At 45.7% G+C, this 121,896-nt stretch overlaps 3 protein-coding genes across 5 annotated transcripts; 1 reads left to right on the top strand and 2 right to left on the bottom strand.

Annotated features, from left to right (window-relative positions):
* The first annotated feature begins 3,952 nt into the window (after nucleotides 1-3,952).
* On the top strand, nucleotides 3,953-55,071 carry LOC122928601 (DNA-directed RNA polymerases I, II, and III subunit RPABC5-like). Of its 2 annotated transcripts, XM_044281596.1 has the most exons (4): nucleotides 3,982-4,081; nucleotides 37,318-37,446; nucleotides 46,555-46,655; nucleotides 54,832-55,071. In XM_044281596.1, the coding sequence occupies exons 2-4, from the start codon at nucleotides 37,429-37,431 to the stop codon at nucleotides 54,938-54,940; spliced, it is 228 nt and encodes a 75-aa protein (XP_044137531.1). In that variant the 5' UTR covers nucleotides 3,982-4,081; nucleotides 37,318-37,428; the 3' UTR covers nucleotides 54,941-55,071. The 2 variants fall into 2 exon arrangements, with proteins under 2 accessions (XP_044137532.1, XP_044137531.1); XM_044281597.1 differs by lacking the exon at nucleotides 37,318-37,446 and having other exon boundaries at nucleotides 3,953-4,081.
* A 334-nt stretch (nucleotides 55,072-55,405) lies between these two features.
* PRMT1 (protein arginine methyltransferase 1) lies at nucleotides 55,406-64,089 on the bottom strand. Of its 2 annotated transcripts, XM_044281594.1 has the most exons (11): nucleotides 63,934-64,089; nucleotides 61,532-61,585; nucleotides 60,632-60,736; nucleotides 60,394-60,549; nucleotides 59,175-59,238; nucleotides 58,924-59,066; nucleotides 58,707-58,794; nucleotides 58,305-58,420; nucleotides 57,325-57,475; nucleotides 56,522-56,643; nucleotides 55,406-56,429 (listed from the first exon to the last, which is right to left on the bottom strand). In XM_044281594.1, the coding sequence occupies exons 1-11, from the start codon at nucleotides 64,051-64,053 to the stop codon at nucleotides 56,346-56,348; spliced, it is 1,203 nt and encodes a 400-aa protein (XP_044137529.1). In that variant the 5' UTR covers nucleotides 64,054-64,089; the 3' UTR covers nucleotides 55,406-56,345. The 2 variants fall into 2 exon arrangements, with proteins under 2 accessions (XP_044137529.1, XP_044137530.1); XM_044281595.1 differs by lacking the exon at nucleotides 61,532-61,585.
* A 4,497-nt stretch (nucleotides 64,090-68,586) lies between these two features.
* BCL2L12 (BCL2 like 12) lies at nucleotides 68,587-102,179 on the bottom strand. The gene is made up of 7 exons (XM_044278130.1): nucleotides 102,048-102,179; nucleotides 86,940-87,123; nucleotides 86,004-86,629; nucleotides 82,694-82,825; nucleotides 75,828-75,943; nucleotides 71,257-71,526; nucleotides 68,587-69,713 (listed from the first exon to the last, which is right to left on the bottom strand). The coding sequence occupies exons 2-7, from the start codon at nucleotides 87,107-87,109 to the stop codon at nucleotides 69,681-69,683; spliced, it is 1,347 nt and encodes a 448-aa protein (XP_044134065.1). The 5' UTR covers nucleotides 87,110-87,123; nucleotides 102,048-102,179; the 3' UTR covers nucleotides 68,587-69,680.
* Between the last annotated feature and the right edge of the window lie 19,717 nt (nucleotides 102,180-121,896).

The raw sequence follows: 121,896 nt of genomic DNA, 5'->3' as shown, positions 1-121,896 counted from the left end.
GCTGTTCGATGGCGCTCTTCAGATAAAATGTGACAGATTCCCTTTAGGCCTCTTGCACACGAACGTTGTGCATCCTTTCTGTGCCTTGGGGACCGCAATTTGCGGTCCCCAATGCATGGGCAATGTCCGTGCGGCGGCCGGGTTGGATCGAGACCCATTCAACTTGAATGGGTCCGTGATCTGTCCGCACCGCAAAAAAAATAGAACAAGTTCTATTTTTTTGCGGTGCGGCGGCACAGACAGAAACACCACAGAAGCACTCCGCAGTGCTTCCATTCCGCATCTCTGTGATTGTGGACCCATTCAAGTGAATGGGTCCGCATCCGTGATGGTGCCCGTGTATTGCGGACCCACTGTATGCGGGCCGTTATACTGCCAGGGGCTCACAACGTTCGTGTGCCAGAGGCCTATAAGAGGTTGTCTCATCACAGACAATGGAGGCACATCGCTAGGATATGCCCCCATTGTCTTATAGGTGCAGGTCCCACTGCTGGGACCCACACCTGTATCGGGAGCCCCGCAAGGTGGTGGCTGGAGGACTCTGGTCCAGCCACCAAGCGCGCTCCCCATAGAAGTCAATGGGAGTGCACCGTGCATAACCAGCCACCACTGACGGAAATAGCCGAGCCAGTGCTTGACTTTTTTTCGGCGGCCCCATAGAAAATGAATGGAGGGCGGCTGCGCATGCGAAGTGCGCCCTCTAACACTTACGGGCTCCGTTCTTGATATATGTGCACATCCCAGTGGTGGGACCCGCACCTATAAGACAATGGGGGCATATCCTAGCGATGTGCCCCCATTGTCTGTGATAAGACAACCCCTTTAAGGCTACGTGCACATGTTGCGGATTACACATGGTTTGTCATGTGGAAAAAGCGCAGCCTAATACAGTACCAGCACAGTGTATAAGGGTACTTTCACACTTGTGGCAAAGGATTCTAGCAAGCAGGACGCAATCTGGACGCAAACTGATGGCATTTGTCAGACGGATCCGGATGGGAATCCGTCTGACAAATGCATTGAAATACCGGATCCGTCTCTCCGGTGTCATACGCAAAAATGGATCCGGTATTATTATTTTTTTTGCATTTTTAAAGGTCTGCGCTTGCCTGAACACTTAATGCCGGATCCGGCACTAATACACTTCAATGTAAATTAATGCTGAATCCGGAATTCTGGCAAGTGTTCAGTATTTTTGGCTAGAGAGAAAACTGCAGCAAGCTGCGGTATTTTCTCTGTTCAAAAAACATAAAAGGGACTGAACTGATGCATCCTGAACGGACTGCTCTCCCTTCAGAATGCATTAGGATAAAACTAATCATTTTTTTCCGGTATTGAGCTCCTGTGACAGAACTCTGTGCCGGAAGACAAAAACGCTAGTGTGAAAGTACCCTAAGACTGGACAAATCTCATGGACACTTAGCTTTTTTCCGTGCAGAAATTGACCTGCTGTGTGGACTTTTAAGGCTACTTTCACACTAGCGTTCAGTACGGATCCGTCTGCATTATATTGTAAAAATATTTCTAAGTGTGAAAGTAGCCTGAACGGATCCGCCCAGACTTTTACATTGAAAGTCAATGGGGGACGGATCCGTTTGAAGATTGAGCCATAGTGTGTCATCTTCAAACGGATCCGTCCCCATTGACTTACATTGTAAGTCTGGACGTATGGACGTATCCGCACGCCTCCGCACGGCCAGGCGGACACCCGAACGCTGCAAGCAGCGTTCAGGTGTCCGCCTGCTGAGCGGAGCGGAGGCTGAACGGTGCTAGACTAATGCATTCTGAGCGGATCCGCGTCCACTCAGAATGCATTAGTGCTGGACGGATGCGTTCGGGGCCGCTTGTGAGCCCCTTCAAACGGAACTCACAAGCGGACACCCGAACGCAAGTGTGAAAGTAGCCTTAACCTGCAGCATGTCAATTCTTTGTGCGATTATTTTTTATTTTTTTTTGGGTGGATTTCCCCCTTTTTTAGTGCAAAGTTGAGATCTGTAGCAAAATCCACATAAAATCTGCACCAAACATAAAGTAACTTCTGTTTTTGGTGTGGAAACGCACAGAAATCCGCACACCTGCTCAGACTTTCAGTTTTGAACCCCAGACCCATGTGCAGGTAGCCTAAAAGCGTTTTCCAGGATTATAGTCATTTTTTATTAGCCCCATAGAGTGTTGTACCTAATGAAAAAAAACATACTCACCTGTTCCCCTGTTCAGTGATCTTCCGGTCCCTGGCTTCTTTACTTCTGGCCAGGGTATGGACAAAGTCACATGCGCTGCTGAAGCCAGCGACCGGCCTCAGCGGTGATACGTTACCAAGCAGTAAGTCACCCAGCAGAGATTTCCAGTGTGTGGATGAGAGTTGCTAAAATTTCATCTGCTTTGTTGTTATTGTAATATACTGCATATTTACCTAGGTGTGGACGTACCCTTAGGCTTCTTTCACACGGGCGTCATGTTTTTTCTCAGATAAGATGCAGGTGCGTTATGGGAAAATGCGCAATTTTTCCACGCGAGTGCAAAACATTGTAATGCGGTTTGCACGCGCGTGAGAAAAATCTGCATGTTTGGTACCCAAACCCGAACTTCTTCACAGAAGTTCGGGTTTGGTGTTCTGTAGACTGTATTATTTTCCCTTATAACATGGCTATAAGGGAAAATAATAGCATTCTGAATACAGAATGCATAGTACAATAGGGCTGGAGGGGTTTAAACAATATTAAATAAAAATTTAACTCACCTTAATCCACTTGATCGCACAGCCCGGGTTCTCTTCTGTCTTCTTCTTTGCTGTTCACAGGAATAGGACCTGTGGTGACGTCACTCCGGTCATCACATGGTCCATCACATGATCCATAACCATGGTAAAAAATATCATGTGATGGACCATGTGATGAGCGCAGTGACATCACCACAGGTCCTATTCCTGTGAACAGCAAAGAAGAAGACAGAAGAGAACCCGGGCTGTGCGATCAAGTGGATTAAGGTGAGTTAAATTATTTTTTTGCTTTTTTTAACCCCTCCAGCCCTATTGTACTATGCATTCTATATTCAGAATGCTATTATTTTCCCTTATAACCATGTTATAAGGGAAAATAATAATGATCGGCTCCCCATCCCGATTGTCTCCTAGCAACCGTGTGTGAAAATCGCACCGCATCTGCACTTGCGATTTTCACACAGCCCCATTCATTTCTATGGGACCTGCGTTACGTGAAAAACGCACAAAGAGGAGCATGCTGCGATTTTCACTCAATGCACAAGTGATGCGTGAAAATCACTGCTCATGTGCACAGCCCCATGGAAATGAATGGGTCCGGATTCAGTGCGGCTGCAATGCGTTCACCTGACGCATTGCTCCCGCGCGGAAATCTCGCCCGTGTGAAAGGGGCCTAACGGTCTCTGAGATACTGACGTGTCATTCATCATCTTTTATGTGTGGAGGCCAACGTGAATTTCAGATGGCGTCTCCTATTGGGGCACTGTGGGCACTTTACCATGTACTAGGTGCACAGTAGCTGACGGTGGGCACTGGGGCAATATCCCCTTTGGACAATGTGGCAGGCACCATGGACTCTGTAGATTGTACACAGCACCACAATTGGCACTGGGATCACTGTAGCTGATACCCTGTTGACACATGGGAGAAAGCAGTAGTTTAAGTACCAGTTTTCTGCGCTTGGCATAGACTGGCATGAATTATATATCATAACACCTACTTTGCAGCATATCATTTACAGATCCAAGTATTATTATTAGATTGCAGAAGTATTACTCCCATTATCCGCACACTAATCTGCCATGCTCGGTGCAGTAGTGATCTATCTACTCGCCTGCACAGTCAGCGTTACGTAAACGGCCCACATTCTGCCGCAGCTAGAAATAATCCAAGTCCTTTGCTGCCCTCTAGCGTAAAACTGCGCGAACTGCATAAACAAGTTGCAGCGTCCCCCCCACCCCGGGGCTGCCAAAAGCGCATGCGCACAGAACCTGTTCGCCCAGAAAGTTCTTTACTGTGCTGGGTGAGTGCACCTTATTCAGAGAGAAATCCAGAGAGGAAGAAGCTGAGGACCCTCCTGTGGTGAGTGCATGGTGTGCAGGAGGAAAGCATTAACATACACAGCCTGACAATTAGTAATGCAGTGTTATATAAAGGTTAGGTGCCATGCACCCTATAAAGAATGGACATGGTCTGAGGAAGAATCACAGTGACTGGCAGGTTAAAGGGGGTCATCCAGGTTAAAGGTTTTTTTGGCAACCCCCCCATAGTTACCTGCTCCCCGACAGGGGCGGATTAAGTGCATGATAGGCCCAGGGCTGTCTACCCAACTCACCCCACCTCCCTTCCCCCTTCATTTTAGTTTTAGAATTTTTTTTCTGTATGAAGAGGCTGCGGTGCTTGGTAAGGCCATATGGCATCGTTCACATGGTCTAGGTGCAGCTCTGTCCCATCTGAGTGATTGGGCTGAGCTGCAATACCAAGCACCAGTGGCATACCGCCAATATAGGCAGACCACGCCGTTGCTATGGGGCCCGGAGCGTACAGAAGGCCCCGTCCCCTCCGTCTACTCCGCACAGAAAGTTATTTACAGAATCGTAGTTAATATGCGGCAGGCAGCGGCACGTGTGATCTGGGCTGCGGGAGTGCTGCATTTCACACTGGCCAATCAGCATTTCGCAGCACAAAGATCCTGCTGCTGATTGGCCAGTGTGTATCGCTGGCAGGTGCCGCCCAACTTTTCAAGTACACAGAGAGGCGCCGCGTGCCTCGGGTGTAGCATCCTCTATGCACCCTGTATACATGAACCCTGCACTCCGTATACACCGGCTGTACACCATATACCTGTATACATGGACCCTGCACCCCATATACACTGCTGTACACCATATACCTGTATACCTGCACCCTGTATACACTGCTGTATCCCATATACCTTTTATACCTGGACCCTGCACCCTGTATACACTGCTGTACCCCATATACCTGTATACATGGACCCTGCACCTCGTATACACTGCTGTATCCCATATACCTTTATACATGGACTCTGCACCCTGTATACACTGCTGTACCCCATATACCTGTATACATGGACCCTGCACCCTGTATACAGTGCCGTTACCCATATACCTGTATACATGGACCCTGTATACACTGCTGTACCCCATATACCTGTATACATGGACCCTGCATCCTGTATACACTGCTGTTACCCATATACCTGTATACATGGACCCTGTATACACTGCTGTACCCCGTATACATGGACCCTGTATACACTGCTGTACCCCGTATACATGGACCCTGTATACACTGCTGTACCCCGTATACATGGACCCTGTATACACTGCTGTACCCCGTATACATGGACCCTGTATACACTGCTGTACCCCGTATACATGGACCCTGTATACACTGCTGTACCCCGTATACATGGACCCTGTATACACTGCTGTACCCCGTATACATGGACCCTGTATACACTGCTGTACCCCGTATACATGGACCCTGTATACACTGCTGTACCCCGTATACATGGACCCTGTATACACTGCTGTACCCCGTATACATGGACCCTGTATACACTGCTGTACCCCGTATACATGGACCCCGTATACACTGCTGTACCCCGTATACACTGCTGTACCCCGTATACATGGACCCTGTATACACTGCTGTACCCCGTATACATGGACCCTGTATACACTGCTGTACCCTGTATACATGGACCCTGCACCCCATATACACTGCTGTACCCCATATACCTGTATACATGGACCCTGTATACACTGCTGTACTCTGTATACATGGACCCTGCACCCCGTATACACTGCTGTACCCCATATACCTGTATACATGGACCCTGCATACACTGCTGTACCCCATATACCCTGTATACAGTGCCGTTACCCATATACCTTTATACATGGACCCTGTATACACTGCTGTACCCCGTATACATGGACCCTGTATACACTGCTGTACCCCGTATACATGGACCCTGTATACACTGCTGTACCCCGTATACATGGACCCTGCACCCCATATACACTGCTGTACCCCATATACCTTTATACATGGACCATGCACCCCGTATACACTGCTGTACCCCATATACCTGTATACATGGACCCTGCACCCCGTATACACTGCTGTACCCCATATACCTGTATACATGGACCCTGTATACACTGCTGTACTCTGTATACATGGACCCTGCACCCCGTATACACTGCTGTACCCCATATACCTTTATACATGGACCCTGCACCCTGTATACACTGCTGTACTCCATATACCTGTATACATGGACCCTGTATACACTGCTGTACCCCGTATACATGGACCCTGTATACACTGCTGTACCCCATATACATGGACCCTGCACCCCATATACACTGCTGTACCCCATATACATTTATACATGGACCCTGCACCCTGTATACACTGCTGTACCCCATATACCTGTATACATGGACCCTGTATACACTGCTGTACCCCATATACCTTTATACATGGACCCTGCACCCTGTATACACTGCTGTACCCCATATACCTGTATACATGGACCCTGTATACACTGCTGTACCCCATATACCTGTATACATGGACCCTGCATACACTGCTGTACCCCATATACCCTGTATACAGTGTCATTACCCATATACCTGTATACATGGACCCTGTATACACTGCTGTACCCGTATACATGGACCCTGTATACACTGCTGTACCCCGTATACACTGCTGTACCCCATATACCTGTATACATGGACCATGCACCCTGTATACACTGCTGTACCCCATATACATGGACCCTGCACCCCATATACCTTTATACATGGACTCTGCACCCTGTATACACTGCTGTACCCCATATACCTGTATACATGGACCCTGCATCCTGTATACACTGCCGTTACCCATATACCTGTATACATGGACCCTGTATACACTGCTGTACCCCGTATACATGGACCCTGTATACACTGCTGTACCCCATATACATGGACCCTGCACCCCATATACACTGCTGTACCCCATATACCTTTATACATGGACCCTGCACCCTGTATACACTGCTGCACCCCATATACCTGGACCCTGCACCCTGTATACACTGCCGTTATCCATATATCTGTATACATGGACCCTGTATACACTGCTGTACCCCATATACCTTTATACATGGACCCTGCACCCCGTATACACTGCTGTACCCCATATACCTGTATACATGGACCCTGTATACACTGCTGTACTCTGTATACATGGACCCTGTATACACTGCTGTACTCTGTATACATGGACCCTGCACCCCGTATACACTGCTGTACCCCATATACCTTTATACATGGACCCTGCACCCTGTATACACTGCTGTACTCCATATACCTGTATACATGGACCCTGTATACACTGCTGTACCCCATATACCTGTATACATGGACCCTGCATACACTGCTGTACCCCATATACCTGTATACATGGACCCTGCATACACTGCTGTACCCCATATACCTGTATACATGGACCCTGCACCCCATATACACTGCTGTACCCCATATACCTGTATACATGGACCCTGCACCCCATATACCTGTATACATGGACCCTGCACCCCATATACACTGCTGTACCCCATATACCTGTATACATGGACCCTGCACCCCATATACCTGTATACATGGACCCTGCACCTCGTATACACTGCTGTACACCATATACCTGTATACCTGCACCCTGTATACACTGCTGTACTCTGTATACATGGACCCTGTATACACTGCTGTACTCCATATACCTGTATACATGGACCCTGTATACACTGCTGTACCCCATATACCTGTATACATGGACCCTGTATACACTGCTGTACCCCATATACCTGTATACATGGACCCTGCATACACTGCTGTACCCCATATACCTGTATACATGGACCCTGCATACACTGCTGTACCCCATATACCTGTATACATGGACCCTGCACCCCATATACACTGCTGTACCCCATATACCTGTATACATGGACCCTGCACCCCATATACCTGTATACATGGACCCTGCACCCCATATACACTGCTGTACCCCATATACCTGTATACATGGACCCTGCACCCCATATACCTGTATACATGGACCCTGCACCTCGTATACACTGCTGTACCCCATATACCTGTATACATGGACCCTGTATACACTGCTGTACTCTGTATACATGGACCCTGTATACACTGCTGTACTCTGTATACATGGACCCTGCACCCCGTATACACTGCTGTACCCCATATACCTTTATACATGGACCCTGCACCCTGTATACACTGCTGTACTCCATATACCTGTATACATGGACCCTGTATACACTGCTGTACCCCATATACCTTTATACATGGACCCTGCATACACTGCTGTACCCCATATACCTGTATACATGGACCCTGCACCCCATATACACTGCTGTACCCCATATACCTGTATACATGGACCCTGCACCCCATATACCTGTATACATGGACCCTGCACCCAGTATACCCCGCTTTTAAGGGGTAGTCCGGTTGTTTGAAGTTATCCCCTATCCACTGGAAAAAGAGGGCGTCGCGGGGGAGGAGCCAGGGCAGTTAGTGGGATGGACAAAAGGTGGTAGTGTGCGGGGCTCGGGGCCCTATTCAGACTCTTGCTATGGGGCCCAATGATTTCTATGTATGCCCCTGCCAAGCACAGTGCTATCAAATGAACAGCGCTGTGCTTGTTAAGGAGCAAAGAGGTTGCGGCGCTTACTGGGACATCGCGGTCTCCTCAAACAGCTGATTGGTGGGGGTGCCAGGAGTCTGACCCCCACCATCTCATAACTCTGAGTACAGATGTCATAGATGTTACCTGCAGTCCAATGTAACCCCCCACATAACACAGTGAACTATTGTGTTATGTGTAGTGTTACATAGGACTGCATGGAACATCTACATTAGGCTACTTTCACACTAGCGTTCATAGGTCCGTTCGTGAGCTCTGTCTGAAGGAGCTCACGAGCGGACCCGAATGCCTCCGTCCAGCCCTGATGCAGTCTGAATGGAGCGGATCCGCTCAGACTGCATCAGTCTGGCGGCGTTCAGCCTCCGCTCCGCTCGCCTCTGCACGGACAGGCGGACAGCTGAACGCTGCTTGCAGCGTTCAGCTGTCCGCCTGGCCGTGCGGAGGCGAGCGGATCCGTTCAGACTTACAATGTAAGTCAATGGGAACGGATCCGCTTGAAGATGACACCATATGGCTCAATCTTCAAGCGGATCCGTCCCCCATTGACATTACATTGAAAGTCTGAACGGATCCGCTCAGGCTACTTTCACACTTAGAATTTTTTCTAAGTTATTAATGCAGACGGATCCGTACTGAACGGAGCCTCCGTCTGCATTAATATGATCGGATCCGTTCAGAACGGATCCGATCGAACGCTAGTGTGAAAGTAGCCTTAGATGTACACAAAAAAGTGATCATTGTTATCTGGGCTGTTACATAGGACTGCAGGTGACAAATTAAAATTTTAGTTGCCAAATTTAAAATACATATGATTATGATAAAAAAAGACTTGGAGGAGAAGATGAGACAGATCACAGTAGTGAGCAGGGGTGTGGAATTCCTGACGCCTGGGACATGCAGTTCCGGGCCCCGGGCAAGTAGTTTGAACAGTTGTTTAGTCCTGTGCGGGCAAGTAGCAGGGACATGTTGGTTGGGCATTAAAGGGAACCTGTCACCCAAAAATCGCCTATTAAGCTGTTTACAGTACCTTATAGTGCTGTATACTCGTTTCTTGATGCACTTTTTGTTCGTTTTCCCGCATGTCTGCTCATTCAGAAATCGATGTTATATTCAGCTGCTGCCCCGTGCTTCAAGTCAGGCTTGAAGTCACGGGGGCAGCGGCCTCGGCGTCTTACATGGCCCTCTCCCCGCCCCCCTGCCTCTGTTACTGACAGCCGAACTCCGAATCCGGGACCGCGCTCAACGGCCGCATGCGCAGTAAAGGGCGGCAGGAGCGCGGTCCCGGCTGCCGCGCGTACTACGCGCCGTCTTACTTTCGCCGCACTGCGCATGCGCCCGACATCCTGTATCAAACGCGCCCGCGCCCAGATGCCGGGCGCGGGCGCGTTTGATACAGGATGTCGGGCGCATGCGCAGTGCGGCGAAAGTAAGACGGCGCGTAGTACGCGCGGCAGCCGGGACCGCGCTCCTGCCGCCCTTTACTGCGCATGCGGCCGTTGAGCGCGGTCCCGGATTCGGAGTTCGGCTGTCAGTAACAGAGGCAGGGGGCGGGGAGAGGGCCATGTAAGACGCCGAGGCCGCTGCCCCCGTGACTTCAAGCCTGACTTGAAGCACGGGGCAGCAGCTGAATATAACATCGATTTCTGAATGAGCAGACATGCGGGAAAACGAACAAAAAGTGCATCAAGAAACGAGTATACAGCACTATAAGGTACTGTAAACAGCTTAATAGGCGATTTTTGGGTGACAGGTTCCCTTTAATAGGAGCGGTCATATGCTAGCCGCGAGCTGACCGCTCCTACATCTATCTCAGCCTGCCCCTGCATCGTGCATATGAGTACCGTACATATCACTTCCTGCAGGCGGCCCCCGCTCCTCCCAGCTCCTGTATCGAAGTCTCCGCCCACCTGCCAGCACAGGAGCGCACAGTAAGTCAGCACACCGTCTCCAGAGACTGAGTAATTGCAGGCCAAGATGGGAGAAGAGGAGTGAGAGACCCCACGGCCCCCTGCAGATGAGCGTTCCTCCCGGAGCCTGTCCACATCGCAGCTCCCGGCCTGACCTGCAAGCGCTGACTGGGGTCACATAGCATTATACTGATTTATGATGCTATGTAACCCTTACAGTTCTGGAATGTGTTGGATAACACTGACAGCATTAATTTCCCCCACACTAGTAGTTAGCCCCCCATGTAGTAGTTTGCCCCTCACTGTCCCTTTAGTAATATTCTCCTGTGCCCCCCAGTAATGACCCCAAAGTTGGCACACACAAAAAAAAAAAAATATATAAAAGCTAATACTAACCTGTGTCCCTGTCGGCGCTCACTCGTAGATGCTGCAGGAGAGCTGCTCACACACGTCAGTGTGCTGCGTCCTGGCACAGGTGCGCAATGACGTCATCACGCCCGCCTGCGCCGGGATTTTACTACCGCATAGGCTTCAGGGCCTACTAGGCCTAATGCCTATAGCGGTGATCGGGAGGCAGGGAGCTATCTCCTAGCATTGATCGGGAGGCAGGGAACTAACTCCCGTGCCCCGCCGTAGTTTGGGACGGCATTGGGCCCCCCAGCTATGCCGGCTACAGACCCAAACGCCCCAATTATAATCCGCTACTGCTCCCTAGCCTTAGCTGTATTTTAGTCCCCGCTGTCAACATCTGTTTTGACGCCGGCACAGCCAATCGTTGGCTGCAGAGGTGCCCTACTCTCCGTGTGTCACATGACCAAGTGACATGACACAAGGGAAGCAGGTCACCCCAAGCAACCCCTTTAAAAGGGTTGTCACTTTAGCAAGTGGCATTTATAATGTAGAGAAAGTTAATGCACGACACTTGCTAATGTATTGTGATTGTCCATATTGCCTCCTTTGCTGGCTTTATTCATTTTTTCCATCACATTATACACTGCTGTTTCCATGGTTACAACCAGGGCCGTCTTTAACAAGGGGCAGCTGCCCGGGGCCCAGTTGCTCCTTGCTCCTGGCTACTGCCCCGGGTGTCAGGCTGTCAGCTACACAGGGGGTGCTGCCATGCCATGCCGACACTCCAGGCAGCGAACTGTGAGAGCTGTGATTCTCTTAGGAGAAAGGACCTTAGATGACATCATCACCATGTGACCAGTAACCTAGCAATTTTACTGGTCACATGGCTATGAGGTAATCAAAGCTCCTTTCTACCAGGAGTGTTGCTGCAGGAGAAGTTTGCCATAAAGGGGTATTCCCATCTTAATGATCACTGTTAAATCTGTTAATGATTTGACAGTGATCATTTTTCTAAATACATTTTATTACCCAGTTCCCACCCTTTTTGAGAAAATAAGTCCCCTGTTGTCTTTCGTCTTAGCTGGTTACGGCCACCTCTCCTGTCGAATCCCGCCGGGCCACGCTTGTGCAGAAGACTGAAGATTCTCTCCCGGCCAGGCCACGCAATGTCCTGAACGCCGCTGCGCATGCGCCATGATGACTTCTTCCTGGCCTGTATAGTACATAGCCGGCGTGCGCGTTCGCGGATCTGTACTATACTGGCCAGGAAGAAGTCGTCATGGCGCATGCACGGCAGCGTTCAGGACATTGCGCTGCCCGGCCGGGATAGAATCTTCAATGTCCTGAACGCTGCCGCGCGTGCGCCATGACGAATTCTTCCTGGCCAGTATAGTACAGATCCGCGAACGTGCACGCCGACTCTGTACTATACAGTCCAGGAATAAGTCACCATGGTGCATGCGCGGCGTGCGTGCGCGTTCAGGACATTGCCCGGCCGGAAGAAAAACTTCAGTCTTCTGCGCAAGCGTGGCCTGGCCGGGAGAAGACGTCACTCAAGCCCAGCCGAATCCAGGAAGTGGATGTCGTGCTGGACGAAGGTAAGTATTAAAACTGGGATGGGAATACCCCTTTAACTGTATACCGTGGGGTGCTATACTGCTCTACTGTGGGGTACTGTATACTGTGAGGTGCTGTATACTGTGGGGTGCTGTACTGCTCTACTGTATATTGTGGGGGGCTGTATATGGTGGGGTTCTGTATAGTGTGGGGTGCTCTACTATATACTGTAGGGTGCTGTATAGTGTTGGGTGCTGTACACTATAGGATGCTATACTGCATACTGTGGGTTCTGTACACTATAGAATGCTATACTGCATACTGTGGGTTCTGTACACTATAGGGTGCTATACTGTGGGGTGCTGTACACTATAGGGTGCTGTGCTGTATACTATAGGGTGCTATACTGCTTGCATACTGTAGAGTGCTGTATACTAGGGCTGCACGATATGGGAACTTTGTGCGATCGCGTTTAGGGCCCTAAAAATTGCGATAACGATATGCGATGCGATATTTTAAGGGAATTGTGCTAGAGAGGTCTAGTTGCACTGTTATGGGGGAATCTGTGGATGACACATATATAGCATACCACAGAGCCAGGTAATATATTGCCCCAAAAGCTGTCTGTCTGAGTTGGCCATCAATAGAGGCTTTTTTCTCTCCTCCTCTTCCAGTTGTCTCCGATTAAAATATGGAGCAGGGGTCTTAGGAGGTGAGATGTGGGATATAGATGAATTCAGGAGGGCATGTGTGGTCGGTGGCTGGGTACATGAGTACCTGATTCTCACAGAGATAACTACCACTGATAGCTTATTATGTACCCAGTCAGCAGCAGAGATAGGGGCTTGGGCGGCATCCTGGGCATCGGCCCACTGTGAAATTTCCCAGTAAGGTCTATGGCCAATCCGCCCCTGCTGGTGCTTTTTTCTATAGTGTGCAAGCATAACCACCGCTGCTGGATTACAGAGTAGTCGTAACCATGGAAACAAGCAGTGTATAATGTGATGGAAAAATGAATCCAGCCAGCAAAGGAGGCAATATGGACAATCGCAATACATTAGTAAGTGGCTTGTAATAACTTTCACTACTTAATAAATGCGATTTGCTGAAGTGACACAACCCCTTTAACTACCTCAGGACCGCCGTACGCAGGATTGCATCCTGCCGGCGGCCCTGCTCTTCTGGGTGGACGCATATACGCGTCCTCCCGCGAGAGCCGAGATTTCCTGTGAACGCGCGCACACAGGCGCGCGCGCTCACAGGAACGGAAGGTAAGCGAGTGGATCTCCAGCCTGCCAGCGGCGATCGCTCGCTGGCAGGCTGGAGATCTGATTTTTTTTAACCCCTAAGGCCTCATGCACACGACCGTTGTGTGCATCCGTGGCCGTTGTGCCGTTTTCCGTTTTTTTTCACGGACCCATTGACTTTCAATGGGTCCGTGGAAAAATCGGAAAATGCACCGTTTGGCAGCCGCATCCGTGAGCCGTGTTTCCTGGCCGTGAAAAAAATATGACCTGTCCTATTTTTTTCACGGCCAACGGTTCACGGGCCCATTCAAGTCAATGGGTCCGTGAAAGAACACGGATGCACACAAGATTGGCATCCGTGTCCGTGATCCGTGGCCGTAGGTTTTAGTTTCATACAGACGGATCCGAAGATCCGTCTGCATAAAAGCTTTTTCAGAGCTGAGTTTTCACTTCGTGAAAACTCAGATCCGACAGTATATTCTAACACAGAGGCGTTCCCATGGTGATGGGACGCTTCTAGTTAGAATACACTACAAACTGTGTACAAGACTGCCCCCTGCTGCCTGGCAGCACCCGATCTCTTACAGGGGGATATGATAGTACAATTAACCCCATCAGGTGCGGCACCTGAAGGGGTTAATTGTACTATCATATCCCCCTGTAAGAGATCAGGGCTGCCAGGCAGCAGGGGGCAGACCCCCCCCCCCTCCCCAGTTTGAATATCATTGTGCGGCCCCCCCCTCCCCTGTTGTTAACTCGTTGGTGGCCAGTGTGCGCACCCCCCTCCCTCCCTCCCTCTATTGTTTTAATACATTGGGGCCAGTGTGCGCGCGCCCCCCCAACCCCCCCCCCCTCCCTCCCTCTATTGTTTTAATACATTGGGGCCAGTGTGCGCACCCCCCCAACCCCCCCCCCTCCCTCCCTCCCTCCCTCTATTGTAATAATAGCATTGGGGCCAGTGTGCGCACACCCCCCCCCCCCCCCCCCCCCCGATCATCGGTGGCAGCGGAGTAGAAGATTTTCATACTTACCTGGCTGCTGGCTGCTGCGATGTCTGCGTCCGGCCGGGAGCTCCTCCTACTGGTAAGTGACAGCAATGCGCCGCACAGACCTGTCACTTACCAGTAGGAGGAGCTCCTGGCCGGACACAGAGATCGCAGCAGCCAGCAGCCAGGTAAGTATGAATCTTCTACTCCGCTGGCACCGATGATGGGGGGGGGGGGGGGGGCATACTGGCCCCAATGCTATTATTACAATAGAGGGAGGGAGGGGGGGGGGGGGGTTGGGGGGGCGCGCACACTGGCCCCAATGCTATTGTTACAATAGAGGGAGGGAGGGGGGGGGGTTGGGGGGGCGCGCACACTGGCCCCAATGCTATTATTACAATAGAGGGAGGGAGGGAGGGGGGTGCGCACACTGGCCACCAACGAGTTAACAACAGGGGAGGGGGGGCCCACTGGCCACCAATGAGTTAAAAACAGGGGGGGGGGGGGGGTCTGCCCCCTGCTGCCTGGCAGCACCTGCCAGGCAGCAGGGGACAGTCATGTACACAGTTTTTTTGTATATTCTAACCTGAAGCGTCTCCATCACCATGGGAACGCCTCTGTGTTAGAATATACTGTCGGAAATGAGTTTCACGATGTAGCTCATATCCGACAGTATATTCTAACATAGAGGCGTTCCCATGGTGATGGGGACGCTACAAGTTAAAATATACCATCGGATTGGAGAAAACTCCAATCCGATGGTATAACAGAACTCCAGACTTTACATTGAAAGTCAATGGGGACGGATCCGTTTGAAATGGCACCATATTGTGTCAACATCAAACGGATCCGTCCCCATTGACTTGCATTGTAATTCAGGACGGATCCGTTTGGCTCCGCACGGCCAGGCGGACACCAAAATGACTTTTTTTTCATGTCCGTGGATCCTCCAAAAATCAAGGAAGACCCACGGACGGAAAAACGGTCACGGATCACGGACCCACGGACCCCGTTTTTGCGGGCCGTGAAAAAAAACTGTCGTGTGCATGAGGCCTAACAGGTATATTAGACGCTGTTTTGATAACAGCGTCTAATATACCTGCTACCTGGTCCTCTGGTGGTCCCTTTTGTTTGGATCGACCACCAGAGGACACAGGTAGCTCAGTAAAGTCGCACCAAACACCACACTACACTACACCCCCCCCGTCACTTATTAACCCTTTATGAACCACTGATCACCCCATACAGACTCCCCGATCACCCCCCTGTCATTGATCACCCCCCTGTAAGGCTCCATTCAGACGTCCGTATGATTTTTACGGATCCACGGATACATGGATTGGATCCGCAAAACACATACGGACGTCTGAATGGAGCCTTACAGGGGGGTGATCAATGACAGGCGGGTGATCACGCATATAGACTTCCTGATCCATTCAGACGTCCGTATGTGTTTTGCGGATCCGATCCATGTATCCGTGGATCCGTAAAAATCATACAGACATCTGAATGGAGCCTTACCAGAGGGGTGATCAGGGAGTCTATATGGGTGATCACCCCCTGTCATTGATCACCCCCCTGTAAGGCTCCATTCAGACGTCCGTATGATTTTTACGGATCCACGGATACATGGATTGGATCCGCAAAACACATACGGACGTCTGAATGGAGCCTTACAGGGGGGTGATCAATGACAGGCGGGTGATCACGCATATAGACTTCCTGATCCATTCAGACGTCCGTATGTGTTTTGCGGATCCGATCCATGTATCCGTGGATCCGTAAAAATCATACAGACATCTGAATGGAGCCTTACCAGAGGGGTGATCAGGGAGTCTATATGGGTGATCACCCCCTGTCATTGATCACCCCCCCTGTAAGGCTCCATTCAGACATTTTTTTGGCCCAAGTTAGCGGAAATATTATTATTATTTTTTTGTTTGTTTTTTCTTACTAAGTCTCATATTCCACTAACTTGTGTCAAAAAATAAAATCTCACATGAACTCACCATACCCCTCACGGAATCCAAATGCATAAAAAAAATTTGACATTTATATTCCAGACTTCTTCTCACGCTTTAGGGCCCCTAAAAAGCCAGGGCAGTATAAATACCCCACATGTGACCCCATTTCGGAAAGAAGACACCCCAAGGTATTCCGTCAGGGGCATATTGAGTCCATGAAAGATTTGACATTTTTGTCCTAAGTTAGCGGAAAGTGAGACTTTGTGAGAAAAACATCAATTTCCTCTAACTTGTGCAAAAAAAAAAAAAAAAATTCTATGAACTCGCCATGCCCCTCATTGAATACCTTGGGGTGTCTTCTTTCCGAAATGGGGTCACATGTGGGGTATTTATACTGCCCTGGCTTTTTAGGGGCCCTAAAGCGTGAGAAGAAGTCTGGGATCCAAATGTCTAAAAATGCCCTCCTAAAAGGAATTTGGGCACCTTTGCGCATCTAGGCTGCAAAAAAGTGTCACACATGTGGTATCGCCGTACTCAGGAGAAGTTGGGGAATGTGTTTTGGGGTGTCATTTTACATATACCCATGCTGGGTGAGAAAAATATCTTGGTCAAATGCCAACTTTGTATAAAAAAAAATGGGAAAAGTTGTCTTTTGCCAAGATATTTCTCTCACCCAGCATGGTTATATGTAAAATGACACCCCAAAACACATTCCCCAACTTCTCCTGAGTACGGCGATACCACATGTGTGACAGTTTTTTGCAGCCAAGGTGGGCAAAGGGGCACATATTCCAAAGGCACCTTTCGGATTTCGCAGGCCATTTTTTACACATTTTGATTTCAAAGTACTTCTCACACATTTGGGCCCCTAAATTGCCAGGGCAGTATAACTACCCCACAAGTGACCCCATTTTGGAAAGAAGACACCCCAAGGTATTCCGTGAGGGGCATGGCGAGTTCCTAGAATTTTTTATTTTTTGTCGCAAGTTAGTGGACATGTAGAACAATAAATTTAGCGAAAAATTTATATACAGCTGAAAGTGAAAAATGTCATTTTTTTTGCAAAAAAATCGTTAAATTTTGATTAATAACAAAAAAAGTAAAAATGTCAGCAGCAATGAAAGCTCTATTAGTGAGAAGAAAAGGAAGTAAAATTCATTTGGGTGGTAAGTTGCATGACCGAGCGATAAACGGTGAAAGTAGTGTAGTGCAGAAGTGTAAAAAGTGGCCTGGTCATTAAGGGGGTTTTAGCTAGCAAGGTTGAAGTGGTTAAGGGGCAGATACCTATAAGGCCACATTCACATGTACCTTGGCGGCGGCGTCTTTAGGGGCGCAGATTCCATTAAAGGGCTTCTGTCATCCCCAAAACTCATTTTTCATTTTTGGGCATATTAAAATCCTTATTGGACGACTATTTCCTATATAGGGCTCTTACCTTGTTCTGTGGCTTGGTTTCACTAAAATCGATCTTTTAAAATATGCAAATGACTTCACTACCAGCAAGTAGGGCGTCTACTTGCTGGTAGCTGCCGCATCCTCCTGCTGATTGACAGGGCCAGCGAGCGCTCTCCTCCGGCTGGCCCTGTCTGCAATTCGCATCCCGCGCCTGCACCTCATTCGGCGCAGGCACTCTTGAGAGAAGGACGCTCGCTCCCTCAGCACTTCCTCAGTGCGCCTGCACCGATTACTTCTTCTCTTTCGGGTTTAGAGGTCAAGAAAACTGGTCTGGGAGGCTACCAAGAGGCCTACAGCAAGATTAATGGAGCTGCAGGAATATCTGGCAAGTACTGGCTGTGTGGTACATGTGACAACAATCTCCCGTATTCTTCATATGTCTGGGCTATGGGGTAGAGTGGTAAGACGAAAGACTTTTCTTACGAAGAAAAACATCCAAGCCATTTAGCATTTTGCAAAAACACATCTGAAGTCTCCCAAAAGCATGTGGGAAAAGGTGTTATGGTCTGATGAAACCAAGGTTGAACTTTTTGGCCATAATTCCAAAAGATATGTTTGGCACAAAAACAACACTGCACATCACCAAAAGAACACCATACCCACAATGAAGCATGGTGGTGGCAGCATCATGCCAAGGGGCTGTTTTTCTTCAGCTGGAACTGGGGCCTTAGTTAAGCTAGAGGGGAATTATGAACAGTTCCAAATACCAGTCAATATTGGCACAAAACCTTCATCTTTCAGCATGACAATGACCCAAAGCATACATCCAAATCAACAAAGGAATGGCTTCACCAGAAGAAGATTAAAGTTTTGGAATGGCCCAGCCAGAGCCCAGACCTGAATCCGATTGAAAATCTGTGGGGTGATCTGAAGAGGGCTGTGCCCAGGAGATGCCCTCGCAATCTGACAGATTTGGAGTGTTTTTGCTAAGAAGAGTGGGCAAATCTTGCCAAGTCAAAATGTGCCATGCTGATAGACATACCCAAAAAGTGCTGTAATACAATCAAAAGGTGCTTCAACAAAGTATTAGTTTATATCACCAGCACACTTATGCAACCATATTATTTTTTATTTTATTTTTTTTCTTCCCTCTACCTAAAAGATTTCAGTTTGTTTTTCAATTGAGTTGTACAGTTTATAGGTCACATTAAAGGTGGAAAAGGTTCTGAAATGATTTATCTTTGTCTAATGTTTTTACATCACAGAAACCTGACATTTTAACAGGGGTGTGTAGACTTTTTATATCCACTGTATATAATACGTAGGCCTAAATGTTAAGATGTTACTATTTCTGCAGGGAAACCATTACCAGTCTCCTCTATAATGTCTTCCATGCAGAACTAGCAAATTTTGACCTTTTTTAAATTTCTCTGAATCCTGATAGAGATCTATCTATCATCATCTATGATAGAGAGAATATCTGCATCTCTCTCTCTCTATATCTATCTATATATTCTCTCTCTCTATATCTATATATTCTCTATCTATATATATATATATATATATATATATATATAATCTCTCAAAAGTTTGGACACACCTTCTCATTCAAAGAGTTTTTTCTTTATTTTCAAGACTATGAAAATTGTAGATTCACACTGAAGGCATCAAAACTATGAATTAACACATGTGGAATTATATACATAACAAAAAAGTGTGAAACAACTGAAAATGTCATATTCTAGGTTCTTCAAAGTAGCCACCTTTTGCTTTGATTACAGCTTTGCACACTCTTGGCATTCTCTTGATGAGCTTCAAGAAGTAGTCACCTGAAATGGTCTCCCAACAGTTTTGGAAGACTTCCCAGAGATGCTTAGCACTTGTTGGCCTTTTTGCCTTCACTCTGCGGTCCAGTTCACCCCAAACTATCTCGATTGGGTTCAGGTCCGATGACTGTGGAGGCCAGGTCATCTGGCGCAGCACCCCATCACACTCCTTCATGGTCAAATAGCCCTTACACAGCCTGGAGGTGTGTTTGGGGTCATTGTCCTGTAGAAAAATTAATGATGGTCCAACTAAACGCAAACCAGATGGAATAGCATGCCGCTGCAAGATGCTGTGGTAGCCATGCTGGTTCAGTATGCCTTCAATTTTGAATAAATCCCCAACAGTGTCACCAGCAAAGCAACCCACACCATCACACCTCCTCCTCCATGCTTCACGGTGGGAACCAGGCATGTAGAGTCCATCCGTTTACCTTTTCTGCGTCGCACAAAGACACAGTGGTTGGAACCAAAGATCTCAAATTTGGACTCATCAGACCAAAGCACAGATTTCCACTGGTCTAATATCCATTCCTTGTGTTCTTTAGCCCAAACAAGTCTCTTCTGATTGTTGCCTGTCCTTAGCAGTGGTTTCCTAGCAGATATTCTACCATGAAGGCCTGATTCACACAGTCTCCTCTTAACAGTTGTTCTAGAGATGTGTCTGATACTAGAACTCTGTGTGGCATTGACCTGGTCTCTAATCTGAGCTGCTGTTAACCTGCGATTTCTGAGGCTGGTGACTCGGATGAACTTATCTTCCGCAGCAGAGGTGACTCTTGGTCTTCCTTTCCTGGGGCGGTCCGCATGTAAGCCAGTTTCTTTGTAGCGCTTGATGGTTTTTGTGACTGCACTTGGGGACACTTTCAAAGTTTTCCCAATTTTTCGGACTGACTGACCTTCATTTCTTAAAGTAATGATAGCCACTCGTTTTTCTTTACTTTGCTGCTTTTTTCTTGCCATAATACAAATTCTAACAGTCTATTCAGTAGGACTATCAGCTGTGTATCCACCTGACTTCTCCACAAGGCAACTGATGGTCCCAACCCCATTTATAAGGCAAGAAATCCCACTTATTAAACCTGACAGGGCACACCTGTGAAGTGAAAACCATTTCGGGTGACTACCTCTTGAAGCTCATCAAGAGAATGCCAAGAGTGTGCAAAGCTGTAATTAAAGCAAAAGGTGGCTACTTTGAAGAACCTAGAATATGATATATTTTCAGTTTTTTTTCACACTTTTTTTTTGTTATGTATATAATTCCACACGTGTTAATTCATAGTTTTGATGCCTTCAGTGTGAATCTACAATTTTCATAGTCATGAAAATAAAGAAAACTCTTTAAATGAGAAGGTGTGTCCAAACTTTTGGTCTGTACTGTATATACAAACACAGAGGTCGCACTACATTTTTCCAGAAGAGTAAAAATACTCTTCCGACCATTTAATATATCAGCCTACACTTGCTCACATCTGCGTTTGGAGCCTCTGTTGCAGATTCTGTCTAAAGACTGGACAAAAAAGCCTTGTATGCAGCACTTTTTTGGTCTGGTAAAAAGACAGGCTCGTGAATGGAAACTGAACGGACTCCATCATAGTAAGCGGGGTCTGTTCAGCTTCTTCCCTGTCAGTTAGGCCGGGTTTGCATATTTTTGCCATATATTTAATGTACACACAAAAAACGTATACACATTAACATACGCCTCAGACAGACGCCATACTGTGGCATCTGTCACCATAGAATTCCATTGTAAAAAAAAAAAGATACGTTAGGCTTCGTTCACATCACTGTTCAGCCTTTCCATTCTCCGTTTAGGGGCAGGAAAGCGTAAAGGACGGATTAGGCACATAACTGAGCCAAACGGAGTCCACAGGCCCCATAGACTATAACGGGGTCCGTTAGGTTTCCGCTCGGAAAAAGATTTTTGAAGCGGAGACAAAAGTCCTGCATGCACAACTTTTGTCTCCGCTCCAAAATCTTCTGAGCGAAAACCTAACGGACTCCATTATAGTCTATGGGGCCTGTGGGCTCCGTTCGGCTCAGTTATGTGCCAAACCCGAAAGTCTGATGTGAACGAAGCCTTAGCCTACATGTTTTTTGTTGGACTTTGCAGGATGCAGAGTCTGCAAAATTCGTCCATTAAAATGATTGAGTCCGTGAGCCCCAATAGGCTCACAAACTGATAGGGCCAATTTGATAGTAAGCAATTTAAAGGTGTTGTCCGGCAAACATTTCTGGAAAGGGCTCAGAATGGGGTAAAAAAATAAATAATAATTTGATTCCCTGCTGGTCTCCCACTTCTTGTGATTGGCTGAGCTGGCATTTCATGTGTGTCTAGGTGGGACCAGAAAGTAGAAATTGGTGGGGGATTGTCAGGTGAGTAGATTATTTTATTTTTTTCACCCCACTCTGAGCCCTTTCTAAAAAATGTTGTGTCCCAATGGACCACCCCTTTAACACATTAGTATGTTTTTGGAGGATTAGTGGCACTTAGGAATAAGGAAGGAACACCTGGGTGAGAGAGGTAGAGAGAAGGACCCTGGTGTAAATCACTCTTGAATAGGTTTTGTTACCGTCAGCATTGATTGCATTTGGTAATATACACCATCAATGGCTGATCAGTTGGAGTCCAACCACTAGGACCGCCACTGATGCCTAGTGGCATTTGATAGAGCCCGCTTTCAGTGTGCACTGTTGGGATTAGCAGCAGTGGCATAGCATGGGTTACCAGCACCCGGGGCAAGCCATGTATTGTGCCCCCCCCAACCTGTGGACATGCCCCTTTTTACAGATCATGTAGTAGTCTTTTGTAACACCACAGATAACACAGTGATAACTATGAGTACAGATAATGTAGTAGATATTACCTGCAGTCCTATGTAACACCACAGATAACACAGTGATAACTATGAGTACAGATATTGTAGTAGATGGGTGTGAGGCCCCAGAATTCAGAACACGCACAGTGTGACCTAAAGTCTGGAGCCGGGCTGAGGCAAAGTGGGCCAAATTCTATGTCCACCCCCAATCCTACCGTGAAACAGATACAGTGGATATAAAAAGTCTACACACCCTGTTAAAATGTCAGGTTTCTGTGATGTAAAAAAAAAAAAGAGGCAAAGATAAATAATTTCAGAACTTTTTCCACCTTTAATGTGACCTATAAACTGTAAAACTCAATTCAAAAGCAAACTGAAATCTTTTAGGTAGAGGGAAGAAAAAATATAAAAATAAAATAATATGGTTGCATAAGTGTGCACACCCTTAAACTAATACTCTGTTGAAGCACCTTTTGATTTTATTACAGCACTCAGTCTTTTTGGGTATGAGTCTATCAGCATGGCATTTTGACTTGGCAATATTTGCCCACTTTTTTCTTTGCAAAATCACTCCAAATCTGTCAGATTGCGAGGGCATCTCCTGTGCACAGCCCTCTTCAGATCACCCCACAGATTTTTAATCGGATTCAGGTCTGGGCTCTGGCTGGGCCATTCTAAAACTTTAATCTTCTTCTGGTGAAGCCATTCCTTTGTTGATTTGGATGTATGCTTTGGGTCGTTGTCATGGTGAAAGATGAAGTTCCTCTTCATGTTCAGCTTTCTAGCAGAAACCTAAAGGTTTTGTGCCAATATTGACTGACTGGTATTTAGAACTGTTCATAATTCCCTCTAGCTTAACTAAGGCCCCAGTTCCAGCTGAAGAAAAACAGCCCCTTGGCATGATGCTGCCTCCACCATGCTTCACTGTGGGTATGGTGTTCTTTTGGTGATGTGCAGTGTTGTTTTGGGGCCAAACATATCTTTTGGAATTATGGCCAAAACGTTAAACCTGGATTTCATCAGACCATAACACCATTTCCCACATGTTTTTGGGAGACTTCAGATGTGTTTTTGCAAAATGTAGCCTGGCTTGATTTTTTTCGTAAGAAAAGGCTTTCATCTTGCCACTCTACCCCATAGCCCAGACATATGAAGAATACAGGAGATTGTTGTCACGTGTACCACACAGCCAGGCTGTTAACCCTTGCTTTGTTACTGGAAAAATGGAGATTTCATCTCTATTTGCCAATAACTCTTGTGGAACACCTAAAGGGTTAACAAAGTTTGTAAAATCAGTTTTCAATACCTTGAGGGGTGTAGTTTCTTAGCTGGGGTCACTTTTATGGAGTTTCTAATCTAGGGGTGCATCAGGGGGGCTTCAAATGGGACATGGTTTAAAAAAAACAGTCCAGCAAATTCTGTTCCTTAAAAACCATATGGCGCTCCTTTCCTTGTGCGCCCTGCTGTTTGGCCATACAGAATTTTACGACCACATATGGGGTGTTTCTGTAAACGACAGAATCGGGGCAATAAATATAGAGCATTGTTAACCGTAAAAACATTGTTAAAAATTGAAAATTTGGCAAAAAAATAGCTGTTTTGGCATTTTTTTTATTTTTTTGGACTGTTCATTTGAAGGGTTAGGTCATGTTATTTTTATAGAGCAGATTCTTACGGACGCGGCAATACCTAATATGTACTTAAAAAAATATATATATATATAATAATTTGGTTTTTACACTATATACTATCCTTTTTTTTTTTTTTAACAAAAAAAAAACATTTTAGTATCTCCATAGTCAGTAATTATTATTTTTTTTGTTTTGTTTTTAGCCGATTGTCTTAGGTAGGGGCTCGTTTTTTTTTGCGGGATGAGAGGACTGCTTTATTGGCACTATTTTTTGGGGTGCATATGACTTTTTGATCGCTTGCTATTACACTTTTTGTGATGTAAGATGACAAAAAAATGCTTTTTTTACACCAGTTTTTATTTTATTTTTTTGACGGTGTTCTTTTGAGGGGTTAGATTATGTGTTATTTTTATAGTTCAGGTTCTTACGGATGCAGCGACACCTAATATGTATGCTCTCCAAAGTCTGAGAGCCAGGGACGATCCGGGCACCTCCAGTTCCCGAGGAAAGATCAGGGCCTTGAGGACTTCCTCATAGAACTGGAGGAATTTCCCTGTGTTGCCAGCTCTCCGGGACAGCACAAAGGAGTTGAACAAGGCAACCTGTACCAAATAGACCGCAACTTTTTTGTACCATGCCCAGGTTTTGCGCATGGCGTTATATGGCTTGAGAACTTGATCAGAGAGATCAACTCCTCCCATATACCGATTGTAGTCCACGATAAAATCGGGCTTGAGGACCGTTGCCGCAGTACCTCGCACAGGGATGATGCCGTTACCGTGAATTGTGGACAGTAAAAGGACATCCCTCTTGTCCTTATATCTGACCAGCAACAGGTTTCCACTGGTAAGGGCACAGGTCTCACCCCTGGGGATAGGTACCTGGAGGGGGTGGGTAGGGAGGCCGCATTGATTTTTCCGCTCTGTCCCACAAGCAGATGTGGATCTGGCGGCGAGGGACTAGAACAAGGGGATACTAGTATAAAAGTTATCCACGTACAGGTGGTAACCCTTATCTAGCAGTGGGTGCATAAGGTCCCACACAAGTTTCCCACTAACACCCAGAGTGGGGGGGACATTCTGGGGGGTTGAATACGGGAATCTCGCCACTCGTACACACAAAACTTGTAAGTGTACCCTGAGGTACTCTCACAAAGTTTGTACAGCTTCACGCCATACCTCGCCCGCTTAGAGGGAACATACTGTCGGAAAATGAGTCTCCCCTTGAAAGCAATGAGAGACTCATCATCAGCAACCTCCCTTCCAGGTACATAGGCATCAAAAATTTGTCTCTGAAGTGATCGATGACCGGCCTGATTTTTGTACTGGCGGTCATAGGCAGGATCACCTGGGGGGGGGGGGGACATGCTGCATTATCTGCATAATGCAGGCATTTCCGAATGGCCTCAAAACGGGAACGTGTCATGGCCATACAGTAGAGTGGGATCTGGTAGAGGACGTCCCCACTCCAGTACTGCCTGACACTGGGTTTTTTGACTAGGCTCATGTGCAGCACGAGGCCCCAAAACGTCCTCATCTCGGCTGCACTGACCGGAGTCCAGCCACCGGACCTAGCCAAAAAGGAGCCCGGGTGTTGAGCAATGAACTGTTGGGCGAACAAGTTCGTTTGCTCCACCATCAGATTCACAAAGTGGTCACTGAAAAAGAAACTAAAAAAGTCAATATGGATTCCTGGTTGGCCAACAAAGTCAGGAATCACGGGCTCAAAATCCTCTGGGGTACACCAGACAAGTTCACTGGTAGGGGGCTCGGGTGGACTTATCTGGTGGGCCAGAAAACTAGTATGAGCCCCAGGGCGGCTCATACTAGTGTGGGCCACAGGGTCCCTGGCATGAGGGTCCCCTGGCTGTGTCTCCGCCGCCTTGGGGGCTCATCATCATCACTAGATGATGAGGATGACCAGATGAAAGTGGGGTCATCCTCGTCCTCACTTGGGCTCTCTGAGTCGGAGACAAGCAGGGCGTATGCCTCCTCGGCCGAGAACGTCTGACGGGCCATAGGGGAGTGTGTGTACATGTGTGTAAAACTTTTTATTTAGTGTGTGTGTGGGGGGACGGGTGTTCACGTTCACTACCCTAACCCACCCTAAACCGAACAGAAAAAATAAAACTAAATAAAAAAAACTAAATGAAAGCCCCCAAAATTTAAAAACCAAAACAAAAAAACTATTTAAACTCGCTGATCAGCAGTCCGAAGCTGATCAGTGGTGGGGTGGGCGATGCGTCAACAGTGGCCGGATGCTAAGAGTGCTGGCCACACTCGGTGCACGCACACACAAAAAAAGCGCTTGTGCCCAAAAAAATGTGTGTGGGGGGGGGGGGGGGGCAAGCTGCAGCACCCCTGGGGAGCCTAGGGTCGCACTCTGTTCCGATCACCGCCCGCCGCGCGTTGTTGATCGGAAATACACAGGGTGTACCTGTGTCCTTAAGCGGTTAACATTGACCTCCGTTTTAACAGTGACTTTCACAGTGGCCGCCCCTTTAACAGTCCCTATATACAGAGGGGCCCATTATATATTATAATTATACAAAGGGGCCATACTATAACTGGCTGCCTCCTTTGTTTCCCTTCCTCTTTTGCCCCCCCACCTTCATATTGCCCCCAGTATGGCCTGCCTAGGGTTCTAACCGGTACATGAAAAAATAAATACTCGTATCACTGTGCCTTCCTGTGCCACATGATCTTGCGAGACTAGCCGCAGGAGGTCACAGTGATGTAATCGCAATCTCCTGTGCCTTTCTACTGCCTCATCTGCTTCAGGCCTGGCCTACAGCTTATGAGGCAGAATGGAGTGGCTCTCATTGAAATGCCTGCTGCCTGGGGCCCCCTGAAATTTGGTGCCCTGGTCCCCCCCCCAACACGCTAAGCCAGGGTGATGTGTGGTGCTAGTTTTCCACCACACATAGCATTTTGTATTTAGGCCAAAAAGTTCAACTTTGGTCTCATCTGACCAGAGCACCTTCTTCCACGTGTTTGCTGTGTCCCCTACATGGCTTGTGGCATACTGCAAACAGGACTTGTTATGGCTTGCTTTTAAAAACTGCTTTCTTCTTACCACTCTTCCATAAAGGCCAGATTTGTGGGGTACACAACTAATAGTTGTCCTGTGGACAGATTCTCCCAACTGAGCTGTGGCTCTATGCAGCTCCTCTAGAGTGGGCCTCTTAGCTGCTTCTATAATTAGTGCTCTCCTTGGCTGGGATGTCAGTTTAGGTGGATGGCTATGTCTTGGTAGGTTTGTTGAGTCATATTCCTTCCATTTTCGAATGATGGATCGAACAATGCTCTGTGAGATGTTCAAAGCTTGGAATCTATTTTTAGAACCTAATCCTGCTTTACACTTTACACACAACTTTATCCCTGACCTCTTTGGTGTGTTTCTTGCTTTTTCATGATGCTGTTTGATCACTAATGTTCTCTAACAAACCTTTGAGGTCTTCACAGAACAGTTGTATTTATACTGAGAATAAATTACACAGGTGGACTCTATTTACTAATTGTGGTAATAGTTTTAGAGATGGCTCACCTGCTTGCCAAAACTATGGAGTGGAAAAGATCCACCCAATCTTCAGAGGTTACAGTAAATTGATAAAGAGTAGTAGGGCACACCTACACTTGGTTACACATGGAGACCTACTAATTTAACAAAGTACTGGTATATTTATTGTATTGCATGTAAAACACTTCATATAAAACAGTATAATAAAACGTACAGCATAAAATCTCTATAAAACTTTTGATATGTTGTACATAAGCTGCAGTCTTGGTTTGTGTAATGATTGACTTGAAATCAGCAGCAATATTATCCAATACCATCACCAACCTGGCTGGTATCGAAGTAGAATTTGGTGAGGTTACTTGTTTATTTCATTTTTTTTTTAATAGTAACTTTTTATTAAAGATTATCAACAATTTGCATACACTCTGAGAAACATATAAGCTTATATGCAAATAGATACAGTCAGTCTGTTATACCCTATTAAGTCAGTATCAAAAATCACAATATCGAAATAGATTTGCTAAAAATGCTCGAATTTAGAACAGAGTGAGCACCAAAAAAAGGAAAAAATAGCATTGATTCCGTTCTACATCAAAGATATACCAGACACCATGCACACTTCCAGACATACACTCCCCCATCGGAGTGGACAAGACCATATGTAACTCAAGGTAGCATTGTTTGGCCGTTGATCCAGGGATCCCATACTTTCATGAAACTGTCAGGGGTTCCTCTCTGTTTATATACAAATTTACCGTATATAGTTCCAGATTTGAGTTAATCAGTTGTATCCAATGTTTCAACGTAGGACATTTGGGCGGCTTCCAGTTAAGGAGTATAGTTTTCCTTGCATAATACAGTAGGAGTCTGTAAAGTTGTCTACTGTGTTTTGTGGGGACAACTTCGTCAACTAGCCCCAATAAACTCATTGATGGTGTACAAATAAGAAACAACCATTCTCAAATCCACATCTCGTACACTGGGGGCCCGACAACTTGCGCATTTTAAACAATTTCCTTGGTGTGTAGTACTTCACCTGAATAAGTTGGTCTCTAGCACTAACAACAGTGGATCTCCAAGTATGACTTAGTTCCTTCAAATGTGGGGTATCTAAGTTGTTTATATCCCCTTTCCACTTAACAAAAGACTTATCTAAAGGAGAGTCCTGTGCAGCCATCAATGCCCCATACAGCGTCGAGACCGGCCTTGACAAATTAGCTCTCCTTACCACCGCCTCAATGGGACCACACTCCAGTTTTACCGGGTCTTTCCCAAATTGAGCACGACAGGCATGCCGAAGCTGGAAATATCTATATAGAGAACTCTGGGGCAAATTAAATTCACGTTTTAGGCTAAGGAAAGATTTGAAGAGGCCATCATCCTAAAGCTGGGCGAGGTATCTTACTCCTTTTTGGGGCCAGAATTCAAAGTCAGTTAATGAAACTAGTTCCTTTTAAGTTCTTATTCCTCCATAACGGTAAGTAAGGCGACCAGCACTCCCTGCAGTCTTCAATTGTGTGCACCTTCACCCATTTGACCCAAATCGCCACCGTGGCTGCCATTGTCAGCGTATAATATTTAGTGTGGACAATCCCCTTTGTGTACGCTTTGTAAGGGCCTCGTAGGACCCCACCAAAGCTGCTTCCAACACTACTGATGGGTTACTGGCGTCTGCTCTAATCCACCACGCTGCATAGCTTAACTGCACCGCTGCATAGTATAAAGAGAGGTTAGGCAGTGCCAGAACTCCTCGTACATAAGGTGCCTGTAGGGATTGTTTCGCTATTCTAGGGCAGGATTTGTTCCATAGAAAAGGGGTGAATATCCTCTCTGTTAGCAAAATGTTTCCTGGGTAGCAATATAGGAGCAGCTCTATAGAGGTATAGAAGTTTAGGTGGGAGGACCATTTTTTATAATATTTATCCTTCCTATCAAATTTAATGGCAAGTTGTCCCATGCTTAAATTTTCCTGGTTATGTATTGCATGGTTGGAACAATGTTAAGGTGGTAGAATTTTGCAACCTCTCTATGTATAGTGATCCCAAGATATTTGAATTGCTCTACTACCTGGAGTTTGGATTGGCGGGAGATATGAACTGGATCAAAGTCCTCAATCAGACAAAGACTAGACTTAGGCAACCAATAAACGTTTCCCCTTCTATGTATTAACGACCTAATATCAGAATAATTGGAGCCAATACTAGAGAATATATGGATCAAAGTTTCACAAACCATAATTCCACCACTGAATATGCATTCAAATAATCATCATTTTTATTAAACATTTCATAATTACAAAAAAATGGCTTCACGTAATAAAGAACATTTAAAATCTCATGGGCTTCAGGTGTATGGTAACTTTAATTCATCTATATAAAGTGCAAGTGCAGAAATATATATCCAATGGTAGTATAATCGGTGCATATACAGTCCTGATCAAAAGTTTAAGACCACTTGAAAAATGCCAAAAAAAATCATATTTAGCATGGCTGGATCTTAACAAGGTTCCAAGTAGAGCTTCAACATGCCACAAGAAGAAATGGGAGTGAGACAAAACATTTTTTGAGCATTCCATTTAATGAAAACAACAAATAAACTAAAACAGGCTGTTTTTCAGCTGATCAAAAGTTTAGGACCACCCCTCCAAAAAAAAAAAAAAATCTCAAACAATTCAAAAATTTGTTTCGGCATGCTTGATGCAAGCGTTTCCATGAGGTGAGTGGGAACATTTCTCCAAGTGGTGAAGACTGTCTGGAACTGTTGTCCATTTTTGTAAACTTCCCTTGCCATCCATCCCCAAAGGTTCTCAATTGGATTTAGATCAGGGGAACACGCAGGATGGGCCAAAAGAGTGATGTTATTCTCCTGGAAGAAGTCCCTTGTCCTGCGGGCATTGTGTACTGTAGCGTTTTCCTGTTGAAAAACCCCAGTCGTTACCACACAGACGAGGGCCCTCAGTCATGAGGAATGCTCTCTGCAACATCTGGACACAGCCAGCGGCCGTTTGACGCGCCTGCACTTCCTGAAGCTCCATTGTTCCACTGAAGGAAAAAGCACCCCAGACCATTATGGCACCCCCTCCAGTGGGACATCTCCGGTGGGATCTGCTTGTCATGCCAGTAACGTTGGAAACCATCAGGACCATCAAGGTTACATTTTTTCTCATCAGAGAATAAAACTTTCTTCCACCTTTGAATGTCCCATGTTTGGTGCTCTCTTGCAAAGTCCAAGCGAGCAGTTCTGTGGCGTTCAAGGAGACTATGTCTTTGAAGACGTGTTTTGTTTTTGAAGCCCTTCAGTCTCAGAAAAAAAAACTCCCAGGCTGTGAGCTGTGCGCTGCGATTGGCCAGCGCTGCAGCCTAGGAGAAGGAGACACCCACAGGACAAGGGTAGACACCGCCTACTATAACTTACAGAGCGAAGATACCGGAGGGCATAACGGGAGAACGGAGCAGCGCCCATGTCGCTCTCTATGTCGGCATACTTAGTTCACATTGTTTTTACAGGTGAAAGGTCCTCTGTCACGGCGGACGTGCACTCAGTATAACAGATAACACACCAACCAGGCTCTGGACGAGAGACAGGGGAAGGGTCACCTCCTAGCTAATCCCTGACCTCTTTCCCTGCACTGCTTAGCCCACATGCAGACCTTGAAGGTAGGTGTGATGTGTCCTCCAGCCTGGGCTGACAAAACCCTGAATTCCCTGAGATGGTGAAGTGGGGAAATAGGAGCAGCCTGCTCGCACAGAACCTGGATGGGATAGATGACACAAACAATCAAACTAGAAATGACACTTATCTTTGAGAGCAGGAACTGACAGCCAACCTTTCCAGACCACAATGATTAGTATAATCCGCTGAGAGCACTTAGCTGGAGGCCATTTTAACTAATGACTCCACCCAGTGCACCTGATGAGAGGCGGATCCAGCACGGCACCAAAACAAATACTAAACTCGTGCTGCTATCCTGGCCGACCTCTGCACATCGTCAGAGTGGGGCATGACATCCTCTTTAAGATCCAACAATGTAAAATATGTTTTTTTTTGCATTTTTTTTTTAAGTGTCCTTAAACTTTTGATCAGGACTGTATAAGGTGTTACTTTGACCACAGTATACGGATATCACAGTATCAGAATTACTGACACTCGATCCTACACAGTCAAAACATAATACCCTGCTATACCTAACCACCATGTAAAGTTAGAATAATGCAATGCATACTGACCCAAATGTAAACCACACCACCGCCAGCTTTTTCAAGGGGTTATAACATCTATTAGATAGCCGGGTATATGTAGTCATAATGATAGGCGGAGTCACATACGTTGAACCAATGGAAACTGACCGATCTAAAAATGGGCTGAGTGACATAAACATTCTCGCCTGTATTAGATCAAACATTGTGCACCGCTGTGTATATGCGCATGCGCGGTCAGGGCAATGACTGGAGATGGCCGCGATCCCTGGAGCACAGAACACATCACGTCCGCGGCAGCACAGAGGGACACGCGCTCTGCGGGCCCGATCTTAGATTAGGGAGTAGAGGTTACCCAGCCAGCTTGTAATATACAGATCGATCCTTACCTATACAGACCACATAAAATCTACAGGGGACATCAAAATCAATACATAAGTACATAGTAGGATCTAGACACAAGACTTGACATATCTCTTCACATGAAATTATCAAATATAATATCCATATACCATAATAGTTTTACAATGTAAAACAATACCAGTGTTATTTTTCAATATAAAATTATAATCGATAACCTAAAGTGACGGTGCTTAAATACAAATTCACAATTATGTCAACCAATGTGCCATTATTTTTGTTGAATAGTGAAAAACCAATTATATAACATGATTAAATCTAAAAAAAATATTAAAAATTGCCCAAAAATTTATTTTATTGATGCATAGCATCACCTCGTACCGTACCGTAGATAGTGCTGATGACTCATCCCGAGGACAGCAAAACTTCCCTTGGTGTATTGATTGCACGCATATACCTATTTCCTTTTGGCTTACCGTTTTGGTCAAGACTATGTTCCACTTGTTTTCATTCAATTTTTCAAGAAACAAATCCAAAGACTCCCGTGACCCCTGCCTTATAATCAAAATATCATCGATGAAACGCATCCATGAAATCGCCTCTCCAGCCACTTCATCCATGGATGCTTTTACTCATTGTCATTCCCAATTACCTAAAAACAAGTTTGCGTAGAATGGCGCACGCGTTGCACCCATCGCCACCCCACGCAATTGTAGGTAATGGTGATCTTTAAATAAAAAAATAATTGTGCCTCAATATGCAATCTAATAATCTCATCAGTAAGTCCACCAAATACGATGGCAAGTTTCTAGTTTGTCAAAAGAAACCCGAGGATTCTAACCCAATATCATGTGAAATACTAGACTTAGCCCAGTTTACACGGAGGCCTGAAAAATGTCTAATGTCTAGAAGGGCAACTAGTGAACTCCCAGGGTCCGCCAAGTGCACCAACATGTCGTCAGCATATAAGGAAAGTTTTCCCGGGCATGAAACCTGATTGATCTACTCCCATTAGACGTAAAGCTAGTATTTTTGCAAGTATCTTCACGTCAAGATTTAAGAGCGAGATGGGTCGGTAGGAATTGCATTGGTCTGGAGGTTTATGAATCACTGCAATAGTTGCTTCCAAGAATGAGGGGGGGGGGGCAACGAACCCTGTTCAAAAGCACTTCCGAAAAGCTTCCCTAGTCTGGCGCTAAGTTGTTTAGAGTTCAGCTTATATCATTCAGCCGGAAATCAACTTCCTTCAGACCAGGGTCAGTAAGGAAGTTGATTTGTGCACTTTAATAATGTTTTTCTCCCCCTGCAGTCTCTGCCTTGTGAGGGCTGCACTCAGGCTCACACTTCCTTAATTGGTTGTAGTGTTTTACCATGTATGCTCTGGGTGCATTTTGCTATATGTGCCCCACTAAGCTGACTGCCCCAAGTGTGCATGGGGGGGATACTAGTCCCGTTTTGGTCTGGAACTCTGTTTTTATACATTTATTTGTAACACCGTTGTGTTCCCATAATTGCTGTCTTTATGTTTTTAATGATATACCGTTGATGGATGTCTAATAAAGGAATTTATTGAGTATAATAATTCTCTGTGTGGATGCTTTTTGAGCATTTAAGGTAATATATGATTAACTCTATGCGAGATATTCATGATAATTACTTTTTTGGTGTTTTATAAATAGGCTCTGCACCTCCATCCACTTCTCTTGCCTCTCACTACTTGGATCCATGGAATATTCGTGTTCCTTCTCGAGCCTATTACGTGTTATACATAGTTCTTTCCTATGAGTCGCTATTGCGCGGATTAATGCTCCCCTCATTACGGATTTGAAAGCATCCCATTCTATTAGAGGGTTCGAAGACCCCTCATTATCTGTCCAGTAATGATTGATAGTTTCATAGTTGTCACTCACAACTGGTAAAACATCGAGCCACATTGGGTTCAAACGCCACCTCTTCTCAGGGGGGTCAAAGGTTGGGACAGAATCAATAAGAGGGGGGCATGATCAGAGATTCCCCTAGGTAGGTAATCACAAGATCTGACCTGCGGCAATAGGTCCCTAGATATAAAGGCTAAATCTATACGAGAAAGAGAACTTTTAGATGCCGAGTAACATGAAAATTGGGTAGCTGTAGGGTGTAGGTGTCGCTACACCTCCGTTAGATCGTGAGCCTGGGCCTAATTAGAAAGTGACTTGTTATGTGAGATCTGAGGAGCTAGTCTGTCTTTAAACTGGTCTAGAGTAGCATTACAATCTCCCATTATGATAAACTGCGTGGCTGGAAATAACAACATGATCTTACCCATAATGGTATCTAGAACATCTCTATTGAAAGGGGGCGGGATATATAGTCCAATGATCAAATATTGCAACCCTCTAATGTTAGCCTGTAGGATGACATATCTACTTGTTTATTTCATGAGAGTTCTTTGCCAGTGGTCCTGAGGAAGGAGTCGTAGTTAATGCCGAAACGCATATGGTAAATGGCAAAGAACTCTCATGAAATAAACCCAGTAACCTCACCAATTTACAACTTGAAAACTGAAGCGCTTCAGAAAATCAACAGGGAGAGGGATCGGTGACTCTATTGACACGTGGAACGCCGAAAGACTACGCATTCAGTGAGGTCTGGTCCTGCTCTAAATTGATCGCATTTACAAGATCGTTACCAGGGACCCACTGTACCGGCACATCCGTATCTATTCACTGAAGATCCCCAAGCCCGATATACGACATACTCGCTGAAAACATCTCTGGAGTCCGGACCACTGCTCGCGAACAGGCAACACGTGACGCCATGGTATACGCAGCGAGCCCGGCAAATCCAGCGAAACAGTGAGTAAACTCAACGCTGAATACAAATGTAGACAACAATAGCAGAAAAATTATACAAGTCACTATAGACTATCTAAAATGGGGAGGATTATGAAATAGTAATCCACAAATTGTGAATTCGGGGAGGAGTTACAATACAAATCCTACAGTGCCATAAATGTACTTTTTCCAATAGTAAATGTACTTTTTCCAATAGTATATGCAATCGATGCAATATAACACGAAAGAGAGGTCGGGTACCAAAAGACCATTGCATACAAGGAAATTATACATTTAATCTGTTATACACATTCTACCTCGATACCAGCCAGGTTGGTGACGGTATTGGATAATATTGCTGCTGATTTCAAGTCAATCATAACACAAGCCAAGACTGCAGCTTATGTGTAACATATCAAAAGTTTTATAGAGATTTTATGCTGTATGTTTTATTATAGTGTTTTACATGCAATACAATAAATATACATTGTTAAATTAGTAGGTCTCCATGTGTAACCAAGTGTAGGTGTGCCCTACTACTCTTTATCTATTTATTAATTAGTGACTTCTTAAGGCAATTGATCTGTCACGAACCAGTGGATGTGAACCCACTGTGCCACATGTCCCACCTCCTCTAAGGGCGTTGTCTAACCTCAATTCTTCACAGTACCCCTGATGGTGGGGATAGACTCTCCCAAGGGGAACACCAGGTTGCTACCTCTTGAGGAGGCTAGGCACACAAGGCAGCTGGACCAGGCGGACCAGGAGATACCCGAGTAGGTACCAGAAGAACAAGCATAGTCAGGCAGGCGTGGTCGTTACCAGGAGCAACGATGCAGGACCGAAGGATGAAGCGGAGGCGTAGTCAGACAGGCAAAAGGTCAGGGCAGGCGGCACAGGTACAGGTCAGGCAATCCGGGTCGGCAACAGGAGAGTCAAGGCAAGCAGGCAGGGATCAGACGAGTAGCAGAATCCAGGAACGAAGTATAAGTCAGGAGCACACATGAGTATCAGGAACTTGGCAAACACAAGGACCTTGACACTGAGGTATCGGGGAAGGGGGCTGAGACACTTTAGTACCTGCAGGAGAGCCAGGGTTGGTCAGCGAGGTCACATGACCCAACCCATGCAGCCCAGGGAGTGATGGGTGCCGCCCCCAGTGCAGTATTACCAGTAACCAGCAGCAAGCATGTGTGGGCTTAGTGGAACCTGTAGAGCGTAATCCACAGCACGTACAGCGACAGAGCCCAGGACTGCAGCTGTGGACGGAAGGATCATCGATGAGCACGGCGCCCAGGTCCACAGCGGTAAGCGGGGGAACAGCGGGGTACAGCAGCCGCTGTTACACGATCATAATGTTTTTTATTTAGGGGTATCAAGAGTACAGGGGGCTGAATACAAATGCAAGCCACACTTTTCTGATTTTTATAACCATGTACCATTTTCTTCACATAAAATCCCAATAAAATATATTTAAGTTTGTGGGTGTAATGGGAATAAATGTGGAAAAGTTCAAGGGGTATGAATTAGGGCTGGGCGATATGGCCTACAATCTATATTGCTATATAATTTGAAGCATCTGCGATATAACGATATATCGCAATATATTATTTTCTATATTATATATTATTGCTTTAGGAAAACAATATTTTTATTTATCAGCCCCATGCCATTGCCATTTTCCATCATCCATGTCGCCCATCCAGCATCATCAGCCCCATGCCATTGCTATTTGCAATCATCCATGTCCACCATCCAGCGCCATCAGCCCAATACCATTGCCATATCATCCATGTCCCCCATCCAGCGCCATCCGCCCCATGCCATTGCCACCATTATCATGTCCCCCAGCCAGCGCCATCAGCCCCATGATGCCACTGCTATTCGCAATCATCCATGTTCCCCAGCCAGCACCATCAGCCCCATGCCGTAGCCATCCACCACCCCCTGGTAGATTCGGGAGCCTGCTAATATACTTACCTTTTCTGCAGGGTGCGCGGCTGGCTGATGGAGTCTTGGGAGGGACCTGACATCACACACGGCGTCAGCCAGCACGCTGACGTTTGCACGCAAGGCTCTGGCCAGTGCAGCGCGGTGCAGAGATGGGAGGCCACGGAGCGGTGAGTGAGAAGCTTCTTCAATTCACTACCGCTCTGTGGTCATCTATCGCAAATGTATATAGTTCATATTGTATATCGTTTATATTGCCCACCCCTAGTATGAATACATTTTCAAGGCACTGTATGTGTGTACTCAAAAACAGTATTCAAACTTGTTCTTTGTTGGATCTGTTCCCCTAAGCAAGGAATACAGAAGTTTAAATTTTTCACTTTTTTTTTATTTATTTTTTTATAAATAAATTCTTTATTTTCTGGACCAAAATGTGAACTCAATTACAAATATAGCATATAAACAGAAAACACAGGTAATCATACACCAGTTCGCATACTTGACCCTTTTATACCCACCCCTTGATTCACTGCGACGGGACCCGTCATATCCTGTTGCTACTCGTGGTATCTCCACATACCACAAATAGCCAAGCTCTTTGGAGCAAAAAAGGAAAGCACGTCAAAAAAGGAAGAAAACCTGCCCCTTCCAGGGCTACTCTACATTTCGTACGATTCTTCTGTAAGCTTCAATAGTGTCTATGTGGGCCTTCCACTCAGAATAAGTAGGGCTATTTTTAGTACCCCAATATTTAAGAATCAGGGCCTTTGCAACTGTGAAGCTCTCCAAAGAGATTCTGATCTGGTAGGGCGTTAAATCTGTTTGGGTAAAAAAAAAAACTAATATTGCCTGCATAAAACAATGTTTCAGTTTAATCTTATGTCTACTGTATAGGTCTTCGTAGATTCTAGTCCAGAATCTATTTATTTCTGGGCAGTCCCATAACAAGTGACCTAGACCAGCATTTCCAGCCGGGCATTTCCAACACGTGTCCCTTCTTTCCCTATATATTTTAGCAAGGAAGACAGGGGAGTAAGGCTACTTTCACACTTGAGTTCGGGGCTCCGCTTGTGAGTTCCGTTTGAAGGCTCTCACAAGCGGCCCCGAACGGATCCGTACTGCCCTAATGCATTCTGAGTGGATAAGGATCCGCTCAGAATGCATCAGTCTGGCAGCGTTTGTCCTCTGCTCCGCTCAGCAGGCGGAAAGTAGCCTTATACAGGCGATGTACAATCCTGAACTGGATTAATCTATATTTGGGAGATATCGATGCCTTTTTTATATTACGATATACTATATCCCAATCAATAGATCTACCTTTACCTAATTCAGTTTCCCATCCTTCCTCGCTTTTGAATGTTATTTCTCCTAAGCAGTCCCTAAATCTACGATACATTTGTGAGAGAGTGAGTTGTGTATCCCGAAATTTGAAACAATAATCTAAGAAGGAGTTTCCCCTAATGATCAGGGAGTCTTTCTCCTGGGTGTTTGTGTATGCATGTCTAATTTGTGCATATCTATATCTATCTAGAAAAGTGACATTTATACCTTTTATTAAATCATCAAAAGAGATGATGTGTCCGTGAGATATTATTTGGCTTAAACGGTTAATGCCCCGTGAATACCAATACTTATAATCTTCAATTAATCTAAACTTTTTTAAGTTGTAATTGTGCCAAAGGGGAGTAAAAAGTGTGGGGCTACTTACACCCAATATCTTTTTAGCTTTATTCCAGACCTTATCTAACGTATAACTGATTAAACACAGTTTTTTTTTTCTTTTTCCCGGATGCCCAGTCTCCAAAACAGAGAAAATGTCTCCATATGGCCCCAAAAAATCCCTTGAGAATTTTTCACTTTGTTAGATCGCTTTCTATCTTTGTATGTCTTTTTTGCAAGACACATTGGTGTGGTAGACTATGTTGTTGCCTCCTCCCAAAAAATTGTAACAAACAAAGTTCAGAGTTTATTCTTTTTGCCTCATTGAAGTAAATGGATAAGGCCTCTTGCATACGAATGTTGTGTGGCTGTATTACGGCCCGCAATACAAGGTCACTGGCCCGTGTGCACTCCGCATCACGGATGCGGACCCATTCACTTGGGTCAGATTGGAACCCCACAGAATCACTACGGAGTGCTTCCGTGGTGTTTCTGTCCGTGCCTCCGCACCGCAAAAAAATAGAACTTGTTCTATTTTTTTGCGGTGCGGACAGATCACTGACCCATTCAAGCTCAGTGGGTCTTGTTACGTCCCGGCCGCCGCACAGACATTGCCCGTGCATTGGGGACCGCATACGTTCGCGTGCAAGAGGCCTAAGGCTTGATACTGTTATCTCCCTAGTGTAAATCCCAGCAGAGTGCTAAAACGTCACATGAAATGACTACCTATAAAGCTCCTAGAAAAGACTTAACAAAAATACACAGCTGAGTCACATTATTATGACCACCAGCTAATATCCAGAGTAACCGCTGCGTTCAGCACAGGCAGCAGCTAGACGGGCTGGGAGTCAATAAGGTCCTGGTAGGTTGTCACAGGTATCTGGAGCCATGCTTGACTGCAGTGCATCTCACAGCTGCTGTAGGATGTGTGGGGAGGATACATAGAGTGAACATGATGATCAAGGTAGTTTCACAGATTCTCAATTGGGTTCAAGTCAAGGGAATTATGGGCCAGGGTAGTACTTGGAAGTCTTGTCATGCTCTTCCAACCAATGTCGGACATTTCTAGCATTGTCTTGCTGAAAGTTGCTTCAGCCCCAGGGAAGACAATCGGCATGTATGGGTGTACGTGATCTGCAAGGATGGATTCATACCCAAATCGGTTGAGATTGCCTTCCACGTGGATGAGTGGGCCCAGAGAATGCCATCAAAATATTCCCCAGCCCATAACGCTGCCACCACCAGCTTGTGTTCTTCTAGCAATGGCTGCAGGGTATTTGTTCTCAGATATTTATCAACCCAGAAAATGTGACTCGTCAGAGAAGGAAACCCCCACCAGTTAGCAGAGATTGACTTCTAATATTTCCACGTAAATTGAAACCTTTTCTGCCAATTCAACGTAATTTTTTAGCAGAGGTGCGATGACCAACCATCTGCTTCCAAACCTCCTACACAGTACGGTTTGCTGAACTAGTTTTAGACACATGTCTGTTTGCTATCATGTCTGATATGGCAGGTAACAGATGTGTGGCGCAGAGGGGAGGGAAGAGGAGTACCCTTCCACTAGGGAGAGGGAAGAGTGGTGACCCCTAGCTCACCTGCCACTGGCACCTGATTGCCCTGACGTTCCTAGATGGACTGCTAACCACTACGCCGATCACGTGCCTCGTTCCTGGCTTACCCTGAAATAAGCCCTAGGTAGTGAGTAGGGCGATGGGAGCACAAGTCCTCACCACTGACACTTAGGCCCCATTCACACGTCCGAAATTCGGGCCCATTAATTTCTATGGGGCCGCACGATGTGCTGCCCCGGATCCAGAATTGCAGATCTGCACTTCCGTTCCCGAAAAAAATAGAACATGTCCTATTCTTATCCGCAAAACACACACGTGTGAATGGACCCTTAGAGTAAGTAACTACAGGGAAAGGGTAAACGACACAAACAAAATAAACAATCCCCAAAGGAATACAACAGCAACAGGAGAAAAGCAGAGATCCGACAGCACCAGTTCCAACAGCTCCACAGCAACAGTTGTTCCAACTCCACCTGAGGTCAGCGTAGAAGATCTGGAAAGAAGGTCTATATCTGGCAACAAGGAAAGCAGAAAGGGAGAATATATAGTAGCTGGGAGTGGCTGACACAGAAGAGCTGAAAGGAAAAGCTACAGATTCCTAAATGGGACAAAAAGGATTGCAAACCAAAGCAGGAAAACCTGGACCGGAATCTATTCTCACCCACTAGCTCATGGAGCGATCTCTTGAGAAACTGAGTGTGTAACCAGGTACAACAGGGTCAGCAATAGGTCATGACACGCTCGTGACAGTTGCTCCCTGGTTCATTTTGCTGAGGAGCTGCTCCTCTGTAGTGTGTCTGTCCAGCTTTGCGCACCTTCCTAGCGGACGTTCACCTCTTACATCAGCGACACGTGGTGCTCCTCAGTTTTCATGTTTATTCACAATGGTGCCATTTGTCCACTCACGATACACTGTCACCACTGCAGCACACAAACAGTTCACAAACTGCAGTTTCAGAAATACTGCCACCTTTGGCCTGAAAGCCAGTAATTATCCCTTTTTGCAAATCTGATAAATAGCCATGACTGCAACAAGGGGTATGTGAGTAGACAGCCTATCGCACACCTTATATACCCACCAACCCAGCTCACCACACGTGACTTCCTTCATGAGCTACAGTGCTGACATTGAAAGTAGGAAGTGGTCATAATAATATGACTCAACCGTGTATACGATGACATGAAAAGGAGAAGGGCAGTTTTATAGAAGTACGGTATATGCGGTGCTATTATCTTTTTATGTGTGGTGATGGCTTCAACATTCTGGCAAATCTCTTGGTGAAGGTTAGACAAAGGTGCCTGTATACATTATATGTATTTACATGTCATCTGCATAATTGATTAGCTTTTATGGGGACAATGGGTTTCCTGGCCCTTCTTGCCCTCTTCCTCATTAAACACGGAGACTTAGGTGCTAAGCACTTAAATAGGAAGAAAGGGGTGCAAATGAGCGCTTAACAAGTCTGCCTCAAATTGGAAATGTGCATTGAAAGGTTTAGAGAAGGTCACATTAAGTTCACCTGTAAAGGTTAGAGTGCATTTTAGGTTCATCCTGAAATTTCACCCACAAGCCAAATATCCCTAACTTTTTGTGAGTAGTGTGCCGATCCGGGTTTTGGCAGCACCTGGCTGTCCATAAATAGGCAGCTGGTCTCATCAGCTGAGTCTCTGCGTTGGGATCTAGGAGCCTTGTCTGGATACAAGTTTAGTGTGAAAACAGGTTGGTGCTGTTATGGTCAAGGACTCTTTGAGGCAGAATTGCTGCATGGTGTGAATTACCACCAACACCGCAAGGTGACTTTTTTTGTTTGCTTATGACTGCTTGTTTTGTCACTTAAATAACTACCTCAGACCAGGAACCCAACTAAACTAAAAAATTTAGGAGCCAAATTACATTTTTTTTAGTCGCCAAATTTAAAATGCATATAATTAAAAAAATTAAAATGCATATAATTTAAAAAAAAAAGGACTTTGAGAAGATGAGACGCAGGTCACAGTAGTGAGCCAGCACTACATATAGGAGAAAACAGCACCACATACCTCTCACATCCAGGGACATCTTCTGGGGGACAAGGTGACAAAAAATGGCGAATTGTGTGGTTTAGAGTTACGGCCTTCACGGAGCGGAAATATTTTTTTATATTTTAATAGCTCACACTTTTTGGGACGTGGCGATTATGTAATATGTTAATTCTTTATTGTTTGTAAATTTTATATGTAAAACTGGGAAGGGGGCCATTTAAACTTTTAGTATTTTGGTGTTTTTTTTTGTTTTAACTTTTTATTTAATAACCATTTCTTCCCTTAGGACTAGAACCTGGATCTTTTCATCCCTTGTGCTATTCACCCTGATAGATCTCTATCAGGGTGAATAGGATCTCACACATCTCCCTGCTGCTCTGTGCACACAGCAACAGGGACCTGAACATGGCAGCCAGGACTCCAGTAGCGTCCTGGCTGCCATGATAACGATCTGAGCCCCAGCAGTGTAATCTGCCACTGCCACCAATGGAGTGGATGGGGCCCTGTGGCCACCATATAACAATGGGAGGGGGACGGGACTTGTGGCCAGTGATAATGGGGGGGGGGGGACTTGTGGCCAGTGATAATGGGGGGGGATGAGGCTTTGGGGGGGCGCACTGCATCACCAATGAATGTAATTAAAGAGGACCTTTCGTGGGTCCAAAGAATATTAACTTATTAGTAGTAGGCTGCATAGAGCGGTGCCCAGGGATCTAAGTGCACTTACTATTAGTCCTGGGCGCCGCTCCGTTCACCCGCTGTGGCCCCCGGTAATTTCAACATTCAGAGCAAGGAGGAGACGACGCCAGTGTCTGTCCTTCCCCCTGACAGCAGCGCTGACCAATCACAGCGCAGAGAGAAAAAAGCAACTCCCTCTCTCTGCGCTGTGATTGGTCAGCGCTGCTGTCAGGGGGAAGGACAGACACTGGCGTCTCCTCCTCCTTGATCTGAATGTTGAAATTACCGGGGGCCACAGCGGGTGAACGGAGCGGCGCCCAGGACTAATAGTAAGTGCACTTGGATCCCTGGGCGCTGCTCTATGTAACCTACTACTAATAAGTTAATATTCTTTGGACCCATGAAAGGTCCTCTTTAACTCCTGTCGGCAGCGGTATAACAGACCCGGCACCCGGCCTCAATAACAGGGCATGCGATCTGTGGCACCTGAGGGGTTAATTACTGCAGATCGCATGCCCTGTTATTGAGGCCGGGTGCCGGGTCTGTGATACCGCTGCCTTTTACATTCATTGGTGGCGCAGTGGCGACAGCTCCTCCCCTCCTCCTCCCTGCTCTTTCCCCATTGGTGGTAGTGGCGGCCGCGTCACAGTGGAGAGGGAGGGACTCCTTCCTTCTCCACTGACTGTGCTGTGCTACTGAAGAGAACATAGGCTGCGTGGGATCGTGGCGGTACAGTCACAAATGGCGACAAGACTAAAAAGTCTTGTCGCCATCTGCAAATTTTAAGGCACATTGGCGACTGTTTTGGTCGCCATCTGGAGCCCTGTACCTACAAAGCAATACCAGACCGCTTACAAATCAATATAAATTTTATTACATGATTCAATACATAATTAAAAAACATTAGCGCAGGGAAAGGCGACATCAACTGGAGGAAGCTACAGCGGATACAAAGTTCAAAAATGTTCACATACTTATATAAAGAAACAATAGAATAAAGTACAAGTGCAACAATTGTATCAAACACATACAAAGGAACAATAACAATTACCCATGCTTGGTTGTTTTGTCACTTGCCTAAAGTGTGAATAAAACACTGAACTATTTGATCCAAAGAACTTGTTGTTAACTCTATACTGCGTCCACTAATCTGGTCTACCAGAGCGAGTCCCCACAGTAGTTTTTTCTACACTAAGGCTACTTTCACACTAGCGTTCGGGGCTCCGCTTGTGAGTTCCGTTTGAAGGCTCTCACAAGCGGCCCCGAACGGATCCGTACAGCCCCAATGCATTCTGAGTGGATGCGGATCCGCTCAGAATGCATCAGTTTGGCACCGTTTGGCCTCCGCTCCGCTCAGCAGGCGGACACCCGAACGCAGCTTGCAGCGTTTTCATGTCCGCCTGGCTGTGCGGAGCCAAACGGATCCGTCCAGACATACAATGCAAGTCAATGGGGACGGATCCGTTTGACGTTGACACAATATGGTGCAATTTCAAACGGATCCGTCCCCCATTGACTTTCAATGTAAAGTCAGGAGGCCCTATTAATATACCATCGGATCGGAGTTTTCTCCGATCCGATGGTATATTTTAACTTGAAGCGTCCCCATCACCATGGGAACGCCTCTATGTTAGAATATACCATCTGATTTGAGTTACATCGTAAAACTCAGATCCGACAGTATATTCTAACACAGAGGCGTTCCCATGGTGATGGGGACGCTTCATGTTAGAATATACTGAGAACTGTGTACATGACTGCCCCCTGCTGCCTGGCAGATGCAGGGGGCAGACCCCCCCCCCTCCTCCTGTAATTAACTTATTGGTGGCCAGTGCGGCCCCCCCTCCCTCCCCAGTATTAATTGTAGCCAGTGCGGCCCCCCTCCCTCTATATTCATCGGTGGCCAGTGCGGATTCCCAGTATTAAATATGACCAGTGCGGCCCCCCCTCCCTCCCCAGTATTAATTGTAGCCAGTGCGGCCCCCCTCCCTCTATATTCTTCGGTGGCCAGTGCGGATTCCCAGTATTAAATATGACCAGTGCGGCCTCCCCCTCCCTCCCTCCCTAGTATTCAATATGACCAGTGCGGCCCCCCCTCCCTCCCCAGTATTAATTGTAGCCAGTGCGGCCCCCCTCCCTCTATATTCTTCGGTGGCCAGTGCGGATTCCCAGTATTAAATATGACCAGTGCGGCCTCCCCCTCCCTCTATATTTATTGGTGGCCAGTGCGGATTCCAAGTATTATGACCAGTGCGGCCTCCCCTCTCCCCCCCCCCCCCCCCCAATTAAAATCACCCCACCCCCCCAATCATTGGTGGCAGCGGAGAGTACCGATTGGAGTCCCAGTTTAAATTGCTGGGGCTCCGATCGGTTACCATGGCAGCCAAGACGCTATTGCAGTCTTGGCTGCCATGGTTACTTAGCAATAAATACAAGCATTATACTTACCTGAAGAGCTGCGATGTCTGACCAGCCGGGAGCTCCTCCTACTGGTAAGTGACAGGTCTGTGCTATAGGCAATGCGCCGCACAGACCTTTCACTTACCAGTAGGAGGAGCTCCCGGCCGGACACAGACATCGCAACTCTTCAGATAAGTATAATGCTTGTATTTATTGCCAAGTAACCATGGCAGCCAAGACTGCAATAGCATCTTGGCTGCCATGGTAACCGATTTAAACTGGGACTCCAATCGGTACTCTCCGCTGCCATCAATGATTGGGGGGGGGGGGGGGGTGATTTTAATTAGAGGGGGGGGGGAGAGGGGAGGCCGCACTGGTCACAATACTTGGAATCCGCACTGGCCGGCCACCAATGAATATAGAGGGAGGGGGGCCGCACTGGTCATATTTAATACTGGGGAGGGAGGGAGGGGGAGGCCGCACTGGTCATATTTAATACTGGGAATCCGCACTGGCCACCGATGAATATAGAGGGAGGGGGGCCGCACTGGTTACAATTAATACTGGGGAGGGAGGGGGGGCCGCACTGGCCACCAATAAGTTAAATACAGGAGGGGGAAGGGGTCTGCAGGGGGCAGTCATGTACACAGTTCTCAGTATATTCTAACTTGAAGCGTCCCCATCACTATGGGAACACTTCTGTGTTTAGAATATACTGTCGGATCTGAGTTTTCCGAAGTGAAAAATCAGATCTGAAATAAACAGTTATGCAAACTGATCCGTTCTGAACGGATGCAAGCGTTTGCATTATAGGAGCGGATCCGTCTGTGCAGACACCAGACTGATCCGCTCCTAACGCAAGTGTGAAAGTAGCCTAAGCTGCAAGATGTTTTTTGTTGCCTTTTCCTGCATAGATATGTGATAACACTTGTTTTTATCCACTAGTGCAACATGATTATACCAGTCAGATGCTTCACTTGTGGGAAGGTGGTCGGAAACAAATGGGAGGCGTACCTGGGTCTTCTACAAGCGGAATATACAGAAGGGTAAGGTTTTAGATGCCTCTGGAACGTGTTCCGCAATGGAAGTGAGCTCTAGTTCTAGACAGTGAAAAGCTAGCATTGATGGGGATTTCAGACTACTGTAGAAGTAGGACTGTACTGTGGATGTTTAGAAATACAGCAACTCCTGACCCCTCTTTATCAGCGTCGGGGGACCAAATTGAAAGTAAAGTCCTGTTAAAATAAAAATAAACTGCTTAAAGGGCATCGGTCAGCAGATTTGTACCTATGACACTGGCTGACCTGTTGCATGTGTGCTTGGCATCTGAAGACATCTGTGTTTGGTGCCATTTAGGGCTGACACGATTACTCGATTTAATCGAGTAATTCGACACAAAAAAATTCTTGATGCAAATTCGAAGGATTCGTTTGTGTCATGTGACCATGGAGCGGGAGTGAAGCGCTTACTATTACTTACCGCTTCGTGGTCACCCGCCGGCCCGCACCTTCTTCCTGAGACATCGTCTGGTAATAGTGCGTGCACTATGACCCCGACACTGTGTGACGTCATGTGTAACGTCAGTGCAGCACGCAGAGAAGATGGAGTAGCTGTGGAGCGGCACCCCTACAGGAAAGGTAAGTACTGTTGCTGGGGACATGGCTAGGAGGGGGAGATGGTGGCCCAAGCTGGTGGCACTGTAGGGCAGTTGGGGGCGCAAGCTTGTGGCAGTCGGCACTACGGGGCAAGCTGGTGGCACTGGGGCAAGGAAGTGCTGAAGGCACTGGGGGGGGAACTGATCGCACAAGGGGAAAGGGTGTTGGGGACTGATGGCAGGGGGTCTGATGAGTTTTTATAAAGGAAAACAGTCTATTAATTCATGTTTTCTTAGGGTACTTTCACACTTGTGACAGAGGATTCCGGCAGGCAGTTCCGTCGCCAGAACTGCCTGCTGGATCCGGCAATTCTGACGCAAATGGATCAGCATCCGGATCTGTCTGACAAATGCATTGAAGTACCAGATCCGTCCCTCCGGGAAAAACTGATCCAGTATTTATTTATTTTTTCCATTTTTAGAGGTCTGCGCATGCGCAGACCGGAAAACCGGATCCGTTTTGCCGGATCACTTGATGCCGGATCTGGCACTAATACATTTCAATGGAAATTAATGCTGGAATCGGCATTCCAGCAAGTGTTTGGGATTTTCGGGCGGAGAGAAAACTGCAGCATGCTGTGATATTTTCTCCGGCCAAAAAACGTAAGAGGGACTAAACTGATGCATCCTGAACGGACTGCTCTCCATTTAGAATGCATTAGGATAAAACTGATCAGTTTGTTTCAGGTATTGAGCCCCTATACCCTATGTTTCAGGTATTGAGCCCCTAGGACGGAACTCGACATCGAAAAAGAAAAACGCTAGTGTGAAAGTCCCCTTATTAGATTACTCTATTTAATCGTAAAAAATAATCAATAAAATACTTGATTTCTAAAATAATCTTTTACTACAGCCCTAGTCCCATGTTCACATGTGCCCGCATTGCTGAATAAAACAAAGTTTTAATATATGCAAATGAGCCCCTAGGAGCTATTTACACGCTCTGCTCTCTCAGCAACTGCTGCGCCTTTTCTACTTTGACAGGACCAGGAAGTGAGAAGAGGATTTTTTTTTTATCAGTCTCCTATCCCTCCAAATAAGGACCCCCTAGATTTTCCTGTTGGAAATCTCGAATTACTTTTTCTGCCCCTCTCCTTTTTTCTGTTCTTCAGAAAAAAAATTCTACGTGGCTTTGTATGGGGTTGAGGAAGGACCAGTTATCATCTGCAACTTTGGCCAGGAGGTTGTCTAAATTTGTACTGAAAAGAAAATCTAATTCACAGGAAATCCCACACAGCCGATGTGCTAACTCCCCTGACCATGTCTCATAGTATGGGCGGTCATAGTGGATTCAAGGAAATGGCCTACAATGAGATATATCAGATGACTAAGTGGGTGGGGATATCGCCTGTAAAACCCTCCGGCCGAAAAGAGCTTCATTCGAGTCCGGAAGATTAAGACGATAGTGTCTTACAAAAGTATTAGCGCTTGACCAGGTTGCAGCCTTATAAATCTGGTCAAGCGAGACACCTCCTTTTTCAACCCAAGAGGAGGCAGTGGCCCTAGTAGAGTGGGCCTTAACATTACCAGGACTGGGCTTGCCCTGAATCCTGTAGCAACATTCGATGGTGGATCTGATCCATCTGGCTATGGAGGATCTAGCTAACTTCTTTCCCTTATTTCTTCCTGAAAATTGAATTAGGAGATTATCTATCCTAAAGGCTTTGGTAGAATCAAGGTAATGAATTACAGTATCCCTAACGTCTAAAAGATGTATCTCATCACTAGACCCTGTATACTCGGACTCAGGGATAGAGGGTAGGAAAATTTCCTGGTCCCAGTGGAAAGATGAGACTACTTTAGGAAACCTGGGTCGAGTGTTAGACGGATGTGATCTTTGCTGATTTGGAGATATGGTTCCCTACAAGAAAGGGCCTGAATCTCTCCAATACGTCTGGCTGAGGTAATTGCAATCAGAAAAGCTGTCTTCAGGGAAAGGTGTTTTAAAGAGATCTCAGACAGTGGTACAAAGGGAGGTTTTGTTAGGCCTTCTAGGACGATGTTTAAGTCCCAAGTTGGAGCTCTAGATCTCAGAGAGGGTCTCAATCTTGAAACAGCTCTAATGAACCTCCTGATCCATCTGTGATTGGCTAGGCTGCAGTCGTAGAAGGAGCTGAGAGCTGAAATTTGGACTTTCAGAGTACTAGGTCTCAGGCCTAATTCCAGGCCGCACTGTAGGAAGTCTAAAATTTTGTTGATGGGAGGAGAGGAGGTGTCCGGGCGATCAACTCCTAACCAAGAACAGTATCTTTTCCAGATCTTTAGGTAGATGGAAGAAGTCACCTTTTTCCGAAAGGCCCCTACTTCTTAACGTCTCGCTCTCAGGATCCAGGCTGCCAGTTTGAATATTCCTGGGTCCGGATGAAGAAGAGGGCCCTGGACTAGAATGTCCCTCTGGAAAGGAATCTCCCACGGTTTTTCCAGCGATAGCTGTTTTAGAGTAGAGAACCAACTCCTCTTTGGCCATAGAGGGGCTATTAGGATGAGAGTAGTTGGTTCTCCTAGGAGCTTCTGGATAACCCAAGGTAATAGAGGTATTGGGGGGAAAAGTGTAGGCTAGTTTCCATTTCCAATGTATTGACAGAGCATCTATTGCCCATGGTCCGTCCTCTAGGTTTAGGGAGCAAAAACGTTCTACCTGCATATTTTTTTCTGGAGGCGAATAAGTCGGTTGGCCCCATCTTTCTGAGATCCTTTGGAAGATACTCCTGTTCAGAGACCATTCTCCTGGATCTATTCTCTCTCTGCTCAGGTAGTCTGCTACTGTGTTTTCGCAACCCTTTAGGTGGATGGCGGAGAGTGATAAGGTGTTCTCTTCGGCCCAGGAGAAGATTCTTTTTGCTACCGCACCCAGAAGACGTGACCTTGTCCCTCCTTGGTTTCGCAGATATGCCACCGTTGTGGTATTGTCGGACATTATCTTTAAGTGTCGCCCTCTTAATAGGTCCTCTCCTTTTGTTAACGCCACGAGGACCTTATATCTGCTGGCCAGGTACCTTGCAGAAGATGGTCTTCTATTTTTGCTCCCCAGCCTCCGAGACTTGCGTCCGTAATTACTTGAACAGCCGGATGGTTCTGCCACTGTAGACCTCCAAGCAGTCTTCTTTTTACCTTCTACCAATTTAGATCTGTCTTTACAGACTGTGGAATCCGAGAACTTCTGTCTAAGCTTACCTGCTTTCCGTCCCATATACTCAGAATCCAACTCTGGATTACCCTTGTGTGGCCTTGGGACCAGGCAACTGAGGGAATGCAGGCGGTTAGACTTCCAAGAATACTCATGGCCTTTCTGATGGAGCAATTGCGAGCACTCTGGAACATTCAGATTTTTTCTATCAGCGCTGCAGCTTTGTCCTGGGGAAGAAAGGTTTTTTAACAGGGATGAGTCCAGTTCTACACCCAGGAACCTTATTTTTCTGGATGGAATAAGAGCTGATTTTTTTATATTTATGATCCAACCGAGATCTTTTAGAAATTCAGAGAATCTCTGAGTTGCTGACAGATTTTCGGTTTCTGTTTTGCCCAGAATTAAGAAATCGTCGAGATATGGGATAATTGTTATGCCTTCCTGACGAAGATAGGCCACCATCTCTACCACAACCTTTGTGAAGACCCTGGGTGCTGAGGAGATGCCGAAAGGAAGGGCGACATATCGAAAGTAATGGATCGAGCCGTCCGACCCTTTTAGAGCGAATCTTAAGTATTTCTGGGAGAGATGATGAATAGGGACATGGTAGTATGCGTCTTTGAGGTCGATTGACGACATAAACGCCCCTTTCTGGATCAGTGGAATTGTGGATGGGATGGTTTCCATCCTGAACTTCCTGTATAGAATGGACCTGTTTAAGGGTTTTAAGTTTATCATAGTACGAAAGGATTGGTCTGGTTTCTTTACTAGAAAGAGGTTGAAATAAAAACCTCTCCTTTCTTCTAGAATTGGGACCTTTTTGAATTACCCCTACTTCTAAGAGGTCCTGGACGCCCTGCCAAATTTTTGGAAGTTCTGTTTTGCTCTAGGATGAGATGCAGAATCTTCTTTTGGGGGGGGGGGGGGAGGACGGACTGACTGACTGACTGACTGACGTGAATTCTATCGTGTAGCCTTGAGAGACTACGTTTAGAACCCAGGGATTTGAGGTGACCTGTTTCCAGGAAGATAAAAAAACTCATCAGTCTCCCCCCTACTCTGGCATCATTGCTGTTTATTCTGTCTATTCTGGGGGTTGAGGATGAAGCCTCTTCCTCCTTTTGGATAGCTCCATCTGCCAGTTTTTCCTTTCCCCCTGTAAGATCTATGCTGTGGCTGGAACTGACGAAAGGGCTTCTTTTTTTTATTCTTTGTCCTCCGGAAAACCCTTCTTTTTATCTACTGCTCCCTCTAGGATTTTATCTAAAGTGGGACCGAAGACCAATTCCCCAGAAAAAGGGATAGAACAGAGTTTGGCTTTGGTTGCTTTGTCCTCTGACCAGGCCTTCATCCACAATGCTTGCTGGGCTGCATTCGAAAGAGCAGCCTCTTTGGCTGAAAAACGGATGGATTCTGCCAAAGTATCAGCCAAGAATGCTGTGGTGGAACGAAGGAGAGGGATAGAATCCCTGATCTCTTCTCTGGGAGTTTTTGTTTTTTAGGTGTTCTTCCAGTTCTCCTAGCCATATATACATAGCCCTGGCTCCGGACGTAGCTGCAATATTGGTTTTCACCCTGAACATTGCTGATTCCCAGGATCTTTTTAGGAGCCCATCTGCCTTTCTATCCATAGGATCACCCAATTGAGAGGAGTCTTCAAAGGGTAGAGCGGTCTTCTTTACTACCTTGGCAACCTGCAAGTCGACTTTAGGGGTCTGATTATATAATTTGCATTCAGCTGGGTCAAAACAGAGTCTATTCCTAAACTCCTTATCTTTTCTCCGGGTCTGACCACTCCTCCATTATCATCTCTCTGTTCTCATTTATGTGAAAGACGATTGAAGTTTTAGATCTAAGACCCCCCCAAACATTTCATCCTGTACAGTACGGGGCATCCTCAATTCCCATTGTGGACCTGACAGCTCTTAGTAACTCATCCATCTCGTCTGCTGAGAAGAAATATTTTTTATCTTCGTCCAGAATTTCCCCGTCTGACAAGGGTTCCTCATTAGGAAATTGGCTGGAGGTGACTGAGGCTACCTCTAGATCCTCGCCATCAGAAGAGGAGATAACGGATAGCTTGCGTTTCTTAGGAGGGTTGGGGTTACTAGCGGGAGCAGACTTGATCTCATCCACAATAAAGGTTTTCATTTCAGAAAGAATATCTGGTTGCTTTTCTTTCCATATTTCTGCTGTAAAAGGTTTGCACAGCCTCTTTTTGTAATGCTCAGGGAGTAGCTTGGAACAAGCACAGCATTTTAAGAGCTTCACTTTGGATTTAGACTCTTTGCTGCCCTGGAGCGAGGAAGCAACCAGCACCCCCGACTGCTTCCCGGAAGGAGGTATGGAAGGACTGCAGGACATGGCATAAGCCAAGATGAGGGTCCTTGTTGCTCCATGCTAGCCAGCCTTAGCCCATGCTGCGGGAGGCCAGCAGGAGATGCCTGTAAACTAATAAAGTTACTATCCTCCTGGAAGGAGTGCTATCTACACGTGTTGGCCCCTGTAGGGGCAGGAAAGCACTGAGGAGGTGGTACTTAAACTATGTGTTCCTGCCCCTACAGGGGTCAATCTCATTGTGGGCCGTCATGGTGGATGAAATGGAAAAGTTTAGTGGGGTGACAGAAGCCCTTTAAGAAATCCATCTGCCTTACAATCCATTGGGTCCTTTAAGAGACCCATATCCTCTTTTAAAAGGTGTTAACTGTTGATTTGACAGTGATAATTTTTATAAATATATTAAAAAATTCCCACTGTTTAGGATAAAATTCATCCCCACTTACCTCATTGTTGTCATTTGGTGGCGCCTGGTTACGGCCTCTTCTCCGGAATCCTGGTGGCTGCGCTTGCACAGAAGACTCATTTTCTCCCAGCCGTGCATGCAATGGTGACTTCTTCCTGGCCAGAATAGTAGAGCTGTGAACACGCATGCCGGCCAGGAATAAGTCACCATGGCGCATGCAGCCTGGCTGGGAGAAGACTTCAATCAAGATGAAGCCATAATCCAGGAAGTGAACGGCACACTGGCAGCAGGCAAGTATGAAAAGGCAAAGTGGGATAACCCCTTTAAGTAATTGTTCTGTTTTACTCTGAAGGAAATTAGCATTTTCCCTGCCTAAAACCCCTTTCCAATGAATAATCAAAATCTGGAATATCATTCATTATTAAGTTCCTCTTCCGGATCAGAATCCATAATACGAGGTGGAATTGCTGAGGAGGTAAATGCTTTAGTTCTACTACTGAATTCTGGACTTTAGTTTGATTCTTTTCATTCCCTCAAAGAGATGTCAACTCCTCAGACAACCTTTTGAATGCATGTTTAAAGGGGTTCTGCACTTTCATTTAACTGATCTATCCTCTGGATAGATCAGCTTCTGATCGGTGGGGGTCCAACGCCCAGGACCCCCACCGATCAGCTATTTGAGAAGGCAGCAGTGCCACAGCCTGCTCACTGTTTACCGCCGGCCCACTGACATCACGACTAGTACCAACTAGCGTGGGTGTGGCTAAGCTGTTCACTTGAATGGAGCTTAGCCCTGCCCACACTAGTCATTACATCAGTGGGCCGACGGTAAACAGTGAGAAGGCTGTGGCGCTGCTGCCTTCTCAAACAGCTGATTGGTGGGGGTCCTGGGTGTCAGACCCCCCGCCGATCAGAAGCTGATGATCTATCCAGAGGATAGATCAGTTGAAAGTGCAGAACCCCTTTAACATTTTTGTAAAATCTAGACTAGATGGGCCAAATGGTTCTTATCTGCCGACACATTCTATGTAGTAAACAAGTCTTCTACATAAATGATACTTGCTTGCTGCACTCGCTAGCCTTTCTGGCTGGAGACTCCTCCTAAAATGCATAACACATCTCCCAAAGATGGTGTGGTTATCAGTAAACCTCATTCATACCTTGGCCAGGGTTATAGGAGTCCCTGTAGCAAGCATGGAGTCACCAAAAAAAAAACCCACACACCCCAGGCTACTGGCTGGTATAGATTCAGAACTGTCTGCTCTCCTAGGTGTGTAAAAAAAAATCTGGCTTTACTCTCCCCCCCACAGGCACTGATTGGATAGAGTCTGTGCAGGTACACACCCAACTGGTTACCTCCCCTCTGCACCCTTACCTAATAGCAAACCATTCACAACTTCTAGTTAAGAAAAGACTGGCACATCACAGAGCCATAAGAATAGATGCTCCAGAATTACTACATGGGGGAATGCATGGAGCTATTAAAACAGCCATGTCAGGAGAGGGGACAGGTCCTCTAACTCCCTGCTCTTACTAAACCTTCCACTGAGAACACAGGCCCACATGACTGAGCTCCGAAACAGATAAGTGTAAGTTATAAGTGCTACTGAGTTTTTCTGCTCCTCCCATTCTAACTGTCTGCATATTACACTTGCTGGTCACACAAGATACCTAACATTAATGTTTTTTTATTTAAAGGGATGCCCTGGATGCCTTAGGATTGAAGCGTTACTGTTGTCGGCGGATGCTACTCTCACATGTGGACCTCATTGAGAAGCTACTGAATTATGCCCCCTTAGAGAAGTAGCATCAGACCACACCATTGTTTGTCAGTTGTTTCCATTATGTTCTCAGTTAGTGTTCAATTCTTAGGTTGGCTCCACTGACCAACCTGTTAGAGAGTGCATTAGTTCTACAATAAAGTATTTATTTGCTGCACAGGTGTGCATTTCATGCCTTGTATGTCTAGTGGAGGGTCTGAAGTGGGCAGTGCATGACGCAGTCACACAGCACCACTGCTCTCAGACTAACAGATTTTAGACAACTCCAGTAGTACATGTGAGAGACCGTGGCAAACTTTCAACTAGGTTTTCCTAAAAGGAGCAGTCTCATCTTCTGCATATGGCCTATGGAAGGGGGGCCACAGTTCTGAACCCACATCGAGAGCCCTAAGCAGACAATCTTAATGGTCACATTGTAATACCATTACTGTTCTCAGTTACTTCATAGATGAAACCAAGTACATACCAAACAGAAAAGCCAGGAGACCACATCACAGTTCACTTTAATTTTAATTTCATTATGAATGTAACCATATAAAAACCATAATTTATGAAAGTCACGATGGGCAACCTTTAAACAATCTGTAAAACAAAAGCACCTTTCCATGTCAGGCTCTGAAAAGGACATACAAAACCGTACAAAATGGCAGATTATGAGCCCACCGCTCCAGTGATGAGCATGTGGGGGTGTCTAGAGGCGACAAACACTGCTTGCAACCAGGAGTGACCAAATTTTTTTTAGTGTCCACATCAGGTTCCAATGGTCTATCCAGGGATAGGCAAACTGCAGCTCTCCAGCTGTTGTAAAACTACAACTCCCTGTCTGCCTACAGCCATCAGCAGGGCATGATGGGATTTGTAGTCTTACAACAGCTTGAGAGCTGCAGTTTGTCCATCACTGGTCTAGCCCTTTCTTTCCAGCAGCATTCAGACTGTGATGGCTTTTACCACATGTGGTACATGGAACAGAAAATTTAAAGATATGTAGAAGACATTTATGATGCAACACTGAGGTTACTGCGCAGAGGAATGGCAGTCCTTGTGTTCACAAACTGTCATTGCCAGTAATTGCAGGTGACTTAAGAGGCCTCTACTGGAGTGAAGCCTGCTGTCCTCGCAAAGCCTGATGACAGTTTGAGAACAGCCTACAAAACCCATTCAGGATTACATACTTCCATGTTAAACCAGCTTTCTAAAGCTAGATTTTTTTTCTCAAGCCATGCAGCCTTTTTGGAGGTAAAGACCAAGTCATCAGTGTGGCCAAGGCACCGATTTACAGACCGGTCCAGGGGCTCTAAAATATTTTACCCCACTGAGGAAAAAGAGTGGGTAGATAAAAAGGTGTATGCTATATGTAAATAAAACCACACAGCTAAATGTATAATTGATGCATCTGTCTTCTGTCTGGTCAAATGGTTTAGTCATCTTCATTCAGCGCATTCTGTAGTCCGTAGAACAGGACAATTCGCAAAGCTGACCTTTGAAATCAATGTCCATGGTAAAATCCAAATCTCGCTGCAAGATAAAACACAAGTTAGGGCCTTGTTTCAAAAGGTAGATTTTAAACCTTCCCCCAACATTTAAATTAAGTGGCCCCATCAACTTACATTATTTTTGGCATTTGGCTTCATGCCTATCGTTCCAAATATCTCCTCCCCAGTTTTAACAGTCAAGTAGTCCTCCATGTAGAACACGGTCTGCTTCCAGTGAGTGTAAGGAGACTCTGGGCCTATAAACAAGAGCATAGTGTTAGCCTGTCCATTTTTTGATGTGTGATAAAGAGCCCACATTAAAGGAGTTTTCCCCATCTCAAACAACAGAGGCACATAGCTAGCATATGCCCCCTTGGCTTGGCACATGTGAAGAAAAACAAGCACACAGCACCATCTCAACCATCAGCGAGTGTGAGGTTTCTTTTCACTGAGCCATTGATTTAAATGGCCCAGTCACATGTTAAAAAAATAAAATATGCAAATAGGATGGATCTGGCAATCTGGACGCGAGCGGATGGCATTTGTCAAACGGATCCATCTGACAAATGCATTGAAATACTGTCTGCATCTCCGGCGTCATCTGGAAAAACTGATCTGGTATTTTTTCAGATTTAAAGGTCTGCGCATGCGCAGATCCGTCAATGTGGCAATGTTAATGCACTAATACATTTTAATGGAAATGAATGCCAGATCTGGCATGCCAGCAAGTGTTCAGGACTTTTGAAATGAGAAATGCAGCATGCTGCGGTATTTTTTCTGGCCAAAAAACTAAAGGGGTTGAACTGATGCATCCTGAACACATTAGGATAAAACTGATCAGTTATTTTCCAGTATTGAGCTCCTGTGACAGAACTCCATACGGGAAAAGAAAAACACTAGTGTAAAAAAAACCACAACATTAGACACACTGCACTTACTAGTAGAGAAGCCGGTCCGTTTATGACATCTTGTGAACTCAATGTTAAAATAAGCAACCAGGGCATGGATGTAGTCATTTCTCTTCACTTGGAGACAGAAGGGAGATGTAAAGCTCAGGTCATCCACCTTTACTGTGTAGATATCCACTTCCTGGAATCAAAAATCACTGTTAGATTAGACTGCTACAAAACCCAAAATCATGAATTATGCGGGACATAAGAATTGCTGCAGTTTATGTAGATCCTTTTCTATAGATAATATCCATCTCTGCATCTAGGGGTACTTTCACACTTGCATCAAAGTTTCCCGGTATTAAGTTCCGTCACAGGGGCCCAAAAAAATTGCTGCATTAACAGATCCAGCCTGCGCAGATAACACCGGAGAGACGGATCCAGTATTGCAATGCATTTGTCAGACAGAGCTGCATCTGTCTACAAGTGGTTTCAGTTTGCATACAGTGCCAGAATCCAGCAACGCAAGTGTGAAAGTAACCTAATACATAAAAATAAAGGGTGGGACCACTGAGGATTATTCATGTAAAGTCATTTTAAATTGGAGGATCAGCAAGTTGCATTAGAATAACTTTAGGCAACCTAATGAGTTTAACCCTTTAGCTACCAGTGCTGGTTAAAAATGGCACCCGCTCGCACGTACAGCAGGCACCACGGACGGCAAGTCTTGTAGCCTCAAACACTGGCTACAAAAACATAAGTAATCTAAGTAAAATTTAAATAACCCCCTTCCCGTAGACCATAAAATGGCCATCACTGCGTCTGAAACCACCTGTACTATTAAATTTTTTTAAAAAATAATCTGTATTTTACCCTGCTTTCCACTACATTGTATGCCATAAAATGGTGGCATAAGAAATTACAACTTGTCCTGCAAAAAACAAGCCCTCACACGAATATGTGCATTATTGGTATTCTACCATTTAGTCAGCAGCACAATTTACATTGGGACAGCATTTCATACAAACCTTGATGAGACATGAGTTTGTAACTAACTGTTTGGGGTCGACAACATCAACAAGAGGTTCCTTAATGGCTACATCTTTAATACAGGACATATCAAACCCATAGACATTCTCCCACCCTGAAAGAAAAAAATAAATAAAATTGCGTTAAGGCTATACAGCAAATACAAAACAGACTGTTGAGCATTTCTAGTTTCCATTAATGTAGACAACTCAGTAAAGTGGGATTCTATAGAGAGTGATCACATATTGATAGGATATGCCACCACTTACTAATCAGTGGGGACACCCATCACTGAAGGCTACACCCTTTCACATGGGTACTGCTAGCCACTGGCTGTGCAGGAATTAACATAACACCATTCACAAAAAATAAAAACTTGGGATGCTTACACAGGAACTTACAGTGAATTTTATAGTCTTTGTACTGTCTGTCTTCAATGGCAGTCACATAAAGAGTTGCCCGATCTGGGAATATAAGACCATCAGGGTTCTGCAGGGAGAAAAATAAATAAATTCAGCATCTGACGTCACAAATCATGCCAAGGATGTGGCTTAGGAAATTAACCTTAGCCACAAGATATTGTAAGCTGGGGGAAAAAGGAAGAAGGGCAGTACCTACCAGCCATTTATCCCGTGCATAGATTACAGTGTTCAGCATGGACTCGTAGAACAAACAATATCCCATCCATTCACTGATTATTATGTCAACTTTTTCCACAGGCAGCTCAACTTCTTCCACTTTTCCCTTGATGATTGTTACAACTGTAAATGTTATAGCAGCAAAGTTTAGGACTATACGACTCAACAGCGCAGAGCAAATGGTTAAATATACATTTACACCTATAGCAAGTAGAAAAAAAAGGAACGTACTGTGATCCAGTTTGTTTGCCTTCACAATCTTGATAGCATAGTCAGAGATACTGGAGCATTCAATCTGTAAGAGAACACATTGTAGACCACCATTAGATGGCTTGGGTTTTTGATCAAAGCAGTTCATTAGTGGACATACTGAAGCAGAGATTGGCAGCAGCTTGAACACATCACTGGCCTAGGAAAAGCTAAGGCGGTGCTCACAGGTGTGCTGGTGCCTTAACCAATTGATTGGCAGGAGTGCCAATGTCAGATCCCCGCTGATCTATCCTGAGGTTATAGGTCATTTATAGTCTCAGAAAACCCCTTTAAGACAACTGCAGACATGGACATTAAAGCCAGATCCTGGCATACAAAAGTTGCACTTTTTTTGTGCCAACTTACAACTAAGATTTTCCAACACAGACATGTTTAACATTTACACTAGAAAATGTATACAAGTAATGTGAAATCTATGCCAGTCTGTAGCTGGTAAAAATTTCAGTTTCTGGTGGACTGCACAAAGCACATTACTCAAGATCTTTTTTTATTATTAAAGGGGTATCATATTAATGATCACTTAAATCTGTTAATGATTTAACAGTGATAAATATATTTAGAAAATGAACAAATCCCCACAGCGCGCGGCCCAGCTGGGAGAAGACATCAATCAAGATGGAGCCCGTCCCCTGCCGAAACCAGGAAGTGGACGGCACGCCGGGAGCAGGGGAGTATAAAATCGCGTCTTGCGAAAACCCCTTTAAGTCTGGTGTATGAACCACCAGTCTGCATGCCCAAGAAGATTTAGGACTCTGGGATATACCCAATCAGTAAAGCCACCATGACCATGCAAGAACCTGGGATATGTTATCTCCCTTCAGTCTCTTGACGGGTTCCACCATGAAGATCATGGCTTTGTACAGGTGTTGCCACACTCCTGATCCCACAGGCATACTGTGCCCATGTGATTAGCAGGACAACTATGCTCTCCCTGATGAACCAACTGCCCAGGACAAGCACACATGCCCCAGGTCGTCAAGTAACTAAGGGTTTCCAGGGCTTCATAGCTTTGTAATGCTTCATCAACATTACTGCATCCTTGGAGAAATCAAATCGAAATCTAAGTCTCCTTGAATTGACAGCTAGGTGTTCAGTGGCATACACTCAGTTTGCATTGGCCTGTGTAGTGATTGGACGTTCACAATGCCTGAACACACAGCACTGTAATACGGGTCCTTACCCCAATAACTTTCTTTGCTCCAGCCTTGGCTGCAAACATGCAGAGGATCCCTGTTCCACTCCCCACATCCAGGACAACCTTATCTTTAAACAAGTGTCTGTTGTGAAACATTGAGTTACGATAGGTGAGGGTCCGAACTTCATCCTTTAACATCTCCTGCAAAAGCCACGAAGACAGTTCATTAGGAGACAGAAAGAAGACAACCAAACCAACAAAGCCAGAATCTAGCCAAACCTACCTCATGGATACCAAAGTGTGCATATGAATCAAAATAGTAATCTTTAGAAGTCATTTCTTCTGCTGAAGGCTTCACGGTGCTCTCCGGTTGTTGTGTACAGGAAACCTGGTTAATAAGATGGAACACAAGCATTCATCTCAAGAACGGAAGAGAACCACCCACTCATTCTAATGCTGAAGCTAGGACAGACCATCTACATTATAAGACTGTGCACCAAATAGGAGGTCCTACTTTGGACTACAATTGAGATTATGATGTGGTCAATTTTAATAAAGAGGGGCAATGAAGCCTGGGCACCAAGGGACAAGACAAGACCCTAGACTACCTGCTAGTGAATTAGCTTAGGGACTCGACAGTCATCTAAGCACACAGCGCCACATAAGTGTCAACTTTGCCATTTCTATGGTTGAGTTCTTTAGGTTAAACGGATATTCCAGTGCCATAATTTTAAATAGAAATGAGCTCAAAGAGGGCAAAAACAAACTGCATGTACTCATCTTATCGATCCACTACTTCTTGGGCTCTACAGAAGAGAAACTTATTGGAACACTGGTTCAGCCAATCACTGGCCGAGACGCGTCATTGCTGGTTGTGGCCTGTGAGTGGGCAGGCCAAGACGTTTCTGGTGTCAAGCCCAGGAGGAAGTGGCATGTGGACTGGAGGAGCAGTGGGGAAATCTGTAAGGTGACCGATTATGATTCCTACCCTGTTGGACTCCATTTTTATTTGTTATGGCACTAGAATACCTCTAATTTCTGCCACTGATCCTCCTCTAGAGCAAGGAATGGACTGTGTGTGGGAGCTGCGAAAACTACAAGAAACTAAACGAGGAGCTCTAATAAAAAAGGTCCATAGCCCTGTTGGCCAAGGTTTGACCAGCCATGTGCAAAGGATATTTACATCTTCTACTGCAGTCGCCAGGTTCATTCCATTGGCCAACTTGGCTACAAAGTTCTAGAAGAAAGTGACAAGGAAAGACACTGAATTAACCTCATATTCTACAGCCACCGCCAGTAACTTCACAGGGCAGAAAGGATGGGAAAACCAAGACTCATGAGACAAGCGGTGGTGGAACGTGCAAGTTCTCATATATTTTTGGGGGGATATCCCATAAAGATCAGCAATTTCTACCGAAGCTCACTGACTGACACTACAATGGTGAAGGTCAAAAATCATGGGATTTGACAATCAAGATATTCCAGAAACCATCATACATGTGACAGAAGCTCTTGATAAGACTCCTCTACCTCAGTTCACACCATGTCAAGAGCCTATACTGGCAGATTTCCCAACATATACCTCTGATGGAAGACTGCAATGTATCCATGTGTAGGGTAGTACCCCAAGTGCTTAGTGTTAAGGGGTGAACAAGTCTCTTGGGATCCTAGAACTTGCAGATTTCTGCCCTTTAACAATAGCTAATATAAAATTAAATCTTGACAGCTATTCTTAAAGGGTTTGTCTGGCCTTAGAGCCACCAACCCCTGGGATCCTCCCTTGCCCCTTCAACATAATCCCATTGCTGCTTTTGATCTCCACAGGACCAAGTAGTAACTTGGTCCAGTGACCACTAGCCAATCACAGGCCTAAGTAGTCACAGCAGCCTGAACAGTACATCACTGCTGTGACATGGCATGTTCAGGCCACTGACGAGCCTGAGTCATTGGACCAAGCTGCATCCTGGTCCGACAGGAACAAAGCAGCAGTGGGATGGTGGAGAGGTGAGTGAGGTCTTATGACAGTGGAGGACCCCAGGGGGATGTCAGCTCCAAGACCAGACAATCCCTTTAAAGGTGCTTAACTGCAGCGATAAGAACAGGACACATGGGTAACAACTGCTCATCTCCAAACACATCATTTGATGGCAGCCGATCCCTCCTTCACATGGGGTGAATTGCCGCCAACAAAATATCAGAAGATCCTATCACCAAACAAACTAGAGTCTGCTTTGTCTGGTGATCAGCAGCATATATACACAGGTCTATGTAGGAGCTACAGACAACCATCTGTCCATTCAATAAAGCATCACTATGGATATGGCCAGAAGGTGGTCTGCTCATGAATGAAGCTAGAATTGGCTGATTGGGTGATGCTTCCAATGTTAATGCTGCTTCTGAAAAACATTAAAAAGGTATTGGCTATGTGGAGCCAAAGCTCTTCTCACCCAAAGTCACAGGAGACTTCATTGAGTTACTACAGTATTCATATCTGCATATTGAAAGACTATTTAAAATAGGAACCCAAACTGGGCTTTGGTACCAACTGGTACAAGAACCCAGTTCATATTGCCATTTTAAATTGTCTTTTTAATAGAGAGATGCACACAGTAAAGTCTCATGTAACTTTGGGTGAGAAGAACTTGGCTCCACTGACCCAATACACTTCAATCCTGGGCAGAAACCGCATTAAAACTGAAGTATTTGAACGAATTGACTAATGTGGACCAGACATGGCCACTGAAGTCTAGGGGTCGATGAAAACCGCTGACACTAAGGACGGCAACCATGTTCCAGATCAGACAACCGCTGACCATCTTGTCAAGGATGTTATCACAGCCATGGGAAATAGGCCTCCACATGCCACAATTTACTCAATAAATGAAGCGACAGACGGGACATTCTGAAGATCCAGTGGATCAGGCTTGTTAACCCCCAATTCACACTGTACTTTGGGGCATAATTTCCCCAACAATCAGAATAAACCCAAGGGAGGGGGTAGCACAACCCACCAATGCTGGCCACATTCATCTAGCACAAGTCTTTCAGGGGGCTACTCAGTTTTAGAAAGAATAAAAAAAAAAAATTGTCCCGGAGTAGCTATCATGGGGATAGGGGTCTTCGTGTCACCAATGGCGTCGGTTGATCATTCGCTGCTGAGCCTAAAAAGGCTAATAACAGGGAGCAATTCAACCACGAGGCCCGTGCATGGCTCTGATCCTACGGATGAATTACAAGGCCACACTAATGTGGAGAAAAGCAGCAGCATGTGGCCCCTACAGGAGGCCATTCACAGGCCGGGCGCGGGGACACACGTGGGCTCCACACAAGGCCGCCCTTTGTTGCCGGCATGTGGGCGGAGCAACCATCCATAGAGACAGAGCCGAGACCAGCAAAATGGAGGCTCGGGTCTCACACGCAGTGACGTCAGCAGCTTCGGGTACCAGCTACTACATGACGTCACGGCGGCCCTAGCACAACATTTATCCCGCATATAAAACCTATGAAGACCCCCATTCTCCCCCTGCCTCGCCCTCACAATGAAATGGACGCGGCGCCATTCCGCGCCTGCCCTGCGTTCTTTACCTCCATGCTGCAGGTGCTCGCCTCCGCCATGCTATCCGCGCCGTCTCCTTCGCCTCCTACACGCCACACTCTTGAAGCCCGAGGATGAATAAACGGCTTCCTGAAGGAGAACTGCGACATGCGGCGCGGCCCGTCTCTATATAAAGGACGCTGGCTCCGCCCACAATTGAAAGCTTCTGGCGCCCTTAACGATTTACGCCTCTCCTGCAGGATTGGCCGACGCTAGAAAAGGTGGGCGTGTAACGCGCGTAAGCCCCGCCCACTAGCAGACGCTTAGCTTCTTTTTCTCCATGCGCGATGTCGTTAATGGAGGCGCCCGCGTGATCGTGTGCTGGAAAGGAGCGAGGCCAGACATGGCCATGACTGTGGGAAGTGTGCCCCAGTGTGAATTCAGCTCTGTAGGTTGTACAATCTGTGCCCATCCGATGTGATCTGCACAATCAATTGTAACATTAATGACGCTATTAATTACACTGTTTAATAAAAACCACACGAGTCCTTTATGGGGGCAATGAAGTGATAGATTTTTACATTTATAGGGCCAGTGTGATGGTGGGCCGCGGACCCCAGCTTTACCTTACCCTGCCAGTATTGGTATACCACCGATTGCTGCGGAGATAGAATTCCATACCCTCTACTCTTCAGTGGTCCCTTTTCAGCCCTGATCAACCATATACAAGTCAATCCGCCTCATTTAAAGGGCCTTTTACAGAGCTCAATAGAAACTAAATTTGGGATGAATGATCGTTACTGTGATCATTCTTTCCCCATTCAGTTTGCATACTGGCGCAGCACATACCTGTTTATACACAGGTTTTACCAGGGGTGTAGCTAAAGGCTCATGGGCAAGAGTTCGGCTTGGGCCCACTTTCCTCAGTTTTGTGGCCAGGGAAGCACATAGCCTTCGTGCTGCTTGAGGTAAAAATTGAAACACCTCCCCCCCCATGCCAAATTGACCTAACCCCTTTTTGTCCAGCCAGAGGTGTAACTTGACCTGCATGCACTTTCTATAATACCGGTGTCTTCTCATGTGGTACAAGGGTCTTTGGGCCCCCTCAGGCGACTGCTACCTCTGCACCCCCTCTAGCTACGCCCCTGAGTGCCTCATAAAAGATGCAATCAGGCACCAGATGAATGTTAGTTCTTGTGATCGGTGGCAGGTTGTACACAGGGCATGATCGGGAACAAGCCTGCACACAACCTGTCGACATTGTTCTTAAAGAAAGCAGCCTTTCTTTCTCATCGTTCATTCCACCAGAAGATGGAAGCACGCACATTTGATTGATCGGGGTCCCCCCATTTTTTCTAATAAGTATATCACAGGAAGATTTCCCTACAACTGTTCTCAATGGGACTGGACACGTGTATTAGCATCATTTAAAGGTGGTTGGGCCAAAAACATTTATAGCAGAGAATTCCAGCAGGCAGAAACTCTTTATATTGATCCGTAGAAGAATACAACGCATTTCAGCCTGTAACAGGCAGTTATCGACCACCAGCAGCTGAGATGGGCTGAAACGCGTATTCTGTGGAGGATCATGAGTGAAGAGATTCTCTGATATAAGTTTCATGGGGCTTACCTTTCTACGTATACCACACGGAGTCTGAGTGCCCACCATACGATAGGTGAGAAATGTATGACTCCTGGGGTCATGAGAACGAGGGGTCCCAAGACCCGAGCATGACCACCCCTCCATTCACTGTTTATGGGACTGCACAGTAGATTGCTCAAAGTAAATGAAGTGGTGGTTCGTTCATATTGGGAACCAGAGGACCTCCCATTCTCATGATCAGTGGGGATCCCATCGGTCAGACCCTCAGGGATCAGCTACGTAGGAAGTTTGATCCTGGTTGTGAATGCATTTCTCCATCATGTCTAAAGCTAAATTCAGAATCCTGATAGTTTCAGAGATGTCCATGGTGAGAGATCAGTTGGGGTTCCAGACCCAATAATTGGAATGCATCCTTTCAAAGTTCTTTTAGGAAAAAGTTTTCCTGCTTTCCCATGATGTGGCACTAAATATGTTAGAAATTTGTGGTCCTTTTCACAAGATCTAGTCCCGACTCTCGTGTCCCAACCTGTGGGGAGAATTAAGGTGGATTTTGAGAGGCCAACTGAGTGGCCGATTGTCGCGAAGGAATCGTTCCTTCTGAACAGTTGGCTGCTTGTTCAGTGAAGGAGAACTCTCATTTACATGCACCGATCTCCTTCACAGTAGGAGGATGGGGGATCGCTCGTCCTCATACAGAATCATGGCTTCTGAGCAGCAGATCGCTGTTTAGACCACACAATCTGCTGCTCAGAAGCCATGACCGGTGGTGCCTGCACCCGATGAAGGAGCTACACGCTCGTTCATCGGGTGGAGGCAGATTTAGACGGCCAGATGATCGGGAACGACCGTTCGAAGGAACGGACGTTCCCAATCATCTGGACGATTATTGGTGCAATTAAATGCACCTTAAGGGTTCCTGGAAGCCAAAGACAGTGGGTGGTGGTCACATATATGTGTTGTGCTATGGACACAGTGTTACTGAGGATTACTGTATACACAGGCCTAACGGTCCCTTTACATGGGACCACAGAGCAGGAGATTATAGGGAGGGAAGCGTTCCTTCCCAACAATCTGCTGCTCCCTGGTGGAGGAGACCCCTGCATTTACATGCAGCGATCTCCTCCAGAGTATGGGGAGGAGTGATCGCTCATGCCATCTCTCTTCCCCATACGGACTCGCTGTTTGCCAGCAGCAGGTCGTGTTTACACAGCACATTCTGCTGCCGGCATACGACGATGCTTGTGTCTGCACAAAAGATCAGATTACCCAATCATTCAGCGTTTAGTTCGTTCATTGGGTAATCGGCGGTATATTTACACTGCCAAATAATCGCTAATGAGCGTTCCTATGAATGCTTGTTAGTGATTATCTTTAAGTTTCTCAGCCCGTGGGAAGGGCCCTTAATGGACAGCAGTGGCACAGGACCAGGACAGATTTTCAATGGTAAGTATATGAGTAGATGAGTTGTCCAACTCTTAGGCTACATTCACACGACTGTAGTGTTTTGTGGTCTGGAAATTGCAGATCCACAAAACACGGATACCGTCTCGTGTGCGTTCTGCAATTTGCATATGGTTGCCAATATGATAGAAAATGCCTATTCTTGTCCGCAATTGAAGACAAGAATAGGACATGCTCTATCTTTTTTTGCGGGGCTGCGGAACAGAGCTACCGATGCGGACAAGTGCTGTCCGCAACTTTTGCGGCCCAATTGAAATGAATGGGTCCGCACCCGTTCTGCAAAAGTTTTTTTTGTATTAGGTGTAGGGGCAGTGATACTGACCATTTTGTGATATACTTTAATTACTGAAATCGTACCTGTGCCTCTCTCCACACACACGTGTATAGATAGAGAGAGTCAGTGTGGAGCGCATCTCCACAGATAAGTAAACAGAAGACACGGAGCGTTAATAAGGCACAAAATAAATGGGCCAGTTCGGCTATTTTTCTAATAGAAATGTACGATTTCAGTAATTAAAGTATATCACAAAAAAGGGCAGTATCAGTGCCCCTACACATACCCCCCCCTACACTTTAAACAGTCCCCTTAAAGAGCATCAATCCAGCAGTATCAACCCTATTAAACCAGGTGCAATGCATGGTTGGGTTGATCCAGTTTAGCAAAATGATACCCCATTTATGCTCATCTGTTCATGAGCAAAATAACTTTTTATTCCTATCAAAATGAGGTCTCCGAGGGGCAAACCCGAGCAGCATGGACTACGGCGCAGTTACGAGATTACAGGCCCAGGAGAGACGCCTGGCCCTGCCAATCAAGGGGATAGGGGAGTGACAAAGTGGAGGGGCTCTGGTGCTCCCGGGGCGGCCTAACTTACATATTAAAGGGAGTCTGTCACCGAATCTCAGCCTTTTAGACCGCTCAGATCAGGTTATAGACTCTTTTGCCCACATTACAATGTTATCTTTATTTGTGCTGTCCCTCGCCGAGATCTTCCAAAAAAGACTTTCAAAACTTATACTAATGAGGTTCGGCAAGTGCCCAGGGGCGGCGTTACTGCAGTAAGTGCCCAGGCCCCTCGGCGATGTGCCCTGAAAACCACACCTATTTTCACCCCTCTGGCCCGCCCTCCTTTCCTATTATTATCCTCCCCTCCCTCACAAATCTCGCGCATGCGCCGGTCCGTAGCTCGAAATCCAGTGGGCGGAGGAGTAGGTAATAATAGGAAACGAGGCCGGGCCAGAGGGGTGAAATAGGTGCGATTTTCTGGGCACATCGCGAAGGGCCTGGGCACTTGCTGCAGTAACGTCGCCCCTGGGCACTTGTTGAACCTCATTAGTATAAGTTTTAAAAGTCTTTTTTGGAAGATCTCGGCGAGGGACAGCACAAATAAGGTAACATTGTAATGTGGGCAAAAGGGTCTATAACCTGATCTGAGCGGTCTAAAAGGCTAGATAGACTCCCTTTAAGAAAAAAGTTATTTTTCTCAGAAACGGTGCAACCGAATATAATAATTGAGGTATAATTTTAGTCAGCTCGATCAACCCTATTAGGCATTATGGCTTGTTTAGTAGGGTTGATCCTACTGACCGATGCTCTTTGGGATGGCCCAGAATGCACATGTAATAAAAGCAAAAGAAACTTAACGTTCACTTTATTGCCATGCAAATAGAACCAATATGGTGGATAGCACCTCCTACAGTTAAAGCGGCTATCTAACCCCTATTATGCCTCCCCAAATGCCCAGGCCCCTTAGACAGATTGCATTTCCCTTGCTCCCCTGCACCCGCATTGCTCCTGATGCCCGCACGGCTGCTGTTGCATCTCCCTGCCGTGCGGATCAAAACATCCGGTGACGGAGGGGCGGGGGGGTTGGGCTGGGGCAGCCAATAGCAGGCCGCAACGGGAACAAGCCTCCATTAGTGTCACCCGCGATGGTAGGGAGGATCGTTTCCATCGTGGCCTGCTATTGGCTGCCCTTGCCACCACCCCTCACATGTATAATTTCATCCACGTGACAGGAAGATGCAGTGGCGGGCATCAGGAGTGACGCAGGTTCCGGGGAACGAGGTAAGTACAATCTGTGAGAGGGGCCCGGGCATTTGGGGAGGCATTATGGATAACGCCTTTAAATTAACATTTGCCGAAAAAAACAATTTCTCAATTATAAAAGTATAATTTTTTTTTTATCTATCTTTCCATTCAAATGTTCAGTAAACAATTAAATAGTGCAATACAGTATCTGTACAGTGTATGTCTTCAGCCCTGCCAGTCATGTGGTAAAATACTGCCCCATGTGTGCCAGCCGACAGGATCACTGTCCATTATGGCTGCCCTGAGGCCGCAGGACTGGTCAGTATATATAACCATTCAAGTCTTACACTTAGTGGAAAAATTCACCCCTCATGAAGTCATCCATGAGTCAATAAAAGTCCCCCCCGAGAGTGTAGGTGGGCAGAGGATAAAATAAGGCAATGGCACATGCCTGCAGATGCCAATGATATAAAAAAAAAGTCTCGATTTTAAAAAGTAAACAATAATTAATAAATAGTCACAAGGCGGCGTTTGGAGGATTTGGCTCCCTGAGGTATTGTAAGAGGTCTCATCATGCCACAGAAGGCGAGGGGGAGATCAGCCATGTTGACAGGGTCTTTGCTTCGTGTCCTTCGTGAGGTTTCGGGTCTGCCCAGGCTGGGATAACAGGTCATGTGAGGTAGTTCAGGGATTTGGTCACATTAGTCGATATCTCCGTGGGACACTATTTTTTCCTGCAGGTAAAAACATTTAAAAAAAATATATAAATATTACTGCATGGTCATAAATCGTGCTGACAGATTGACTGGATCAACCCCAAACTGGTTCACAGGCTCCTATGTGGACTATAAGCAACAGGTTCTGTGTAATGGGGATCTCAAGTTTTTGGGCTCCGGAGGTATCTTTGCGATGGACATGATCACACTGTAGGAGTACATAGCAGACATTTCACAGAAGTCTTCTGTCTATAAGTAGGACGTTACATATAAATGGGTAGACCAGGGGTGCACCACCTGCGGCCCTCGATACCATTCTGTGTAGCCGCCCCATCATCTGGTAACAGACATGTATTCCTATGTCTATGTGGCTGTTCACATGTATTTTTCATGTATTCTCCCATTAGATGGGAGTCCCAGACATTTAGAGTATATACTATATATACACACACAATATGACATATATACAGTATTTCAGTTGGTAATACTCCTTTAAGTTGTATTTTCCACCCTTGGGATTGCTTCAGTCTGAATGTGGCCCCCAACCAGAAAAGGTTGTGCACCCCTGGGGTAAACATTCTTAAAGGGTTATTCTCATCTGGTCACAGGATATGCCATAAATGTCCGACAGGTATCTTAAAAATATGCTCCTATCTCCTGGTCACTGTGAGGGGGGTAGCTGTGAGATAGCTATGTGTCCCAGGGATCCTGTGGATATGCCATAAATATCCAGATGGGAATAACCCTTTAAGGAAGGCCTCTCCTGAAATGTCTGTTTTAGTAGCTACTTGCATACACCATGTCATACCGATTCTGGGGTATCTATTCTTATTACTCTATGCTTTGCCATTCCTCTATTATTCCCACTAGACGTTTACAAATGCATTGCCCATAGTCTGCAATAAAGGTCCAGCGGTGTCCAGTTGTGTGTCCCTGCACAGTCTGACACTGACAGCACTGATTGGATAGTGTCAGATTGTGCAGGGACACCGAGATGGACCAATATGCAAATCCTGGAGAATCCCTCTAAGGCCTCTTGCACACAACCGTATGCCCTCCGAGACATACGGTCCGTGAGCGGGCCATATGTCCCCGAGCGGCATTGATTAGTGCGCACAGGAGTACACGGTATCATAGATTACAATGATGCTGTGCGTGTCGGGCCGCCCGACTATTGTCCCGCACTCATATGATCATATCAGATATCGTGCGCACGATCAATGCCGCTCTGGGACATATGGCTCGGAGGGCATACGGTCACGTGCAAGAGGCCTAAGTGTCACGTCCTCCAGAGCTAGAGACGCCAGCTGTACCGTTCTGGCTAATAGATAAATGTGTTCTTTTATCTAAGAATTTCTGAGGTTGGATTAACACGTTCAGGTTTTTGGACGCAGTTTTTGAACCCAAAGGGAGGAGTAGATTCAAAAAGATAACATGACAGTCTTTTCTTTTATACATGTCCTCTATCATTATCTGTTCCAAGCTTTGGCTTCAAAAACTGCACAAAAAACGCAATAGCTAAACCCAGCATTAAGAATGTGTAGACATGAGAAGAACATACCCAGCCTCCTTGCTCCTGCAGCCAGGGAACAAACATGTCCATGTATTGAAGGCTGTAGCCCATTAGTGTGTGGACGGCATGGCTATTGATCCCGGCCACCTTCCTGGTCAGCTCCATCGTCAGGGCAATCTTTGTCAGTTCTGGGCTCACATTTGAACCGGCTTCATCCTTTTCGACCTCGGCCTCACTTGTGAAAACTTCTGCAAGACGGAAGAAGCTCCCATAGGACAGCCTGCTGAGGGTATTCCTGAGGAAGGGATCCTTATTGATCTAGAGGATAAAAATCTGATCACGTCAACCAACAAAGTGACATCATTGATGCTAAAACGACACGGCTTTGGTTATCATTTTCCTTTCACACATTGGGCGCTGGTGATTGTGAAGTACTGTGTTGTGGGACCGACCATTCCTTTCATGGACCTACTTACTATATAAATGGCTTTCCAGACCCCCAGGCTCAGCTTCATTCATAGGCAACAGCCACTTGTCTTTCCTTTCACATTTCTCCATTGCTCTATTCAATCAGCCCAGTAATGTAAATTGAACTCCCACATGGAAATTCTGAATGTAGATCTAGTTCATGCTGGGGAACTGACAATGCAACTGGAAGAGTTTCCCCAATTTCCATTACAAAAGAATATCCAGTTAGCACAAATGGTTAAAACACACACCAACTGCAAGCTCAACCAACTACTTCACTGGGTTTTCCAAGATTTTATCACTGATGGTGCGGGTCTGACATCTGGAACCCCCGCTTGCAGCAGCACCGCGTCCTTCTCTGAGCTTACCAAGCACTGGGCCGTACATTGTACAGCGGCTATGCTTGGTATTGCAGCTCTGCCCAATTCACTTCATTGCGCCTAGGCCATGTGACCAATGAACATGACGTCACACTGAGTGAACGCCGCGCCTGTTTACCCCAGGGGTGCACAACCTTTTCTGGTTGGGGGCCACATTCTCAAACAGCTGATCGGCGGGGGTCCCAGGTGCCGGACCTGCACCAATCAGATACTGTAGAAAAGTCTCGGAAAACCCCCCTTAAAGCTCTTTTACACGGGCCAATGATTGGGGCACTTATGGAGAACTTATTGAGAAACTATTACATGCAGCATGGGGAGGAGTGATAGCTAATGCCATCGCATATTGTCCCCATATAGAATCATTTGCCAGCAGCAGACTGTGATTAGACCGCACGATCTGCCGTCGGCAAGCTATGATTCTTTTGCTTGCTTCAGAGCTGAACCCAGACATACCCACATTTTTACCCAGGCAGTCCCCCTGAGTTGAGCATCGGAGCATTTCATGCTCTGATGCTCTCCTTTGCCCTGCGCTGAATCGTGCAGGGAAAATACTTTTTCAGGAGATCCGGTGACGTACCGGGCTTGCCATGGGCAGGCTTTAGCGCTGCCCTAGCCTGTAAAACGGTGCCGGTGATGTCACTGAATACACTGCTGGATGGAAGCCTCTGCCTAGCATTGTAAAAACATATACAACAAAAGCCCTTGCCCTGCATTTCATGCTCCGATGCTAATGTCAGGGGGCCTGCCTGGGTGAAAATGGGGGTATGTCCGGGTTCAGTTCTGAACCTGGACAACCCCTTTAAAATTGTGATTGCCTGATGAACGAGCTAACTTTAACACATGCAGATCACCGCTGACGATCTTTCCTACGAACGGCGATGATCTGCCTGACTATCTCCTGGTCTAACATAATTACAAAAACTAAATGGCTGCACACGGTTATATATACAAACAATAGAGCTAAGAAATGGGGGTCATTCTAGATAAAAGTGGTACAATACCGACTAGAAATGAGTAATGGGAGCTCTTAGCGCACATACGTGTCGGGCTATCTCCTAATACAGCCCTTACTTGTTCAGCAGATGTGGATCCAGCATGCCTCTGCTGCTTATTTGCTGCTGTAGTTTCAGGAACTGTATGCATCACTCCTGATTAAAAAAAACTACAAATCCCAGCATGCCTCACTTCTATAGGGCACACATACTGGAAAGCAAAAGATGGGAATTCTATGCACTATTTAGCAGTTTCTAGCTGCAATACCAAACACGGCCGCTATACAATGTATGGCGCTGTGCTTGGTTTGCTGAGAGAAGGCTGTGGCGCTACTGCGAGCGGCGATGTCTTCTCAAAAAGCAGATTGGCGGGGTCCCGTGTGTCAGACCCTACTAATCAGATTCTAATGACCTATCCAGAGGATAGGCCATCAGTGTAAAACTCTCTGAAAATCTCTTTAATGTAGCTGAGATGCAATACCAAACAAAACCTGTTGACAGGTGTGGCACTGCTTTGGAAAGAAATGCTTTTATAATCCTGGACAACCAACATAAAAAGATTTTCTAGAAATTCATAGGCAGATACCATAGTTAGTACTGGTGTAAAAATGATATAAGGCCATTAAGCTCAACCAGTGGAAGGGAGAGAATGTGGCTGAAGACACGAGGTAGGGGGGAAATGTAGAGCTATTTTGAATAACCCTTTTCTTGGCCCCAAGCTTTCTATTACATACACATCTAGAGAGTGTTTTCCATGACTGTCAATGAGGGAAGCATGGCAGTCCCTTTACCATTGATTCAGCCACGGCGGCTCATCTTAACGTGTACCAAATAGTCCAGTGGGGCTGATCTGTGGTACCAGGCAGACACCCGTACTAAAAAGATGCTGTGTCTGATTAAACAACGATGATAGGCAGAGGACCTGAGGAGCAATCAGACATTTATGGCTTATCGTGAGGAAAGGCCAAAGTTTTAGTCCTTTAATCAGCTTTCTGTAATCGCCTTTACCAACAAGCAGTGAAAAATAGAAGGAATCTGGAAAAGTGGGCAAATACAGTCCTGATCAAAAGTTTAAAAGACCACTTGAAAAATTGCAAAAAAATTATATTTTACATTGTTGGATCTTAACAAGGTTCCAAGTAGAGCTTCAACATGCAACAAGAAGAAATGGGAGTGAGACAAAACATTTTTTGAGCATTCGATTAATTGAAAATAACGATTAAACTGAAACAGGCTGTTTTTCTGCTGATCCAAATTTTAGGACCACATGCCTTTAGAAAGGCCAAATCTGTGCAAAGATGTTGATTCATTGTCATTTTCTGTCAGGTAGCCACACGTTGTGATGGCAAAGGCAAAAAAACTCTCCCTTTTTGAACGTGGTCTCTCACAGCGCGCCATCGCTGCTGAGGTGGGACGCAGTAAGACAGTCATTTGGAATTTCTTAAATAATCTTGAGGGTTATGGAACAAAAAAGTCAAGTGGAAGACCCCCAAAAATTTCACATCAGCACTGAGCCAGAGGATCCAATTGGCTGTCCGTCAAGACACTGGACGATCCTCGACCCAAAATAAGGCCCCATGCTGACTGCAGCCCCATAACCATCAGACGGCATCTGAGACTGAAGGGCTTCAAAAACAAAAAACGTCTTCAAAGACCTCGTCTCCTTAAACGCCACAGAACTGCTCGTTTGGACTTTGCAAGAGAGCACCAAACATGGGACATTCAAAGGTGGAAGAAAGTTTTATTCTCTGATGAGAAAAATGTTAACCTTGATGGTCCTGATGGTTTCCAACGTTACTGGCATGACAAGCAGATCCCACCTGAGATGTTTTCTACGTGCCACAGTGGAGGGGGCGCCATAATGGTCTGGGGTGCTTTTTCATTCAGTGGAACAATGGAACTTCAGGAAGTGCAGGGGCGTCAAACGGCCGCTGGCTATGTCCAGATGTTGCAGAGAGCATTCCTCATGACTGAGGGCCCTCGTCTGTGTGGTAACGACTGGGTTTTTCAACAGGACAACGCTGCAGTACACAAGGCCTGCAGGACAAGGGACTTCTTCCAGGAGAATAACATCACTCTTTTGGCCCATCCTGCGTGTTCCCCTGATCTAAATCCAATTGAGAACCTTTGGGGATGGATGGCAAGGGAAGTTTACAAAAATGGACAACAGTTCCAGACAGTAGATGGCCTTCCAGACGGTAGATGGACTTCTTCCAGGAGATAACATCACTCTTTTGGCCCATCCTGTGTGTTCCCCTGATCTAAATTCAATTGAGAACCTTTGGGGATGGATGGCAAGTGAAGTTTACAAAAATGGAAAACAGTTCTAGACAGTAGATGGCCTTCGTGCGGCCGTCTTCACCACTTGGAGAAATGTTCCCATTCACCTCATGGAAACGCTTGCATCAAGCATACCGAAATGAATTTTTGAAGTGATAAACAATAACGGTGGAGCTACTCATGACTGAGTTCATGTTTGGAAGTTGGATTTCTGTTTTGGGGGGGGGGGGGGTTTAGTTTTTTTTTGGAGGTGTGGTCCTAAACCTTTGATCATTTTATTCGTTGTTTTCATTAAATTGAATGCTCAAAAAATGTTTTGTCTCACTCCCATTTCTTCTTGTTGCATGTTGAAGCTCTACTTGGAACCTTGTTAAGATCCAGCCATGCTAAATATGATTTTTTGCCATTTTTCAAGTGGTCTTAAACTTTTGATCAGGACTGTATGTCCTGTGACAGTTTGGACAATGATCACTTGTCACATTGAGCAGTCAGCACTCACCTTTTCATTGATAACCACAGCCTGTTCCTGCAGAAGGGCCACTATCTTCCGTATCACCTCGTCCTTGTCCTCGACGTCTGGCACATCGCAAACTGTCACATTATTGTTGTCTGTCACTTGTATAAAAAAATAAAATAAAAGTAATTAGATGTCTGCCACAAAAGCCACAATGAACGCACGGCAATGGATAGGTAGACTCTTTTAACGGCTCCCAGGCATATAGAGACTGAACCTTTTACAAATATGGAGTTATGCATCTCCATGGTCACACACAACTTCATTTAGCGCAAACCTTGACACGTATCTCAGGAACTATTTCTGACATAGTCCACTCAATATATGCATTAACCAGAGTTAAAGAAAAATCACACAGGCCACAAAGGCTCTTTACTGTATAGCAAAGAGCTGCTGGCTGCATATGGGAAATTTATCAAAACTGGTGTAAAGTAGAACTGGCTTAGTTGCCCATAGCAACCAATCAGATTCCACCTTTCATTTTTCACAGCTCCTTTGGAAAATGAAAGGTGGAATCTGATTGGTTCCTATGCCATTCTTCCATCACACCAGTTTTGATAAATCTCCCCAATTGGGAGTCCATACACTGCACGTCGAGAGTGAATAGCCCTTTATATTCCTCCCTCTGTCTCCTTTATTTCTGATTTACAGATAAAAGAAGCAAAAAAGGGCCAAACGGAGGGAGTATGACTGCAGGATCAACACAAGGCTTGTGCGTAGTCTGTGATCATGGATACACATACATCTGCATAGGAGCAGAGCATACTGATTCTTACTAATCGATGGGTTCTTCAAACAGAGTCTGCTCAAGAGACCCCCTGCCCTTGATTGACAGGGACAGATCTTCTTAGGGTACTTTCACACTTGCGGCAGTGTGATCCGGCAGGCAGTTCCGTCGTCGGAACTGGCCGCCGGATCCGCCGATCTGCCGCTGACTGAAAGCATTTGTGAGACGGATCCGGATCCGTCTCACAAATGCATTGCAAGGACGGATCCGTCTCTCCGCTTGTCATGCGGACCGACGGATCCGTCTTGTACATTTTTCTCATTTTTACCGATCTGCGCATGCCGGAACGACGGATCCGGCATTCCGGTATTCTGAATGCCGGATCCGGCGCTAATACATTCCTATGGGAAAAAATGCCGGATCCGGCGTTCAGGCATGTCTTCAGTTTTTTTCGCCGGAGAGAAAACCGTAGCATGCTACGGTTTTCTCTTTTGCCTGATCAGTCAAAACGACTGAACTGAAGACATCCTGATGCAAACTGAACGGACTGCTCTCCATTCAGAATGCATGGGGATAAAACTGATAAGTTCTTTTCCGGTATAGAGCCCCTGTGACGGAACTCTATGCCGGAAAAGAAAAACGCAAATGTGAAAGTACCCTCAGGCTACTTTCACACTAGCGTTATTCTTTTCCGACATAGAGTTCCGTCCTAGGGGCTCTATACCGGAAAAGAACTGATCAGGCATATTCCCATGCATTCTGAATGGAGAGCAATCCGTTCAGGATGCATCAGGATGTCTTCAGTTCAGTCTTTTTGACTGATCAGGCAAAAGAGAAAACCGTAGCACGCTACGGTTTTATCTCCAGCAAAAATAACTGAAGACTTGCCTGAATGTATTAGTGCCGGATCCGGCATTCAAAATACTGGAATGCCGGATCCGTCCGTCCGGTCTGCGCATGCGCAGACCTTTAAAAATGAGAAAAAAATAAATACCGGATCTGTTTTGCCTGATGAAACAGGAAAAAACGGATCCGGTATTGCAATGCATTTTTCTGACTGATCAGGCATTTTTCTGACACAGTCTGAAAAATGCCTGATCAGTCAGAAAAAATGACATGTGCATACAGTTTGCCTGATCAGGCAGGCAGTTCAGGCAACGGAACTGCCTGCCGGAATCAAACAACGCAAGTGTGAAAATTACCCTTAACTGATGATCTATCCTCTAGATTGGTCACCAGTATCTGATTGGTCGGGGTCCGACAGGAAGGGACCCCCGCCAATCATCTGTTTGAGAAGGCCACAGCTTTCCCCAGCTTTTCCTAGGCAGAGGGCAGAGTGATGTCACGTTCATTGATCACATGGCCTAGGCGCAGCTCAGCCCCACAGAAGTAAATGTGGCTGTGCTGCAATACCAAGTACTGGTATGGTACTAATGCTAGGGAGGTTCATCCCCGTTGCGGCCTGCTATTGGTTGACCGCCACCCAAATACCCCTACACGTCTCTGGATGTTTTGATCCGCACCAAGGGGAGATGCAGCAGCGGCCGTACGGGGAGCAGGAGCGATGTGGGTGTCGGGGAGCGAGGTAATTGCACTGGCATTGTAGGGGTTGGATAACCCCTTTAAACAGAGTAGGTTCCTGCCTGGATTAGGGTCAACTTGCCAGGGTAGGTGGGCTCAGATATTTTTTTGAACAAAATATATTTTCCAACCTCATATTTACCATTTCCAATATATAGATTTTGCATTTAGAGTTTTGAAAATACTGTTCTGTCTTTCTTTCATTGTGGCCCTGTACATGTACACTTATTTATCATATTGTGCAGGATATCTTTATCATTTTTGCGTCTGTCTTTTTCCTTTCCAGTCTTATATAATCTGTAAGTCCAGCCTGCCGGGGTGTTTATCTCTACATCAGTCGGTATTCTTCCAGGTGTCAATTTGAATTCCTTTCACGCATCTTATTCTTTATTGCAGTTACTGGTGGTTGAAGGGTAGCGTATCATAATGGACTGTACTGTGCCAATTCCCTCCATAAAGCCTCATTCACACGTCAGTGTTTTGTCAGTAATTTCCATCAGTGATTGTGAGACAAAACCAGGATTGGAGCCTCCACAGACATAAGGTATAAGGGAAAGATCTGCGCCTGTTCTGTGGTTGGACCCGCACCTGGTTTTGGTTCAAAATTACTGATGAAAATCACTGACCGAACACTGACGTGTGAATGAGGCATAATTCACCCTACCTACTGCCCAGATAAGGATACCCCCTTTCCACGGAGGCTGTCACCTACACAGTGTCATGTTCTTTAAGGGCTAGAAATACTGTATAGGGCATCCTAGTGTTGGAATGCCCCACTTCCATAGATGTTACATGACAGATGCAGAGACCTTATTATAGACACCCTCCCTCCATTCCTCTGTATTTTGAAATGTTGTGCACAGGAACAGTAATTGATATTGCCATTAAAGCTGCCTTTATTAACATCATCCTCTTAGCCTGTATATTTTGTGAAGGGGTTACTTTCAAAGTCATACAGACAGTCTTTCACTAATATGACCACTAGAGGGCGCAGTGATACACATGTGCCTTGTTCAGAACACTGCCATTGTGGTGGGACATCTTTTCCAGCACAAGGCCCTATACCAGTGATGGCTAACCTCCGTCACTCCAGCTGTGGTAAAACTACAACTCCCAGCATGCTCCATTCATTTGCATAGAGTTCTGAGAACAGCCAAGCAAGTGTGCATCTTGGGATTTGTAGTTTTACCACAGCTGGAGTGCCGGAGGTTAGCCATCACCGCCCTATACTATTATCTATTAAGCCATATGGATTTAGACGGGCCGAATGAGCGGCTGATTGTCGGGAAGGAAGTGTACCTTCCTGATAGTCGGCTGCTTGTTCAGTGAAGATCGCACATTTACCGGACGGGAGATCACTAGAACGATCCCTCGTCCTCATAGAGAGTCATGGCTTCTAAGCAGCAGACTGCTGTTTAGATCGCACGATCTGCTGCTCAGAAGCCATGATTGGTGGTGCCTGCACAAGTGACAGGATCACTGATGAACGAGCTTTTCGCTCATTCATCAGGTGATTGACGGCACATTTAGACGGCCATTAAACTGTCTGCATCAACAGATGTTTCCGATAAAATCTGGACGATTATTGGTGCCTCTAAATGCACCTTTAGAGTCCTCTGAAGAACCTGATATTATGACAAAGGGGAAATGCGTTGGGACTGTTCACTTAGGTTTTAGGGCCATCCAGTGACTGCATAGGTGACAGCCTCCGTGGTGCGGGGGCACCCTTATCAGAGCGGTTACTCTGCAGTTAGGTAGGGTGGATAGGCACAGTCCATTATGATAATCTACCCTTAAACCCACAGTAACTGGGACAGAGAATAAGATGCGTGAAATACAGACTGCCTTTGAGGTGAATACCTCGGCTGGACTTCCAGGTTATACAAGACTGGCACACAGTGGCACTGGGACTCCATGACACAGGACTAACTAGCCGCCAATCTTCTCGTCACTTCTTGATATCTAGAATGTGCTCCCGATCTAGTTATTTTAGATATCTGCGTTTAGACATAGTTCTTTTTTCTTATAATATATCTATTAAAAGGTGGAGTTTTTTGCAGTGATAGTGTATTAAATTTGACACCTATTGTACAGTGATGTGTATGTGCAGCTGCTCTCCCCTCACTTTGGGGGTCCCATTCTGGAGGTAGGAGCAGGTCCCGGAGGTGGGACCGACACCTACCTGACATTTATGGCATAGCCTAGTGATATCCCACAAATGTTGAGATGGGATACCCCTTCAACTACAGGAAGGAAAAAATACATCTAGGCAAAAGCATACATAACAGCTTGCAGAACACTTTAAGGTTATGTAAAGCAGCTCCAGAGAAGCAACCCAAACTAGTGGGTATGCCATAAATATCTTAGATGGGAATACCCCTTTTACCGCCGCGCACCGAGTAAAACTGACAGACTGGGTTATGCCAAGCACAGAGTACATGGAGGTGGCGCAACACAGGGTTTCATTCCTGCTCTGCCCCCCATGCAGCCCCTAACAAACCGACAGTCTTACCTGGATTGCTTCAAGTTGCTAAGGCTACTTTCACACTAGCGTTGTTTGAATCCGCCAGGCAGTTCTGGCAAACAGCATGCAAACTGATAGCCTTTTTTCCGGATCCGCTAGACAGATCTGGTGAAATAAGAGATCTGTCTTATCCGGTATCATCCGGAATAACGGATCCAGTATTTACATTTTTTTCAAAGATCAAAGGCGAAACCAGCTCTTCCTATATCCCAGCGCATGCGCAGACCAGAAAACCGGATCCGGCGATGCAGAAATTTCCAAAACACTTGGTACCGGATCCGGCATTAATACATCTCTAAAGAAATGAATGCCGGATCCAGCAAGTGCGGTATTGTTCCAGGATTTTGTCCGTAAAAATACTGCAGCTTGCTGCGGTATTCTGTCCGGTCAAATACCGTAAAAGTGACAGAACGGAAGACATCCTGATGCATACTGAATGGATTGCTTTCCATTCCGAATGCATTAGGACAAAACTGATGCGTTTTTTTCAATATCGGAAAAGAATAACGCTAGTGTGAAAGTACCCTAAACCACCTGTTTTGCCCCAATCCAGCTCCAGCAGTGGAAAAACTAGCTAACTTGAGGAAGGGGGGACGGGGGGACGGGACTGCTTTAGATGCTGCTATCTCCTGAATGGTAGCAGCTAGAAACATGCTGGTCTTGTTTAAAAGCTTTTAGACAATACCAGAATGACAGCAATATGTTCAGTACAGGGGAAGATATCACTGAAAGAAATTGGGATGCTGTGAATGCAGCTAAAAGTGAAAGTAAAAGTAAAGGCAGGTTTTACCCATGATTATTTCCACCTCGATTTCTAACAGTGATTTCTCCTCTGTTGCTTGGACTTTAGCTGTCATTGTGGTATATATGTCAGCTTTCAAACAAGACCAGCTGCATGTTTCTAGCTGCTACCATTCAGGAGATATCACCATCTAAGGCTAGGTCTACACAACGACATTTTGTTGCACTAATGTCGCGTGGCAATTTTTATAATGGCAGTCTATGGTGTCGCACTGCAACATGCAACATGCTGCGACACAACAGTCGCAGAAAATCCATTCGAGATGGATTTTTCTGCGACTGTGGCGTCGCAGTCGCAGCATGTCGCATGTTGCAGTGCGACACCATAGACTGTCATTATAAAAACTGTTGCGCGACATTAGTGCAACAAAATGTTGCGCGACAAATGTTGCGCCCTATCTGTCGCGCGACAAATGTCGTCGTGTAGACCTAGCCTAAAGCAGCACTCCACCCTCCAGTTACCTACTTTCACCACTGCCGAGCAGGACTCCGGCAAAACAGTTAGGTGGTTAAAGGAGTACTGCAGTTAGACAATCTATACCTTATCCACTGGATAGATAATAACTGTTAGATTGTTGGACCCCCCACCGATCATGAGAATGGGGTCCCATTCTCTTGTATCTCTGAAGTGGTATGTTTTTCACACTATGAGACTGCCAAGGATAGCCGAGTGCTGTACTCAGGGACCTCCAGAAGTCCCCTAGAGATGAATGGGGCAGAAGCACGTATATGTTTGTCTGCTCGCATTTACCATCCATTCTGTAATGACAGCACTCCATCCTCTGCCTCAGAAAGACGCAACCTTCTTTACACCATTATGGGGGAGATTTATCAAAACTGGTGTAAAGGAAAACTGGCTTAGTTGTCCATAGCAACCAATCAGATTCCACCTTTCATTTTCCAAAGCGGCTCTGAAAAATGAAAGGCAGAATCTGATTGGTTGCTATGAGAACTAAGTCAGTCTTCCTTTACTCCAGTTTTGATAAATCTTCCCCTTTGTCTTTCTGAACTATGTCTGCGCCCTCTTGGTTGGTTGCCAAAGGTTGTGCACCCGTGCTCTAAAGGGGCACACAAGACACTACAACTAAAAACAAAGGTCATCCATTAGAAACAACCTGGACGTGTACTAGAATAGTCGCCAGTACAGACTGACCATGGGAAAGTGGAAAGGATACAAAGTAGGTCCATTCTTCTAAGAAATCAGGAACATCATCATACCTTCTACATTGAATACTGGAGAAGCAACACTAATCTTCGGGGGCTCCAGGGGACTCTTCAGCTTTTTGTGTTTGAGCAAGGTCTCCAGCTTCTTTGCAGCCAAGGAGAAAATCTCAGAGTCTTCAAGTCTCCCTAATAATACAGTAATATAAAAGCATGGAGGTCAGTACAGTTCAGCATGGAGGTCAGTACAGTTCAGCATGGAGGTCAGTACAGTTCACTAGTGAGCCTTTACCGTTTTCATCCGCACCTTGTGAGAGCCAGAACTTTTTAAAGTTTTCTGTCACCACAGCCTTATGTGGCCTGACTACGGCAATACCAAAATAATACTACTAATTTTGCACTTTGAAATCATAAAAAATAAATAAAAAAATCACTTGTTTTTCCCATTAATAGGTGCCCCCCTGCCAAGACAACCCACCGTCATCTTGTGATAGCGTTGCAGCATGGGTGGGGGATGATGAGGTGAGAGTGGCCACCCTATCTCTGTATAATCACTTGGATGCTGCCGCTGTTATTGACCACAGCATGTACGGGATGGGATCGGGGTTATCTTCGATTCTGGTTGTTGCAGCAGGAGTCATCTGTATATTACAGCTGGCCCTCGCTGCGGATGGCACAGGCTCAGCTCCTGAGCCCGCATCATTCACATGATGTAGCTGAACTTCGCAATGCTCATAATCGTGAAGTACAGTTTCATCATATTGCAGGAAGGGGATTTAACCTTAAAGGGGTATTCCAGCAGAATCCATTGGACAGGTCAAATTGCCCCTACTAATTGGTAAAACAGAATCTACCTCCAGCCCACGAGGTGTTTCTGTGGAGCGGCTGCTTAATACAACTCTATTGAGGTTTCCTGACACACAGCTTTCCTGTGTGTCAAGGTGGGACCAAGAAGCAGACACCGGCAGGGGATCAGTAATCGGGTGTATTTTCCTTTTATTTTTTTATACCACTTTGAGCTGTGAATTTTAACCCATTAGTGACATAGCTAATTTTACACTATTTCTCCTGTTTTCCTGCAGTCATAACTTTATTTTATTTTGTCTTCAATTTAGCTGTATGAGACCTTGAATTTTGCGGGATGTGTTGTAGGATTTTTCAGGAACCATTTTGGAGTACATCTATGTGTATTAAATAACTTACTTTTAGGGGGAAAGATAAAAAAATACCAAAACAAACAAACAGCAATTTTAACATTGTTTTGTGGGATTTATTTTTACAGCGTTCATTGTGTGGTATAAATAACATAATACGGTAACATTATTCCATGGGTCACTACTTATGAAGTTGTTGCCAAATTTACCTTTTTTTTTTAAAATATTTTTTCTCACCTATACCACAGGCTGTCAGCAGTCTCACTGCTCCCCCTCCTCCTCCAGGCTGAGATCACAGCCAGCAGAAGGGTCAAGGGCTGCTTTAAAGCCATTGTTCATCGTCCGGATAGGTCATCTTCTATGGAGAGGGGGCGTAGCTTAATTACATGTACCCGCTCAGGAGCAGTTACTTGTATTACAGTGCATTTCAGAGACGAAGTGCAGTGTAATGAAGAGGAACCGGTACTCGCATGCAGTGCCGCCTTCTCTTCATATAGCCGATCAGCGGGGGTCCCAGGTGTCTGACCACCACCGATCAGATATTGATGACCTATCCTGATGATAGGTCATCAATATTAACAGCTGGACAACCCCTTTAAGTCTCCATATGTTGGGCTGGGTAAAAGCTAGACATTTTATTAGAAAACTAACAATCTAAGAATCACAGCATTATCTTCGCTTCTAACAATATTGTTGACCTATGCTCAGGATTTCAGCAGTTTGAAAGCTGACAGTTTTATGCTTTAAAACAAGACCAGAATCATAGTCCTTTACATCAGAAGATATAGCTGTTAGAAATCTGGCCAGGAGTGAAAGCAGCTTAAACCGGCTTTCACTTCCAGTTGCTACCACTGTCAACCCCATTTCTAACAGCTATATCTCCTGATGTAGAGGAGATAATACTATGATTCTAGTCTTGTTTTAAAGCATAACACTGTTAAGTTTTCAAACTGCTGAAATCCTGAGCATAGGTCAGCAATATTGTTAGTCCCAGACAAAACCTTAAAAGAGTAGCTTAAAAAATGTATCCTTTAGATGGGACCAAGCCATCTTTGGCCTTTTGGACTGCACAAAATGCTACTTTTCATGGGCTAACACCTATAATGTTCATGAATGTCAGTTTGGAGGGACGTGCATTGTGCCATTACACATATATGTGTATAGTGCATGTTGCTATTCAGCCCTTGCCTCAGCAAGAGGTTCTTCCAACCAAAATTTGCCAAAAATGCACAGCAAAGATACACTCACCTAAAGAATTATTAGGAACACCATACTAATACGGAGTTGGACCCCCTTTTGCCTTCAGAACTGCCTTAATTCTACGTGGCATTGATTCAACAAGGTGCTGATAGCATTCTTTAGAAATGTTGGCCCATATTGATAGGATAGCATCTTGCAGTTGATGGAGATTTGAGGGATGCACATCCAGGGCACGAAGCTCCCGTTCCACCACATCCCAAAGATGCTCTATTGGGTTGAGATCTGGTGACTGTGGGGGCCATTTTAGTACAGTGAACTCATTGTCATGTTCAAGAAACCAATTTGAAATAATTCGAGCTTTGTGACATGGTGCATTATCCTGCTGGAAGTAGCCATCAGAGGATGGGTACATGGTGGTCATGAAGGGATGGACATGGTCAGAAACAATGCTCAGGTAGCCCGTGGCATTTAAACGATGGCCAATTGGCACTAAGGGGCCTAAAGTGTGCCCAGAAAACATCCCCCACACCATTACACCACCACCACCAGCCTGCACAGTGGTAACAAGGAATGATGGATACATGTTCTCATTCTGTTTACGCCAAATTCGGACTCTACCATTTGAATGTCTCAACAGAAATCGAGACTCATCAGACCAGGCAACATTTTTCCAGTCTTCAACAGTCCAATTTTGGTGAGCTCGTGCAAATTGCAGCCTCTTTTTTCTAATTGTAGTGGAGATGAGTGGTACCCGGTGGGGTCTTCTGCTGTTGTAGCCCACTTTTCTTTCCCATTCTGACATTCAGTTTGGAGTTCAGGAGATTGTCTTGACCAGGACCACAACCCTACATGCATTGAAGCAACTGCCATGTGATTGGTTGACTAGAAAATCGCAGTAATGAGAAATAGAACAGGTGTTCCTAATAATTCTTTAGGTGAGTGTATATATTGTACAGGAGGTCTGGATGAAAACATAGGAAAAGTTTAATAAAAAGACAAAAATATATTCTTACCAGTTTCCTGAGCAGGATGTTCCTCATAACAGGATTTCACAGGTAGAAAGTCAGGCCTGGTAGGCTTGGAGTCTGTAGCCACAGTAGCCTCTTTGTGCGTTTTCTTCTTAAACAGTCTTTTCATGGAGAAGGAACGACTTAGCTTTTTTGATGTTCCATTTGGCAAGTGCTTCTCATGAGAGTCCGTTTCATACTGCTCTTCTTTTGGCAAAGAAACTGTAGAGGACCCCACAGTACAGGCAAGTAAGGGGTTAGGTGACTTGGGACGTTTCCAGGAATCCCCTTTGGCCGCAACTTTCCCATGGTGTTCGAGTATGGAATCAATAGAGTCTCTGGATTTACTGTGAATACTTCCATTCCTTTCTTTTGGTGTTCCAGCCTTCTCCTTGGTTTGGCTATTTTTCTTCAGCAGCTTCTTAATGTTAGTTTTGAAACCATGCTTTGTCTCCTCTACCCGATTGATCTCTTCGTGTATGGAATTCCAGGTACCATGATTCCCCCAAGTTGACTGCTCACCAAATGTTGGGCTCCTGCTTCTTTCATCCTTTTGAGGCTCCTTGCTTCTTTTTCGATCTGACTTTTTAGTTTTCTTTGGAAACAATTCTTTACTTTCATCATGGCTCACCCTTGAGAGGAAAAAAACAAAGACATTCTGTGAACCTGTAGGAGCATCACCCCAATCACCACCTACAACTTGTGTGACATCTGCAAGTCCTAGTACACACTTCACTTAGCACCATCATTTCCTCAAGGAAAATTGCTGAATGATGTGCATTGCAAGGAGATCCACATAAATTAGAAATTTCTAATGCAATATTGAATCTATCTAGTTACAAAAGCTTCTCCCCCCCCCAGCCCAGTTTGATCACCATGTCAGGCAGTAGGACAAAGTCTTGTATATCGAGCATTAAAACTTTTAGCGATGAGAGGCTGTACCTGTGAGAATACTTCTTAGGGTCATGGTATGTGCGCCCCACATGTCCTAGATGTCTTCCCTCCTCCTGATTCAAGGATCTTTTTAAAAAGGCTTCCAAGACACACTTTGTTTCTGCTTTCACCTTTATTATGCTGAGGTCGTCATTTGTGGGCTTTTTCGTGGTATCCATTCCACATCACTGCTCTAAAATACAGGAACCCAGGGATACGCAGACAATTATTAGAAATTATAGAAGTTAGATGAGTAGGACCACCAGGTAAGGCCTCATTCACACGTACGTGGATTTTCACGGACCACAGTCAATGAAAATCCGTCCTGCTGAGTTCACGAGCGCACGGCACAATTGATTGCTATGACGCCGTGTCCTTCATGCCGCCGCTGTACAGTAATACACTCGTATAATCTAAAAGCACGGAGTCATAGCAACCTTTGATGCCGTGCGCTCATGCACTCAGCAGGACGGGATTTGACGGACCATGGTCCATGAAAATCCACGTATGTGTAAATGAGGCCTAACTTCATAAGATCGTGTGCAGTTTGGGAAACATGGCCCCTGTGTCGGCTGCATCTCCTGGACTGATGGACGCTCATCTGACCTGGACTTACTGCATCATGGTTATTTATGATACAGTGAGGTCCTATCTGACCATGGGTCTGTTATACTGTACAATCACTATGATGCAGCGAGTTTGGGTCAGTTGAGCCACCATTGGTCTGAATAATGCAGCCGAAACTAAGGCCTTGTTTCCCAGATAATTCTACACGATTGCCTGCATGCGTGCAGGAGCTTATGATCACACATGCTATATGTACTAAAAAAATACTAACATAAAATGTATATATCTCTACGGCTACATGTTATATAATCATTTCATACATCTATGCAGGTATAAGTCTGCAAAGGAAGTTACATCTTAGGCTACTTTCACACTTGCATTTGTAATTCCGGTATTGAGATCCAGCAGAGGATCTCAATACCGCAATTAAACGGATACGTTTTGATTTTGCACATCAGGATGCATCCGTTGCGTTAGGATGCGGTTGCGTGAAGTTGAAACAGAAAAAAAAAAAATCCGTCATTACATACATTGAAAGTCAATTGGTGACCGGATCCATCACCATTGACTTAAATTGTTTTTGTGCCGGATCCGTTTTCTTTCCTGTTTTTATCACCGGACACAAAACCTCAGTTTGCAGCGGTTTTGTGTCCGGTCACAAAACGCAATGCTGCCGAAACAGATCTCTTTCCATTCAGAATGCATGGGGACAAAATGGAACAGTTTTTTTCCGGTATTGAGATCTGGAAAACGACAACGCAAGTGTGAAAGTAGCCTAAGCTTCATGAGAGTTTGAAGGGGTTTTCTTATTTTACTGGCTAGCATATGCCATTACTTTATGATCGGTGGGGGTCCGATGACTAGGACTCCCACAGGTCCAGAAAATGAAGGGGCTACAGAATGGTGCAGTGCTGCAACCCGCTCACGATTTTATCCCTGCATAGCGGCGCCTGGCACCCGCTGCACAATCCATTCCAGTGAATGGGGATGGCTGCAGTTTCCTGCACAGGCGGGTGACTGGGGGCAGGAAAAACTTAGATGCATAAAGCAGCACTGTGTCCCCTTTATTCTTAGGATTGGTGGGGGTCCCAGAGCTTGGCTCTTCGCTCATCATAAAGTGATGACAAATCATAAGGTGCCCACAATCTGTTTAGTTTTTAATTTGTTTTATTATTTACAAAATATACAAAAAAGTAAAAGAAAATAAGTATTAGGTATTAATATTCCCATATCCCCACCCCGCTGATCCCTATCAGAGCACCTTCCAAACCTTCTACACAACCCTTTTTCACCCTGCTATCGCTGTAATGCCAAAGCAGTTATTTACGGTAATAATCCTGGAGCATCTTTTCTTACAGCTCTGCATTGTACAGTGCCTCTTTTATTCCTCCTGGAAATGTATTTGTCACGGACGTTCCCGTGGCAGGTACCAGGAGATTGGAGAGACCGGCAACTCGTGGGTTAAATTGACAAGTTCACTGTGGATCTTATTGTGTCTGGTTTTTGGTGAATGCCACACCCCTTGCTTCAGCTGTTGCTTGTTGGTAAATTACCTTTCCCATAAGTAGCCGCTTCTCACTCTTGGAGGTGTGGTTTATGATGCTTCTGGAGTTGCCAGTTTTCTACTTTCAGATAAGTCTTGTCTTATTGTTTTGTGTTTGTTATAGTCCCTGTTGCTTGTATCTGGGCCTGAGACAGAGACTTGCATTCGTCCATCTGGGGAGGAATGGGTTGTCTCTGGTCCTAACCTCATTCCAGGGCCTTATAGGAATATAAGGGCCTAGGTATACAGCATATGAATATTCCTACGATGAAAGTCTATTCATATTGATAGGTAGTTAGGGCCCGGATTAGGGTTGTTTAGGAGGTGACCTGTTCCTTTCCTAGTTTACAGGCCCAGTTACTGTTCCCCTTCCTCCTGTGTTTAGTGTGGAGTTTTTCCCCCCACACTGATCGTGACAGTATTTATAAATTGACAACTAGGTATTGCTAATAGGTTGAATCAGCAGTGATTGGACAGGATGGGACTATATAATGACATGCCTCCTTGGCAAAGGTAATATTACCCCCTAAGTGTTCAGTTTATACATACAATTCTAGGAGCAATCTCATAAGAACGGCAAAATGTAGAGTTCTAAGAAAAGATGCTCCAGAATTACTGTACTTCAAGGGGAATGCAGTTTGACAGCAGACCACAGAAGCACGTGGCAGCAACTTCCCAATGACTTTTTCCAAAGGAGCTGTCAAAAATGAAAGATGGAACCTCATTGGTTGCTATGGGCAACTCCATGTAACACCGGTTTGATAAATCTCCCCCACTGTGTATGTATGTTACAGTGACAGGTGACGTCGTTAAGAGAAGGTACATGTCCCCCAGAATCCTGTCATATGTGTCTTTGGCTCCAGGGACTGTGTAGATGGTAATGGAAAACTCCGACATTGCAAGAATTGACTGGTTGGGAAAAACAGAGGAAAGGGTCTTGGACTGGGGAGGAGCAGGGTGGGCTCCTGTTTAGTAAGTGCTCGGACGGGCAGTTTTTGTTTTTTCTGTTTATTTCCCGATATGTGAAAGACAGTGTGTTGGTTGCCTCTAAAGGTGGAGAATAAAACACAGGCAAGCCTGATGTGGACTTTTCCAATGTGTTGTAAAACCTGCTTTGTCTACCTCTCCTGATGCTAATCCTCACAATATATTTCGACATCCAGGAAAGGCTGCTCAGCTAATTACTGGTCCTAGCAGAGTCCGCTGGAGAGCAGCGTGGGACGGGCAGTGCCAGGTGGCGCAGTAAGGATTTTTTTGTTTGTTATTCTTTAACTCTTTCCAACCTCTGATAAACATGTGCTCAGAAAACCCCTTTTAAATTAGGCCAATATCCTCAAGATCCATTGTGACATCAGACAAATATAAGCAGGGATTTCCCCATTGTACAGGGGAAGGTCCCGCTGACTAATTGCACGCAGATCCTTGGAATGACTGATACTGATCTAGGGTGTGACGTGAAGATGGCAGGAAAAGGAATTTGCATAGTCGTCTAGAGACTCTTCCTTGTGATACTCTGCCCTCTTTAATTACATCAGAATGACAGTAATACACTGTTTGCATAACCAGAGGACTATGGGCACAGCACGGCTCGCAGTCCTACACTGTTTCCATTACTCTGGGACAATGGGCACAGCACAGCTCGCAGTACTACACTGTTTCCCTAACTGGAGGACTATAGGCACAGCACAGCTCGCAGTACTATACTGTTTCCCTTACTTGAGGACTATGGGCACAGTGCAACTCGCAGTCCTACACTGTTTCCATTACTCGTGGAATATGGGCACAGCACAGCTCGCAGTACATCACTGTTTCCATTACTCGGGGACTATGGGCACAGCTCGCAGTACTACACTGTTTTCGTAACTCAGGGACTATGGGCACAGCACAGCTCGCCGTACTACACTGTTTCCATTACTTGAGGACTATGGGCACAGCACAGCTCGCAGTACTACACTGTTTCCATTACTTGAGGACTATGGGCACAGCACAGCTCGCAATACTACACTGTTTCCATTACTCTGGGACTATGGGCACAGCACAACTCTCAATACTACACTGTTTCCATTACTCTGGGACTATGGGCACAGCACGGCTCGCAGTCCTACACTGTTTCCATTACTCTGGGACTATGGGCACAGCACGGCTCGCAGTCCTACACTGTTTCCATAACTCGGGGGCTATGGGCACAGCACGGTTCGCAGTCCTACACTGTTTCCATAACTCGGGGGGCTATGGGCACAGCACGGCTCGCAGTCCTACACTGTTTCCATAACTCTGGGACTATAGGCACAGCACAGCTTGCAGTCCTACACTGTTTCAGTAAGGGCTCATGCACACTAACATATTTTCTTTTCGTGTCTGTACATTTTTTATTTTTTTTTGCAGACCGTGAACCACTCATTTCAATTGGTCTGCAAAAAACTAAAGCTGCTTTGTGTGCCTTCCCTTTCCGTATGTCTGTTCCTTATAAATAAAACATGTCCAATTATTGTCTGCTTTACGGACAAGGACAGGACTGTTCTATTAGGGGCGAGCTATTCCTTTCTGCAAAATACAGAATAAATACAGACGTCATCCGTATTTTTGCCGGATCCGTGTTTTGCGGACTGCAAAATACATACAGTCGTGTGCATGAGCCCTAACTCGGGGACTGTGGGCATAGCATGGCTCACAGTCCTACACTGTTTCCATTACTCGGGGACTATGGGCTCAGCGCAGATCACAGTCCTACACTGTTTCAGTAACTCAGGGACTATTTGCATAGCACAGCTGTGATATATGTGTACACTCTTGGAGCTGTATACACAAAAAATGTTATTAGTTTAGACTGTTTGATACAATTTTTACTGGCACTTTACATCAATACAATTTAGTTGCAGAAATGCAGATATCCTCCAGTGAAGAGTAGAAATACATGCTGGTCATCTCAATGGAGGCACAAGACAGCTTTTTCTGCAAAACAAGCAGGAATGTCATCGGGTTGGTTTTCTGCATACAACAAATTCTAAGAAAAGAGGTACAAATAGTAACGTTTTCATAACGTCAGCAGAGCTTGTATCGCCTGCACATAACTCCCAGCAGAACAGCCACCTATCCCAAACTGGGATCCTCATAGTCTTTGATGGCCATGGACACGTTCAGCCGCAGAGCCTCCTAAGGCTTGTGCCCGTAAAGCCTCATGCATGAAACCACGTGCAGATTTGCAAAATACAGATACCTTCCATGTGCATTCAGTATTTTTTTGCACTCCCATGAACAGAAAGGTCTATTCTCATCCGCAATACGGACTAGAATAGGAACTGCGCTGAGATTTGTGGACCGGGCACGCAGATCTGCAAAAAGCAAAAAAAAAAACAGCTGTATGTATTGGCCCATAGATAAGAATGGTTCTGGATGCCATCCATGAAAAAAGATATAGCACATTGAAGAAAAATACGGCCGAGTGCTTAGCCCTTAGGAGATTGACTTTATTTCCAGAAACAGCGCCACTCTGGTGTCTGGGATGTGTCTGGTATTGCAGTTCAACCCCATTAACTAGAACAGGGGATGAGCTGCAATACCAAACACCGCCAATGGACAAGAAGGGGTGCTGATTCTTTTTTATTTTCTTCCTAATCTCGTGCAATCCCTTTAAAACTCTCTCCACTATTACAACTAGGGATGAGCGAATAGACTACGGATGAAATATCCGAGGTCGATTCGCATAAAACTTTGTTCTAATACTATACGGAGCTGGAGCATCGTACAGTATTAGAATGTATTGGCTCCGATGAGCCAAAGTTATTGCTTCGCGAGACTTCGCGCAATAACTTCATAACTTTGTACCGCAAAAAAACATTTCCCGAACTCAATAATAACTTTGGCTCATCGGAGCCAAAACATTCTAATACTGTGTGGAGCTCCTGCTCCGTACAGTATTAGAACAAAGTTTTATGCGAATCGACTTCGGATGTTTCATCCGTAGTCTATTCGCTCATCCCTAATTACAACCCTGAGGCAATGAAGGTAGTTAACATATTTTTCTGCTGGGTTTCCAGCTCCTTTGGGCCTCATGCACACGGCCGTTGTTTTGGTCCGCATCCGAGCCGCAGTTTTGGCGGCTCGGATGCGGACCCATTTACTTCAATGGGGCTGCAAAAGATGCGTACAGCACTCCGTGTGCTGTCCGCTTCCGTTGCTCCATTCTGTGGTCCGCCCAAAAAATATAACATGTCCTATTCTTGTCCGTGTTTTGCAGATCCGCAGTTTGCAGACCGCAAAAAACACACAACGGTCGTGTGCATGAGGCCTTACACACATTTTTCCAGAGTTTTTAAATTATTTTTTTCTTTGTAACAGATAAATCATATTTTTATTTCAGCCACTTTTCAAGTCCTAACTAGAAGCCTTTAGGAAGAACACTCAGAACCTGCAGAGTTTTACAAAAATGCTACAAAAAAACGCTTTGTATGCAGTGTATTTCATATAACGGTATAATGTAATATCTGGCTGAAAACAAAACCTTATAAATGCAGCAGACTGCAAAAAAAAAAAAAAAAAAAAAACAAGCCTAAGGGTGCAGCCATACGGGGTAGAATTTGCATATCAGATTTATTGTGGATTTTGCTGCAGACGGGCTCACGCCCACAAACGCAAGGGCTCCGTGCCCGTATTGAGACCGCAAACAGCGGGTCTGCAAAATACGGGCACTTGCAGTGTGCACTGTGGACCCACTGACTTGAATGGGTGCGCGATCCGTAAGATATGGATCGACAGATACACAATTCACATGGGGCAGAGGATGGTGTAACGTAATGCTTATTTTGTTACGTTACAGTACCTGCTGAACTGCCCATCTAAAGGGACACTGAGGGCAGTGATTGGCTGAAGTGGTCACATGTTGATGTGACGTTTCTATTGTAGCCCTGTAAATAAAGACTGGCAGGAAGGACCAGAATGATGGCCTAGAGCGGATGATTCAACATGGAAGTAACTATTATTTTGCACCATTCTCTGACTTTGCCCCAATTTTTGCTAATCTTTGCCAACCCCATTAAGAAAGTCTTGCCCTGATGTCAGGGTTGGGATCTAGTGATTTTAACTCGTTTCCTCCCTGTGACATCACTATGATGTGACTGTGAATTCCCAAGTCCATCGTCCCCACGTAATCTGATATTTTACTACAGGGTCACAGCCATGAGCCATGTCTGCATGCAGCGCGTTGGAAGAATACTGCTGTAGAGGCAATGCAATGGTGCGATGAGGGCGTCACAGTTGCTCTTGTCGCGCCCAAGCTCCACTCCTTTCTGTGGCCAGCCCTTCCTGGCTGCTTTCCCACTGCCTGGCCATGGAAAGGAATGGAGCTTGGGTGCAAGGGGCAGCATGGTGGCATGGGGTCAAGTCCGACCAAGGACAACAAAGACCTACTGATAGGGAACTTAGATTGTGAGCCCCATTGGGGACAACGTGATGCTAATGTCTGTAAAGCGCTGTGGCATATGTCAGTGTTATATAAATGCTAAATGATTGCGCCAAAGACTTAATTTGCATATTAAGAAAAAGTATCATAACTCGAGAACGGAGCCTCGGATGAACAAAAGCAAAACGGCATGGGCACAGCTATGTGTCTATGCAAACAGTTTGGTAGGAGGTCACTGCCGACAGATTTCCTTTACAGGGGGCCACTAAACCCTGGAAAACAAGCAGAACGAAGCATAACCTGCTCTGGAAGGTCTGCCTGTCGTCCTCTCTTCAGGGACATCCGTACGCTGCTGCACAAAGCAGTTAAACCGCTGTCCTGCAGGCAGTGAAGGGTCTCCTCCATCTCCAGCTGGACACGGCCTCTGTGCAGGATCAGAACTCACAGCTAGGGGGCTCCCTGTAATGTCCTCTGATGCCCCATAGTATCACACTGGACATGCTGGGAAATGTAGTCCCCTCCTATCATACCTCTGATAGTACATAATATCAGCCTGGACATGCTGGGGGCTGTGATCCTCTCCTCTTCTACCTCCTTCCTGTATTGTCCTCTGATATCACATAACAGCTGGGACATGCTGGGAGTTGTAGTCCTCTCACCTTACACCTCTTCCCTGTAAGGTCCTCTGATAGCACATAATATCAGCCTGGACATGCTGGGAGTTGTAGTCTTCTCCTCTTATGCCTCTTCCATGACAGCCTCAGGCTTGGACTGGCCCACCTGGGAGGCGGGGGATTCCTCGGTGGGCCCCCAGTCTCCTGCGCCCGGAGATAAGACGAAGGAGTAACTATTTCTCTTGTTTTTCAGTCTCGCACAGTGATGCAGCCTCCTACTGGTGTAAATTGTACAGGAGGTCCCGCAGTATCTTCTAAACTTCCCCGGCTGCTGGCAGTGAAGGAGGAGAGAACATGTCTGACCATCCTCCTGCCCTCCCTGCTGCTGGAGAGAAGGACTCCTCTGCGGTGCTGGGCTGATTTCTCAGGTGTGTGACAGTAGTGAGCTGTAGGAGACTGTAAAGGGGAAATAGGGGATTTGTTTATGAATGTGTGCTGCTCTCTGTAGAGTTCAGAGTGGCATTGGGGGGGACTCTGCCCTAGGTCCCCCCAATGCCTCTGCTTTAGGTGCTTCCCCATTAGTGCCACAGCTCCACATGCCCCCACTCTAAATGCACCCCTAATATTGCCTCTTCTCCAGTTGCCCCTCTAATATCTCTGCTCCAGGATGACCACTATTACCCTGCCTCAGGCGACCCTAATTCCTCTACTTTAGGTGCACCCCCATAAATGCCCCAGCTCCAGATGCACTGCTAATATTGCCTCTTCTCCAGTTACCCCTGCTCCAGAATTCCCACTTTTACCCTGCCTCAGGTGACCCTAATGCCTCTGTTTCAGTTATGACCCTCCGTTTGTGCCCTTTGCTTACGTTGCTCCTCTAGCACCTTTGCTTTGGCTTTGTTAAAGGTTGTGACCTGCAAAGGGGGTTGGATTTAGGACTGAAAAATCCTGCACAGTGCGTCATATTCTCCAGTATTGATGCGTATGGTTTACATGGCAGTATTGATGATATTCAGTATTTACAGACATCACTGCTGCCATGTAAAGAGATACTGGTGGTGGAGTGGTGGAGGATTTAAAGGGGTTGTCCGGGTTTTCAAGTTATCCTCTCCACACCATAGGGCATAACTATATGATTAGTGGGGTCCGATTCTGCAACTTCCCCACTGATCCCAGGAACAGGTCCTGTTCCCCCTTTTTGATGGTGTGGGAGGCCACACATATGTCCTGCTTCTCCATTTATTCTCTTTGGGACCACTGGAAATAGCGAGCGTTGTACTCTCCAGCGACCCCATAGAGAATGGATGGAGAGGCAGGGCATATGCTCGACCTGCCACTCAATCAAGAAGGGGGATCAGTGGGGGCTCCAGCGTTCAGACCCCAACGGATCACTTAGTTATCCCTAATCCTGAGAGGATAACTAGAAAAGTGGACACAGGTCCTTTAACAGGCGAGCATTAGTTTGACACATATTTAGGCCAGATTTTTTATTTTTTACACCCAAAGAAAACCTTTAAGGATAGGGAATGTGAAAAGGTGAAACCGCTATGACACGACAGGTGATAAGTGTCTGATTGGTGGGGGTCTGACTACTGGGCCCCATGATCAATGGAACGTGGTCTTAAGACCCTTGTGTACATAGATTGGTGGTAATGTAATTGAATGTCTCAGGACCCCTTTTTTCATGATCAGTGGGTGCTCCAGCAGTCAGACCCCAGCAATCTGATATTTATCACCTATCCTGTAGATAGGCAATAGGTCATTATGGTAGGACATCCCTTTACTTATAATGGAGATTATGTATAATATGAGGTTAAGATTTGGTCAATTTCATGCCAGGCATTTATACTTAGAGGGGTTAAAGGGTTTGTCTCACTTCAGTAAATGGCATTTATCATGGAGTTAATACAAGGCACTTACTAATGTATTATGATTGTCCATATTGCCTCCTTTCCATCACATGATACACAGCACGTATCCGTGGTTATTACCACCGTGTAATCCAGGAGCGGTGGCCGTGCTTACACACTATAGGGAAAGGCTGAAAGTGCGCATAGGCCAACACCTTTACCTAAAGTGTGCAAGCACGGCCACCGCTGCTGGATTATTCAGGGCTCTCACAAGCGGTCCAAAATGGATCAGTTTGCATTCTAATGCATTCTGAATGGATAAGGATCCGCTCACAATGCATCAGTTTGCCTCCGTTCCGTCTCCATTCCGCTTTGGAGACGGACACCAAAACGTTGTTGCAGCTTGTCCTTCTGATAAAACTGAGCCAAACTGATCCGTCCTGGCACACTATGTAAGTCAATGGGGACGGATCCATTTTCACTGACACAATCTGGCACAATAGAAAACAGATCCGTCCTCCATTGACTTTCAATGGTGTTCAGGATGGATCCGTCTTGGCTATGTTAAAGGTAATACAAACGGGATCCGTTCTGAATGGATGCAGACGGTTGTATTATCTGAACGGATCCGCACAAAACGCGAGTGTGAAAGTAGCCTTACACGGTGGTAAAAGCCATGGATACGAGCGGTGTGTAATGTGATGGAGAGGAGGCAATATGGACAATCACAATACATTAGTAAGTGCCTTGTATTAACTTTCTCTACATGATACATGCCAATTGTTGAAGTGAGACAACCCCATTGACCCCAGGGAGTCTGTCACCACCATATGGCCATATACAGTGCTTACATTGTCCTATCACACACCTATACATGAATGTAATAGTACCTTTGTTATTTTCTTTACACTTGCAGAAGCTGGAAAAACGAACTTTGATTCATATGCAATGTGTTGGAGCCCAGGCTACTCTGTCTTTTCTCATAGTTTCCCAGCCTCTGTGTATGCCCGCCCTCCTATTCCCTTGCGTCATCCTTCAGTCCAGCCGAGATCCCGCACCTGCGCACTGCCTTGCCGGGCCGGGGCATGCACACTGCGCAAGACCAGTGGCAATGTGGCGTTTGCCGGCGCATGCGCAGTAGTTAAAGCGATGCCGTGCCCACAATGGGCATCGCAGTGCACATGCTCAAGCCTGGCGAGGCAGAGTACAGGCGCGGGATCTCGGACGGACCGAAGGATGACGCCAGGGAATAGGAGGGCGGGCATAGACAGAGGCTGGGAAACTATGAAAAAAGACAGAGCAGCCTGCGCTCCAACACAGTGAACGCCATCCCTGGCACTTGCGAGTGCTCATTTACATATGCATTAGACTTTGTTCTTCCAGCTTCTGCAAGTGTAAAGAAAATAACATTCATGTATAGGTGTGCTATAGGACAATGTATATGGCCATATGGAGGTGACAGACGCCCTTAAGTGTGCTACACTTAATACCCTTAATGCACACACTTAGGCATAATTGTCTTGGTGTGTGCATTGTCTCCTATGTGTGATTGGTGCTATATATGGTCTATGTATCAGTGGTGTATGTGCAGTATGTGACATATGCATCAGTGGCATGTGAGCCATGTATAAGTGTCTTGTGTCCCACATCTGTCCAATGAGTGATTGGTGTGCGCTGCGTGTGTCTTGTTTCTGAAGTGCAGGATATCCATATATGTGTAAATTCTGCCACATGAATATTTGCCATCATACTTCATCTTTAATATTTCTGTTATCACTGTAAGGGCTCATGAACACGAGCCGACCTCTAATAGAACAGTCCTATCCTTGTCTGTAATGTGGACAATAATAGGACATGTTCGATCATTTTGCCATGACATTCTGGGAGTTATAGTCCTCTCCTTTTATACTTCTTCCCTATAATGTCCTCTCATAAGACATACTAACAGCCTTGACATGCTGGGAGTTGTAGTGTTCTCCTTCTATACTCCTCTCCCTATAATTTTCACTGTTGCTCCATAACAGCTTTAGGGCCCATCCAGATGGCGGGTTTTACAGCGTAATTCTGGTGCGAGCAGCCACGCTGAAATTCTGCCGAAAACCCAGTCGCAGCCGCATCTTTTCTGCCTCTCATACATGTCAGTGGACCGCAGTGCTGAGGATCGAGGAGCTGCGGCTTAAAGCTGCCCCTGCCCTGACAAGGGAGATGTCCGTTCTTGGTGTGGCTGCGGCTTTAGGTGTCACTCCGCCATCCTCAGTGCTGCCTCCCATTGAAATGAATGGGATGTGTGTCAGCTGTCTGCACCAAAATTACGCTGTAAAACCCCTGGTGTAAATCGGCCCTAACAGTAGGTTTAAAAGTGAGCCAGGATCGAGGAGGAGTCTCGCGCACGCCTCCCTATTTAGTCCGCTAGAATGACAGACACTGTAACAGAAACCGGAAGGACCCCATTATAGAAAGCCGTGTCCGTCATATGACCGATTCGGTGCTCCAGGTTTTTATTTTAATTACATTTTTCAGGTTCTAGACCCGAATAGTTATACCGGCAATATGCTGCAGCAAATGTCATACAAGAACATTGGAGTCTCTGCCCCCAATTTCTCTGGAAAGCTGACCGAAGAGGTGTGAGCGGCAGGCCAAGTATTTGGGAAACCCTCTCGAGGGAACACACTGGCCAAAACTGATGCAGTGGGCCTCAATTATCAAAGGTGTCTAACAGGAAAAACGAGCCTTGTTGCCCATAGCAACCAATCACCGTGCAGCTTTCATTTTCACAGAGCGGAGGCGACATGATAACTATATATTATTTTTAGTGCAGGGCCTCATACATGGATCCTCTGTCTGGTGTTCTGCCCCCTAAGGGCCTGCACTGGGCATGACCACGCTCCACTGACAAGAGGAAAGGTAAACTACTCTTGTATGCGTGTTCATAAGTTTCCAGGAGGAATAACAGAGGAAGTGCTTAATGCAAGTTCTTTCATGGTGAATACAAGTAATTACAGGTTCCTCAATTGCGCCTCGCAATGTAGTGCAACACCCCATACTCTGCTAATACTGTGTCAGGCCGGGTAGCCAAGCTGAATTTTTCTTCTTCCTGGAAAACTTATCCCAAAAACACAGCCAACATTTTTTACGGACAAATTGGAAAACCATAATGAATGATCAAAACTATAAATAATACATGTCTATAGCTCAATATACTGATAACTAATTAACAGCATTTGGGCCGCATTCACACATACATGAATTTTCACGGACCATGGTTCGTGAAAACCCATCCTGCTGAGTGCAGGAGCGCAAGGCAACTTTGGTTGCTAGGATGCCGTGCGCTTCATGCTACCGCCGCTGTACAGTAATATACTCATATGATCTATACGAGTGTATTACTGTAAAGCGGAGGCGGCACGAAATGCACAGCGTCATAGCAACCAATGACGCCGTGCGCTCCTGCACGCAGCAGGACGGCAGGCCAAGTATGTGTGAATGCGGCCTTACTCTGAGCTGTACCACCAGCCTTAAAAAAAAAAATCACGGACACATCACATATTTTTTTTCATGGACACAGGTAAGAAAGTCGCCTATTTTTACGGACTGTCCAGACATTTCTGGACAGTTGGCATCCCTGGTGTCAGGTGGTCGCCAGAAGTAAACAAAGAAAAGAAACTGCATATGCGGATCTACAATACACGGACACCGTTCCGTGTGAATTCCGCATCATGGATGCGGACCCATTCACTTCAATGGGTCCGCAAATCCAGAGATGCGGAACGGAAGCAGGGAACGGAACGCTACGGAAGCACTACGGAGTGGTTCCATGGGGGTTCCGTTCCGTACTTTCATTCTGCAAAAAGATAGAGCAAGTTCTATCTTTTTGCGGAACGGAAGGATGCGGACCCATTTAAGTTGGATCTGGATCTGTCCCGGAGCCTGCACGAACGTTCTTCCGTACATTGGACACCGCAAATTGCGATGCTCAATGACTGGGACACATACGTTCGTGTGAACAAGCCCTAACCCTGCTGAATCAAGAGACAACTATGATCAGTTCAGTCTCACCCGAGGCTCCCCCATGCTTTACACTGCAGCATCACCTGTGGAATTGGATGATGTGTACAAGCACAACTCATCTGAACAACAGAACGATCATAAAGTGCAAGAGGCTGACTCAGACATTTTACAGCATGATGGCTGGAAGCTTGCACAGCAAACATTGCACGCTTTTTATATTAAAGGGGCGGTCACCCTCCACTCTGTGGTAGAGATTTCTGGGGTCTGTGATCTCGGACTGTTAGTTTCAGCTCCGGCACTTCTGTAATTTCCGTTGTTCTGCTCCTATACTTTTGATGTGAGCACAGTCTTATAAAATCTTACCACATTGGGGGGGGGGGGGGTGTTTATCACAGACCAGCGTTCTATGGGGGTCTACGACATCCGCTGTGCTTCCGGAAGATGCGCTTAACGTATAGCGAGGTGCAGCCTCATTGTATATAAGGTGCATCCTCCGGCAGTCCGTGCGCCTAGACTGAAATCTACGCCAGCCTAGAGCTGCCAGAAAACGTAGACAGAAGTGCCGCACCTGTTTACATTCCTAGGGACAGGCTTTGTCTTCACACAGCTGAGAGTTTGTCACAATTGTTTCCAGTCATCACACTACTCTGTGAGATAAACACCCTGGACTAAAGGCTGATACACTGCAACAAACCCTCAGAACAGGGCAGAGATTTGTACCACACATGTATTTAGACACAGCAAGGAAGATGCACATATGGTCTGCCAGGCTGCCCCCGCTATAGGGTGCCAGAATATCAGGCAGATTGGATTTTACCAACCTCCCCAGGAGATAAGCGGCGCCAGTATTGAAATAACAGTAACAGATCATGTTGATGAAAGCATCAGCACTTCTGGTCTGTAGATCACAACACTGTCTATAGGATCATATACACACTGTAATCTAATAGGTGCGGTTACAGTGCATGCTGAGCTCATCAGTCATATCACCCTTCCTCAGTGACCTGGGAGATATGAATACGAGGAGTATTACAGGATTAGAAGCAAAAAACTAAGTAAGCGCCGCATATCAATAAACCGCAGCATTGTGTTCTGTCAAGAACCGCACATCAAACTGTCATCCCGGCTTCCACCCACCTGCCGCACACAGTAGCTGATCCGGGGACCTGTCACTGTGGACACGAACTGTCCTCCTCCTGGACCGAAACCATCAATGAACCGCAAAACTTGTCCCGGAGTCGGAACTTCTGGAAAGTGCACTGCGCATGCGCGAATAGTCCACCTGGGGCTGGACTCTGACGTCAGTGGGAGGGGCTCCTCACTAGCGACTGGGGTTTCCCTCATGTTAGGGTGTGGTGGCACTACAACGTCCAGCATGCTACTGTAACTGCCGAAGGGCCACAGAGAGCTCTTACTATAAGAGTAGACTGCTGCCCGGGACAGGGCAGCCATGGTCGAGAAATTCCAGCCTGTCAGTGCCAGCCAGGGAGTGCCCCATAAACCAGCCAGAGAGCGCCCCATAACAGTGCCAGTACTCCCTTCAGCATTGCTCTAATAAACAGTGCCAATCTGCATCAGCACGAGTGCCAGCCAGACATTGTCCCAGAGCAGGCCCGAGTGCCCCCATAAACAGCACCAGTACTTCCATCAGAACCGCTGCCATAAACGGTGCCAATCTGACCAGTCACATTAACCCTTAGGCTACCAGAGGTTTTTTCGTTTTCATTTTTTCCCCCTATTTTCCTTCAGCCATAACTTTTTTATATTTGCGGTCACATAGCTGTATGAGGGCTTATTTTTTGTGGGACAGGTTGTACATTCTAATGCCACCATTAATAATGGCATAACATGTAGTGGGAAGCGGTAACTAAATTCCAACTGGGGTCGAATTTGAAAAAAAAAAATGCAATTCCTCCACCGTTTTACGGGTTTTGTTCCCACGGCATTTCGTTTATGGCAAAACTGACCCATGCCCTTCATTCTCGGGGTCAGTACGATTACAACGATGCCCATATGTGTAGATTTCTAAATAGTGTAAAAATAAATGTAAACTTTGATTAAAACATATATATTTTTTTTATATCACCATTTTCTGACCCCCATAACTTTTTTAGACTTATGCCTACTGAGCTGTTTAGGGGCTCATGTTTTGCGGAACAATCTGTAGTTTTGTATTGATACTATTTTGGAGTGTGCGTGACTTTTTAATCACATTCTATTTCATTTTGGGTAGAGAAGCAAATGAAAAAATGGCAAATTGGCCATTTTGACCCTTTTTTTCCGTTACGCCATTCGCCATATTGGAATTTTTTTATATTTTAATAGTATGGGCGTTTTCGGTCACGATGATAACCACGATTTTTCTATTTTTTGTTATTTAGGTATTTATTTTTTAATTATACAGAAAGAGGGGTGATTTAAACTTTTATATTTTTTTATATATATTTTTTTAAAAATTGTGATGATTTTGAAGCTCAATTTTTAATTTTGTTCTATCAAGGATTCTTAAAATGACATTTAAAGGGATTCTGTCACCCCGTTTAAGTGTTCATGCTGCAATTCTTATTTTGGCCACCAGATAGCAGGCCAGGATAAGAAACAAGCAACTTCTAGTTTAAAGGGCTTCTGTCACCCCACTAAATTCATATTTTTTTTTGGCTACTTATAATCCCTATACTGCGATATATCAATCTATAATGCTATTACTCATTTTGGTTCAGCAGTTAATTAAAAAAACGGACTTTTCAAATTACCTGTCTACCAGCAAGTAGGGCGGCTACTTGCTGGTAGCAGCCGCATCCTCCTGTCATAAAGACGCCCCCTCCGCATGTTGATTGACAGGGCCAGCGAACGCGCTCGTCCTCTGCTGGCCCTGTCTGCATTCAAACTCTGGCGCATGCGCCGTACCTGTCTTCAGTTGGCGCAGGCGCACTGAGAGGCGGCCGCTCTCTCGGCCGCTCCATCCTCAATGCACCTGCGCCGATGACATCACATAAACACCCGGCGCAGGCGCACTGAGGAAGAAGCGGCCGAGCAAGCGTCCGCCTCTAAGTGCGCCTGCGCCGACTGAAGACAGGTTCGGCGCAGGTGCCAGATTTTGAATGCAGGCAGGGCCAGCAGAGGACGAGCGCGTTCGCTGGCCCTGTCAATTAACATGAGGAGGGGGCGTCTTTATGACAGGAGGATGCGGCTGCTACAGCAAGTAACCGCCCTACTCACTGGTAGAGAGCTAATTTGCATATTATAAAAGTCCGTTTTTTTTATTAACTACTGAACCAAAATGAGTAATAGCATTATAGATTGATATATCGCAGTATAGGGATTATAAGTAGCCCAAAAAAAAAATGACTTTAGTGGGGTGACAGAAGCCCTTTAAAAGGATTCTGTCACCTTGTTTTTAGCCTATAGAGATGCGGACATGCATGGCTAGATCGCCGCTAGCATGTCTACCATATACCGGTCCCATAGCGCTGTGTGCTTTTATTGTGTTTAAAAAATGATTTTATAGATGTGTAAACGAGCCTGTAAGGAGCCCAAGGGGCTGTACTAACCTTCTTGGAGCCCAGCCATGCCCCCTGTAAAGGAGCCCAGCACCGCCTGCGTCCTCCGAATCTCCTCCTTGCTTACAGTTAGATCGCCGTAATCTACAACCCCTTGGGCTCCTTACCAGGCTCATTTACATATCTATAAAATAATTTTTTTAACACAATAAAAGCACACAGCCTATGGGACAGGTATATTGCGAACATGCTAGCGGCGATCTAGCCGTGCATGTCCGCAGCTCTATAGGCTAAAACGAGGTGACAGAATCCCTTTAAACTAGAAGTTGCTAATTTCTTATCCTGGCCTGCCATCTTGGTGGCCAAAATAAGAATTGCAGCATCAACACAAAGCCTCGTCATCGAGGCTTACAGTGTTCAGCACAATTACCGAAGCCCACATTGGCCGCATGGGGCATCGGTAGGAAGCCTGGAAGTGTGAGCTTCCGTGTCTTTGCGCATTTAGATGCCGTGATCTCGCTCGATCACAGCATCTAAAGCCTTTAATTACTGCGATTGACATTATTGCCGGTCAAGGTAATTAGCCGCAGGTCTCTGCTGTATGAAACAGCAGAGACTTGCCGGCCATGGCACCCGCTGCACGTATGAGCGGGCGCCACATTTACACATCGCTGTACATGTACGGCGCTGGTAGCTAACGTGTTAAAATTGGAAAAATGTCACTTTTTTATAGCTCATGGACACAACCCTATTTTCTTTCCGTGTCTGTTCCGTTTCTTTTACTTCAATGGATCCGCAAAAAACAGAAATGAAATTATTCCAATGGATGTGCAAAGAAACAGACGACACACGGATGTCATCCTTTTTTTTTTTTTTTTGCAGATGCGTGTTTTGTGGACTGCAAAATACATATGGTTGTGTGCAGGAGCCTTTATCGATTACTTTTTTTTTTATGTGTGTCTGCAGTAAATCTTGTTGCCACACAACTCACTTGCATTTTTAACCCCTTAGTGACATCATTAATTTTAACCTTTAAAGAGGACCTTTCATCAGTCCAAACATCGTAAGATAACTATCAGGCTGTGTAGAGCGGCACCCCGGGATCTCACGGCACTTAGTATTATTCCGGGGCGCTGCTCCGTTCTCCCGCTATGTCCCCCGGTATTTTCGCTGACTTGGTAACACTGGGAGGAGCCTGCCCTTTTTCTCCTGGGCGTCTCCTTCTTCCAGGCTGTAGTGCTGTCCAATCAAAGCACAGAGGAGGTTTTTTTTCTCCCAGGCTGTGAGCTCTGCACTGCGATTGGACAGCGCTACAGCCTGGGAGAAGGAACGGCCCGGGGAAAAAGGGCAGGCTCCTCCCAGTGTTACCAGGTCAGCGAAAATACCGGGGGACATAGCGGGAGAATGGAGCTGCGCCCCAAAATAATAGTAAGTGCAGTCAGATCCAGGGGCGCCGCTCTACATAGCCTGATAGTTATCTTACAATGTTTGGACCGATGAATAGTGTTGATCACGAATATTTGAATTTCGAATTTTTATCGCGAATATAGGTACTTCGAAAATTTGCGAATATTTCGCATATAGTGATATATATTCATAATTTCAAATATTCTATTTTTTTTTTTATCAGTACACATGATCCCTCCCTGCTTCTAGCTTGTGGGCCAATGAGAAGGCTGCAGTATATTTGACTTTAGGATTAGTGTTGTTTGCGAATTTCGTAATACGAATTTATTATTGCGAATTTTTCAACTTACAACTATTAGACAAAGAAGATTATAGCACTATATTAGCTAAATTGCTCTATATTCGATTTTTTTTGCGAATATTCGCTATATTGCTATTTTTAATATTCGAAAAACAAAGTTATAGCAATATAGCGAATATTCGAAAAAAAAACCAAAACGAATATAGAGCAATTTAGCTAATATAGTGCTATAATCTTCTTTGTCTAATAGTTGTAATTTTTTTCTCATCTGAAGTTCAGATTAGAAAAAAAATTGCAACTATAAAAAAAGATTATAGCACTATATTAGCTAAATTGCTCTATATTCGTTTTTTTTTCGAATATTCACTATATTGCTATATATTCTTGTTTTAGAATATTACGAATATTTGAAAAAACGAAGTTATAGCAATATAGTGAATATTCGAAAACAAAAAAAAAATATAGAGAAATTTAGCTAATATAGTGCTATAATCTTCTTTGTCTAATAGTTGTAAGTTGAAAAATTCGCAATATGGGGCAAGGGACTCTGGGAATGTGGGATCACCCATAATGCAATGCATGCAGCCAGCCCTGTGATGTCACAGCCCTATAAATACGGCGGCCATCTTGGATTCAGACATTTTTCAGCGTTCTGAGAGCAGGGACAGGCGTTGCAGGTGCTAGGGAGAGTTATACCGAAGACCTCATTGTGAAAAAAAAAAGCGATTTCTAAGTGCAGGGAAACATAATTCAAATTGCAGGGAAACGATAGGAAGGAATAATTTCACAGCATCTTAGTGCAGGGAGAGACGACTGAAGTCGCTAGGGACAGTGCTAGAAAAACCTCACTGTGAAAAAAAAGCTCCTTACAAGTGCAGGGAAACATTATTTGGGGATCCAAATAGTCATTATACAGCTCTGGCATTCCAGCAATTTGTTCTTGTTATTGGGGTGCAAGTGCTGTGTTGAAAAGCCTTTAGTGGCTTATATCTGTGGAAAAAAAAATATATATACACATTTCACTTCTGCAGTTATTTGTGTTGAAAGAGTTTACTGTCCTATTTCAGTACAAAAAGGAAAAAGATATACACATTTCACTTCTGCAGTTAAATGTGGTGAAATCGGAAATGTCCTACTTCAGTACAAAATGAAAAATATATACGCATTTCAGTAGAAAAACTAAATCTATTTCACTTTTGCAGTTATATGTGGTGTAGGAGAGTCCCCGGAATAATAATGGACGAACGATACGTGCCACCAGAGGTCCTGGCCTCGGTGGAGTAAGAACCGGATCATTGCGGTTACAGCGCCGAATGCTGCTGGCGCAGCGTGTCCGGGCCGGTTCTTACTGGGAACAGGTAAAGAGTGGGGGGGTGCCTGTTCCCCACGGCCAGCCCAGGTTTTTGGTGGAGCTGGGCCTTTAAGAACCCAGCCTGCTGATGATGGGGGTGGGGTGTGTCTTGCTGTGCTGGAGATTTCCACAGACAGAGTCAGTGCTGGTGAAGGAGAGTCTGGGCGCAGCACACATTGAAGGATAGCCCTGGGACCTGTGGTGCTACGAGCCGAAGGGGCTCTGGCCTGAGGGAGACAAAGGCAGGTAGCTTACAAGCCTGCACGACCACTGTGGTCTGTCCAAAACAAGGTGACTCAAACCTGCTGTTTATTTCCTATGGAAGGACTTTTGTTTTATGCACTATGTGAATATGCACCTGTGTGGTCTGCACAATGCCTGTTATGCCTTTGGTGTGAATAAAGTCACGGTGTATCACAAAGACTGTCTGTGGGTGCCTCAATACTGCCGCCGCTACCGTAGCCTACCACGAGCACATCCCCACAATTGGTGGCTTGGAGCGGGCATTCCTGCAGTGAGGCAGGCCTGAAGCAAAAGTTGTGTTGGACTGCATGTCATATATCAGGCCTGCAAGTTTTTTGGTTCCTGACAAGATGGAGGAGGCCATTAAGCACCTGATTCAGAGTAATGTACAGCAGCAGCAAACAAACAATCTCCTAATGCAGCAGCTGGCAGCCATGCAAGAGTCGGTGCGAACATCCCTGCAAGGAGTTTCAACTGCGACAACCCCGACTGTGTCTACCGCCAGGGACAAAGTCCAATCCGCCCTGAGGAAAATGGGTCCGGGAGATGATATAGAGGCATTCCTGATGGTGTTCGAAAGAACCGCGGAGCAAGAGAGGCTGCCGTTGGAGCAGTGGGCCGAGGTGGTGGCGCCTTTTCTGGTGGGGGACGCACAAAAGGCCTATTTTGACCTCAGCCGCGATGAGGCCAAGGACTATGAGAGGCTAAAAGCTGAGGTGTTGGCCAGGTTGGGGGTAAACACCTATGTGCGAGCGCACAGGGTGTATCAGTGGGTGTTTGCCGAGTCCCGACCCGTCCGGTCACAAGCCTATGACTTACTTCACCTAGTAAAAAAATGGCTTCAGCCTGAAATATTGAGCACTTCTCAGATGGTTGAAAGGGTCGTGGTCGACAGGTTCGTGCGTACCCTCCCGAGAGCCATACAGCGCTGGGTGGGACAAGGCGATCCAGGCAACCTGGAACAACTGGTTAGCCTGGTGGAGAGGTATATGGCCACTCAGGATTTGGTGCGGGACTCAGCGGTACTACCGAAGTCACGTCAGCCCCCGTTGCCGACCCGGGATCCTGAAAAAGGGATCCCACCACATAAGGAGGGGAGTGGATCTCCAGTTCGTGGGAGGAATACCCTGGGGAGGAGGGAGGCTGCGAGGATCAGATGTTGGCATTGTCAGGACTGGGGACATGTGGCATCCAACTGCCCTAGGGCGTCCGAACCCATGGACTGCGGGTTCGCTCGCCGGTCCTCTTTTTATGCCCAACCGGTGTATATAGCTGACCCCCTGCTGGCGGCGGACACCCCTTTCGCTGTGTGATGTCGTTGTTAATGGACACTGCGTGCAGGCCCTGCTGGACTCTGGGAGCCTGGTAACTCTGGTCCATGAGTCGCTGGTAACGGAAAAACTCCCAGAAAGGCGAACCCTTACCATTGTCTGTATACATGGGGATCGCAGGGAGTATCCCACCACTAAGGTTACCCTGGCAGTGTGTGGAAAGGAGGTACCACATGTCGTCGGGGTGGGGAGACGGCTCCCTTATGCCGCAATATTGGGGAGGGACTTTCCCCTGTTCTGGACTTTGTGGAGGAACGGGTTGCCTACCTGTGGGGAAGGAAAATGTCCAGGTCCCGAGCCCGAGGACCCTGAGGCAGGGGCCCCAGCTGTAGGGGTCACCGTAGGGGAGGTAGAGTGTAACCCTGACCGGTTTCCCCTAGAAGTATTGGCGGGTGAGACAGTAGAAAGTTTGTCCGTCCTGGATCTGGAGGTACCCCGAGAAACCTTCGGGACCGCACAGCTCCAGGATTCGACGTTATTGCGGGCTAGAGAAGGGGTGTCGGTGATTAATGGTGTTGCCCAGCGTCCCGGCGCCGATACCGTATTTCCTCACCTGGCCTATAACCAGGACCTGTTATATAGGGTAGACAAGGTGAGGCAGGAGGTGGTGGAACAACTGGTGGTGCCCCAGCCTTACCGGCGAATGGTCTTGGATTTAGCGCATGCGCATGTGTTGGGTAGTCATCTGGGGGTTAAGAAAACGCTGGAGCGAATTCTACAACGGTTCTATTGGCCTGGGATATATGAGGAAGTCCGGAGGTTCTGTCAGTCCTGTCCAGTGTGTCAGCTGACTAGCCCCCAACCTCAGTATCGCAGTCCACTGGTACCTATGCCCATTATAGAGGTGCCCTTCGAAAGGGTTGCCATGGATCTGGTAGGCCCCATTATTAAGTCAGCCCGAGGTCACCAACACATCCTGGTAGTGTTAGACTATGCCACTCGCTATCCGGAGGCGGTCCCATTGCGCCATACGTCGGCTTGCAATGAAGTGTCAGAGGTGAAAAAATCTTTTATCACACTTGGTAATGACGTACAGGATTTTGCATCCACCATTTCATTTTCTGAAGTTCTGCCTGTACATAATGTTCAGAATGATAGGCAGAGGCGCATAAAGGAGTTCAACATATGGCTTGGTAAATGGTGTCAAGAGCAAGGATTTGGCTTTGTTTCTCATAATAGCTCTACTTGGAACAGAAAGGAACTGTACAAAAAAGATGGTTTGCATCTTTCTCTCAAAGGAACAAATGTACTTAGTGAACAACTCCAAGAATTTGCGAAAGAGTATTTAAACTAGGAAGGGGGGGCAAAAGAGTGAAAATAAAAGAGTCCAATTGCCCCCCGAAACAATGCCAGAACAGGTCAGATGCACAGAGGTTAAGAAATGATAAGCTCAGAGTCCTCTCTACAAATGCTCGCAGTTTAGGTAAAAAAATCAATGAACTTGGGTCAATAATGGCATCTGAGAATGTAGATTTAGTGGCTGTTACGGAGACATGGTTTAATGAAAGAAATGACTGGGACATAACCATACCAGGGTACTCTTTATACAGAAGAGACAGAGAAGGCAAGAAAGGAGGAGGAGTGGCCCTGTATGTGAAAGATAGCATTAAATCTAACCTAATACAAGTTGGTGAGGCCAACATAGAGTCAGTTTGGGTTACGTTGCAGTTTGCTAATCATGCAGTAACTCGTGTAGGTGTGATATATAGACCACCTGATCAAGTTAAAGAACTAGATGATCTACTAGTTGAAGAAATAGCTAAAATGACAATGAAAGGAGAAGTTATCATTATGGGAGATTTCAATCTTCCAGATATACACTGGAAAACCAAAATAGCAAGTTCTACCAGGAGTACAGATATTCTAAATTCCCTACTGGGGTTATCCCTACAACAAATGGTTGAGGAGCCAACCCGGAGGGAGGCCATTTTGGATTTGATATTCACAAATGGGGATTCGGTATATGATGTCATTGTAGGCGAAACCTTGGGATCTAGTGATCACCAGTCAGTGTGGTTTAATATAAGAACTGTGAAAGAGTCCCACCACACAAAAACAAAAGTTTTAGATTTTAGAAAAACAGACTTTTCAAAAATGAAATTAGTCATAAATGAGTCCTTATCAGACTGGAACGGATTACATGGAGTCCAGGAGAAATGGGACTACTTAAAAGGTGCATTATTGAAGGCAACAGAAAATTCAATTAGACTTGTCAGTAAAAGCAAAAAAAGGAAGAGACCACTGTGGTACTCGGCAGAAGTGGCCCAAATCATTAAAAATAAAAAGCTAGCATTTTGTAATTATAAAAAAACCCAGAGCAATGAAGATAAGGAAATCTACAAGATTAGGCAGAAAGAGGCCAAGCAAGTTATAAGAACTTCTAAAGCGCAGGCAGAAGAAAAACTAGCTCAGTCTATGAAAAAAGGGGATAAGACATTCTTCAGATATATAAATGAAAAAAGGAAATTAAAACAAGGAATAACTAAATTAAAAACAAAGGACGGAAGGTATGTAGAAGAGAATAAAGGGCTAGCCGACTGCCTTAATGAATACTTCTGTTCAGTTTTTACAAAAGAAAAAGAAGAAGGACCTCCACTAGAAAGGATGACTAATAAATCGTTTGATGCATGTGTCTTTACAGAGGAAGATGTTCTAAGTTTGCTGTCTAAAGTGAAGACAAATAAATCACAGGGGCCTGATGAGATACACCCAAAATTATTAAAAGAGCTTAGTGGTGAGCTGGCAAAACCGTTAACAGATTTATTTAACCAATCATTAGTAACAGGAGTCATCCCGGAAGATTGGAAATTGGCAAATGTCGTGCCCATTCACAAGAAAGGTAGTAGGGAGGAATCGAGCAACTATAGACCAGTGAGTCTGACATCAATAGTAGGCAAATTAATGGAAACCCTATTAAAGGATAGGATTGTGGAACATCTAAAATCCCATGGATTGCAAGATGAAAAACAGCATGGGTTTACTTCAGGGAGATCATGTCAAACAAATCTTATAGATTTTTTTGACTGGGTGACTAAAATAATAGACGGTGGAGGTGCAGTAGACATCGCATATCTAGATTTTAGTAAGGCTTTTGACACTGTCCCACATAGAAGACTTATCAATAAACTGCAGTCATTGAGCATGGACTCCCATATTGTTGAGTGGATTAGGCAGTGGCTGAGTGACAGGCAACAGAGGGTTGTAGTCAATGGAGAACATTCAAAACAAGGTCATGTTACCAGTGGGGTTCCACAGGGATCTGTACTGGGACCAATTTTGTTTAATATCTTCATAAGTGATATTGCAAAAGGCCTCGATGGTAAGGTTTGTCTTTTTGCTGATGACACAAAGATATGTAACAGGGTTGATGTTCCTGGAGGGAAACGCCAAATGGAAAAGGACTTAGGAAAACTAGAAGAATGGTCAGAACTCTGGCAACTGAAATTTAATGTGGATAAGTGCAAGATAATGCACCTGGGGCGTAAAAACCCAAGGGCAGAATATAGAATATTCGACACAGTCCTGACCTCAGTATCTGAGGAAAGGGATTTAGGAGTAATTATTTCAGAAGACTTAAAGGTGGGAAGACAATGTAATAAAGCAGCACGAAATGCAAGCAGAATGCTTGGATGTATAGGGAGAGGTATAAGCAGTAGAAAGAGTGAAGTGCTTATGCCGCTGTACAGAACACTGGTGAGACCTCACTTGGAGTATTGTGCGCAGTACTGGAGGCCATATCTCCAGAAGGATATAGATACTCTAGAGAGAGTTCAGAGAAGAGCTACTAAACTGGTCCATGGATTGCAGGATAAAACTTACCAGGAAAGGTTAAAAGACCTTAATATGTATAGCTTGGAAGAAAGAAGAGACCGAGGGGATATGATAGAAACTTTTAAATACATAAAGGGAATCAACTCGGTAAAGGAGGAAAGCATATTTAAAAGAAGAAAAACTACCACAAGAGGACACAGTTTTAAATTAGAGGGGCAAAGGTTTAAAAGTAATATAAGGAAGTATTACTTTACTGAGAGGGTAGTGGATGCATGGAATAGCCTTCCTGCAGAAGTGGTAGCTGCAAATACAGTGAAGGAGTTTAAGCATGCATGGGATAGGCATAAGGCCATCCTTCATATAAGATAGGGCCAGGGCTATTCATAGGATTCAGATATATTGGGCAGACTAGATGGGCCAAATGGTTCTTATCTGCCGACACATTCTATGTTTCTATGTTTCTAAGGTAATAGCTAAAGAGCTCATGAGTATGTTTGCCCGGGTGGGGATACCAAAGGAGATTCTGACGGACCAGGGGACACCCTTTATGTCCAAAGTAAAAAAAGGAATTGTGTAAGCTATTAAATATTAAACACCTGCACACGTCCGTCTACCATCCCCAAACCGATGGGTTAGTAGAACGGTTTAATAAGACCCTGAAGTCCATGCTAAAAAGAGTTGTGGCTAAGGACGGGAGAGATTGGGACTTACTGTTGCCCTATGTTTTGTTTGCCCCAGGCGTCCACGGGGTTCTCGCCCTTTGAGTTGTTATATGGGCGACATCCCCGTGGGCTACTGGATATCGCTAAGGAGGCATGGGAGCAACAGCCTACGCCTCATAAAAGTGTGATAGAGCACATAGGAAAAATGCAGGACCGAATAGGGGTCGTGTTGCCGATCGTCCGTGAGCACATGGAAGCGGCACAACTGGCCCAGAGTCGGGTATATAACCGAACCGCCCGGGTAAGGACATTTCACCCAGGTGACCGAGTTCTTGTACTCGTGCCCACGGTCGAGAGTAAATTCTTGGCCCGGTGGCAAGGACCCTATGAAGTTAAGGAGAAAGTGGGCCCAGTTGATTACAGGATATACCAGCCAGGGCGGCGGAAGCCCGAACAGGTATATCATGTGAATCTACTAAAGCCTTGGAGAGACAGAGAGAATTTGTTTGGAGACAGCCCGCCCTCTGTCGGGACGTCAGGGAGTGACCCGGGGTCACCAGGTGTTCCGGAGAGCGCCGCTGGGGTGACGATAGGGGACGGACTGTCGACCAAACAAGCCCAAGAGGTGAGAGAATTTGTTAGTCGGAATAGGGACGTATTCTCTGACCTTCCTGGACGTACCACCTTGATCGAGCATGACATTGTCACCGAGCCCCGGGTGAAAGTCCGCCTAAGACCATACCGAGTACCGGAGGCTCGGCGACAGGCCATTTCGCAGGAGGTAAGATCGATGCTACGTCTAGGGGTCATAGAAGAGTCAAAGAGCGAGTGGGCTAGCCCGATTGTCCTTATTCCCAAACCGGATGGTTCATTACGGTTCTGTAATGATTTTAGGAAATTGAATGAGGTATCAAAATTTGACGCCTATCCCATGCCTCGGGTAGACGAGTTGATAGAGCGTCTGGGAAAAGCCCGGTATTTTTCGATCCTAGATCTCACAAAGGGCTACTGGCAGGTACCTCTGACGGAGGCAGCAAAGGAGAAGACGGCCTTTGTCACCCCGGAGGGGCTTTTTCAGTATAGGGTGTTGCCTTTTGGGTTGCATGGCGCTCCGGCTACGTTCCAGCGTCTGATGGATGTCGTCCTCAAGCCCCATCACCAGTATACCTCCGCGTATCTGGATGATATAGTCGTGTTTAGCCCAGACTGGGAGGGTCATTTGTCAAAACTTCAGGCAGTGATAGATTCTCTAAGGAAGGCGGGGTTAACTGCCAACCCAAAAAAATGCTCGGTGGGACTAGAGGAAGCTCGCTATTTGGGGTATGTGATTGGACGCGGAGTCATTAGGCCCCAAGTGAATAAAGTTGAAGCAATCCGGAATTGGCCCAGGCCTCGTACGTCCAAGCAAGTACGGTCATTTTTGGGCCTGATTGGGTACTACATGAGGTTCATTCCATATTTTGCCACCTTGGCAGCCCCGTTAACCGGCCTCTTGAAGGGTAGAAAGTCGGTGATGGTTCGCTGGGGGGAGCAGGAGGAGGAGGCGTTCTCCCGTTTGAAGTCGGCCCTATGTGAGTCCCCAGTTCTGGTGACGCCCGACTTCAAGCGGGAGTTTGTAGTTCAAACAGATGCCTCGGGAGTAGGACTAGGGGCTGTGCTTTCCCAAGAGCTCAACGGGGAAGAGCACCCCGTGGTTTTTCTAAGCCGCAAGCTTACCCCAGCAGAAACCCGGTATAGCATTGTGGAGAGAGAGTGCCTCGCCATCAAGTGGGCACTCGAGTCTCTCAGATATTACCTTCTGGGGAGAAGGTTCCGTCTGGTGACCGACCACTCCCCTCTCCAGTGGATGAGTCGGGCTAAGGAGGGGAGCGCTCGGGTTACCAGGTGGTTCTTGTCCCTCCAGAACTTTAAGTTCACTGTTGAGCACAGGGCCGGCCGCTTACAGGGGAACGCAGATGCCCTGTCCCGGGTACACTGCTGTGCATGTGTTCACCCCCTCAGGCTTGAACAGTATGTTCAAGCCCTCAGGGGTGAACAAAGGGGGGGGATATGTAGGAGAGTCCCCGGAATAATAATGGACGGACGATACGTGCCACCAGAGGTCCTGGCCTCGGTGGAGTAAGAACCGGATCATTGCGGTTACAGCGGCGAATGCTGCTGGCGCAGCGTGTCCGGGCCGGTTCTTACTGGGAACAGGTAAAGAGTCGGGGGGTGCCTGTTCCCCACGGCCAGCCCAGGTTTTTGGTGGAGCTGGGCCTTTAAGAACCCAGCCTGCTGATGATGGGGGTGGGGTGTGTCTTGCTGTGCTGGAGATTTCCACAGACAGAGTCAGTGCTGGTGAAGGAGAGTCTGGGCGCAGCACACATTGAAGGATAGCCCTGGGACCTGTGGTGCTACGAGCCGAAGGGGCTCTGGCCTGAGGGAGACAAAGGCAGGTAGCTTACAAGCCTGCACGACCGCTGTGGTCTGTCCAAAACAAGGTGACTCAAACCTGCTGTTTATTTCCTATGGAAGGACTTTTGTTTTATGCACTATGTGAATATGCACCTGTGTGGTCTGCACAATGCCTGTTATGCCTTTGGTGTGAATAAAGTCACGGTGTATCACAAAGACTGTCTGTGGGTGCCTCAATACTGCCGCCGCTACCGTAGCCTACCACGAGCACATCCCCACAGTGGTAAAACCTTTAGTGACATATTTCTGTAACAAAAAAAAAATGTATTCATCGTTCAGCACTGCAGTTATATGTGGTAAAACCTTTTGGGACGTATTTCGGTCTAAAAACAAATTTTGTTCAGCGCTGCAGTTTGTGGCAGTGGAGCTGCCAGAGGGCCACATGACGGCCAATGAAAGCGTGTATCTCACGGCAAAAGTCCTGGCAAAGCATGGAGAGGGGATGTGGTTTGCACCAGGAGTGTGTCAATGGGGCCCGACCTTGGGGGAGTAAAGGCCCTAGATATAGGTGGCCACTAAGCTAGTTGGTGGACACCAAGCTACTTAGCTTAGCTGGCTCCAGCTAGTCCAGGGTGGGCTTTTACTGGGAACAGGCAATGTGTTGGGTAGGTGCCTGTTCCCCATGCTCCACTCCAGGATTTAAGAATATGCCCATGTTCAGGGATGCTATTTTATCCTGTTGCTGGACTTGGGTGGGGTTCTCAGTCTGAGGAAGGATCAGGCTGTGCTAAAGTCTGTGGGAGTCGGGACCCTCTGACCCTGTGTGGGGTAAGCACTGCAGTGTATTGGGGAGCTGGGTGGCAGACCCGGATCCTGCTAGAGAGGGACTATACTTTTGGTTCCCCCAGAAGTATTCGGCTCGATGAGCAGCCGATACCGCACTTGCATCAATCTTGACAGGATTCGTCTCCAGGTGGAGAGAAATTGTTTTTTTGGAATGCTTTCTCCATCGCAACCACGTCGTTGAATAAACAGAAGTCTGGCAGATTCTCTCCTGTCTTAGGCAACTCTTAATTTTTATTAAATTTATTAAATATTTGTTATTAAATTGAACCAAAACTTGATTAAAATTAGTAAACTTAAATTCGCCAATATATTATCTAAATCTTCAAGGGAAATTCACAGACAATCAATTTGCCAAGCCTTTTGTGCCGGAGAACATGTATTATTAAATCGTCTTTTAAGCAGCACTTTATAAAGTTGAGAAACTTTAACCTTCTGTTCTGTCCCATATTCACTATAAATGAATAGACTAAGCTGCCGCTCTGTGGCCTCCTCATGCTGCTGCCACCTCCGCAATCTCTCGTCGTCATGCCACTCTTTGCTGCTGACACCTCCACACTATGTCACCTTGCCACTCTGTGGCCTCCTGATGCTGCCGCCAAGTCCACACTCTGTCATTGTGCCACCCTATGGCCTCTTTCTGATGCTGCCGCCGCCGTCATCGCCACACTCTGTCTTTGTGCCACTCGGTGGCCTTCTCCTGATGCTGCAGCCATCTCCACACTCTGTCTTTGTGCCACTCTGTGGCCTCCCCATGCTGCCACCACCTCCAGACTCTGTGACACGCACAACGGATCCTGTCTGTGTAGCAGCTGTAAGGCCTGTATGGTCCCATCGGAATTGGCTTATGATTTGGTAGCCAAAAGCATGAGTGGGTACAAAACACATAAGACATGCAAATATTCCATTCACAGTGTTATCTCTGTTTTAGATCCACTCCAGTTTTTTTTGGCATTAGCAATACTGGTGGATTACTGATCAAATGCTGACCGAGTGAAGGCATATGCTCCACAGACAGGATCCGTTTTTTGTGGCGGATCAGAGGAAGGGCAAATTAATCAGTGACGTCAACACAAACTTACTGCTGACACCCTCTCCACTCTGTTGGGGGGCTCTACTTGTATAAACGTTTAATAGAACAGGTTCTGTAGAAATCTATGTAGAATCAGCTGCCAACAGTGTAAAAGGAGCGCACTTCTTCTTGACGCTAACATCGACCTGTAAGGCTGAGTTCATACTGGAGTTATTTTGTCGGTTTTGGCCCCGTGACTGCCTAAATAAGTGAAGTGTGCAGTGATTCTAAGAGCGACGCCTGTCATCTGCATGTCATACTGACTCACAGTATTATTTCACTACCAAAGCAGACTCCCTATGCGTGTTACTGCAAGGCACAGTGTTCTACACCCCTATAAAGGCTCTCTGCAGCCAGGAAATAGTTTTTTTACTCGTTTCGCTGCAAATAAATTCGGATCAAAGCAAATCTTTTTGGAAAATTCAGCAAACTGGCTAATTCGAATTTTACAAAAATTCGCTCATCTCTAATGACTGTCACATTTCTATATATTTTTTTACTATTTTTTCCTTTCCTCATGCAGCCTGTCAGCTCTGCAGCTGCACCTTCCTCCTCCTCCAGACTGAAGGGGGAGGGGCTGCTTTAGCTGCTCATATCTCTGGTTTGATAGCCGCTAGAGATATTAGCTTTGTATTCCTCTGGATCAACTTGCAGGATGACAGGCCAGACTGGATGGACAGATGTCTTTTTTCGGCCTTATGTACTATGTTACTATGTTATGTACTATGTGTATTGTTTGAAAGCTGACATTATCTTCATGGGAAAATATCACTGAAAGTACTCACTGGATGCACAGCTGTTTAGCTCGGACTTTAGCTGCCAGCTTTCAAACAAAACCAATCCCAGCAACTAAAGCAGAACCGACCCCCCCCCCCCCCTTCCCCCTTAGCTCTGGTAGAACAAGTAGGTGGTTAAAGGGGTTGTTTGGTCTCCTATATTTATGGCTTATCGTCAGGATAGGTCAGCAATATCAGATCAGTGGGGGCCCGACTGGCGGCACCCCCACAATCAGCTGTATGAAGAGAATGCAGAGCTCATGCATGGAATGGAGGAGCTGCAATGACACCTGCTCACCGTTGAGATGCCGACACTGAGCAGGTGGTAAACAGTGAAGAGAATGCCGCATTCATATGAGCACTGAGGTCTCTCCAGCTGATCGGCGGGAGTCGGACCTCCCGCGATCTGATATTAATAACCTATCCTGAGGATAGGTCATCAATGTAGGAAATCGGACAACCCTTTTAATGTTCAAAACTCCACCTTGTGCACACAGTGTAAAATGGTGCAGGTTTTCTCAGTAGCTGATTTGGAGACACTTGAGAAGCGATGTTACTACTTGAAAGCCAATATGATTGTGGATTTCAAAAAAGTCAATCGGAAAGCAGATAACTCTCAACCAAAAACTCTTCTAAAACTTTTGTAAAAGCTCCTCTAAGGGGATGTTCACACAGCGGCTTTTTCTGTGGAATTTTGGCATGAACAGCTGCGCTGAAATTTTGCCTAGAACTAACCAGCAGCCAAGTCTTTTCTGCCTCTCATACATCTTAATGGGTGGCAGTACTGAGGATCACGAAGCGGCGGCTTATTCAAAAAGACATATGTACCCCAAAAGGATACCAATAAACTACAGCCCGTCCCGCAAAAACAAAATTGGTGAAAAATTATAAATGTTATGGAATTTAGTATATGGCAATATTAAATATCATTTATTTTTAACACAACAGTGATTTAATGCTGACAAATTAGTAAAACATTTAAAAAACTACATAAATTTGGTATCGCCATAACCGTATCAACCCACAGAATAAAATATTTACCACAAGAGGAGCCCCAGAAGTCACCACACAGCTACATTGGTGAAGAAAATACAAATGTTATGGGCTCTAAACTAATTTCATGTTAGAAAATCCTGATGCCGCTCCTTCCCTTCTGAAAGCTGCCGTGCCCCCAAACAGCGGTTTATTACCACGTATGAGTTGTTGCCGTATTCAGGAAAAAATGCATAACAAATTTTGAGATGCATTTTCTCCTGTTACCCCTTGTGGAAATGAAATATTTGGGGCTAAAGCAACTTTATATTGGAAATAAAAGTTAATTTTTCATTTTCACAGCCATGTGTTTCTAAATTCTGTAAAACACTTGCTGGGTCAAAGCATTCGCTTCATCACTAGACTTATTCATTGAGAGGGTAGTTTCCAAAATGCGTTCACTTTTTGGGGTTTTCTTTCTAGGGGTACCTCAGGGACATGGCACCTGAAAACCATTCCAGCTAAATCTGCCCTCTGTTAACAATATGGCGTTCCTTTCCCTCTGTACCCCGCCGTGTGCCCATAAAGCAGTTTATGACCACATATGGGGTGTTTCTGTAAACTGCAGAATAAGGGTAATAAATACTGAGGTTTCTTTGGCTGTTAACCTTTGCCGTGTTACAGGGAAATTGGATTTAAATGGATAATCTGCCCAAAGAAAATTACATTTTAAAATTTCTCCTCCATTTTGCTTTAATTCTTGTGGAACACCTAAAGGATTAATAGTTTGTAAAGTCAGTTTTGTATAACTTGAGGGGTGTAATTTCCAAAATGTGGTCATTTATGGTTGGTTTCTACTGTGTAAGCCCCACAAAGTGACTTCATAACTGAAATAGTCCTTAAAAGCCATATTATTTAAAAATTTTCTGGTGTTTTTTTGTGGGATGAGGTGACCTTTCCCATTTTAATGCTTTACATTATGCTTTTTGTTAGGCGGGGTGACCAAAAGATGGCTTTTCTGGCACCATTTATTTTAATTTTTTTTACAGTGTTCATCTGTTTTTTACACTGTTCATTAGGCTAATATGTCTATTTTTTTCATTTGTTAATGTCTTGATGAGAGGAAAGGACGCTTTTTTTTTTACACTTGAAACTTTTTTACTTTTATAAGACATTTTTATCTTATTTTAAGTCCCACTATGGGACTTCAACTTATGAGAGTATGATCCCTGTTTAAATACAGTACAATACATATTGTATTGCATTGAAACAGTCTGTATTAATGCCAAGTCACACAACAGTATTTTTCTGTGCGCATCCGTTCCACAATTTTGTGCATCGGATTTGGACACATTCATTCCGTGGTCCAGCAAAAAAAGATAGAACATGTCCTATTCTTTCCCGTATTTGCAGAAAAGAATAGGCATTTCTATTATGGAGGAGCATGTTCCGTTCCTCAAAATGTGGAAGGCACACTGGCCGGTATCTGTGTTTTGAAGATCCCCAATTTGCGATCTGCCTAGCTGTTAGTAACAACCAGACACTGTACTGATTAAGTCCTATCTTTTTGTGGAACAGAGGGATGCAGACCCATTCAAGTTGAATGGGTCTGAATCTGTCCTGGAGCCTGCACGACCGTTCTAAGTGCATTGGGGACCGCAAATTGCGGTGCCCAATGCACGAAACTGAACACATAGGTTTGTGTGCATGAGCCCTTAGGTTGTAAAAAACTGAGTGGTAAATTGTTAAATTTGCAGCGTTAAGAGGTCACATATACTGAAATCAAAAGCTATTTCAATGAAAAACATCTTAAAGGGGTTGTCACATGAAAAATATTCTACAGTTTTCATACCAGCACCTGGATCTGAATTCTTTTGTAATTGTATGTAATTACAAATTTTGCATAGCCACTAAGTTATTCAATAAAATGTATCTGTCACGGGAAGTACGGGGAAGGAAAAACAACCAAAGGAAACCACAACTAAACAACTAAAGACTAGGCCCCAAACCTAGGGAACGAAGAAGTCACCTCCTAGCAATCTCTGATACTCTCCCTAAGCTGCTAACAACATGTGCAAATCTCAAAGGTAGAAATGCACATGCACAGGAACCTAAGACTGCTGCAACACTGCACCAAACCCTCAGCTTAGGGAACAGGGAAAGAGGCAACCTGGCTCATTCCAAACTGAAGGAGCTAGTGTCTCCCTGAGGCCTAGTCACAACAGACACACAAAGAAAAGGAATAAGGACTTAGCTTGAGATGTAACTGGAACAGGAGAACCACCACACAAGCAGAGCACTCCACAGAAGAACTATCAGCCGCAGGGAAACAAGTGAGAAGCTGAACATATGAAGAGCCACCT

This window comes from Bufo gargarizans, chromosome 2 (assembly GCF_014858855.1).
Source record: "Bufo gargarizans isolate SCDJY-AF-19 chromosome 2, ASM1485885v1, whole genome shotgun sequence".
Lineage (NCBI taxonomy): Eukaryota > Metazoa > Chordata > Amphibia > Anura > Bufonidae > Bufo > Bufo gargarizans.
Note: the sequence above shows the minus strand (reverse complement) of the source record. Positions and strands in the feature narration are given on the sequence as shown.

Coding starts and splice junctions, on each gene's coding strand:
- LOC122928601 (XM_044281596.1), top strand. Junction 46,656..54,831: donor CAAGCGGAATATACAGAAGG/GTAAGGTTTTAG, acceptor TTTTATTTAAAG/GGATGCCCTGGATGCCTTAG.
- PRMT1 (XM_044281594.1), bottom strand. CDS start 64,053: ATGTCGCAGTTCTCCTTCAGGAAGCCGTTTATTCATCCTCGGGCTTCA. Junction 59,067..59,174: donor GGCAAACAAACTGGATCACA/GTACGTTCCTTT, acceptor TAACATTTACAG/TTGTAACAATCATCAAGGGA. Junction 56,430..56,521: donor AGCCAAATGCCAAAAATAAT/GTAAGTTGATGG, acceptor TTTATCTTGCAG/CGAGATTTGGATTTTACCAT.
- BCL2L12 (XM_044278130.1), bottom strand. CDS start 87,109: ATGGATACCACGAAAAAGCCCACAAATGACGACCTCAGCATAATAAAG. Junction 86,630..86,939: donor CCTAAGAAGTATTCTCACAG/GTACAGCCTCTC, acceptor TTTCCTCTCAAG/GGTGAGCCATGATGAAAGTA. Junction 75,944..82,693: donor TCCAGTATTCAATGTAGAAG/GTATGATGATGT, acceptor TTTTTATACAAG/TGACAGACAACAATAATGTG.